The sequence below is a fragment of the Apodemus sylvaticus genome, chromosome 2 (assembly GCF_947179515.1).
Source record: "Apodemus sylvaticus chromosome 2, mApoSyl1.1, whole genome shotgun sequence".
In the NCBI taxonomy this organism is placed as follows: domain Eukaryota; kingdom Metazoa; phylum Chordata; class Mammalia; order Rodentia; family Muridae; genus Apodemus; species Apodemus sylvaticus.
The window spans coordinates 121903080-122047258 of NC_067473.1; the positions used below are offsets into that span (position 1 = coordinate 121903080).

Genomic DNA, 144179 nt, shown 5'->3' on the forward strand with positions numbered 1-144179 from the left:
TCAACTTAGATACTGCTGTCCTTGAGCCAGACGCAAGATGAAGGGTTTCCAGCCAGATGGTGTGCTGCCCAGGGTTTTTTTTTTTGTATTTTCTTTTTTTGTTTGTCAATATGATACAAGTTAGTCATCTGGGAAGAGGGAAACCTTGAGAAAAATGCCTTCATCAGATTGCCTGTGGGCAAGTCTGGTGGGGCTATTTTCTTGGTTGATGTGGGAAGACCCAGCCCATTGTAGGGTTTGCCACCTGGGTGTGTGGTCCTGGAATGTTTAAAAAAAAATTAGGCTGAGAAAGCTCTGGAAAACAAGCCAGTAAGCATCTTTCTCCATGGCCTTGAGTTCCTGCCCTGGCATCCCTCCATGATGGACTATAACCTGTAAAATAAACCTTTTCCTCCTCAAGTTGGTCTTCATGGTGTTTTATCACAGCAATAGGAAGCCGACTAAGCCCAAATGTGCCAAACAGGTGAGCACACTTTCAAAGAGCAAGACTTTGAGGGTTAATTTTTGTTCAAACAAGAATTCTAGAGAAAAATACCTCTTTGCAATTCTGTATTCTTGGTGCTAAAAGCATCTCCTAGCACCTTCAGGCAGTGAGAGCTGCTCTGCTGGCTTGGGAATCCAGTCAGCTGTGCGGCTACCTCCCAGCGGGCCTTCAGCATGCCCAGTCAGGTTTACTGTTACAAAGATCTGGCTGTGTTCCCCCAATGTGCTTTGAAAGGTTGGGGGCCCCTGGAGAAAGGGAGATTAACGGCCAGTTCTTATCAGAACCCCAGGGCTCCAGGTGGACAGAGGAAGCCCAGTACCCCTGAAAAAGGGGGCTGGTGGATACTGCAATTCTTCTGTTTCATCTGAGAGGAGCCAGTGATCAGCTTCGTGGCATCTAGAGGCCCTCAAGATATGATCACCCCATTGCACTCACTAGCCACAGGACAGAAGTGGCTCAGACCTTAGTGATGGAGATGGTGAATCTGTCTGTTGAGCCCTGAGAAGCGTGTCTTCAGTCTCCTAGACAGGAGCTTCTTCCTGTTCTGGACCCTGCCATGTATGGATGTGATGTCCTTGTTCCCTGGGTCCCTGCTAGCTCTCTTGTGTTTCAGAGGGTCTTACCTAAGGGCAACACCAACTCCAGGCAGGTACAGGTACAGTAAATACAGAATCAAACATACTTAGCATTTGATAATGCTGTCTAGGCCTTCTCAAGTAGTATCCTGAGGAGCTATGAGAATGCCACCTGCCACCACTCACTCACATGGAGGTCCGATTTGGGAAGTGAAGTAGGGGCCACGTGGTGTTCTCAGCATGGGCAGTGCTGTGGAAACAGGTCCCTGAGGTGAGGATCACCTCCTCCCCTCTCCTCCCACTTCCAATGTGGCATGAGGCAGGAAAAGAGGGAGAGAAAAGCACAGGGAGACAAGGACACAAAGGAGCAGGGCCTGGCGGAATCCTGTTTGCTGTGTATGGTGTAAAAGGGCAGCCCCCACGAGGAATGTGACAGGGGTTGAGCTGGCTTGGGTGGGGCCTGGGAGAGCTCCCAGAAGGTAGGTGACACCAAGGATGTGTGGTGGGGGAGGGGGCAGGGAGCTGACCCTTTGAGGCGTTCAAGATCTTGGGAGTATAGCTGGGTGTGGGGCAGGATAGGGAAAGGCCCTTTTAAGGGGAAAGACAATGAAGGAAGGAGAAAGAAGAATGACAGGCCTGAGAGGATTGGCGGGAAGCAGAGGGAAGGGGGACTGTGCTGTACTCCTGCAGACCAGGCCCTGCTACTGCCCCTGTGTCCAGGGTAGAAAGACCCCATGGCCAGAGAGAAGGAAAGGGCAGCATTGGAACGAGGTCATCAGTCATAGATACCAGGCAGAGTCAGCACCCTCAGGAACTACCACATCCTTAAGAAACTACACAGAACTTTATTAAACAGCTCCAGGGGGAGATTGGGAGGCAGGCTAGGCACAAATACTCTATCCCCAGCTCCAGAGAAGTCCATCTTGTGGCTCAGCCTCAAAGGTTACAAGGGGTCACAGGTGACCTTCAAGGCTAACAACTCGTGGTGATGTGGTGCCCATACACACCCACTTGGAGGCGAGTCTCTGGCTCTTCTAACGGTGCCACAGCACCTGGACCTGAAGCAGAGTGGCCATGTCCCTGAGTTCTGACGTGAACACGCGCCATGTTCCCAAGGCATCCTCTTCTGTTGCTGGGCCAACTAGGAGAGTACTGGTGGCAGAGGAGGAGGAGAGGAGGGCGAATAGGGCGGCTCAGATCCGCTGAGGTACTGCATTCAGTGTCTTCCAAGGCAGAAGAGCAGATCATACTGGGTCTCTCTGCTCCACAAGTCACAGCAGCATCTCATAAGAGATCATAAGATTCCTGCCAGGGGCTACAGGGCAGGGCTGATGGTGCTCTGGCTAGTCCCAAGCTGCCTCGGGGAGAGCGAGAGGCACTCCAACACCAGTGACAGAAGTCCTCCCAGGGCTCTGAAGGGAGGACCACTCTGCTGAGGCTCAGTAACGATCACAGTAAGAAGGCTCAGACAGCACAGGACTCTGAGCATGGTGTCCCCTAGGGACACCCACACCTGCTTGTCCCCCACATTTCCTAGCAGCAGTAGGACAAGGAGAAGAATGAGTTTTCATGAAAAAAAAAAAAACCCACAGAAAAGGGCTGTGTGCGCATGTGCCAATGGACAAGCAATTGCCAAGCAGATCTGAACCCCTGGGTTCTATTCCAAGCACCATAAAAAACCCAGGAGTAATGAGAAAATCCTTTCCCTGAGATCGCTACAGTGACATCATCCGTAGATGATGTAGAAACAGCTTCCAGCTACTCAAAGCCATGAACAGGGAGTAAGCTTCCTCGAGCAGAACAAACACAAGACTAAGCAGCACCCCCAAATCCTGCACACCACATGAAAAGGAGGGAACCAGGAAGCCCTGGCCCTCAAGGCTGGGAAATATTTAAAAGCAAACAAATTAAAATCCCGTGCTTGTGTGAATCAGGCAGAGTTCAGCACAGCCAGGGCATGAGGATGGCCCAGGGCCCAGGCGTGGGTTCACCCCAGTGTGAAAATGACAGTGACTCTTCTGTCCAGGTGTCAGTTCAGCTGTGTAGCAATACCAGCCCTGCCCTGCACACTGCCTAGTGAGAGGCATAGGCTGGGCTCCAGAGCCCCGAGGGAGGGCTAGCTTTGCGACCAGAAGGCAGGGTGTTGAAAGCAGCCGGAAATGAGGTAAGATCTACGGAGGAAAGGGACATGAGCATGAAGGAATAAGCCAATATCCCTACCATACTCCTCAGTGTGTGCCATAGCATGCTAGGGGCTTATACTGGGGACAGCAGAGACTGACAGGGACAGGGGAGGCATGGGAAATTGCACTGCTCAACCTGTGACTCTGTACCCAGCACACAAGACTAACTGACTCACTTCTCTCTCTCTCTCTCTCTCTCTCTCTCTCTCTCTCTCTCTCTCTCTCTCTCTCTCTCTCTCTCTCTCTTTCTCTCTCTCTCTCTCTCTGTGTATATCCATATCCACTTAGCCTGGAGCATGACCTCTGACCTTCCTGAGCTCAGTCAGAGTAGTCTGGGATGGATCACATGATCCATGAGCCAAGAGGATGGCAGAACCACTCTTGAGCACAATGCTGTAACAAGGACCTGGAGACAAGTGATAGGAACTTTGGGAGATGTTACTAAGACCCTATGGTAGCTTCCACAAACACTGGGAGGAAGGGCCTGAAAGGACTGTAGCAGAACGGCTATGCATAAGTTGAAGCCAGGAGGACAGCTACCACCCTGCATGCTAGGATACTCAGGAGTCCTGCCTTAAAGAACAGAAGCAGCAGGAAGAGGCTCTGACACCAGGACGTGCATGCATGTGCATGTGTGTGTGTGGGGGGGGGGAAGAGTTGTCTCCTAGGGACAATGCTTCTGGCCATAAAACTGTCCTCTGACCAAAACTCTCTACCACAGAGATGAGCAGACACTAGCTCAAGGGCCTCTTACATAGGCATCGGCATCAGACTACCAAATGGGAGTCAGGAGACAAAGGGCTACCACTGCATGGGTACGGCACTGCAGTTCCAGAAGACTCTTAGAGTCCAGGAACTGTAGAGAGTGACCAAGACCTTAGGCCATCAGAGACAAATAGATTACTGAAAGGAGTGGGCCTTCCTCTCTTTCCCTATGAGAGTATTTCTCATTAGGACAGTCTAGAATCTCCATCCTCCCATCCCAACTTGACCTCTCAGTGGTAGTACTATCTGTCTGTTCTGGAATTCACCTGCTTAGACAGCACTGTCTCTACCATCTCCTCCCATCCCACAGCCTGCTGAGAACGCCTATGAGGAGTCGGGACCTTGTCCCCTGGCACATTTGTCCCTGGGGCTCAGCTCTGTCTCCTTTGCTGACACAGGATGTAAAAACTAGGGTTCAGGGCCCGGATCCCACCCTTTCCCAGGAGATGACTCTTGTGGAGGTGCTCTAGGCTCTAGGCTGTGCCCGTGGCTGAGGTACTCACAGTGGGGGCTGTGCTGAGGGCTGGCACGGGGTGTCGGAGCCAGGGGTGAAGCGAGTTCCCGGGGTGCACAGACTGTGTGGTAGGCTGCAAGAGTAGAGGCTGGTGAGAGTGGGCAGGGAGAATAGGTGCAGGGTGTCAAGAGGGGGATGTGGTTGGCCTCACCTATAATGGTGACTGCTGTCCCAGCCAGCAGGGCAAAGAAGGTAAAGAACATGACTTGATAGGAGTCCAGGAAGTGTGACAGGAGGCTGGCTCCATCTGCAACAGGGCAAAGACAGATGTCAAAATGTCAGAGCCACAGCTAGGTCCCCTGAGTACCTGTGCTACTAGGCATCTGCATGGTCCACCATGTCCTACTGCCTGGGATGTAGGGACACGCCTGTCTTAGATATGAGGTGTCTAGACAAGGGCAGCGTCTCCTTCTGTCTCCCCTGGCCAGCTCTGTCCTTCTTTCCAGAAAGCATCCTCAGGTACCAGCTTGGCACATCAGGTTTTGGTGTCCTTTCTGCCAAGGAGGCAGCTAGGTTGCTCCAAAGAGAGGTAGTTCTGAAAGATGCCCTGTGGGCTTTAGAGTCTGAGGGGTGGGTGGGCCAGAGGCTCACCGGACAGGAGGTCCTGCTCTGACTCCCTCCTAAGAGCCCAGGGCGGAGGTGGGCAGCACTTCTGCCCCAAAGCTATCCACCTCTGTGGAGTGGCCTGAGTCCTAGATCCCTGCTGCCTATCTGTCACAGTTTACACTCTCTGCTTGTCCCCAAGTACTCCCTGGTAGAGAGACACCAGACTGCAGGGCCCTCCCCTGGCTACTGGCCCCTTCATTCCACACCCTATGTCCTCTGCATGCCCACAGGTAGCTGAAGCAGGGCAAGCCTGCACACAGCTGGGCAGGAAGTGAGTAGCTCCCGACATCAGGAGGGCCCTGAGCTGTCCTCATGCTGGACTTCCTGGGGCAGTCGGGCAGGAGTACAGTCATGAATAATGTTACGTCTACATAGGCCAACACATATCTGGGAGGGAGAGTCCAATGCTGTTTTAATCAAGAGGTGATGCCTGACGGCAGTCTGAGGAAATTGAAGACATAGGTCAATAGGTTCTCTGAGGGAAATGACATTGTATGCAGAGGAAACAGTGATGCCAATGTCTCAGACTGGGGCCTCGTGTTCTAGAAACAGGCAAGAGGTTAGTGCTAGCTCAGGAAGCACAGGGGGAGGCGAGGCATGAATGGTCCGGAGAGACCATGTGGGTCTCAGGGGCCACTGTGGGGATGCAGGCTTTACACTTGAGAGATAGAGCCATGGCAGGATGTTGAGCATAGGGCCTTGCTGAGGATATGGTGTCAAGGGAAATATTGTGGCACTGGTGACAGAAAGAGACTGTCACTTTGAGAGATATTTTGTTTCTGACTCGTCTAACCTTCACATTGTAGGTGCCTACGGACACCCAACCCCCCTGCCCAGCGCTCCCTGCCCAGGTCTGGGTCAGCGGACGTCTCATCTAGGACTCACAGGGACCAGGCCCACGGCGATCCAACACAAAGGCCACAGTGACTGGAATGGTGATGGCCTGGTTAGTGGCAGGGCTGGAGAAGGTCAGAGCAGTGGACAGAGGGCCCTGGCTGCCAGCTGTGGGATCCAAGACACCAACTGTGTACGTGATAAAGCTGGGCAGCCCAAAGGACTTCTCTTTCACGAAGGCTAGCACTTCCGGGGATCCAGATTTCACCTGGGAAGAAGGCAGGGTTGAGGAGGCACGCTCTGCAGGGAGTGCACACTGCAGTGTCCTACAGGGGGGATATTACTGAATTCAAGTGGAGCATAAAATGTTAGCCAATACAAAGTAGCAAAAGCACCTGAAACCAAATCCCCACAAAGCAGCATCCCTAGCCCAGTGGGCTGCCACAGCAAGATAAGAGAAGCAGGCAACAGGGTTCCTCCTTCCACATATCAGAGCTCTCCCTGCAGGCTTTCTGGACTGAAGCCTCAGAGACCAGTCATATATCAGCCAGGAGAAAAGAGGAAGAAGACAAAGAGGAGGAAGAGGAGGAGGAGAAGGAGGAAGAGGAGGAGGAGGAAGCAGCAGTAGCAGGAAAGCGAGTCCAAACATGGAACAGGGCACCGTGAATCGGAATGCTCTAACCCTGCACCAACTGGACAAAGCACACTCTAACCCTAACCCTAACCACTGACTCTAGCCACTAACCTTACCTACTAATTCCAGCCACTGACCCTAACCTCTAGCACATCTTAGATGGTTAAGCTCAACCTTTAACACTAAGCCTAGTCTGTAAACCAGGCAATTCAAACTATTTCTAACTTTAAGCCTGAAGCCAACCCTAGTCCCCTAACCTCAAATCCTAGCCCTAGCCTCATAACTATAAATCCTAATCTGAGCCAGCTCCTGCCTGACCCAAGGCCCCCACAGCAGCTCACCTCCAAGTTTTCCAAAATCTCCACAGCACCAAAGATCTTGACCTCGGAGCTGGTATAGTGGTTGCTCAAAAGGATTTCTGCCTGGTTGGCATAGAGACCTGGACTGAAGGGGACCTCGGCTCCCACCTTCTCTACAGAGGTATGGCTGCTGGGGATGGAGGCAGTGACCGCCAGTGATGTCTTCTTCATGTTCAAGTGTTTCAGTTGCTTATCTGTCAGCCTGTGCATAGTAACTGAGCAGAGGTACTGGCCTGTGGAGAGAAGGTTTGTTCTTCTCCTGTGTATGCACAGATCTCCACCTTGGCCCCATTCTATGACAGGGGAACTTCTAGACACACTTGAGAGTGAGCTGACAAGTCACTTGCTCCAGGAGGCCTCCTAGAAATACCCCTTCAGAGCCCCTGAGCCAGCCTGGACACCTTCTCTGTAACCAATGGTCCTCTCACTTTCACAGAATCCTCTGATCATGAGGTTTCCATCTTGAACAGTACTCTTGGGACAGGCATCATGTTTGGGCCAGCTCTGTAGCTCAATCCCCAGCCAGCCTGGTCCAGAGTGAGGCAGATAATGGCACATAGACACATGATCCAACCCTAGGCTATGGGTAAGATAGAGCTGGCTCCAAGATGCCCCTGTTCCAGGAGTAGCAGAAGGCTGTGTGGACAATGACTGTCTCATCCTGTCCTGTCCTTAGTGCCTGGCCCAGGGCAGATGAGCCAGGTATAATGAGCAGGATCTCAGGCAGCTGAGCAACCTGGAATCTGGACACATGGGCTAGACCCCATCAGTGACACACAACTCGGAGCACCTCGGGTTAACTTCCTTGTTCAACAAGGACCTCCTCTGTGCTAGATGCTGGTGAGGCCCTGATACCAGTCAGACATCAGCCATACACCTGCACTTTCTCAACCAGCAGCATTCCATGCCATATAGTGGGGCCAGGCAGGCTCGCCAGCCTAAGGACTGGTCATGGCCCAGCCACGCTGGTATCCTGAGCTTTGGAATGGCTATGTCTCAGCATGCTTGACTAGAGCCCATGACTATGTCATATGGTGCCAGTTACCCCTCACTTGCTCTACGCAGGCAGTGGAGGACAGGCATCCTCAGTCTAGAGAGGGAGGTTTAATAGGGTAAGCTTCTATTCAAAGCTGAGTGGTGGGATTATAGAAGCAGACTTCAGTCTGGGTTTGGTGCTGAGCTCTGCAGAGCATAGGTGGTGTCAAAGGCGAATCCCTCTTGGCAGGCATACACTAGCAACAGAGATTACAGCCTGTTAACAGCCCCAGGCTGGACTCCCAACAGTCTCTCTGCCTGTCTGGACATATGGCCATCATGAGGTACACACTCACGACCAACCCTGGATATCCAGCAGGCACTCATTGCATTTTAAATTCTTTGCAATTTACCCAGAGCAGCATCAAATCCTGGTTCCACAGTGAAGACATCACGAGCAGGGAAGTCAAAGACATCTTGTTTGAACTGTAGTTGGCAGCTGATGAGGGATTCTGGGTGCAAGGCTTCAATGGCCTCTCTCTGGGCAGGGGAGCACTCACCTAAGGGCACAGGGTTGGGGCAGTGATCAGATGAGAAGGGCTTGGGCTGAGCACAAGGCTACCACAGCCATAACCAACTAAAATGAGGGAGCAGGCCCTACGGAGCTAGGCAGGCACGACGGACAGAACCAGCATCCCATACTGTTCCCATTCAGGGAGCTCAGCAGTCCATGAGGCTTGCCGAAGGTCCTATGTCTTTTATTAAACCTAAGGACCCTGACCCAGAGGATAAGCTACTCTGAATGCCAGGATCACTTCGGATGGGAGCTCCAGCATGAGCGCTGAGCCTGTACAGAGGGCATGGTAGTAGGAAATCTGCTGAAGTGTGGCCTGGTTGTCATCAGCAAGGAGAATGGCCATTGGCCATTTGCTTCTGAACACTGGGAGGACAGAGGCTCTCTATAAATACACTGCACAGTTCTAGCATATTTTCCCACTTGCACTAAAGGAGGAAAACAGCATTTCCATGATGTAGTAAATGTACCCCATTAATCACAATGAGAATAGTGGAACTTAATTCATCTGTTAAGTGGTTAAAAAAAAATCTGTATCGACATATTTATTTCTGGCACTTGCTGTCCAGGGCTGTCACAGGCAAAGAGTGAGATGGAATGTTCTATGCATGACTAGGGAGAGGTAATTATAAAAATCAAAACCAGCCACCAGCCTGCGATGTCATTAGTTTCTACCATCAGCTGCGGTGGACTGTGGCTTGCTCTGCTCATGCCCTAGGGCTGCAATCACAGCTCTGACTCAGCTCAGGCAGTGTCTTGGAGCTGTGCTCCTATGAGGGCGAAGGCGCCTTTCATGCTTCGCCTTACGGAGGCCTGGGATTTCTTAAAAGCTGCAAGGAGTGGATGAGCAGGGGCTAAGGGCTCTCTCTGGAGTTAGAGGTGAGTCTGAGTAAGAAAACGAGAGCTGGGGGTGTGGCTCAGTGGTATAGTGTGTGCTTGTGGTGTGTTATGGCCCTGGGTTCAATCTGCAATACCACAAAACAACAACAAAACCCAAACAGATAAAACCACTAAAGGACACAGATGTTACTCCCCACTCCCCAAATTTAGCAAGGTTAAGCCCAAATACCCAGAGCCTACTCATTCTGTACCAAGTAGGTTAGAGCTCCTGTCTCCCACGCTGACAGTCACTTTGGAGGCTGTGGCTTCCTGGATACTGGTCTGGGCAGAGTGGAGGTGACGGGCCACAATCTTCTGAGGGGTGCCGACCACTATCTAGGGAAACAAGTCAACTGTTCTGAGCGATGATTGCATGCTGCCTTGTGCTGAGCATTTTTCATGACCTTACCTGCAGCTTGTATCACCTACACCCCAGGCAATAAAACCTAATGAGCTCACAGCTTAAATCCTGGTCGGAGTGTGGCAGGGTTATCTGTCAGAGTCCTAATTGGACACCCCAACTCTCCCACCCTATGAGAGCAAAGCTAGAATTGATATCAAAGCCAAGGCAGGAGGTGGAGCCAGGGCACCTGGCAGAACTGGATTAACAGCAAGGCTAGGGCTAACAGCAGGCTGAACCTACTTAGTGGTCCAGGACAGGCCACATGCTCCAGCCATCATCTCTCCTCTGCTCAAGGATCTAGTCTTGTCACAAGGACAGAAGATCCTTATTCAGAATAGATCAATCAGACCCAAATGTGTACAGACATAACCCACCTGGTACCCCTTGAGCACACTCTATCTCCTGTGCAGACCTTCCTCCATTGGGATGTCCCTCCATCTTTCTCTGCAAGAACCACAGGCCCGTGCCTCTCTATGGCTAGCATGCTGACCACCCTTTCTGGTGGGGGCAAGTGCTTTGGATGCTCTTCTTGTGGGTCCCTTTCTGCAGCATAAGAAAGTCATGGCACCACATGGTACCAGGAAAGGCTCCCTTAGCCTGCAGCTCACAGCCCCACTGTATACAGGCCTTGGTCTTCTCTCTGGCCTTACCAGTACTTCCAGCCATCACTGTCCTGCCTCCTTCCAGGAGTAGCTGCTGTCCAGGGGACCAAAAGAAGTGCCCACCACTGCCATCGCTGGCCCTGCCTTCCTTTTTTCTTTTCTTTCTGGCCATGATGGGTCTTCTCACAATTTCTCCTTCTCTGTCTAGCTTACTCCTGGTATGATCATCCCACACCCAGGTGTAGCACCATCCCTATGCTAGACAGCCCTATGCAGCTTCAGGAAGGGGCACAGGGACTGCAAACTCACCACCCAACTGTGCCCTTCCCACCACTCGCTGTCTTCCTCCAGCACACACCCTTACTCCTGGCTCAGAGTAAAGAACCATCACATACCAGGTCAGTGGTGACAAACCCAGGAGAGTTACTCCAAGCCCTCGTCCATACCACCCATCCAGTCTACCAGCAGGCCATTCTGCATCATTCTGATTTAAAACCTAAGTCCCTGTAGTGTGACATAAGCAAGCTACTATCCTACTCTCCAAGGGAACTGCAGCAGCAAACAGAGAGTGGAGCAAGCGCTTGTGAGACTCTGTCTTAGTCAGGGTTCCTATTACTGAGATGAAACACCACGACTAAAAAGCCAGCTGGGGAGGAAAGGATTTATTTGGCTTATACTTCCAGATCACAATCCATCACTGGAGGAAGTCAGGACAGGAACTCAAGCAGGGCTGGAACCTGGAGGGCAGGAGCTGATGCAGAAGCTAAGAAGGGGTGCTGCTCACTGGCTTGCTTAACATGGCTTACTCAGCCTGCTTTTTTATAGAATGCAGGACCACCAGCCCAGGGGTGGCACCACCCACAGTGGGCTGGACCCTCCCATTCATCACTAATTGAGAAAATGACTTACAGCAGGATCTCTGATGCATCAAGTTGACACACAAACCAGCCAGGACAGATACTGAGTGCCAGCCAGCCTGCTCCCTCCCTGTTAGCTCACTGGACTGCATCAGTGTGGTGTATCCCTTGGGTGCAGAGGGAACTTACCCAGTGGTTCATCTTGGATTTGAACCCAGTATGATTTGAGTATCTAGGTTGCCCTAAAATCCTTAAGTTGCTACAATCTCAACCTCTCAGGAAGTGACACTGCAGGGATATGCCCAGCTAAAGTCACCCTTAAACCACTGTACCCAACTTCCTGGCTTCCCCAGTACCTTAGGATCTGCCTATTAAGCCAGGCAGACTGTAAGTCCCTCCCACACATACCCTATGAGCTGGCTCACATGGGGCTCTCTCTCAAACCCCATATACCTTGGTGACTGCTGGCCCTTCTCATGACCATTCTTAGGGGCCTCTCCTGTGAAGTAGAGCTCTATTAATTAGAGTGCCTCTATCTGCAGCGGCTTGCCTGAACCACAGCACTAAATATGCAAACTATTAGGTTAAACTGTTGGATTCGATAAAGCACACGCTGGCTCTAAAAATGAAGACAGGTTTGGAAATCAGCCAGACTAAGGTCATTGACTTGTTCTCGGCTGGAGAGAAAGGGTTTTGTTCGCTTTCATAAAGACTCAAAGGTGACTTGCTGGGGGAAGTTTTACTTTGCTAGGTGATACCAAATCACTGGGTTGCCCATCCCATGCCTAAACTCCCTCAGGGAAATGCTCACCCCAATGGCTGCATGGTCACGCTGGCTGCCAGACAAGCATGGCTGTCGGTGGATGGGTAGATCAATTTACCAGATCTCTCCCCAGATGCTGGTCTAGATATGAGGGTGATGCTTGGGGTGGACAGGGAACTAATTCCCACCTCACACTTAGTGGGTGGCTGACTCTCCTAGATCTTGACAGCTGCAGACAGCTCTGGCAGGAGGCCTGGCTATTTGTTTCTTAAAGAAAAGGAATCAGAGGTACAGCCAGGCTTTGTACCTGCTGCTTTGGCAGCTTTGGATTCAACCAACAACAGATCAAAAATAGTCAGAGGAAAAATGCATTTGTTCTGAGCAGACACATGCGTTTTCTAAACAGCACAGGCTAACAGCCATTCACATGACATAGTATCAGTTAGCTATTCTAAGTCAGAGATGATTTCAAGCATACAGGAGGTGACAAACACCAGGGATGCACAGGAGATTCAGTTCAAGGCCAGCCGGGGCTACACAGTAAGACCCTGTCGTCAAACAGACACACAAACGAAAGACCATGAAACCAAACAAAATAAAAATAGACAGGAGGTGCTAAGGTCTTATGCATTTGTGTAAAGAGATCTGGTCATGATCAGGTTCCAGTACCAAGGGGCATACATACTCCGATGTGCTGGGGATACAATGGTGGACTGTACATGTTTGTTTGCTTGCTTGATTTTCGAGTCAGTCTTGCTATGTAAGCCAGGATGGTCTCAAACTCAAAATAATCTTCTGCCTCAGCCTCCCAAGTGCAAACATGGGCCTCCAAGCCTAGTTACAGACACACACTGGTCTTGCTGCCTCTAACAGGGTCGGTTGGCCATAACTGCCTCTGGCTATTCTCAATCAAAGACCTACCTCCTTGAAGGTCTTCAGATGTCCAGCGATCTCGTAGTAAATAGTCACAGACCCTGCATCTCGGGCTATAGCCACACCTGTCTTAGGGTCAATGTAGAGGACATTGCTGGCTGAGGAGCTCCAGGTCCCTGAGACACCTGGGAGAATAAGCTCAGATATCATCCATTTTGTTTGGATACTTAGCCCAAGCCTAGCTCCCCATTCCCCTCTGCCTGTGAGGGATTCTTCAGCTTCAGGGAGGAATCCACACAGGCCTATAAAGTGGTCCTTCCACCTTCCCAGCTCTGGCCACCTGCAACTCTTCCTCTGCACCTGTTCTCAGGAGGCACTAGCTCCCTCTGAACCTTCCCATCTGTCTTCACATGACCCTTTCCCAATTCTTTGTCCTGGATGGGCTGGGGCTCTATCTCTGGGCCCATCTCCCTGCCCAGCATTATCACTTCCTCACTTCCTCTTTAAAAACAGAGGCAGACCTCACTGGTGATGTGCTGATAATAAAATAAGAACTCATAGGCTGGAGAGATTGTTCAGAGGTTAAGAGTGCTTACTACTCTTGCAGAGAACCCAAGTTCAATTCCCAGCAACAGGTAAGACACTCATACACATTAAATAAAAATAAATAAACCTTTAGTAGTAGTGGTGGTAGTAGTAGTAATTAATAATATCTCAGCCTCCTCAGTGTTGGTATTACAGGTATGAGCACCACACCTGGCAACTATTTAATTTCCTTTGGAATTAAATTAATGAGATTAAAGAAAGAAGAACAATCAAGAGAAAAACAAGTATCTGTGTATGACTTACAGGGCTGTGGGAACTCATTTCCTGTTCAGGTGTCCCAGAGCTATGTATCTATGTATGTATGTATGTATGTATGTATGTACCACTAGCCACACAATCTATCTAATGGAAGGTTTGTTCCTAAGCTGCATCAACCACATGGTAAGCATGTGCTTGCAGAGGCATTGCGTGATGAAGTATACATATGGGACACTGCCACAAGAGCAGAAAATTCTACTGAGCAGTGCTATTCCAATGCAGGGGTGGACAGATTTTTGCCACAAACTACTAAAGACTGAATGCAGATGGCTACATGGCCAATACCATCTCCACTGCGACCTGACCACAAATGAACAGGCTCTGTCAAGTGGCAGCGTGAATGTGGCCCTTGGGCAGTATCCTCTGAGCCACTGGTACAACTCCTACGATGTGGTACCAAGCCCCTTCTGCAGTGCCATACCCTAGCATGAACCAGCCACACCCCTCTTACCTCCCAGGCTAATGAGAACACTAGCCAGACAGAGGATGTCGCCCACCACCACGCCTCCAGACAGCTCTGGGGTGATGGCCTGCAGGACGGGGAGTGGCACGAAGTCGGAGAGGCCAAGATGCTCTACATCCCACACATGAAGCAGGGTCAAGCCCATACTGACTGTGCGGATGATGCAGGTGTTGTTGGTGGCACCCTTGCCAATCTGCACAAAGTCATCTCTAGGAATGGGGGAAAAGAGGGCTGAAGCTCAGAAGAGAAGGCAGAGGGGAGACAAAAAAAGTATGCAGCCCTATCCCCTACTGAGCAACACTGGGGCTGACTGTGGTCCCAGATGTGGCTCTACTACAGGGGACACAGACTCGACACTTCCTTCCTTGTCATCCTTGGAACACAACCCATAACACTCAGCAGGGATCGGCCAGCATCATCAGGCAGGGGCCCAAGGAGGAAAATGACCCACAGAGGACTAAGAAGGGGCAGGCTGCCTTTCACCATGTGGCTGGCCCAAGCACTGCTGTGCTGTCTGTCTGGTCCCATGAAGCAGGAACAAGAATGGATATGGTGCATCTGTTATGGGGATCAAACAAAGCTGGCAGTGGGGAGGCTCTCCTAACACAACCCTCAATATGAGGGATGCCGGAGGTGAACTTAGAACAGGTCAGAGTGAGGACCATGTTATCTGATTCCACCCGGACCTCCTCCATGCTGACTCTAAAATGGTTGCTATGAGCATGTACTCCTGGCCACACCAGGCCTGAGTGACTTCTAAAGTGTGGCTAATGATGACCAGACCTGGGTTCTACCTCTCCCAAGGTAGACAGATGGTACTATGAGTAATGCCCCGCAGTTGTACAGAGTCCCTCAGTGACAACTCTCTCATGGATGGGTCAGGTATATTCTTTGCGTGAGAGGCACAATTGCCTTGGGGAGATGAGCTAACTTGTCATAATCACAGGATCCACAAAAATCAGAACCAGGCTTGCAATGCAATGTCCTTATCCCTGTCCTGCTCAGGCTCCTGCCATGCAATGTCCTTATCCCTGTCCTTCAGGGTTCTGAGCCAAGTTGGAACAGTAACCAAGCCCTGGATAGTTCAAGAAGCCCCAACCTCACTCAAAGTGTCTCTCTCATACCTCTGCAGTGCCCCAGGGCAGCAGCCACTGACCTTTAAAATCATGGAGTGCTGAGACCTGTAGAAATGCATCCCTAACTACCCAGAGGACGCTGATGCCAGACAGCGCAGAGATGCGCAGAGAGCCACTGCTTTCTAGCAGACTCAGACATCTGGCAGGCCACACTGAAGCCTGGGCCCTCCGGTCCTCCTCTCCCTCTTCACACTAGGACCGAGGCTGCAGCAAGGATTAAGTCAGCCTAAGAAAATCATGCTTGGAGCTGGGTAAATGTATTCAAACCCCACTTCCTAGCTGGTAGCTCATGGCAAATGGCTTGACCTCTCTGGGCCTCTGTAACAGGGCTAGGGGAGGAACCAGAAAGATGTAACAGCTGGCTTGTGCACAGAGGCTCAGTGTGTGGCTTCTCTGTCACATGCCCATGCAGTGTGGGGCATATTCCTTGTTTTCCATCCATTGATGACAGGAGCAGAGTGCCTGGGGATGCGACATTCCCCTGCACGTTCTTTCCTGGTCACATGAGAGCCTTCTGCAAACCCTCCAGTCTCAGCTCTCAGTAGGCATGTTCTGCTTCCTGCCCCTTAAGGAACATCATCAAGTAACAACTTCCTGCCCCAAACAGACAAAGGCCTGGACCTTCTTTCCCCTCATTCCCTGTCTCTTGACTGGACTTGCTGCTTCCAGGCCTGGCCCATGTGGGGTGGGATGCCATCCCTTCAGCCATCCTACCATAGCATCTGCCTTTCTTTCATCACCCATCTGGGCCTATACATGAAACCCAGATACAACAAGACCACTTTCCTGGGAAACTAGGCATGCCCATGTCCTACCTGTTAGTGGCAAAATTGAGGACTGAATTATGAGCATGGAAGATGTCTCCAGAGCTGTCATGGAAGTGGACAGTGAAGGTCACAGTCATCCCCAGAGGCAGAGCTGTCAGAGCCTCCTTGTGCTGAGTGTGCAGGACTGGGCTCATGGAGATCCTCAGGTATGAAACAGGAGAGACCTGGAGGATAGCATTCAGGTGCCGTGATACCTGCCTGAGTGGGTCCCCATTTCAGGGACACTTAGTGGGTGGGCTGACTTCAGGGTGTGAAGAAGAATGATTTTACTTTTTAGAGTTCCCACCTAGAACACAGTTTCTATCATCCTATACAGCTGCTAGTCAGCCTCTAAAATACTCAGGTGAACGAAGATACATGTCTGAAAACTTAGACATGACAAGAATGCCCTCTGTGCTGTGGCTGCGAGGTTCAGAGTTGTGGGAGGAGGGTCTCAGGGCACTTGAAGCAACGCCCACTGGATGGAGAAGAGATGCCACTTGCCTATAGGGGTGCTGATGAAGGCCAACAGTGGGACACTTAGAGCCACCTCTGAATCCAGGCCCCATAAAAGGCAGGTAAACAATTATCCTGTCTCTAGACAAGAAGCCTCCAAGAGGCCATCAAAGTCCCACAAGCCAGGTTATCTGAGGCAGGGTTAGGATATGATGAACAGCTAGTACTTTCTGTCACTCAAAAAGTAGGTGGGCTACACTTGCCTGGCCCACTAAATAAAACAAGCTACAAGCCAGGCCCTAATCAAAGCATCCAGTGACTGAGTGAGCTAGTGAGTTGTCCTCTAGAATTCAGAAGGTGGTGACAATGTGACAGGGTGCCCAAGGTCTCTGTCCCCAATAGGCACAGAATGTCAGAATAAGCCCTCAGGCACCGTGAACACAGTGTAGAGCTACTGTGTAGCCTTGAGTGACAACTGAGTCAGTTTCTCTGATTCAAAATGAGCCACTATGTCCTCAGAGTTGATGCAATTATTTGTATGCCTGGTACTAAGTACACTTCATGCCAGAAAGAACTGACCATGCTCAGGTTCTGTGCTGACCTGAGCAGGGGTTCAGCAGAGGGTGGTGGGAATGGCGGTGGTCAGGTAGAAGAGAGAACATCAGCATGCTTGCTGCAACCACAGCTCTGGGACTTTGGGCCTTTTGTGGATGTTACAGTGCCTCAGTTTCCCCTTCTACGAAACAAGCTAGGCAGAATCCATAACTCTCCAGGACATTTGGACCCAGTGGCTCACAGTCTAGCCAGGGATTTTGCCTGCAAGTGATTCTTGGATATATTCCTAAGTGGATTTCCTCAGTTAGAGGGTGAATCACTTTTACACCTGAGAGAGTGTTGCGTCTGAGCTCTTACAGACAGTGTGAAAGGCAATCTTACCTTTACAGCGACAAGGATAGTCTGGTTGGTGCCAAAAGGCTCCTGTGCAATCACTTCGAGGGTGGACACTCCAATTCCAGAGCCGGACACCAGAAACCCCTTCTCATCAGTGTGCACAATGGGAGTCTTCTCAGGCCCATCGAGGACACGGTAGCTCAGAATGGCTGCACCATCCCTTGGGAAGAAAGATGATCTGTTTTTATGATGCATGGAAAAGCTATGGCACAGGCAGAGGTCCAGCATATTAATACCAAGATTTCACATCTGTGGCTTACCAGGACCTCATGGTCCTATCAATCACCTACAGAAGCCCAATGTGGAAATCTCACAATCTGAGAACAGCATATAGCCAAGGGTCAATCATCAGGATGGGAAACCATGAGTTTTATCAACCACACTTTGTAAAAAAGATCGTTTCTATGGCAAATCATTTTCTCTTACTGAAATGGAGCAGCCTGGGTGGGGAACAGCGTGGGGGCTTTGAGCTGTATGGACCAAGGGCTAGCCTCTATTTGCAAGTACTGCTAAAGGAAGGTTCATACCATTCCATGAACTCCTCAACATGGTAACCAGAAGAGACCACTAATTCCCACTGCCTGCAAACTCCTCAGCTGTGCTAGCACCAACTGATCTTCTCCAGGTGAGTTTAAAGCAAATGGTACAGCCTATGCCTGAACGTTCTTCTACCAGCTTACTCCTTGTACGCTGAAGAAGTCCTATCATCCTTTAAGATGCCCCTAAGTCAGGCATCTCAACCTGTGAACCCTCCTCCTTCTCTTGGCTCTACCTAAAAGTCACACACCACTTTCTTACCATCCTTCTGCTGCCCCTGAAGGCACTGTGTGTCCCCCACCTCTGTGGTCACACAGCCTAGCACAGCATCTGCTCCTGAGTTATTTCTGGCTGAATGAACCCTGAGTGCCTCAGGCAACATGGTTGTGTGGCCCAGCATCCCCCACTCTCCAACTGCTATTGAAGTGTAAGTCCTGTTATGAAAGCTGTCCCTGGAGAATCTAAGGAGCGGTGTTTGTAGCCAGACTTTAAAATAAGTCACCAGCACCGCCATGTGCCCTCTCACCTCCTGGGAGCCTAAGCACAGCTTCTCCTCTGGTAGGCTGTGGCGGGGCCCAAGCTTTGCATTCTGTCCTGTGCCCCAGTGCCACTGCTATTGCTAATTCATGGGCTCTACTTCAAGTGGCAAGTCTTGCAAACACAGGGGCATTTGAAAAATTTAACACTTCTAAGTTGGTACTTTGGTCCCTTTTTAAAGAGTGTTCATAAAATGATTTTTGGCTACAGGGAACAGAAGAGGGATCCAGAAAGGCTATGGCAGAGTAAAGTATGTCCACAGGAAGAGAAGGGGGAAGGTGCAGAAGCACCCCTAATCCAAGCACATCACCCAGAAAGATTCCCTGCATGCACCCAGGGCACCTGACAACTTTGACAAATGGCTTGTCGGATGGGATGAGAGTGTGTCCTCTCAGAGAACAGGAGCTGAGTCACAAACCTGTTAGTCTGCAGCTTTATAAACGAGTTGGGTGACATTAGTATTTGTTCTGCTTCTATTTCAGGGTTCATCAGTCGCAGTTTTTCAAATACCTGAAAAAGAGTGAGCCATATTTCCTACCCCAACCAGACTCACATCCAACCTAAGCATTTGCTCTCCTTCAGTGAGGGCTGAGAAGAGACCTGAAGCTGCTCTTAGCACCTCCCAGGTGGCCTGGGGTGTGACAGAGAGGGCTAGCCTTTAGGGTATGACAAGGCCAGGCCAAATATGATCCCTCCACTCACAGATATTCTGAGGCCTTGAGGGGAATTTGCTCCTTTCTTCATATAGCCCATTACCACTCCAGTCCTACTGTTTAAAGTCTCCTAAAGCTGCTAGATTTTAGATTGCTTCCAGCCTGGTTCAAGGGCCAACACATTCTGACACTTCACTCAACTCCCAGCTTCTGATGGATCAGATGGGCAGCTTTCTGAGGAGGGAACAGTTCAAATTGTTCTCCCAGTTCCTCTGTGATCCCTACAGCAGATCCCCATATGGGGTCCGGAACCACCTGTCTCTAGAGGCTGGACCTGAGGCAAAAGACAGCACATCCCAAAGGGAGAGTTGAAAAAAAGCCTCAGAGAGACCCGGGGGCTTTGGTGTGGGGGCACCTGGGGCAGAATCCAAGGCTATGTCCACACAGGCAGGGGCACCTGGGGCAGAATCCGAGGCTATGTCCACACAGGCAGGTGGTTTGGAGCATGGAATGACCTCACTGACTGACTGGGACCCTGGCTGCACAGTAGGTGCGTCCACAAGCAGACCTCCTCCTGTTCCATTAAAGCATATTTTCTTTTTACATGGAGGTGAACTCGTTTTACCATCAACTGAGAATGTCAACAGTACCAGCACCTTGGGAAGCATGGTGCAGGTGCTTCCCAAGCACCTACCATGGGGCAGGTGCCAGGGAGTGTTGGAGCACTGTGGTAAACTAGGGAGTGGGGCTTCAAGGACAGGGAAGTTGGGCTTCATTTATCTACTATTTCTGCCATTTGGTAAAACCATACTACCACCACCACCAACAACAACAACACACATCTGTGGGCTGGTCCCTACTTTACTGGTCTGACTTACTCTAGCTCCAGTGGCTGTCAAGGAGGGAAATGGACATGGAACCACACACACTCAAAACTGCTAAGTCCCGCCTGTAAGTTATGTGTTCTTTGTAACTGTGCCTGTCTGCACCTGAGTGTGTGAGCCTCTAGGCTCACCTGGGTCTGTTACTTGCAAGTATCTTTGTATAGACAATTGTCTATGTGTCCCTATGTGAGTGTGTGTGCAGGTGTCTGCTTCTGTTAGCGCACGTACATGTGCGAGAAGAGGCAATAGAAGTGAATAGTTATTTCTTTCTTTGAAAATCAGCTTCTTTGTTCCTGAGCCTAGCATGAATGAGGGGGGGAAGGGAAAAGAGAAGGGAGAAAAGCTCATTTCTTCTTTAGGAGGGGATGTGAATCTTTTTGTTCTTTCTCCTGGTAGTCAGGGGATAAGCTTACAAGGGATCAGGGGTTACAGAATCCCAAATCAGCAGCAAGATGCCCTTGAAGCAAAACACCCTGTCCAGAGGCAAGGGCAAGTTATCAACTCTTCTATTAGGGTGTGTGTGTGTGTGTGTGTGTGTGTGTGTGTGTGTGTGTGTGTGAGAGCATGCATGCCTATGAGGATGGTTCTGTGTGTAGGCTAATGCATGTGTTGGTACCAAAGGCAGAGGTCATCTTCAGGTGTTATGTCTTAGGCCCTGTCAATCTTATTTTTAAGGATAGACTCTCACCGGCCTGGGGCTTGCAGATTAGGTGACACTGGCTGGCCATCAAGTCCTAGAGATTCCCGTCTCTACCTCCCCAGTGCTGAAAAGCCACCATATCAGGCTTTTTTTTTTTTTTATAGTGTGTACAGTGTTCTGCCAGCAATATATGTATGTATATTATATGTGTGCCTCATTAGATCTCTTGTAATGGTTATAAATTACCATGCGGGTCCTGGGAACTGAACCTGGGTCTTGTATAAAAGCAGCAAGTGCTCTTAATCTCTGAACCACCTCTCTAGGCCCACACCTGGCTTTTTTTTTATGGCTTCTAAGGATTGAACTCAGGTCCTCATGCACAGTAAGCACTTTACTAACTGAGCTATATCTCCAGCCCAACTCCCGTGTTTTATAGGACCTAGAGATATAAAGACTCATCCAGAAGGAGGGAAAGGTCTAAGAGAGAACAACAGGCTCTGACGGGAATCTCAGACCCAAACTGGCTTGGTCTCAGTGGGGCCAAAGGCCCTCCCTCAGTACAGGACAGAACAGTTTGGAGGACAATTCCTCCAACTCTGTGTGGCCTTGACCCTTTGTCCCTTGGGCCTCTGGTTCGTCCACAAGTGGCCTGCCTGTTGGGCTCCTCACTGGAGGTGTCAATTCCAGAAGAGGAGAGAAGCAAGCCTGCCTCTATTAGGAAGTCTAGAAGTGACTGTTAAATAAACACAGAGGATTAAACTTCGGACATGATGGGCTCCTGTCCCTATCAGCAGTTCCTAATATCAGGATGCTCCCAGACCTAACTAAGGTTATTTACCAGCCAAACCCTGTCCCCCTGGAGCTGTCGTCAGGCTTATCTCTGCCTCCCCTGGCACATTCTGTACACCCTCCTCTCCTGCCCATCTGCCTCCTGCCCTGATGGAGAATGGAGATCGAGGGTGGACACCTGGAATGCCTCAGTAGTCTAAGAGGCCCTCACGGCTGGGTGGTACAGGGCCCCCATCCTAGGACTCAGGCCACCAGCACCCTCTCCCCTTCATGTGCTTCTCACCCCTAGCCCCTTACCTGAATTTGGATCTCATCTGAGAGCTCCTTGCCAAGACCGTGAAGCTGCCCAGCGGTGGGGTCCAGAGCTTTGACCACCACCCGCAGTCCAGTCCGACCTTTCACCCGGCCATGCACGTTCATGGCAAAATTGTATTGAGGCGGGAGCCGGATTGACACCTGGGAAAGACATCAAATGTGTTTCCAGGAGAGAGGCCTAGGCCCCAGCATCCTCAGAAAGTGATAGATGGACACACTGGCCCCAGATTGGAATCTGACTCTTTTCAAAGCCACTGTTGCTGCCAGGGTCAGAAGGCAAACCCAGAGTGAAACAGAGAGTTCTTCCAGCACCACCAGCTGCAATTCATCATGTAGGAGTGTGTGGAAAACTGTTTACACAAGAGCCACTGTCTTTAGAGCAGCATGTCCCCAAGTCTTCTGTGTGCACAGGTATCAGTAGTCACCCCAAAGCATGCTGGACCATGGAGAATTTCTTGCAGAGCCACTGATACATAGTATCTGAATAATTGCACTGCTGGTGTCCTATGCAGATACTCTGGGAAATACCCGGGAACTGGGGCCAGGGCCCTAACAAGCATGGGCCCTATGGGTGTGTAAACCTGGGGAATTAGGGAATTCTTTCCTGGTTTTGGCCTTCTGCTGTCAGTTCCACCATCGTGGCAGAGACCACAAAAGGCCTTCTACAGCAACCTCCCTCCGGACACTCTAACCAAGGCTCCGGGGTTAGAGTCTAGAGCCATAGGAGCTGGGACTCTATTCAGTTCCCCGTAGCTGGGCAAGCCCTAGGCAAGTCCTTTGTTTTGCTGTCCATGGGCTTTAAGTCAGTCTTTACTGTCCAGCCCCAAGATCTTCTGGGTGGCTGAGATCCTGGAGGAGGACTGAGAGACAGGGGTTTACCCTGAGCTAAACCAGAGCAAAGACCCAGGACTTTCTGGCACCATGAGAAAAAGCGAAAGCAAAGGTACAGATTCTGTCCCAGAACCTTCTGGAAGTTGAGTTTCCTACAAGGTCGATAACTGTGTTGTCTTCTGTTCACAGTCACCTACAGCTATAGTTTGACTATGGTTTGTCCCCTAGGATTCTTGTACTGTAAATTTGGACACAAGAGGTGATGGAGACCATGTGGAAGGGAACAAGGTGACTGCTGTTGGGGGCACTGTCCTCAGAAGGGGTCATTATAGACTGAGGGATTCCTGCTAATCCCTAACAGCATGTTCAGATGCAGGTAAGTACACACACACACACACACACACACACACACACACACACACACACACGGCGTAGACTCTTCTCTCTTCAAGCCCTGGTTTCCTGTTTCATCATGCCATCTCTCTCTACACATCTCACACCAACTGCCATGTGCCACAACTGCCATGCTGTGATGTGACCTGCAGGCCCTCATCAGGACACTATTAATACTGGTACCATGCTGTAAAACAACCCAGGCTGACAACTAAATAAACTCCCTTTCTCCATAGAGTATCCCACCTCTTGTTTTTGTTGTGGAAACAGAACAGGGACAGATACATCTCCAAACAGCAATGTGTAGACTTCTGTGAGGCAATGTGGTGGGACCCTCACCCAGCAAGGACACTGGTTCAGACAGGGGGTTGGGATTTCTGGGTGGTTACCTCATGGTGCCGCCCTCGAAGATCCAGGACATCCCTCTTGGTGACAGACCAATGGAAGGTCAGACCTGGCACAGCATTGCCAAAGGAGAAAGGGCTCTGGTTGCTAGTGATCCCGGTGACGTAGACAGGCATCTGGGGGAAGTCAGGCTCTGTAATTTCTGCTTCCAGCACTGGGTACCCCACTCCCTGACATCTCCATCCCCACCCGCCCCAAAGCTTCCCTGCCTCCCTTATGCAGTGGGAACTATGCTCTCCTCTTTCTTAACCTGACAAGGCCAGGGCAGAGAATTAGGAAGTCTGACACAATACAAACAACATACATGTCCAGATTAATTCCCACTCCCTGCTACTGTGGGAGACAACTGTGCATGTAAGGTTCCTTTCTGAAATGGGCACTAGAGCTCTATGATGCCCAAATTCACCTGACAATACCACACAGCTAGCTGCCCCATGCCCTCAGGCCTTTCTTCTGCTCCAGGAGGGAGAGAGACTATTCTCTTGGGAATGGACACAGTGGGGTGAACACTACCACCTGTTTGCTGAGTGCCTGCTGCTGACCAGGGTGACGTGGCTAACAGTTAAGGATAGGACACCAAGCCAGGCTGCTTGGGCAACTTCTAGCCCACCACTTACCACTGGACCTCTCTGGCCCCAGGTTCCTCAATCATGCACCAAAACAGTGCAGAAAAGACTGAGTCTGTCAGGGACACTCTTGGACTTTGCCTCATCTTTATTCCCTATGCAATACAGTCTGACAGTCACACAGAAGCACTTATAGCATATTGTAAGTCGCCCAGCATAGCTGTAAGCACAGAGGATGGAAGAGAATGTCACTCCATTGTTCAGGAGACTCGCATTCCCCTAGATACCACAGAACCACATCCAGCTGTGTGACCTTGGGCAGAATGGTACTCTTCTGCTCATCTGTGATAAGTGTCAACCCCACCTCCAGCACTACTACAATCACCCAGTGGGACTTGTGTGTGGAGCATATATGGCAGAGCAAGTACCACAGACCCATGATCTACTGGACCAGGCCAGGTGTCAGCCTAGCTGCTGAAACAGTAACTTCAGGAACTTGCAGGGATAGTGAGGAAGCCACAAACTTAGAGCCTGGGGGTGCGTGTGACACCTGTGCCCAAATGATCTGAACCCCACCCCACAGCTTAACATGCTCCATGGGTGAAGGGTAGAGGTGGTTCCCTCACCAGGCATGATGCTCCAGCAGTGGCCTGTTAAGAGCCTGGGCCCAGAGCCTAAGGCCTCCTGAACCATCAGGCTCCCTCCCACCTCACCTGGGTCCCGGTCCTCATTCGTGTGATGGGGGCACGGATCCTCACTGCCTGGAGCTGTAGCACCTCTACTTCCACATGATCCTAGAAGAGAGCTAGGGTTCAGGCCATCTGGGGTGTTGAGAACCCTCCAGGGGAAGGAAGCATCTGCCTAGCTACAAGGCACCCTTCTGCTAATCTGTGATGTGAGCCAACCCCACCTCGAGTACTACTGCAATCACCTAATGGACAAGTGTGTGGAGCATATATGGCAGAGCAAGTACCACAGACCCATGATCTACTGGGCCAGGCCGGTATCAGCCTAGCTGCTGAATGAGTATCTGCCTGAGGAGGTCTTGCTTTGGGGATGGCTCATGCCAGGAGACCAGCCTTTTCTCTCTCCAGAGAGTCCCAGTCTGGTCCTGAGCCTGCAGCTCTATCCCATTTGATCCAGATGCTGCGCTCAGCACTGTAGGCTGACAACAAGAACCCAGTTTGCTCTTCTCTAGGCTGTGTGGATCTCTCAGGATAGGCCTCAGATGCTCCCAACTCCAGTACTCAGCCTATCTGCCTCTGCCTCACCAGGATTCAGGGATGAATAGAGGAACCAGGGTACACCTGATGGCAACAGGCCTTTCACCTTCCTTTATCCTTAATTCCATATATTAACTAATTTGACCAAAGACTAACTCCTCCTGCACTGGTTCTTCAGATGCTACTAACTAATGGGGGCCTTGGGCTAATAAGGTGTATAGCCCTTTAGACAGTGCATGTGTAGAGTCCATATTCCTTCACTGCTGTGGTGGTTTAAATGAGAATGGCTTCCACAGACTCCTATATTTCAGGGTGTGAAATTGTTTGGGAAGGTCTAATAGGTGTGACCTTGTTGTCACTATGGGTGGTCTTTGAGGTTTCAAAGGCCCATGGCATTTCTAGTCTCTTACGCCTCATGGTTATGGCTAAGATGTAAGCTCTCAGCTACTCCAGCCCCATTCCTATCTGCCTGCTGCCATGCTCCCTGTCATAATGGACACGGACACACACTCTGAAATTCAGCAAGTATCCAAATAAATGTTTTCTTTTAAAGGTTGCCTTGGTCAAGGTGTTTTGTTGTGGCAATAGAAAAGTAACTAAGACATCGCCTAGTGGCAATATTTAGGCAAGTAAGTGCTTCATAGAAAGGGTCCAGTAAGTCCTTCTTGTCCCTCATCTTTCCCATTGCTTAGTTCCAGCTGTTTCTGAATCACCCCTTGGCCTTAGGATGCTGGTGTGTTCAGGATTAGACAGATGGAGCCAGCAGCATCTGACAGAATCATGTGCCCAGTGTGGATGTGGAAGCTACAGGCTGAGCCTCTCAGAATAGCTGGGGACACAACCCCCACATCCTGCCAGGGACCATGATGGGAGACAGGTGAAGGAGAGGGCCCAGCAAGGTGAGACCAGAGAGAAGGTGCAGCTGGGAGTCCTAGGGCAAGAATAGAGGGAAGGGCATGGGGAAGGCCAGGGCTGTGCCTTCTGCCTGACTAGAGGAGGAAAGAGAGCCTCTTCAGAAACCAGCCTTTTCTACAGAGGAAACAGAGCAGGACATCCTGGGGTCTTTCATTTCACTCTCAGGGATGCCCGTGTGAACCCTGGCCACCACTGGGATAGTTTTATATGCGCAGTGCTTCCTTGCCATCTCCACAAAAATCGATACACAGAATTGGGACAGCTGTCTCTGCCATTCAGAAAGACTTTGTGGTTTAACTTGGATTCTTGAAGGCAGATATTGAAACTGCAAGAAAAGGGAGCCAATCAATGAACTCAATGTCGGATCAAAGTCAGCCTCAGGGAACGGGACTGCCAGGTGGGGGTGGCCACGCATCAGGCCTCCAGGCATGTGCTTGCTGCTCCCAGTGTAGAGTGGCACAGGCGCTCCAGGGGGCCTCCTGGAGGGATGGGGTGACTGAGGCTTGAATGAACTAACCACCTGTCAGTGCACACAGGAGCCTTCCAAGATGCCCAGTGTGTAAGCCACCGTGGCAGAGGGGGTGGAGGTGGTGGGGAATCCAGATGCCCTTCTGGTTGTATATCAGGCTTTCTTGGGAGCAGAAATGATCCTCTACTGCGGTCCTGAAAGGGACGCTGTCAGTCTTTGAAAACTGACTATCACCTCTTGTCAGCAATTTCACTGGTATGGGTCAGGGAAAGCCTCTGGGGGAAGACAACTGCTTCCACTGAGTCAAGAGGCTTTAAGCTTCTCTGCTGGTGAGATGGCTGAAGTGGTTAAAGGTACTGCATGCTCTTCCAAAGGTCATAAGTTCAAATCCCAGCAACCACATGGTGGCTCACAAGCATCCGTAATGAGATCTGATGCCCTCTTCTGGTGTGTCTGAAGACAGCTACAGTGTACTTACATATAACAATAAATAAATCTTAAGAAAAAAAAAGTCCACCAAAGAGCCTAGGCAGCCAGAGCAGTGGGCCAGTGGTTAAGGAAGAGATGAGCAGAACACTGAACTATAAATTCAGGTCTGAAATTATCGGCAGCCATACACCATGCTTTTAGCACCCAGCTGTGACTCCAGGCATACAGGGTCACCCACAGAGTATCTCATCAGGACTGGCCTCTTCTATCTTGTCACCATATGCTCAGGGCCCACCACAGGACCAGGGATACTGGAGCTCTTATCCCAGAGAGCAGCTGACAGAACCTAGGAGACTTAGTCTGTAGAAGAGCCATCTCAGGTCTGGGTGTCCTCAAGGAGGCAGAGACCAAACCGAGCAGAAATCTGGCCACACCAAAACCACTCCCGAGAGCCAGTCATCAATGGCACATGTGATACCTGGGAGACGATGATGACCTTGCCAGTCTCAGCATCCACCGCCTGCACGACTCCCAGTACAGAGCCATTGCCAACCGTGAGCCCACGCACCAGCCCAGCGCTGCTCACTGCTGCCACACTCTCATTGTTGATGGAGAAGAGGATGTTGGACTGCGGCTGGGGGCCTCCCTCGGAGGTGATCTGAGAAGTGAGACAGTGGCTCTTGTCAGCACCTGCCATGCTGGAGGGCCCTCTCCATCCCACGAGGGGGAGATGCTGACAGTGACGGCCGGTGTAGACCCACAGTGGCTCCCACCTGCATCATGGCTCCAACGATCAGTGTCACCTTCCTGGGTATCAGTCTGAATGGGGGGAAGACCTGGATATGGAGACAGAAGAGAAAAGGGACTGGCATCTACAAGCTGACATTGGCTGCATATGACATGCACTGAACATGGGGTACAAACATCCCTCAGCTGAGGGTAACTGGTAGGGGCTGGGGTACCAGGCAGTGCTGAAGAAACATGAATCTCTCAGTGCAGGTCTCAAAGTGGGCCCCAACTAGCAGCACTAGTACTTCTTCTGGGGACTTGTCAGGGATTCTCTGGTCTGATCTACCTGAGACCTATGGGAGTCAGAGGTGGGTCTCTGTGATTTGAGGCCTGACAAGCCCTCTGGTAATTGAGGGTGGCTTTTGAAGTTGTGACTGGCTCTCATCTCCAGAATCCTAGCTACCCCTCTATGGAGAGCTGCCTCTAGCACTGCTGAAGGCAAACTATCTTGGAACAGGGCTCTACTTCAACACCATTTTCCTGCAAGAGGAAGAGCTCAGGAGCAGCCAAGGTGGACACCCCATCTCTGTACCTTCCTTGCTCTGCGGCCCCCACAAGTTCCTGCTTGTCAAGCATATAAGAAGCACTCCAAGGAAAGCGTGGAGACTGCTCTGTGCTGAGAATTAGTCTTGGTTGGGTTGAGCTATTTATAGGCAGAAAAACGAATTCCTCACCACCAGTAGGAGGAAGGCACACTTCCATCTGGAGGCACAAACCGCCTCTGCCCGATTCTAAAGGCAGATCAATGAAGCCTGCCACCCCTGTGTGGCAGGACCTGCTGGAGATGGTACTGTTGCTGCTGCTAGTGGATATCTGGGGATTATTGGGTAAGATGGCCTGACTCAGGCTGCCCTGACTTCTTCCTACAATAGGGTCCCTGTGAAAACCTAGATGCAGCATAGACTGCATTACACTGAGATGGTGTAGGGGCCCTGGAGCTCAGCTGCTCCTGAAAGACATGCCTCAGGAAGCTCCTTTCTGACTTCTGTCTGCACAGCCCTGGTAGGTGTTCATGGCCCTCTTGGACCGAGGCTAAAGCTCAGGACTGTAGGAGTTAGCACTACACAAGCTAAAAGCAGTCAATGGCTTCTAAAAGAATTTCTGCCTGTCCCTTTGCCATGGGACAAAGCACAAGCATTTTTCTGAACTGCCTGGATCCCTGTACCACAGAAAGAAGACAACATCTCAAGCTCCCTCCGGTTCTGCATCGAACTGCTGCAATACACACACTTGAGAGCTGGTGACTATGCCTTCTGTTCAGAGGACATAGGAAGGCACAGATTTCAATGTGGCTTCTCATAGTTGAAATTCTGGCCTTTCACCAGAAAGACATGTCCAACCAAGATGCAGCCCACACAGGACAAAAGGAGCAAAACTACCTCGATTTGTTGTGGGGTGGAGCTCACTCTCTGTCCAGATTTGTCCGTCACGCTTGCAGACAGGCTGGTCTGGCCAATGGCCACACCATGCACAAGGAATGTGGCCGTGTAGTTGTCTAGAGCTTCATCCAGAGACCTGAGCCAAAAAGACACATTGGATATCTCTTCTAAGAGCTGTTGAGAGACTACAACGGGAATCAGCCCCATCACCAAGACACCCTTCACCCAACTCCTGTGAGGACTCACACCAGCGTGATTATCTGGGAGGCTGCTCGCAGCTTCAGGTCCATAAAGGTGAAGTATTTGGCCAGGAAAGGCTTCTTGTAGAAGTCCAACACACGGACATAGGCCTTGACAGCCTTCCCGATCTCCACCTAAGGCATAGGCTCAGGTAGTCTCTCAGTGATCATTCCTCCACCGTGTAGCACCCAAGGCTTTCAGAGACAGCATCACTAACTGCTAAACCAGAACTTAGGAACTGGGTACAAGTCACCCAGAATGATGTGTGGGTTTGGCCAATCAGTGAGTGAAAAATGAAGAGTTTATAGTATACAGGGTCTAGGGCATGGGAGGCTTGGCCACAGCATAAGGCATGGACTCTGCTCTACCAGTGGGCAATCAATAGAATTAGGGAGACAGGACACAGTTTCAAACAACAGGGGCACTCAGTGTCTGAACCTATATGATACAGCAGCAGGCATATTTCTTAATTCATCCTTTAGAAAAGGAAGACCTGGAACATCTGCTGAAGAGAAATCTAGTGAGCAAGCTGGAGGGAAGCTGAGGCAGGAGAGTAGGTTAAAGGTCAGGTGAGAATTAGCCTGTTTCTATAAGAAACAGGAATATCTGAGGCTGGGTGATAGACTCTTAGCTTTTGGGCTAATAACGCTTTTAGCTATCAAGTCTAAGCTGTCTGACCATCCCTCTTTCAACCACTACCCTTTTCATCAGCACAGGAAAACAGAGACTGGGCAGTAAGCTCTGGAAGCCTAGCTTCAGCTCTAAATGAGATTCCCATTCACACAATAGGAAATCCTAGGCCTGTCTGTTGTCTGTTGTTTATTCACAGCACAAGAACACTTGGCAGTACTAAGTTTTATTCATCTGCTTCTGAAATTCCCAAGAATCTTTTCCCCTCATTCTGGGTCAAAACTTCATCCTCAGCAAGGTGTGTGGCAGGCTGGTGAATAAGCTATGTGAGCCAGAGGACATGCATTCCCAAGTCAAGGCTAATTCAGTCAATCCTGCAGGCAGGATTTACTGTCAAGCTTTACTGATGACAAACGGGATGAAGAAATATAGTAGAGATGTCAGCTCGCACTGTGCACAAGGAGCACAGAAGTCAGAGACGGCAGCATAAGTCCAGCCACCCTGGAGTGGGAAGGCCCAGGAATAAAAGCGAAGAGTATAAGGAAACACCTCCCAGGTTACGTTGTCCCTGCTTTGTGTGCATCAGCAGAGAGGGGGCCATCAGAAGTGTCTACTGACCTTGTCCACCACTCGGACATAGAGTTCCTGGATGTCGGATACATGGATGATGGCCTTTGCTGGGGCTGGGAAGGCCAGGCACAAGTCATGGACCATGACAGTTGATGAGCCTGGGAGCAGAGGGTGCACCTGCAAAGCAGAGGTGGACAGGGTCACAAGGCTGCAGGTCCCATCTCTGTTCAAATGGTCATTAGCAGTAACCACCTGGTCAGTGCTTTGAAGAAGTGAACGCAGACGGCCCTCTGGCAACCCAGCAGCCGGGGCATGAACTGGAGAGGGTATTACTCCCAGGGGGACCCCAGGCAGCATTCACCTCAACTTTATGTATTTTATACAAAGGTGGTGGTGGTGGTGGTGGTGGTGGTGGTGGTGGTGTCGTCGATCAAAGTGTGATGGATGAGAACACACATGGTAACCTGGAGGCAGAAGCTCCAAACCCGGGATGGCCGGGCCAGGTGGCTCTACATACAGCGGCATGCCCCTTGGGATCTCATTCGAAGCTGCGTGTCAGGAGCTGGTAGAACTGGGGGCAGCTGCTTCCAAAGGGAATTCGTCTCTGAACTCACAGCACAATGGCCCTGAGAACACCCAGGTTGCCCATTCCTGGCTGACCTACCCATCTTGGCAACCCAGCTTTGCCTGAAGTCCTGATCAACTAAGAAGTTCTAGGTGAATAATAAACACAAGCTTGGCCATTACCCCAGTTCTACTAGCTCCTTTCATCCCTCCTCACCTATGCAGCCCCATGCGGGGGTGGGGGGGGTGGGGGGGGTGTGTGTGTGGGGGTGTCTCTGAAGCAACTGCAGCTCCAAGCACTGGTTCAGCTGCAGTGGCTCCTCAAGGAGACATGTGACTATCAAACATGGACCTGTCACCACATGTCCTCTAGGCATGTGTTTCAGCGGAGCAGGCAGGAGCAGGTCGGGAGAGGGGGCCGTGACTGACTTTGCTGATGACACTCTGTCCCAGTGGAGCTTGGGGTATAATGCATCAGTAAGAGGCTCAGTACTCTCAAAGCTGGGGTTCCAAAACCAAGAATTTATGTATATATGGGGGGGGAGGGGTGTATCGGTTCTCTACCAAAGGAAATAACCACCTTGCTGCCTCTTACCCCAGCCCTCATCTGTTGGCTTCAATTTCAAGCCTCACTTCCCTCACTGATAGGTATGATCTTCCTCCACTGGGCTGACATCCCCTCAGCACTGTGGAAGTTTTCAGCTTGCCATTCTCCTCTATGCTGACCTGCATCTTCCAGAAGACTTCACAGAGCCTGGTGTCGGTCTAGCAGCCAGTACACCTCTATACCTTGATTAGACAGAGACCCGCAGCTTTAAGTGAACTAGCTTGGTTAAGAATGGGAAGTTTTGAAGATCTCTGCAGAGAACACGGACCCTTTGGATTTTGGTCCAACAACTTCAATGTACAGAAGAACAAACTGACTCAAAGATGGGTGGAAACAGCCTGAAGGGGGCTAGAGACCCAACCCAAGTAGCTTAGGTCCCCATTGAGGGGCACTGCCTCCTTCACAGGGAAACAGGACCAACAGCATCCAGAACAGGAACAGAGGAGAGGAGCCAATAAGGAAAGGCTAAGCTAGGAAAGGCCTAAGCCCACAGGTAGCTAGGGGGAGACGAAACCGGAAAGCTGGGCCAAGCTGCTACATGCAGGTGTAACTGCGCTCCAGGGCACAGCTAAGCAGATGAGGTATGCCTGGCTTATTTAATATGATGGCTTAAAGTAGATTAACAAAGATTCCCAGGATGGGAATCATACTTACATTCCAAAATGATGGTTGTGGGATTTGAGCTGTTGCTGCTAGCCAGCCTGGCACTAAACATGGGTGGAGAGCCTACCATCGCTGTTATCACATCTCCCCTAAAGAAAGCTCATGCAAACCTGCATGGAGGAATGAGCACCTCTGAGAACATGGCCTGAGCCCTGGGCTGATGCTCATGCAGGAGCTGCTGCTGTCAGGAGCTGGCATGTCCTTTACAACCTGAGGAAAGTACATGGTGCACACACTGCCGACAAACCCACGTGGGCAATGCAGGCGTGGGTGGGCTTTTTCGTTTTTTTGTTTTTCCCTTCTGTCCTTCAAAAAAGAAAAAAAAATCACTTTGCACATTTTAAACAAAGGTATAAAATGGCAGTGGGGAAATCAATTCCTCTTCCACTTGGCTTCCCAGAGAATGGATGTTCTGTCACCTTCCGGATGACAGAAGGAGAGGACAGAGCCAGGTTGAATGCGGGGAAGTGGCGGGGTCTAGCCTGCCCAGCTCCTGGACTCCTTTCACAGCTTTGCCCTGTAACAAAGCTTTGAATCTGAACCATGAGGTCACACACAGAGGGAAACAGCGAGCTGACCAATAGCTGGTAGCCACACAGGGACCCTGGACCACGCCTCACTAGACTGTAGGTGGCTCACACTTCAAGAGTCTCTCACCACATGCTTCCTGATGACATTCAAGAACACCGAGAAGAGGCAGTGGGGTGTCTGCAATGAGTTCTCATTTCTAAGTGTTGACAATGCCACTGAGAATATCATCAAGTACTGAGCCCAAGGGAAAGTCCTGTCATCAATCTGGAGATGATGAATGCATTATTGCTCATTAAGAAGCTGCATGGCCCATGAGCTCACCAGCCCCGCCTTCCTGGGCTCATTCACACTTCAAAGTTGTTGTGGCAGGTGACATTTTCAGATGAATAAAGACCTCAGCAATATTTCTGACCATCACTGGGAGGGACCACTAGCTTCTCTTTATTCTGATGTGCTCAGAAATGCTGTGAAGTAGGCCAAGCTATCACACAAGAGGACTGGGACCTGTACTCTCCCAGTAGTCTACAGGATGACCAGTGTTCACATGAGAACCACAGGTATCCACGAGTCAGCCTGGATAAAACATCATGCAGTGGTCAGCTCTGCCAGTTTCCCAAGGGTGAGAGTATGGAGTAGGCACATTGACAAACTGGTACCAGCATAGTGGGGTATTCCTATGACAACCTGACCATGTTTTGGGGAGGACTATGAAAGGACTTTGGAACTTTGAGCTAGAGGAACCATTAGGTTTTTATGAGCTGTGTGGAAAGTTCTGTAGGAGCTTGGAAGATAATGTTAAGAACAGTGCAGAAGATGGAGGGAAGATTAAAGAGTCTTATCAGGGCCATGTTTTGATTATGAAGATTCTATGGTTTTGGTTAGCTGGGGCTGAAGAATCAGCTGTTCTTCAGAACACCTGATACCAGATACCAGAACCACTAAAGCAAACCTTTGTGTTACTGGGAATATTGATGCTGGTTAGCTGGAGCTAAGAAATTAGCGGTGATTAAGAAGAGACCAGCATCACTGAGGTGAAATCTTCTAGGAAGTGTTTTCTGAGAGGACAGAGGCTGTGTTCCAGAGATAGCCACAGTTGTATTTTGTGCTGTGGCTGGACTTGGACTGGACTTGGACTGTGTAAGAGTCACCCAGGTGGTACTGGTTTTGAAGGCATGAAGGGGTCATGAAGAGCAGCTGAGGCTTGGCACTGTGAGAGGCTGAGGAAGGCCATTGGTGAAGGTGCAGCCTCAGTTGCAATTGATGGCCTAGGACTGAAGGGGTCATGCATACGAGTTGAGGCTTGGCAGCATGAAGAGAGCTTATGAGAAGCTATTGGTGAAGCCTAGTTACAGCAGAATCCAGCAGTGTTTTGGAGATGGCAGTACCATAAGATGACTGCCAAGAACAGCAGCAACAGTGGAATACAGGCAGCTGGAGCCTAGAAGACAAGCTGTGTGCTACAAAGGGTAGAGCTGGAGAAGTGACCCAAGCCCTGGGAGGATCCTGGAAGATCGTGAGTTGGATCCCAGACATTGAACCGTTGGAGTTTGAGTTTTGCTTTTGGTTGTGACTATGCCCTGATATGTTTCCCTCTTGAAGGAAGAAAGTATTTTAGTGGAGCCCACAGTTAAAAGACTTTGAATTTTAAAAGATATTGGACATTTTAAAGTGATTGAACTTTTAATATGTAGAGACTGTGGGACTTTTAAAGTTATTTAGATCTTGGGGATGAATAAAAAAGTAAGGGTTGAGGCTTAATAGTGATGTGTTTGTGTGTCAAGTTGACAAGGGGTCAATTGTACTGGCTGGTTTTGTGTGTCAACTTGACACAGGCTGGAGTTATCACAGAGAAAGGAGTTTCAGTTGGGGAAGTGCCTCCATGAGATCCAACTGTGGGGCATTTTCTCAATTAGTGATCAAGTGGGGAAGGCCCCTTGTGGGTCATACCATCTCTGGGATGGTATTCTTGGGTTCTATAAGAAAGCAGGCCAGTAAGAAACATCCCTTCATGGTCTCTGCATCAGCTCCTGCTTCCTGACCTGCTCAAGTTCCAGTCCTGACTTCCTTTAGTGATAAACAGCAGCATGGAAGTGTAAGCTCAATAAACCCTTTCTTCCCCAACTTATTTCTAGGTCTTGATGTTTGTGCAGGAATAGATACCCTGACTAAAGACAGGCACCATACCATCTACAATCAGCCTGACAGAAGATGTGGACACCTGAGGTCAAGCCCTACAATCATCACCTCCTACTAATTCATTGCCAGTGTGCTTCTGCGTATGTCCCAGGGCATCATGGCTGGCCACATACTGCAGTACTGAGGAGATAAAGAAGAAGCACTACTATGGCTCACCAGAGCACAGGCTGTGAGCCTTATTCCTTGTTACCATCATATTGTGCACTAAAGCTTTCTCAAATGAACACAGCAAAAAGAAGTGTCAAGTACTCAGGGCACACCAAGTTTTCAGTGGCAGGCTGTGCTCAGAGGAGACATGAAATATGAGTTATAGTTGAGAAAGAAGAAGCTTTAAGTTTAAGTCAGGTAAACACTCTTTTATGCAAACCTGCCAAAAATAAAATAAAGGCTCCTTGCAGAGGATTCTGGGGCTGTGTGAGCCAAACTAATCAGCCCTGTTCAGCCTGGGGTTCATTGTGTGGGCATGAAAACTTCCACCCTAGCCTAGCCTACTTTGTGAATCACGCACTCACATCTCTTCCAAAGACACTGAGAATCCAATTCCATACATACAGGAGCCACTGTGACGTCTCAACTGCCTATCAATAGAGAAGAACGAAGCATTGTCTAGGAGCTCCGTGAGAACGGCTATGGGCTTTCTTGTCTGCGAAGAAGAGAAATGAGGATGCTGCTAATTAGCAGCTGCAAAATGCCAAAGAAATGTGCAAATGTGTCCTTCAGAGACAGCCCTCTGAAGGAAGCTGGGAACACCCGTCACAGCCCATCAACACTCTGAAAGATCCTGCAGGTTCGAGAGAAGAAGGAAACAGGACCTGATTTCCCCTTGAAGCACTTGGAGGAGAAAGCAGAGACCCAAGGTCAGTGTTTCACAGAACCTGCTGGGATGGAAGCTACACTCAGAAGGCCTGCCTCCAAGGTGCTGCTTCCCAGGGAGCCAGACTGGCCATGGGACAGAATGGCTGCAGCCCACTGTGACCCTGTGAAGATGTGGGGTACAGATACCCACACAGAGGTAACCCCATAATGGCAGTGTCTGAAGAAGATTCTAGGGGAAACGGTAGTGCTGAAATCCCTGAATCTTTCAAAAAAAAAAGGTTCCAGCTTCTGCTCACTACCTGTATACAGAGCCAAGCCAGAAACAGACTCCAAAGAGCACTTGCTCCTGGATGAAAGGTCTTTCTTCTGCCCATAGGTTCACCCTCAGCTTACTCAAGAAGGGCAATCTAAGAGGAACTGTTCTTGGTTGCTGTGGCAACAGACACACCTCTCCTGATTTCAATTTCCCTTCTCCTTGATAGCAGTAAGTTATTTTTAATCTCTAGAACACAAAGATAAGGTATCTTTCCAGATGTGCAGATGGATTTCAACTAAAGCTTTTTCCTCCTAGTGTCAAGCTTTGACAAGGCACACTCACACACGGAGGTGTACAATTATTCCTTCTTTTATAGAGGGGAACAAATGAAAACGCTTGGCAAAAGTATGAATACCATACCTACAGTTCCCACTACTCGGAAAGCTGAGAAGCATTTGAGCCAAGGAGTTCAAGGTCAGCCAGAAACTGTAGGAGACCCAGGGTCTTAAAAATTAAAATGTTAGGGTCTGCAGAGATGGCTCAGCGGTTAATAGCACTGACTGCTCTTCCAGAGGTCCTGAGTTTAATTCCCAGCAACCACTGGTGGCTCAAAACTATCTGTAATGGGATCTGCTACTCTGTTCTGGTGTGTCTGAAGATAGTGTACTCACATTCATAAAATAAATACATCTTTGGAAAAAATTAAAAAGTTAGAGATGGATCAGTGGTTGGGAGCACAGGCTGCTCTTCCTGAGGACCTGGGGTCTAGTCTCACCACTCATATGATGGCTGAAACCATCTGTAACTCTAGCTGCAGGGACTCTGATGTGCTCCTCTGAGTTTTGCAGGCACTGCACACATTTGCTGCATACATACATGCAGGCAAAACACTCAAATGGTAAATTTAAAAATAATTTTTTAAAAGGGGAACAAAATAAAAAATGTCAAAACAAAGGCCTAACACATATAGGAAGGAGGAACAGAAAAACAAAAGGTTCCCAAGCCATAAGCAGAGTCAATGCAGACAGTCATATTAGAGAGCATGGGAAAAGGAACATCCTAAAGGAATCCTGGAATCGATCAGTAACTTGTATATGCATGTCCCTCTCACAGCTGCTATGACTGATACCCACAGGCTCTAAATCAGCTGCATTTGATGCTTCCCTGCAGGTAGACACAGTTTGCTGACCACTAATCTTATCCGTATCATCTGTAAATCAACCTTGCACAGAGCAGAGCTAGAACACAGGTAGGAATCTGGAGTGAGGTACAACCATAGTATTCTCTTAAGCCACTTGTCTCCTCTCACCTGGCTTTTCTGATGCTGTCTCTTCATTAATTCTAAACAAGATGTAGAGATGGCTATTTATTTATTTATTTATTTTTGTTTTTTTTTTTTTCCAGACAGGGTTTCTCTGTGTATGTAGCCTTGGTTGTCCTGGAACTCACTCTGTAGATCAGGCTTGCCTCAAACTCAGAAATCCACCTGCCTCTGCCTCCCAAGTGCTGGGATTAAAGGCGTGCGCCACCACTGCCTGGCTGAGATGGCTATTTATTAACCTGAATAAGGCAGCCCCACACATCCCTTGCTCAAAAGCACATCTTTGGGTTCCTCAGCTTGTTGGTCACTGAAAAAGCCCGAACTCTCTTAGGTCTGCACTACTACCAGCTATGTGCCTATGGGCACCTGTGTACATGAGCTGATCTCTGACTCACCAATCATGGGCGAGAAAGGCTATGTAGTGGGCATCTGCTCTAAATCCAGTGTCAACCAGTCTGACTGCAGGAAGACCCATGACGACCTCACATGTCTGTGACCAGAGCCCTACAAAATGACCACACTCCTTAGAGGGTGTTCTCAAGGGTGACATGCATGATGGAAGCAGAGATTTACTATCTGGTCATGGTATTATTGCCCAATACCCTCACCCTTCTCTCACAGATAATGTAGAATTTCTGAGCAGAGGTAGAGCAAGCAGCATCACGGAGATACCCATTCATTGTTGCTTGAAGCTCTGGGAATCAGAGGAAACCTTGAAGTAAAGGAGTCTGTGTATACCCAGAGGCCAAATTTTCATCTAAGCTAACAGAGGCAAGGTAGGATGAGGGTGGAGTGAGGAATGAGTGGTCTTTATCTTCACAAACACATTCTTAGGCAAATGGATGGAGCTAGAGAACATCATACTAAGTGAGGTAACCCTGACTCAAAAGGTGAATTATGGTATGCACTCACTAATAAGTGGATATTAACCTAGAAAACTGGAATACCCAAAACATAATCCACACATCAAATGAGGTACAAGAAGAAAGGAGGAGTGGCCCCTGGTTCTGGAAAGACTCAGTGAAGCAGTATTTGGCAAAACCAGAACGGGGAAGTGGGAAGGGGTGGATGGGAGGACAGGGGAAGAGAAGGGGGCTTGCGGGACCTTCGGGGAGTGGGGGGGGGGCTAGAAAAGGGGAAATCATTTGAAATGTAAATAAATTATATCGAATAAAAAAAAGAAAAAAAAAAGAAATGTTTGTATAAAAAAAAAAAACACATGTAAAAATACTTTCTGCCTTGCCTAAAAGCTCCACGGACACTATTATCCCATTGGGGGCATCAGTAAAGTGATCACATCATGTTTAGTGTTAGAAGGATGCAAGCTTTCTCCCCACAGTCTAGAGCAAGACAATGATGGCTATTCTCATACTTCTATTCAACATTGTACTAGAGACTGTAACCAGGACAATAAGGTAAGAAAAGAGAGATTAAAACTTCCAAATTCAAAGGAAAGGAGTCAAACTACCTATACTCACACATGACATGATTGTACACACACACATACACACACACACACACACACACACCCTAGGGAATCCACTAAAAATTCCTAAGAGCTCATCAAAGTTACAGGATATGAGACTAACATGCAGAAAGCCAAATGTTAGAAAAACAAAATTTAAGACACAATTCTATTTAGAATTATTAACAAGAAAAAACCTAAATACTTAGAAATAAAGTTAACAAAACTAGTATAAAACTTAACACTCCCAACTAGACCAACCAGCAAAAGATATCAAGGAGGCCAAAGTGACGGGGTGGGTAATACCTCACACTCATCGACAGAAGTTGTATATTGTTAAAGGACCGACCTAAGTCCTGGCAGAATTCTAGCTGGCTTCACATACAAGTTGACAAGCTGATTCTAGAATTTACATTGAATTGTAAGGGATGTAAAACAGTCAAAGCAAACTTGAAAAGAAGAAAGAGTCAGAAGATTCACATGATGTTAAGCTTGCTACGAAGCAGCAATAATCTACACGGTGGTGTGACAGAAGCAAAGACATGTAGGTGGCACAGAACTTACGCAGCACTGGCGGACTCAGAACTGAGGCATATCGCTGTTGGATTTGGACAAGGATGCCAGAATCATCCAGTGCAGAAGAAAACGAACAAAGGCTGCCAGGAGAGCTGGACAGCCACTCACAACAGAAGACCCGGATTCCCACCAACACCACTTAACTCAGTGTAGACAAAACTTAGAAGCAAACAGTGCAAACCTCAGGAGTGCTGTCAGCCACAGACCCTCAGGGTGACAGGAAAGGCAGGGACACAGACCAGCAGGACCAGGACCATGCATCGCCAAAGCTCCTACCCTGAGTTCAATCCCCAGAACCCACAAGGTGGAGAGAGAGCCAACTTCCAATGTTGCCCTCTGACACCCATACACATGCCGTGGCTTGTGTGTTCCCCTCATCTCCATCACAATAAATGTGAAAATATAACTTTTTAAAAATTAAAATAAATTAAAATTAAAAAATTAAATTAATTTAATTAAAAATTAAATGTAAATTAAATTAAAATAAATTAAAATTAAAAAATTAAAAATGTAAAATTAAAATAAAAAATTTATGTTTTATTATTTTAGTTTTTATTTTAACCAAAATTAAAAGCATAAGTTTGAAAGTATGCTACCAAGAAAGTAAAAAAGACAAGACTTAATGAAAAATATGTGCATATCGCATCCTCATGAGTGAATTATATCTAGAATATTCTACAACTTAATAAAAAGAATAACAATCAAAGGTTCTAAATAGACATTTATCAAAAAAGACACAAGAATTTGAAGAAGGCAAAAAAAAAAAAAAGCCACAAAGATGGTGAATGCCTTTACTCCTCAGGGAATACAAATCTGCCTCACAAGGAGAAGCCACCTGTGCCTACTGGAGTGGCTAGGATATCAAAGTCTGATAATTACAAGGGTGGACAAGGATGAGGAGAAACTGGCACTCTCATCGACCACTGGTTAGACAGGACAGGGGAATCAGTCAGTGGTTCCTCAAAACGCTTTATGCAGAGGTGACCATGGCATGTAAACAGAAATGTGTATCCATACAAATAACATACACAGGGCTGGGCAGATGGTTTAGCAGATAAGAGGGCTGTCTTTTCTTCCAGAGCGGTCAGTTCCAGATCCCAGAACCCATATGTCAGTTTACAGCCATCTGTAACTCAAATTCTTGGGGACTGGAGATTAAACAACAACAACAACAACAATAACAACAACAACAACAAAACCAAGCTTTCAAAAAACCCTCCAGCATATGAACGTTCCCAGCAGTGTCATTCTCAATAGTAAAGACAGAGGGTAGAACTGGGAAATGCAGCTCAGGTGGAGGAGTGCCCACTGGCATGAAGGAAGCACTGAACCGGCTGGATCTGCACCACACAACAACAGGTGTGGTGGCTCACAACTGTGATCCCAGAAGTGAAGGGGAGAGAACCAGTTCAATTATCCTTGGCTAAAGGACATCCTCAGCTACATATCTAACACCAGGCTAGCCTGGGCTACATGAGATCCTGGTTGTAGAGGGGGAAAAAAGATAGAAGCCCCCAAATATCAACTAATGGATAAATGAACGAAGAAGAGGTGGCACAGCCATTATCGGCCATAAAAAGAAATGAGCTTCTGGAACATTCTACAACGTGGGTGCCAGGCAGGGCCACATGCTGCATGATTCCATTCATTGTAACTGTGCAGAACTGGAAAATCTATAGAGTTAAGTAATAAATTAGGTAAAAGCTAGGACAGAGGATGAGTCTGGAAGAACTCAAAGGCAACAGGTAGCTATACAGTTTCCTTTCTAGGCATGAAATACTCTAAAGCCAGGCAGTGGTGGCACACACCTTTAACCCCAGCACACTTGGGAGGCAAAGGCAGACAGATTTCTGAGTTCAAGACCAGCCTGGTCTACAGAGTGAGTTCCAGGACAGCCAGGGCTACACAGAGAAACCCTGTCTTGAAAAAAACCAAAAAGAAAAGAAAATACTCTAGGCACGATGGTAGGGTGGCTGTTCACATCTGTAACATACCAAGAACCTCTACACAACACATGAAGTTCATGAGACATACAAGCCAGCATCAAAGGAATCAACAGAGGCAAACACTGCCACCCTCCCCTATGCCCTGTAAATCTCATGCCCCCTGGTTAACCTCTGTCCCCACCAGTTCCTGATATTCAGCACCACAGTTAACCCTCAAGTCCAATACTTGCAGTCACATTCCTTACACCCATTGGTTCCTCTCAATGTATAGCTGTCCAGCTTAGAGCCATTAACTCTGTGATCTATAGGCTAAGAGAGCTGATAGAGGTAAAAATCAGGAGCAACAGAAATGTACCATCAGCTCCTGAGCAGCAGTGGGCAGCACGCTCCAGTGTTTCTAAGGAGGTGCGAGGCCTCCTTTCTAGGTAAGTGCCTGGATCAGAGCCCTCCCTGGAACACAAGTGCCTCCTGTGCTGTAGCACAGCTACAGGAACAAGGCAAGGCCAAAAGCAGAGGGTCTTGGGAGTCAGAGCCAGCCTGCCAACCAGACTTCATGGGTGAAGCCACACACCCTCCATTCTACCACCCTGTCACCTTGGACCTGCTCAGAGTCAGGGAGCCTTGACTCTTTAGGAATGAGGCAAGTACACTTTCAACAGAGGAAGCGGAATTTGGGCTCAGAGCTGCCCAGTGGCGATGCCCTATTAGGCAAGTGCTGGTGATGTGGGTGGGTATCATTCTGGACCTCCTTTCAAGAGGAACTTTGCATTTAACGGCTGCATAAATACCACATAAGATACATGTGTAGACATTTAGGACAGTTCTTTGTTTTCTTTCTTTGGTTCTATTAAGAAAAGAACATTTAGGGGCTGGAGACATGGCTCAGTGACTAAAAGCATTGGCTGGCAGCCATTCCAGAGGATCTAGGTTTGGTTCCCAACATCCACGTGGCCTTTCCTAACCAGCTATAACTCCAGTTCTAGGTGATCTGTCACCCTCCTCTGGCCTCTGAGGGCACTGCATGTAGTTGATACATTGGTACACATACACGCATGCAGGCGAGTAATCATGCACATAAAACAAAACTAAACCATTGAAAAGAAAAAAGGATCTAAAGAGCCCTAATCCTGTGTAATAAAAGAGCTAAAAGTACAAGTAGGGTAATTTTGGACTACACAATATGAAAAGAAAGAGCAGCTGGGGGCATGAGGTCCAATCAGGTCCTTGTGTTTAGGAGTTGGAGAGGGTGAAGTGGGAACTGTGGAGAGGTAGGGGAGGGAAGAGAGCACAGAAGAAGCTTTGAAATGAAAGCTTCCTAGGGTTACCACAAAGCCACTTATGTAATAAAAGAATAATTAAAAGATGAATCGGAAGATTGATTGAAAGGGAAGAATTAGGTAATTAACAGTTCAGGTAATTGCAGATACAGAAGAGAAAGCACAGAGGTAGCATGGGATCCACAGAACTTCAGAGCAACTCAGAATCTCAAGGCTCTGCTCAGTACCAGGTAGGCCTGGAATAATGCCACCCTGAGCAGACAGCCGGGATCCTGATAGCTTACCATAGCCACGCCCCGGGTGTCCTGGTAGGCCACCTTGACGATGTCCCGGGTGCTTGTGTTGAGGAAGAAGTAGCCAGAGCCTTCTGTGATGTGGAGTTCTACCTGGAGGGAGATGTGGGGGTGAACAGGGTCAGGCTGGGTGGCAGAGAGCGCACAGTTCCTCACTTGAGGGGTGGTGGGCAAAGGGTCATACCTGGACACCAGGATGGTTATAGATGGTCATTTCTTCTGGACTGACCCTTACATCCTCTACAAGAATAAGCTCAATGGAGGCTGACACAGGTACTAGAGGGTCATGCTGAAAGAGAAAGGCCAACACTGTCAGATCCATGAGACCACGGACATCACCAGCTCCCTCCGATAAGAGTGGAGCTGGATGCTCCAGGTAGAGGCCTTACTCCAGGAATGGAAGCCTCGAGCAGTGTTAGCATCCAGGGACTCCTGGAAGGCAGAAAGAACCCCAGAGAGCTTGGAAGCATCTGCGGGGTGTGAGGCTCTGGAGGGGAGCCCAATGACACCACTTAGAAGCTAACCTGTTCATTCTACCAGAGATAAGAATGGGGCACTCTTATGGAACATCCTAAGAATGGCATGGCTGTGCTCGAAGACATTGGGGACAGCGATAAGTGAACACCGCCTCAGCAGGCCACCTCCCTCCGAATGGGGACCACTTTCTCCCAGAGGAAGCTTCCTTGTCTCTGCATCCTGCTCCCTAGGATGCAAGCCCTCACTTTCCCTGTCCACAAGTATCTACTGTCTCCACACCATTTCAGTAGCAGCTTAGCAGGTAGTCTGACAGGGTGGGTACCATTCACACAGGTCCATTCTTGGGGGACCCTTCTAATTCCTCAAATATTCCCATTGCCCCCACCCCCACTCCGCCAAGCAGCACATTGCCTGAAGCCCTCAAGAGATGCTGGGGAGTAGGAAAAAACACATCAGGTAGTGATCTCCAGCAGTCCAGGCCCTCGGACACCAGACAGAAAATCTACACAAAACCAGGAGATGCCTTGGTCTTGCCCATGGTCCCACCCACTGCGTCCTCTGGGAGATACCAGTTGCTTCACTCTGGCTGCGTTCAGGTGGGACTGCTGGTAGCCAGTTGCTGTGGCAGAGATGGCTGTGGTTCCTGATGCCTGGTGAACGGAAACTGTCTGCAAACCTGAGGGCACAGACAGGGAAACTAATATCAGTCACAGGCCCATTGACCTCAGGGTCACCTCATCCTGTTGCTGATTCAGTTTCAAGTATTGAAACAGGTAACTGAGTTTGCTGGGGCTTTTAGTCCTGTAAGGATTAACAGGCCCAAGACAGTTGCTGAGCTAAGTTGAAAGGACAAACTCAACATTGGACTGCTGAGGAAGTTTGTCACTGCCACAGCTGGGTCAAGGGACCTAGCACGGGCGATCTGACTGCTCTGGGTCCTGAAGCCCTGGTTCCTAGGGCACATGCCTAAATGGGATTAAAGCAACCGTGAAGCTGGGTATACTGGCTCAGGCGTGAGATCTCAACACTTAAGAGACAGGAAGATCTGTCTGAGGCTAGCTTGACTGCATAGGAAGAAAAACTTATCTCAAAAAAAAAAAAAAAAAAAAAAAGCTATCTGTCATGGCATGTCTTTAATCTTAGCACCCAAGAGGCAGAAGCAGGTGGATCTCGGTGACTTGAAGACAGCCTGGTCTACATAGTGAGTTCTGGGCCAGCCAGTGCTACAGTGAGACTCTGTCAAAAAAAAAAAAGGAGTGAGGGATAAGGAGATGAGCTCTCTCTATTTCATGGTTCAGCTCTGAGTGAAGGGAAATCCCAGATGCCTGAGGTCCAAGACATGAACTTAGTGAAGACCTTCTTATGTGTCTAGGGCTTCCCACATTTCCTCCAGCTCCAGGCCCTCTAGCTAAAGACCTGACTCACCATGTAGTTTCTTTTGGCCATTCCCATCATCCTGGGATACCAGCTGCATGGGCTGGTCAAGCTCAATGCTGGCCAGCAATGGCCGGGAGGACTCCCACTGGATGCTCAGAGAGCTGAAGTTATCGAATCGCCGGCCCTGTTGGTCATAGGCACCCAGGTCTAACAGGGGATTTCGGTGACTAGATACTGGAACCTAAAAGAAACAATGATCAGCTGCTGTGAGCACACCGGACTCTGGTACTACTGTCTGCTACCGGTATGCAGTGAAGCCGGGAGCTTCCCTTGTGGGCTCAGAAGGTCCTGATGAAGGGGCAGAGATGAGGCACAACCAGCTCAGGAATGCCACCACTCAGGTGCCCAAAGTCCTGCCCAGATTAGCTCCTTTTCTCCATGGGTGATAAGGACATGGGGTCCAATGCCAAGTGAGGCAGGAGTACCCTGGACTGAGTCTTGGCTCCAGCTCTTTCTGCTCAGGAAGGCAGAGGGTCTCCTTTTTTGGCTGCTCCAGTCAGGGTAGGAAGTAGAACCTATCTGCTGAGACTATTTTTTAAAACATTGTTTTTTAGTTTTATTTTATGTATGTGTTTGAATGTTTTCCCTATATACACATATATAAGCCTCATGCCTGTAGAGGACAGAAGAAGGCAGGACAGCTATGAACTATCCTGTGGGTGCTGAGAACTGAACCCAGCACTCGTAACCACTGACGCATCTCTCTAGCCCCAGGACTTTATTTTAAATATGATTCTGTACTATGGTTTTGCAAGAGACAAATTCACACTGAAGTACCAAAATGGGATGAGCTCTAGCATAGCTTACAGCTGATCTAATCCATTCAGACACAGCCCAGAAGGAAGGACTATCCATTCACCTTAGGGTAACTGTCACTAAGTCTGGTAAGTGAGATGTGACAAGTGATTTGTGGTAATTCCTGGAATTACCCTCTGAGACCCTCTGATGCCTAAGCACAAACTTTCTGCATAATGGCTCCTACTGGTGGACACCTGGAGACTTGTCCCATGCAGATGAGAGCTGAGCTTACACTGCGCAGTTGAGATGTGTGGCCGTGAGTGTGGGGATTGATACTGTGGCATGGCCATCCTGATTGATGCCGCACCAAACTCCCTGCCTCTACCTCCAGGATCCCTCTCCAATTTCTTGTAGCTCTCCTGGTTCCAGACATGACTAAGCATGCTGCAATTTAAAAAGCACTCTTTCATGTTCACAACTTGGCTCTTCAGCTGGGCACACCAAGGGTTTTAACTGGGCAGGACACAAGCTGAGGAGCTGTGAGTGTGGGGCAGGGACTGCAGAGCTCTTTCCCCAGACAGCTCACCCTCCCTCCCAGCTTCTGGTAGAAAACCAGTGCGTTCCTGGGAAAGACATCAGCTCTATACAAACATGCCTGCAGGCTGACTGGAACTTTCCCACTTTACAAAATGAAAGGCTGCGGCTCCGACTCTCCAGAACTTGCTCACACTCTCACAGGCTTAGAGTGGAACACAGCAGGCCAGCTTCTCCAAGGACTTCCTGTGACATTGCTTGTGCCTTAGGCACCAGCTCAACCCAGTCTTGGACTCATCAGTGCCCCAGTACACAGCAGCACCCAAGATTGGTAAAGCAACACCGCTGACCTGCCTGAAGACCTGGACCTGACCTGGTCTGACTGTAGTCAATCATTTCCGCTGGCTGACTCCATTCTGGGTTTCACCTTGCCAATAATTTACTCTGCAAACGCGTCCTAGGTGGCTTCTGGATTGGAGAGCTATAAAACTAAATTGATACTGCACCTAGATGCACCTTGGAGATATATCTTCTTCAAGGTCCTCTAATGGGACCATAAATCGCGGGGGCCACGCCTGAATGGCCAGCTCATGGCTCAGGAACACAAGGACTGATGGATCACATGGCAGGTCTGTGTCCAAGGCCCATTACTTCCTGCTGACACCAACAACATGTAGTCCATTCTGAGTCAAGCTCCACAGTCACGCCATTACCTTTCAATCCGAGACAGCTCTGGACTAACCCAGTGTGGCTGCAGACAGACCAGAAACCCCTTGCTGCTCACTTACCCACAGTTGCTTGCTGAGCTTTTGGTAGGAGCTGGTCTCTGTTCTGGTGACTGATTAGGTAAACAAATTCTATAGTGATAGGTCACTATAGGAACCAGGGAGTGAGAGGACTAGGAGGAGGGGTCAGGTATGTGGAGGCAGATACACCTTTAATTGAAGCCAAGACAAAGGAGAATCTGGATAAAGAAATGAGGGGCATGGGACCAGGAAAAGAGAAGCAGTAAGCCCCAGGGCTCAGCCTATCCAAGCCTCAAACACTGATAGCAGGTGGGGAGAATGACAATGTATTCAGGCATGAAAGGCACAGAGTCAGAGGTAAGAACAGCTAGGGACCAGGGACCCAAGGCTCCACTGGCCACAGAAGGGACTTGGCCTTCTCATTGAGCCCAACTGTAAGCCTCAAGCAGGTTTAATCAGAAAAGACAGAATGTATCATGGCTACTCTCTGGACTCTACATCCAGTCACATAACCTATCACTGGCCTCCACCACCATCAATGGTTGGCTCCCACAGCAGGTGGGGCTTGAACACAGGCCAGTTGTCTCTCATGTCGGAATCATGGTGAAACTTTTTCCCTGACTTGCTCCTTGCCTCTGGCAGGGAGCCCAACAGACAGATGGTTCCTGAGAATCCGAACTTAGCGCAATGCTGTTCCCTCTACCAAGGACAATTACACAAAACAGATGTGAACTAAAAGGTAAAACTTGCAGACAAACCAGGCAAAGAGAGAGAGACACACAGACAGGTGATGTGGGCTCTCACACATGTGTGGTAGCTAAAATAGTCTCATAGAAGCAGAGCAGGCGGGAGTCAATGGAGGCTCGGAAGAGAGGGGAGGGGCAGAAGGATTGGATGCAGCACTGAACTCAGGCAGCAGTAAGCTCTGGGGTTCTGCAGCACAGGAGGGCAACTAAACACCAGAATAATAGATTACATAAAGAACAGCAAGGGAACAGTCTGAAGCTTCCCAACACAATGGAAGCATCGTTTGATAGGGTGGGTTACCCAGATGATTTGATAGCTCACAGATTTTATACACACACACACACACAGACACACACACACACACGCAGTTCATGCTATAAATGTGCAATAATATGCCAACAGAAAGCTAAAAAGGCTTGAAGCAGGTAGTGAGTACAGGATTTCATCTCAACAAGTCTCCAAGTTGAGACAGAGAAATCTCTTTCTGAGCACCACAACAATCTGAGGCCAAATTAAAAAAAAAAAAAGAAAGAAAGAAAGAAAGAAAGAAAGAAAGAAAGAAAGAAAGAAAGAAAGAAAGAAAGAAAGAAAGAAAGAAAGAAAGAAAAGAAAAGAAAAAGAAAAGACGGTCATTGATTCTACAGCAGACACTGGGGCTAAGCCATTTGCAGGCTCTGAGTCTGTAACACACCCCCCCCCCACACACACACACACACACACACATTGCCCATTTCTTGATGTACCTCTTACTATAAACCACCCTTACTGGTCCAAGTGAAGGAGATAAGTAAGGGTCTGTGGAGTGTTTATTGTCAGCTCCAGTGATGAACAAGGGCCAGAGAAGGCAGAACCACCACACAGATCCACACAGGAGCAGCAGGGAAAACAGCTGTGCTTGTCTCCAACAGGAGAGATGAAGGCTGGACCTCAAGCCCCAGGCATTACAGCTATATAGCTCTTCTAACCAGGAAGGCAAAGCAGTCCTTCATCCACCCGGGACCCAGATCACAGCATCTGTCCCACAGCTGGAAAGGCTGTGGACACACTCAGCATCAGAAGGATCATTATGATGTGCAGGAGGCCCGGGTGCACAGAGGTGAGGAAGACCTACTCTGAGAGAGCTTCGGGAAAAAAGCCCCTAGGAGGAATTGCTGGGTTTGGAGATGGATAAAGCTGGTTCTGCATTTTCAGAATGCCCACCTCACAGATGGTTGTGGTGATGGAGGAAACGAGGCTACGAGGTGAGTATTCCAAGCACACAGAACTGGCCTGGCCACCATGTGCACAGGAGGGACCAGAGACCACGACCGACCTCAGAGCTGTTGTTGCTCCTGCAGCTTACCTCCCTGGGCCTTTCCCTTAGCTCCACTAGGCTGGCCTCTCCGTGTCCCACTCCTCCCACCACCCCTCTGTGACCCTCCTGCCTCCCTGGCAGCCCTGGCACCTCCCAGCTATATTCTCCATAGCATTCCTACAGTGACCCTTGTGTCTCCAGTGTTTCCTCACCCTCAATACTGTTGTTACAGACATGGTGCTGAAGGGCCAGGAGGACAAATATGTGCTGGAGGGACGAGGAAACGATGACTTCCTTCCTCCATGCAGGGCCAAAGCTACTTTCTCCCCATCACTGAGCTGGATGTACTCAGGGCCCTGGGTAATGGGGCTCCAGAGCTGAGGACTGGACCTGACCCAGCTTCTGGGAAGCCAACCTGCAGATGTTACCCCCACAGCTGCTGGTTGAAGGCCCCAGGCACTTTCTTCTCCTCTTCATACTTACTCTGGAATGCCCTGCCCCGTGACAATGCAATACTGATGTCCCCTTTCCTCACAGTTCCCAATCCCACTCTGACTACAACACCCCACGTGAACAACTGAAACCACAGGATGCTCCACAAGTACTCTTCAGCTCCTCATGTGTCCAGCAGAGGGCAACAGTGAGTCTGGAATCAGAAGTGGTGGGACCTGAGGAGTTGTCTCCCTTGACCAATACAAAAGCTCCTGGACTTAGGATGAGGTCACACACAATGAACCCATCATGAGTTAACACATCACAGCCTAGTGTGCCCCACCCCCCAGTCAGCCTGACCCACATGTGCTCTGACAGGACAGCCACTGACATCAGCTGAGACTGACACAAAGACTGTACACTAACATGGGACTGAGTGCCCATGAGCTATGGACTGCAGAACTCCACAGAACATCAGTTTCCCCCTGTGGTACTGAAGCTGACTGTGGCTGTGACTGGTCCCACTGAGCACACCATTAAGTGAAGATTCCTATTACTAGCCTGGGAAAAGAGCAAACTCCAAACTGGCTTCTAACAAGTGCCTGTCACCTTCCCGGCCCCTATAACACAGAAAACCAGAGTTAAGTATGTCTCTCTGGAAGCTGGGACCAACTATGCAACTGGACTTTGGAAAGTCTCCCAGCTCTGCAGGCCCTGGATTCCCTCATGCAAGGTGTATATGGAAACACCTCACACAGCACTGACTGTTGAGATTCAGTGCCTGCATAAGGAGTCCCAGCTTTCAGAGCACTCGAAACAATGAATGAGTGCAGGGAGCTAAGATCCTCGGGTCAATCCACCAGCAATATCTCCTCCTCCCCTCCCCACAAGAGTAGCCATACTCACCACCTGCTTATTCTGCTGCAGCAATGGACAGGATAGGTCCAGCTGCGGTAGGGCATAGACAGGCATGAGAGTGAGCCTGGATGGTGGGGCACAGACGGACTTCACCACAGTGGGCTCCACAGCAGGGAAGGGGTTAGAGAGGCTGGGCCGATTCCCCACGGACAGAGCAATGACCTAAAGGAACAGGAGGGTCAGTCAGACACCCGAGCATCATCTCGCCTCTCTGAACTGAGACTTGACTTCTGTAGGACAGTGATAAGGCTTATACCTCAGGTACCATCTGCAAACATGTCAGAGAAGAGGCAGATCAGGAGATGCCTCATGGTTCCCTAGGACATCAGGAAAACCCCACAGCTGAATCTGGTCCTGGATATTTGAAAGAGGAATCTATGCTAACTTCACACTTATCAAAGTGAGGCACAGATGTAGGAATCTTCACCCTGGAGGTTAAGAGGCCTTAACTGTGAAGGAATGAGTCAGAAAAGGGGCTGTACAGGACAACACCCAGTGGACTTCAGGCCTGAGCTAGAGGAGGGGCCACACTCACTACCTGCACGTGCTATGTAATAGTGCACAGGACAGGGGAAGAGCAGTCAGAAAGGCCTACTTGTGTCTAGAGTAGGGTCAAGTGCAGCTCTGGTTTTACATGCAATACAGCTAACAGCTGCACCTGAGGGAGCCAGCATCCCCAGCCTCCTCAGTGACACACAATTTGAGGACAGATCAGTCTGCTTTGAGGCGGGAGGAGGGAGGCACCTCCTAACTTAGTGAGGAAGCCCAGAGTGTATACCTTAGATGAGACCTGACCTAGAGTTTAATTTCTACAGGCCAAGGCAGGAACTCCAATGACTCAGACAGGCCAAGACAATTCGGTGCTACTCTTAGTCTTATTATTTATTTGGTATTATGCATTTCTTGTTTCTTTTTTAAAAGATTTATTTGTATAGGTATTTTGCCTGCATGTATGTGTACCGCGTGCACTTGCACCACACACATGGATCTCCTGGAACTAGAGGTGGAGACACAGTTGTGAGCTGCCATGTAAGTGCTGGGAACTGAACCCTGGTCCTCTAAAGGAGCAGTCAGTGCTCCTACCCGCTGAGCCATCTCTTCCAGCGTCAGCTTTTCTGCTTCTTTACACTGTCCTATACTTCTACTAAAACCTCTAGTGGGGCCTTTCTCCACAGCAGCCTGCTTTGGATTGCTGATGTCAGGGGCTCTGTCAGGGTATACCTGTGCACCTTCGATTGACTCTGCATCCTTTTCACTCTCACTTTTTGGTTCATGGTTCTGCCTGCCTTCTGTTCCTGTCTGGAGACTCTCAGAAACAGGGCCATTAGAAGCCAGAGAGCACAAGGCCCACAGATTTGGCATGGCCTGAGGAAAAGGGTACTATGTCCAGGCATGCAGGCCCTGTGGGAACTCAGGTTATGACACACTTGGTTCAGTCCACTTAACCTTCCAGTATTTTTTGGTTTTCAGCACTAAAAACAAAAACAAAACCAAACTCTGAAAACACCGAAGCTAGACATAGTAACTTATGCCTGTAATCTCAGTACTTGGAAGGCTGAGGCAAAGCGAGTTCAAGGTCAGCCTGTGCTACATAATAATGTGAGGTTCAGTCAAGCCACCCTGAACTGCATAGGGAAACCCTATCTCAAAACAACCAAAAGTTCACACATCTGGCATTGGCACATCCCCTGAATCCTGAAAGAACAAGCTGGTCCGGGGTCACAATCTTTTGACAGCTGCCCAACCTTAAACATGGGGTTTGTGGCTCCTGATCTCAAACCTCCACCTCTACTCTGTAGCAGTAGATGGGGGATACTATAGCCCTGGGAAAGAGGAGGCCACTCCGACAGGTTAGCTTTAAGAAAGCTGATGTGCACTGGGGACTCCAACAGCAACATTCCATGCAGTCAGCAGGCCATCTCACTGAGCCTTGGACTCCCTTGTCCTTGGATACGAGAGGAACCACATTCTCATGGCTCTCTGAGGACTGAGTAGATTTTCCATTTCTTCCAGCAGGCAAGGTGGGACTGAGGGTAGCCGCCCACTCACCTGCTCACCCAAGGCCTGGCAGGTCATGAGGACCCAGTGCTGCTGGTAATTCCGGGAAGCTGGAGGACCCAAGAGAGACAGGCTGATGCTGCCTGTGTCTTCAGAAGTGACATTCCGAAAGAATTTGGAAGGTTCCAGGACCCATGGCCTAGGGCCTCCTTCAAACAGCATCTCCTTTGAGGAGCCCAGGGTCACCACAGCAACTGAAGAGGGATCCACAGCCTGAAGAAAGAAGTGGAAGACTTAGCACTGCTCTGGGAGGAGGTGACGAGGACATGCTGGAGATCTAGAAGTAAGGTCCCTACCCTGCTTGGAGGACTGCCGGGCAAACCCTGTGTTCTCTTGCAAATTCAGTCTCCACATGGGCATCATACACAGGGTGGCCATGAGTTAGGGGCTTTGGGAAGAATTAAGTCCTCACTGGAGTGGGGAGCACACTAGAGTGGAGGGCATGGTGGCGCACAGTTTAATTCCAGCATTCAAGAGGCAGGGGCAGAGGCAGAGGCAGGGGCAGAGGCAGGGGCAGAGGCAGGTAGGTTTCTATGAGTTCAAGACAGCTTGGGCTACATAGTAAATTCTAGGCCAGCCAGGGTTACATAAAGACCCTGTCTCAAAATAAAATAAAATAAAATAAAATAAAATAAAATAAAATAAAATAAAATAAAATAAAATAAAATAAAATAAAACAAACCCCAGGAAATTCCTACCTATGATCTATCCTAACACAGACTACATGGGAGAGAAATGACTTCATGAACAAAAACATGCTTTTCATGCTCATTTCAGAGGTAAGAGCCAGCAACACATTAATATTCACAAAGAGGGTTCTGGGAAGGCATGATGGATCCCATACAGTACTTACTTACCAAATGCTGAATGTAACATTACTGAACATATACATTAATCCTATCACACTGCCACTACTACTACTACTAATAATAATAATAATACTACTACTTCTACTACTATTATTTATCATATTCTATGAGTAGCTTACCTGGATGTATATCTATACACTACATGTGTCCATAGAGGACAATGAGGTCTCTGATTCCCTGAGACTGGAGTTACAGGTAGTTGTGGATGTTGAGAATTGAACCTGGGTATTCTGGAAAAGCATCCAGGGCTTTAATGACTGAGCCATTTCTCCAGCTCCTGCTTTAACTATTGAACCATCTCTCTAGCCCCACCCCAACACACACATACCCTGGGCTTTAAAAAACAGAAACTAGCCAGTGTGAAGACATAGGCCTAAAATTCCTGCTACTTAGGAAGCAGTTAAGGCCAGCCTGGGTTACACAGCAAAACTATGTCAAAATAATAAAAATAAAAAGGTTTGCTGTCTGTTCAAGTGCTTGCCCAGCACGCTCAAGGCTTGCTCTTTGGTGTGGAATGCTGGTGGGCTGTGGGGCAGAAGATCACTTTCACAAGAAGCGAAGCTGCAGACAGGCTGCACAGGGTTCAGGTGCCCTGACCAGCTTGTCAGGGCCTGCTCAATGTCCTTGCTCCTAAGTTCTCCTCGATTTCCTTTTGTGTTCCTGTTTATTTGGGTTGTTTTGTTTTCTCTTTTGAGATAGGTCTCATTACTGAGGCCAGGTCTAGGCTGGCCTGGAACTCAAGCTCCTCCTGCCTCAGGCCCCTGAGTGCTGCATTTACAGGTGTAGATGACCACACCTGGCTGTATCTTCCTCACCCGTGTGCAGAGGCACCCAGCACAAGGTTCTAGACCCATGCTGTACTTGGCAAAGAACAGTGCTTAGCACTCTGCGGGTTCTCAGCACTAACTGAAGCAAACTGTGAATTAGCCAGTGAGACCACTGAGCAGCCCCCAAAGTCTCCAGTAAGCAAAGGGCAAACTCAGCTTTTGACAGAGAGCTATTATTCTTATGGATTGGGGGGCTGTGGAGCTAAGGGACTGGTAGCCTGCCCACAGGTACCAGTGACGGCACTTGGCGTTGATTCTAGTTTGCTTCCTACTGCTGTGATAGACACCAGGACCAAAAGCAACTTGGGGAGGAATGGATTTATTTGGTTTACACATCCCAGTTACAGTCCATGAGGAAGGGAAGTCAGGGTAGGAACTCGAGGCAGGAACTGAAGCAGAAACCATAGAGGAACTTTCTTTGGTTCCTCACCCTGCTTTTATACAACTCAGGACTACGTACAACAATCATTACTCAAAACACTCCCCTGACTTGTATACAGATCAATCTGATGGGCACATTTTCTCAAGTGGGAATCCTTCTTCCCACAGAATCCTAGCTTGTTGCCAGTTTGGAGAAGAAAAAAAAAGCCCAGGATCTATAGGATCTATGGGAGAGGCCGTCATCTATCCTCCAGGAACATTGAAGAGAAGGTGGGGAGCAGACAGGGCAGACGACCAAGGACAGGGACAACTCACCTTGAGGGGCAGGTAGGCAGCAAGAGTGATCTTTGCACCCAAGTGTACATGGCCGTGTGTGTAGCTCACGAGGAGGGTGGTAGAGCCCTGGGCGTCAGCTCTCACTTTGACTCCACTGCAGTGCTCAGGACCTGGCGGCAGCCTCCCTGCACAAAGAAAATCACGTTAACATGAACTTGTTCTTCAAGGAAAAGCCATGGCAGACCAAGGTCCCTTTTTATTCTGGTCTTCATATACAATTTGATTTTGATATCATTTAAATTTCCCAGAGGCTAGATTTGTAGCTCAGTGGTAAATGGTTGCCTAGCACAAACAGGGCTCTGGGTTCCATCCCCCGCACCACAAAACACAAACAAAAGCAAAGCATGATTCATGTATATTACGCACAGATCTGATACACATGTAACTGTTTTCCCCCATGTGCTCCACATACCCTGTGTCCAGGATACAGGTCAAAGAGAGCTTAGCAGCAGCTCAGACTCCCCTAGAGGCCCCCTATGGTCTCAACCCCCTCCCCATTTCATCAGAACAGCCTTAAATACAGAGGGGTGGGGAGCTCGGGCTGCGCTGGTCTGCCTTCCTTCCTCAAGTCTTCACAGTCAGGCAGCCTTTATCCACATTTCTGCATGCTGTTCTGCTGTGCAGATGAACACACAGCACGACTTCCTCATGCCACCATGAACACTACAGGGGCTTCCAGTTTGGGCAGTGTTACACAATACCAACGTGGACTCCAGCATTTCTGCTGGCTGTGCCCAGAGGAATGGGACCAGTGACAGGCAGACATGGTGCAGCCAGTGTCTCCCAGCTAACAGCTGCTTTTCATCTGTGCTATCCTTCCCTACCAAATTTTAATTAAGTTTGCAAGAAATATATTAATGTTGTGCTGGTTTGTGTTTGTCAATTTGATACAAACGAGTTACTCTGGGAAAAGGGAAGCTCAGTTAAGGAACGCCTCCATCAGGTCTGCCTGGAGGCAAGTTGAGCAAGTCTGTGGGGCATTTCCTTGGTTAATTATTGGTGTAAGCAGCCCGGTCCACTGTGAGCGGTCCATCTCTGAGCAGGTGGTCTCTGTATACGAAAGCAGGCTGAGCAAGCCAGTGAGCAGCATGGTCTCTGCTTCAGCTTCTGCCTTCAGGTTCCTCCCTTGGCTTCCCTCAGTGACAGAGTGTAAACCGTAAGCCAGATAAATCTTTTCCTTCCCCCAAGCTGCTTTTAGTCATGGTGTTTAGCACAGCAACAGAAAATCTAACTAGAACTGATCTGAATCATGATGAAGCATACAACATTTAACTTCTCATCTCAAAAGTGAGGAGGGGGCAGCCGTGGTGACGCAGACCTTTAATCCCTGCACTTTGGAGGCAGAGGCAGCAGCATATGTCTTCTTGAGTCTAAGACCAACCTGCTCTACAGTCACTTCTAGGCTGGTCAGAGATTAACAGGGGGACCTGATTGTTAATAATAATGATAATGATAATGATAATAATAATAACAACAACAGTAACAACAACAATAATAATAATCCCACCTCAATTTTTTTTCTATTTTTCTTCTTTTTTTTTTTTCTTCACCTCAACTTTCTTATGTACAGCAACAGGCCACAGGGTTGTTCAGGTCCCACCACCAGCCACCACTCAGGCCCTCTGACTTGCAAAACTGAAATGTCACTTGTTAACAGCAGCCATCATTCCCTGTCTCTGAGCTTGTCTACTACAAGCAGCTCACCTACACAGAACCACATAGCACATATCCTCAGGTGACCGGCTTAGTCCACCCGGCACAGTGTCCTCAAGGCTTCTCCGTGAGGCACCACTACAGAACTTCCTTCTCAGAGCTGAACATGTCCCGTGCCCGCTCCTCCACTGAGCTACCTGCATGTGTGAATGATGCTGCTACAGGCTGACAAAGACGTCTTTACATTCGTACTTCAACAACCTTAGGTCTATGTCTAGAAATGGGACTTCCTGAGTCATACTGGTTCTGTTGAAAGTTTTGAGAACCCAGCACACTGTTTTCCACAGTGAGTGGCTCTAACATCCTCAAGCAGAGCATGGATTCCAGGTTCCACACATCCTAAAGCTTTCTGTTGCTGTAACAGTAGCTGCCTGCCCCAGAGAGTGTACTTTTCAGTGTGTTTCTTCTTTGAGATTTATTTTTAACTATGTGTGTGTAATGTGTGTACATGCATGTGTTTCTGTAGAGGCCAGAAGAGGGTGTTGGATCCCCAGAACTGGAGTTGCAGGCAGTTGTGAGGCGCCTAAAGTGGGTACTGGGAAATTAACCTCGGTCCTCTGGAAGAGCATGGCTTAACCACTGAGCCACCTCCTTAGCCCTTTCCAGGTGGTTTTGTTCTGAATTTCTGTGGTGACTGATGAGGGTGGGCATCTTTTCCTACAATAGTACCTACTACATGTAACATTTACAGAAATATCTGTTCAAGTCCTTTGTGCATTATTGAATTCATTTCTGTTTTATTGTTGACACACAGTTCTCACACATATTCTAGATCTTAATCCTTACTAAGAAATGATCTGCAAACACTTGCCCCAGTGGTTTTGCCCAATAACGACCCTGATACAGTCCCTTCCTAAGAGTCCTGCTATGCACCCTGCCTTGGAGAAACTGACTGCTAATTTATCCTGATGACCATATCTGTTCCACGGGTCATGTGTGCCCTAGGGTGGCCCTCACACATACAAGACATCCATTGCCTCAGCCTGCTGAGTCTCAGAGATTCCCATCTAACACCCTGTTCACCAAGAGATTCCAGCATTTCTAAGGGAAATTTTGACCACACAGGATTTGAATTAGCTGATGTCTTCACCTCCGGATGTTCAGAGGGATGTCCGTGTGCAGCCCTCTCAGGAGGCAGGGGCTCTTGCACCCTGTGACCCATGGAGAAAACAAGGTTCAAAGAGATTGAACATCATGCCAGTAGGCGAAGAGGCCTATCAGCCCTGGGAATGTTGAATTGCAGGCCCTGGGTTTCCCCCAAAGACTGAATAGTACCCTACAGTCACTCTGTGGGATGGGCATGGGACCAGTACATGGGACAGTCCATCTCTGGCTGCTAGCGGTCCTTCTACCTCAAAATGCCACTTCTTCCACCCACAATAGCTAATATGTGGAAACATTAGACTTTCTGAGGCCACCAGCTAGTGGCTTTAGTTGGGTACTTCCTAAAGATGTCCTCTTCTTCTGTGCAGCTCTGGATGCCATCACACCCACAGGGTACACACAGCCACCTGGAAAGCACTGTGCCACAAGACTCACATTCCTTTCTGCTCAAACATCTCCAATGGCTCCCAGCCTCTAGGCTTGAGCCCTTATGATGGGATAGGTCCTAACATTCTAGACTCACCATGAGACAATCCCTGCCAGAACTGCTCAGAACTGTGCACCTTGGGTGATGGCATGGGCACAGTCACTCACTGAATGCTGTCTTTGTTTTTGCCCACAGCCTACTCCCAAGTGTCTTGCAGATTTTGTAAGCTGCAAATTCTCACCCTTCCTGGAGCCACACTTCTGGGAGGCCACAGCTCATAGAAACTGAAGCTGCAGGGATGGGCACAGACCACATGTGGCCATAAACAACTAAGCTTCCCCAGTGTCTTCACTGGATACATGGCCCACCAGCAGCTCCTCCTGTTATAGGTGTACAATCCAAATGAAGTCAGCCAGGCAAACTGCCTGCTCCACACATGCAAGCTGACAGTGTCACAGTCACTACCAATACTTTCCCCAAGACAGGAGGCTGAGAAAAATATACTCAGGAGTGGGCCTTATTTATGATGGAAATAATCAAAACCCATGCACATATTATAGTGTGAGCACCTGTTCCATTTCATGAACTGAAATATAAATGTGAGCAGGAGACTCCACTCAGGCATGGAAGAGACATTTACAGACATGGGAGAGAAAAAGATCATAAAGATAGATTGACAAAGGCATCAAACACATCAGACAGGATTCAGAATGGACAAGAACACAGGACAAAGGCTATTCTAAGTGCTGTGCCCACAGATAACCAATCCCGCTACTGGTTTACCTGGCAATGGCTGGAACACACCCTGGTTCTCCACCTCCACCACCAGGTCAAAATGGGAGCAGTCGCTCAGGGTGACCACCTCACTGCCCCCACCAGGCATAAAGCCACTGATTGTCAGGGGCAGCTCCAGGGTGTGACCCACTCGAGCCTCCACCTGGCACGGGGCAAACTCCATGCTGCTGGGCTCAATCACATACACCTAGAGAAAGAGAGAACTACCTATCATATCCTGTGTACCCAGGCAGTCAGTTTTAACTGTGGCACACACTGACTCCTGAGGATTGTCTTTCGTGTCAGTGTCAGAGGAAGAAGGGATTGAAGCGAAGGACTCACAACTGATCCCAATATTGGGTAGTTGCACTCTCTCTGTCAGGACTGATAGATTCACCTGTAACTAAGGATAAACCTAAGTCTAACATATGTGTGTGGATCCCACTGAAAACCCACATCCCTTTAATGTAAGAGGAGGCTGGGACTGGACACACCGTGAGACTCGAGGTAAGGGGGGGGGGGCACAGATGTAGTAAACAACCCCACCTAACAGCAGCTGGGGCTCTTAATCAGTCAGGCTCAAATACCAGTAACAGGACACTTGAGCTTGTACCCTAACAGAGCAAGGGAAGAGGTACCAGGAAAAGTTTGCAGTTTCCTCTGCAAACTTTCAGTCCAGCCTTGAAGCCCCTCCTAATTCAGGGTCCTGACTTCTATGTGGGAAACTTTCCTCTGCTGTGCTGTGGTTACTCATGGCCTCCGGCTGTTGTTGTGGACTTTTCTTGCTCTGCCAGCCACTGTTTGGTGTGCAGTATTCTGTCCATCCTTATTATGGGCTTGACTCCTTGAGTTCAGAGCCAGGATGGGCCCATCAATCCCCCACATAGCACAACCACTGTGAACACGGCCCGTGGGCAGGTGAGAGGGGCAGCTGGAACCTAGCCTGAGTCTCTCCATGGGATGTCCTGCCACCATCTTACCTTCATCTCGCCAAAATGGAGAGGGTTCTGAACATCATGTGCCCGGATCACACTGAGGCCAGTGTCACCGCCTGTGGTCATGACACCCTTGACAGTGACTGTGGCAACCATGTAGCTCGAGGAAGACCAGCTGAAGTTCCCACTGCCCCCATTGGCCTAAAAAGGAAATGATCATGGGATATGTCAGCCCCCTGCCTCTCCCTGCCTGGAGATGTGCAGGGCTGGGGCAAGTGTACACTCTCACTATTACCACACAAACATACTCATCTATTCACACCCAAGTGTTAGCTACCCACTGTTCAAGCACACACACTCACAGACACACACACACATTCTCTCTCATGCATGCACTGGCCTGCTCACAAATTCCTACTGCCACACATTCACACACCTGTTCACACTCACCGTTTGCATGTTTCCTTACACTCAGTCACATCTGATACCTACATTCACACTCACCTATGATGACACCATAAATTCACCACACGAACTCATGGGCTCACTCTTAACAATACACATTAGCATACCATGTACATTCAAAATCATTCATACATTCAAAATCACACCTATATACACAGGCAAAGTCCTTCCCAGGGAAAAATGTCACACAAGCCAACATTTCCTCACTTTCTCCATCCATCTCCATTCTAGATCTCCTATTCTGGGGACCTGGGGACTGACATACAAATACACAGCTATGACCAGAGCTCAGACCTAGGCAGAAACCTCCCTGGTCATGGAGCCTACAGCAGAATTCTGCTCTGGGGCTGAAACAAGCACATCCAGCACACACAGCTCTGCTTGCTCCCAACCATCTTTGGTGAAGTGAATAACAGGACTTCTTCTAGATCAGGGATCAACCTGAAACCCTGAGTCAAGAACATACTTTAAGGTGACATATTTTAGTGTGCAAGTGCCAGTGCACAGAGGATACCTGTCCTCATTTCTTCAGGCAGGCCACAGGAGCAACGGGACCAGGCTGACTACTGGGAGCTTGAGCCCTAGCTGAGTGCAGTCCCTGATGACCAGCACCATCTGGGATTGGAAGCATCAAAGGCACTAGTGATAAGCATGTAGTAGGGAGGGTTCAGATTTTCCTATTACTGTATTTGTATTACTTTTGGTGCTGGTGAGATGGCTCAGTGGCTATGAGCATTAACTGCTCTTCTGGAGGTCATGAGTTCAAATGCCAGCAACCACATGGTGGCTCACAACCATCTGTAATGAGAAACAAATAAAAAACCTATGGGCCGGGGTGAGCAGGGCCGGAGCAAGAGGGAGAAAGGGAATGGGGAAAAATAATATCTTTTAGAAGAATGACTGCAGGGGCTGGAGAGATGGCTCAATGGTTACGAGCACTGACTGCTCTTCAAGAGGTCCTGAGTTCAAGTCCTAGCAACCACATGGTGGCTCACAACCATCTGTAATGGGATCAGATGCCCTCTTCGGGTGTGTCTGAGGACAGCAACAATGTACTCACATAAAATAAATAAATAAATCTTTAAAAAAAACAACAGAATGACTGCTAAGTAGAACTCAGACCTATACTCTATTTCTGTGCTTTAGGAGTCTTTGTTTACTTTCTGTGGATGTGATAAACACCAAGACCAAAAGCAACGTGGGGAAGAAAGGATTTATTTCACCTTACGCTTCCAGGTACAGTCTATCACTGAGAGGAGTCAGGGCAGGAAGTGAAGCAAGCAGGACCCTGGAGGCTGGAGCTGATGCAGAGGCCATGTCGGTGCTGCTCACTGAGTGCTCACCTTGCTCTTCTTTTCTTTCTCCTTCCCTTTCCCTTTCTTTCTGTTCGTTTGTTTGTTTTGAGATAGAATTCCTCTATGTAGGCCTAGCTGTCTTGGGAACTTCCTATACAGTCCAGACTGGCCTTGAGTTCTCAGAGTTATGCCTGCCTCTGCCTCCTGAGTACTGGGATTGAAGGTGCATCACTGTGCCCCACTCAATGGTTTTCCTATGCACCTCAGGTCCACCTGCCCAGGGGCTCAATCATTAATCAAGAAAATGCCCAAAAAGCTTACTTAGCAGGAGAGTTCGTTCTAAACCAACCTAGTTAGAACTATACAGTTTAGATCCTGTCTCAATAAATATATAAAAAAGAAAGAAACAAACAAACAAACAAAAACAGTCAACATCCTGAGGAAACATCCCAAAGAAAACACCTAAAGGCAGCATCTCACCTACCTTTATTCTATATTGATAGGCTCCTGTCTTTGGTTGCCATGGAAATGTCAGGATGCTGGGATAAAGTGTGATGGGGATATGAATGTCCACTTCTTGCTGATTCCACACAGGTACCTGAAGCACATGGACCCCTCCATCCTACAAGGATAAGATTGCTGCTGTCACCATGGCAACCATATTATCACTAGGTATTTTCCTGTTACCCAGACACTGCTTCTCCATAAGGATCAGGCCATAAATGGTAGCTTTGTGTTCCTAAGAATGTGGAAAAGACAGCAGGCTTGGTGGGGAGGCTTAATCTAGATCTTTAATAGCCACTCATGTAAATTCTACTTATTTGATTCCTTGGTTATCCCTCAAAGGATGGCTGTCACTATTCCCATTTGACAGATAAAGAAACTGAGGCCTGGAGCATCTTATGCAAAACCCAGAGCAGCAGTGCAGGTGATGTAGATACCTGCTGTCTGAACAGAGGATTAGGGTTATACTGTCTGCAGTATAGGTCCTTCCTGTCTCTGCACATGCTGCCTCTCACAGGTCTGGAGGGCTTGTATGAGGCAGGCGGGGAACACCCTTGACAACTGGTAAAATACTTCTCCCCACTAGGGCTGATGAGGCTTTTCATTACAAGACAAAACCAAAGGCTGGGGGACTCCAGCAGACAAAACAGATTAAGTGCCAGTGGGCCTGCTGCCATGCTATCCCCCAAACAAATTCTGTATTTGATTTTGAAAGGTGTAGACCACTTTTATAGAAATAGGTGCAGGGTGGTGGGAAAAGAAGTCTGTGGCAACAGGAGGATTTCCTCACACCTACAAGGTCTGGACAGCTCAAGCCCCAAGTGGGAACGTTTCTATGGTGGTCTGAATAAAAATGGCCCCCATAGGCTCATAGGGAGTAGCACTATTAGGAGGTGTGGTCTTGTTGGAGTGGGTGTGGCTTTGTTGGAGGAAGTCACTAGGGGTGGGCTATTAAATTTCAAATACTGAAGCCAGGCCCACTGTCCCTCTCTCTTCCTGCTGCCTGAGGATCCGGATGTAGAATTTACAGCTCCTTCTCCAGCACCATGTCTGCCTGCATGCCTCCATACTTCCCACTATGACGATAATGGAGTAACCTCTGAAATGTAAGCCAGCACAGTTCAATACTTTCCTTTATAAGAGTTGCCATGGTCATGTGTCTCTTCAATATAAACCCTAAGACAGTCTCCTCGGGTATCAGAGCAGTGGCACCAGGCAGGTCCTGGGGCAAAATTCCTGCCAATTGGCATTTCCAGTCTCAAGATGGGTCATGGGGGCCCAACTAGGATATAAAAAAGGGTTGAGATCAGCTCACCTGGTCCACCACAGAGGTGAGGGTTGCACTGATGGTCGTCTGGCCACTCTGGATAGCCCTGACATGATGATAAGACCCATTCTGGGAAGACGACAGAACCTCAAAAAACTCGGCAGGAAGCACAGCTTCAATTCTGATGTTCTGGAAAGGCAAGAAGGATGGATAACGGGAGTTTCTAAAAGATGAGCGTGATTTCAGGAGGCTGGGGGAGCTCCAAGGTGGCAGTGAGCCCAGGCTGACAGCCTTCGTGACCCGAAAGTCTCAAACAAAGCAGGCAGAAGCAATGAGGTCCCAGTGTTCTGACCCCTCCCCCAAAAAGATGAGGCAGGCCCCAAGACCCAGCACCACAGTTCTAGCTGAGTGAGTGATGCTCAGGGCAACTGACAGACTACTGTCACTCTCCCAGTCCTGGAGTTGCAAGGAGGAACAAGAGAATATAAAAAAGAGAACGGAGTCCCCAAAATCTGGTTTCAAACCTAGTGACTGGTTTAGTCACTGTTTAACAGGGGACAGAAAGACCTCTACAGAAGAAAAAAGAGCCTGGCTTTTTTCTAAAATCTCTAACACCACACCAAGTAACTGTGTGATCTATGTGAGGGTGCAGGGACATTCTCTCAAGGGACAGAAGAATGGCCACCACTCCTCAACTCATCTGCCATGCCTTTTCAGTGCCAAAAAGCTAAACTTAGTAGGCTTGATCACTTGAGAGCTTCTGGAAGGTGGCAAGCACATCTGGACACCTGACCCTCTCCAAAGCAAAATGGACTTTTGGCCTCAGGGACTCCATGTAAGGAACAGTGGCCAATATGCAGAGAGCCTGCCTGCCACCCCCACCAACACTATCCACAGGCCCTGCTCCCTGAGGTATCTATCCCCAACCCTGCATGAGGGGACAATGCCAACTCATAGCCTATCAACATCTTGAAGTGCCCCATGAATCCCATGACATTATTGCCACAGCCCTAGGAGTATCACAGGAAGCTTTGGTCTGCTTATGTGGTAATCCTGTGGCTTTGGCTGTTCTTGATCCCATATGGCCTCCCCATCAGAATCCCAGAGGGCACTCACATCAGATGGGTAGACCTTGTTGCTGGATCTATCAAATACTTCAATGGTAATCGCATACAGATGTCCAGTCTCAAGAACCCATCTGTCACCAGGGTGGACTGTGAAACCTAGAACAGTTAGTAGAGGTTCAACACTCATGATACAAGGGCAGCAGGGCTGAGAAAGAAGCTGAGGCTAAGCATTACACACCCACCCATGTAAATGGTCCACAATGTGACTAGGCCTCTCCTTCTAGGAGGGCAAGGTCTGGCTGTGGGGAATATATCGAGGACAGAACCTAATGGCTACCACTATTCCCAACCTAGAGAACCACAGCTGATCCTTCTGATTCCTGGGACCAACACTAAACATAGCCTAGATGCAAATGGACTCTAAACACTCATCAGAATCTGACCCTCAGAAGGTTTAAGCTCTGAGGCTATGACAATCAGGATTCCAACTTCCCAGAAGGTCTGAGGCTCCAATGTGTCTAGCCTGAGGCCATAGCTCATTTAGACTCTGAGTCCTCAGCTGGTCTATCCATTGGCTAATACATATCCCAAGGCCATACAAGTCCACCCAAGACCATGGCAGTGTAGACTCTGAGGCTAAAGTACATGTAACGATACTGTGTCTCACCTGTACCCACAGAAGGTCAGGCTAAAGCTCCTGAAAGCCCTGGATAAGATGCATCTGTGTCTGGGCTCTAAGGGCACCTACCTAGCTAGTCCTGTTCCCACACTCAATGCAACACCAGCTATTTCTATTCCCATGATGCTATTTGCTTTCTCATCTCCATAACTCCAGCTAATATGTTCACCCAGCCAGGATGCCCTTCCCACCATAGAATATCAGTCTAACACAGCACCTGCCTCCCATGAACCCTCCAGAAACCCTCTTTCCTCTGCCGTGGTGTTTGGTCCTACCACACTGTTGCCACCTGTTTGTACCAACCTCTACTGTGACACTAGTCTCACCACAGGCTAATCAGATAAAGGATGATGCCCAGACACAATGGGTCCTTGAGACACACAGGGGTTGATGCTTGTCAACTGGGTGCTGCACTACCAGAGGCTCACAAGTTCCCTGACAGGAGGATCTTAAGGGTCTTGCTGCCCATCTGACCACTGCTCTCCAGACTGAATTCTGGCAGTGAGCTCCTTAGGTGAGTTGCCTCAAACTCCAGGAAATGCTGGGTGCCACAGTGACTCCCATGACACACATGTCCCAAAGGACTCGGCGGTGGCTATCATTGTAGCTCCCAGATCCACCTGGGCTTCAGGGTCTTTTACTGCTACAGGTGGTTCCCTCCTCTTTCTGATACTTCCTTCTTCCCTGCCAAGGTACTGTCAACAGTCATGTCAACCTAAAGATGCTCTCTAACTCAGCTAAGTAGAGGTGCCTAACCTTGACAGGCCCAGAGCAGCACTCAGGTCTGCATGATGCCAGGGCTGAGGACTGATGGCCGTGAGCATGGCAGAGGATGTAGCCAGTATGAGAGCTGCTGGACCTCTACAGTTTTGTGGGTTTGCTTTTGCTGACTGGTCCAAGGGATTAAACCCAGAGCCCTTCTCATATTAGCTAAGACATATACTGCTGAACCAAATCTCAGGTCTTGCTTTTATGTTTTGATCTCTCAAACTGTTGGAGTCACAAGCAATCAATGTCTAGGAAACCCCAGGGGGCCGCACTTACCTAGGTACCCAGCTTCAACCACATAGATTGTGCTATTGGGCAGCCTAGATGCTCCTTGCATACGGATACCTGAATTCTTAATTAAGGTATAAAACATAAGGTATAATAGGAAAAGCAGCTGGGGCTTTCTGTCTCACACATATGGTTTGAGCACCATGCAGATACCATAGGCACTAAGAGGTGGGTGAAGAACCCTAGCTTAGGCCAATTAAAGCAAAGATGTTGGAGAGTCAAGACCATTACTGTACTATCTACCCTACAAAGCAGAGTCTCTTCAAGGGACATAAGGGACCATAGGGCATACAATCAATCTTGGGTTATCAATAACCTATGTGCCAGTATTCATAGAGTATTCATATAGCTTCTGCCAGGCCCCCTCTGAGGGCACTGTGGTTCCTGAGAAGCTTCCAGAGGCCTGGAATGACGTATGCCTCTGCAGACTCCCGTCTCTGGGAGTCTCTGTGAGTCATCCACAGAGGTGAGCAATTCCACTCAGCGGGTTGCTATTTAGGCTCTTTCTGATTTTCAGACAGATGGGGAAACAGTGCTATTTTTAGTCTTGGCTGGCTTTAAGGGAGAAAAACAACTTGGCTTCAAAGCAGTCGGCACAACACGGTGCCAGAGCGGAGGATATTCCTGTGGCCCAGGACCAGGTTGCTCTGTCCCATCTGCATGGCAGTGACTCTTGATGTGTCCTGTGTCAGGACAGCCACAGGACGGGCAGGGTCTCCTTGAGGATCTGGGATGCTGTTCTGGAGCTGCAGCTCATACTGATCAGAAGGCATTGAGAGTTCTGTAGGAAAAAGAGACAAGAAAATCAGGGAAGGTGAAGGTGTGAAACGCTGCACACCAGTACAGCCATCTCCAGCCTGACTCTTGAGGCCTGCTGTCAAGGCAGCTGTCTGAGGAATGCTAGCACTGGTGAGCATCTGACCACCCCCTGATGCGAGCAAGCACTTCTCTACATCTGGGCCCACTGGGGTTCTCACTGTACTTCCAAACAGGCTGTACCTGATGGTCTTCTATGGGTTTTTGGATGCTCAGCTTACCATCGCAAAGAATGGCTCTAGTCCTGACCCCTCTCTGTGCTCTCCCTGGGTCTATTTTGTGTAAAAGTGCCTTTCTCAACAAAAGCCCAGGACACAGAACAATCCCCAGGAAATCCACAATCTTCACTATCTGGGCAGAGAACATAGCATTTTTATTTGAATGACAGCTGCTGGACAGGATTCAATTTCCCAGAAAGGGAAAGTGAGAGTGGACTCCACAGTGAAGGTGCTCTGGTCTTGCTTAGGCATCTCAAGACCAATTTCCCTCATCTCATTTCTCAACAACCCTAGGAACAAGAACTACTGACATCTCATCTTTAGAGAGGGCTGAGCAAGTCAGGTGAGAAGCCAGCTCATGGTCTGCCATGACTTCCACTGCTTTGAGTAAGACCCTAAACTTCATATGCTAGAAAACATGTCATGGATGGCTCGGTGGGTAAAAGCACTTGCTTTGTAAGGATAAGGAATGTTCAAAGGTGTTCAAAGGGTGTTCAAAACCCAGCACCAACACAAAGCTAGCACCAGTAGCACGTGCTTGCAATCCAGCATTCCTATGGCATGACGAAGATAGGAGAATCCCTGGAGGCTTGCGTGTCAGCTGGCCTGATGTATGTAGCAGGAAACAAGAGCTCTTGTTTTAATGAAATGAACAGTGGGGACCAACATTGAGGTTGTTCTCAGACCAGTGGCAGGCCTACCCCCATGCTCACATACCCAACAGAGGGTGGGGGGACGATTGATGATGGGGGGCTGGAGAGGTGGCTTAGGGAGTAAGAGTGCAGAGGACCTGACTTCAATATTCAGCACACATTTGGGCAACTCACAACTCTAGCTCCAGGGCAACTGATGCCCATGGCCACTGCAGGCACCTGCACCCCCATGCAAAAAGATACAGAATTTTAAAAATGTAATTTTTGAAGATTTAGAAATTAAAAACAAAACAATGCAGCCTAGGGGAAAGTGGTTAGGTCACTAGGGCATGGCCTTGAAAGGAATGAAAGCAGGTCTAGAACTCTAGCTAGCTCCTGAGAACAGGTTGCTATAAAAGAGCAGGCCTGGCTTGTGAACTCCTGGCTTCCACTCTTACCTCCTGCTGCACATCAGGATCCACCTGCCTTGAGGAAAAGCAGCCAAGAGAGCTGCAAACAAAGGCAAAGCTGAACAACAGCTGGGGCTCTTGGATCTCCAGAATGTGCCTACATCAAGGAGCAGCCTTGAGTATTTCATCTAACAGCGCATAGACTAAGATATGGTTTTATAGCTAGTTAGGAGCAGACCGGCACCCTGCCCCCAAGCCTAACCACTTTAGCATCCCTGCCCTGCACCCTTAGCATGTCCTAACCAGCCATTCATTCACTGTCAGAAGAGCTGCAGCTATGTACTACTTCTTGTCCTGGAATGAAATATGGCCAATGAAGGCCCCTAAGGGGATCTGGAAAGAGGCAACTTGCCTACCTTCAGCATCTCTTGTGTACTCCAAAAAGTCCCCAGTGATTTGCTTCTGGATCATAGGTCCTCAGAATACAATCTCTAGACTACCATCACCTGGAACCTCACATGGGGCAGGGGTGAAGGTGTAGAGTTATGTCTGAGACCTGCTGTACTAAACTTTGGCCCAGCGCTGCATCTTTGCACAAGCCCTCCAGGTATGTTACTGTGTGGCCACGATGAAAACACCTAGCAAAGTGTTTTTCCATGATTTGCTTCCCTGTGCTTTACTGCCCAGGCACTCAGAGGCCATAGCACCCGAGACCAAGTCAGTTCAGTTACTGCTTGAGCTGGCAGCAGATCATGGTACCATCCCCATGATGCTGGTTTAGCAAACTTGCAGAATGTAGGAGATGTAAGACGTAAGGAATCATATGGATGTCTGCCTAGACTCAGTGAAATGCTGTCAAAACAATGTATGAACGAAGCCATGAGGATGCACCCCAAGTTTTAATGGAGACTCCGTGTTGGGAGATGCTAGGAGGGTGGAAGCTGGAGGCAACAAGTAGAGCCAGCCCGAGACAGGCTGTTTGGGACACAGACGGGAAAGGTGCAGGCATAGGGCTGCCCAAATCCACGAGAGCTCAGTCACACCATCGCCACACCATGGGACGCTGGAGCTAAACCATGGCCTGAGTGTTGGCCCTGCTGGGTTTGGGCTTGTCAGGTCCATCCTTCCTATCTATGTACCCATTCCTGCCTTTTGGGATAGAAAAGGTCATTTGAGGACTGTTTTAGCTAGGGTTTCTATTGTTGTGATAAACACCATGACCAAAAAGCAACTTGGATAGGAAAGCATTTGTTTCAACTTACAGCTTTACAGTTTTCATTTATGTGTCTGGGTGTTGTGTCTGCATGTGCATCAGTACACTGGTGCAGTGCCTGGTGTCCACGAAGGGCAGAAGAGGTAGTCAGAGCCCCCGGAAATGGAGTTAGAGATGGCTGTAAGCCACCATATAGGTACTGGGAATCAAGCCTGGGTCCTCTGGAAAAGCAGCGGGTTCTCTTAACTGCTAAGCCATTTCTCCAGCCTGCCAACTTATAGCTATAGTCCATTATAAGAAAGTCAGGGCAGGAACTCAAGGCAGGAAGGAACCTGGAGGTTGGAACTGAGCAGAAATACTGCCTACTGGCTTGCTTCTCATGGCTTGCTCAGCCTTTTTATCCACCCAGGACCATCTGCTCAGGAACAGCACTGTCCACAGGGCTGGGCCTTCCCACAATAATAATTAGTCAAGAAAATGCGCTATAGACTTGCCTACAGACCAATCTGATGGCATTGTTTTCTCTACTGAGGTTCCTTCCCTCTTCCCAGATAGCTCGAAGTTTCTGTCAAGTTGACAAAGCACTAGTCAGGACAATGACAAAGCTGTAGATCTCCCTGAGGAGGGGTAGACCATGGCTACTGTTTTTAAGGATCCTCTACAGGGTGTGATGCTGGAGAACTGCAGCAGCCTGGTGTTCCTGGGTGCTGCATGAACAAACCTGAGAAAACCTCTGAGCTAGCACATAGATTTGGGTTACAGTGTATAGCAGAAGACTCCAGAACCAGTGAATGATCCAGTGGAGACCAGCTAGGAAGATGAGAAGAGACATTTTCAACACACTACAGTCACTAATAGTAATATGCCAAATGAAGATATGGTTGACGTTCAATAGGACTCAGGATTAAGGCCAACATGGTAATAGAGCAAGACGCCAAATCCTAAAATGCAAGAAGACTTCCTTACAATAATAAGTGACATGACAGGAGCCAGCATCAGCATGGGAATGTGTGAAAAGAATGTCAGAACTTTCAACAGAACCTCAATCTCTTCTAGTATCAGAAATCCCATTAATGTGCTGAACACAGAGGCAGGCATAGGGAAACAGGACTCAGCAGTCTGTTGCACACACTACCACCACCACCAATAGCAGCAGCAGCACCACCAGCTACCACCATCACAGCCCTTGTGGAAAGAGTACATTAAAATTTGAAGAATGAGTTGGAGTGGGATGACGCTCAGAGGTGCTCTGCTGGCTAAGCCTGTGTTTCTGGTTTGTTTTTGGTTTGGGTTTTGTTTTCGTATTAGAAGGTTCTGACAGGTTAGGACTGGCGAGATGGCTCAGTGGTTAAGAGCACTGGCCACTTCTGTGGTCAAAGGACCCAGTTTCAGTTCTCAGCATCCATATGATAGCTCACATCTGTCTGTAACCCCAGTTCCATGGGTTCTAACACCTTCTTCCAGTCTCCAGGCACACAATGGTACATAAACATGCACAAAAACACCCATACACTAAACACACACACACACACACACACACACACTCCCCAGTTAGAAGAAGGTTCTGGCTCAATGGTTAAGAACACTTGTTGGCTTTCTCCCCAGCATCTACATGGAGGCTCACAACCATCTATAATGCCAGTTCCAAGGATCTACTGTCCTCGTCTGCCCTCTGCAGGCAACAGGAACACATGTGGAGCCCACAGACGCAGGCAAGGGTCATCCATACAGTCAACAGGCTTTGCCAACAATCACAAGCCAAAGCACTCACCCAGGGAAACGTAAGTCTGGAATTCCTGACTCAGAAGCAGTGTCTCTTTGATCACTTTCAAAACATCTTCACACTTTTCTATTTGAGAAAAGGCCTTGATCCGTAGCCCAGCTGTCTTTGAACCTGTATTCTACCCCAGGTTCATCTATATTCATGACCTGCCTGCTCCATCCCTGAGGGCCTGATCAGAGACACTCAATACCAACCATGCTCAGCCACAGATTTCTTTAATGTGAAAGTCTCCATGAAATTCCCAATTTGTAGACTTCATAAATTTGTGGAAGAAAAATGCCAGCTAATGTGAGTTGGATGTTAATTTTCAAACAAAATAGTTAAATCCAGCTTTAGAAGTTAAAGGATGTTCCAATGACTGTGCATGACGATAACACCTAAAAACAGAGTGTTGGAAGTAAAAGAAAAACAAACAAAAAAAACCACATGAAGAAAATGGTGGAGTTTCCACCTGTGGGCTCTGCTCCTGGTAAACCAATGCTGGCAGGCTGTTGCCAGGCGTCCATCCGGAAGCCTCTCTAAGCCTGGCCAATACCGTCACTTATTACCCAGGCATGGACCCAACAGATGAGAGCAGGGGACTCTCCTCTATCTGGCTCTAGGATTATCTCTCACGAGCTGGACAATTTCATCTCTCCAGGACCCTGGGTAGTAGACTGTCTCCATCTTGTTGCTGGGAGAAGGCCCAGCCACTACCCTTTTGGTTTTCTGACTTTCTTTTGAGGGGACAGCAGCAAAAGGACAATACTCAGTTGAACTCTATAGCTCTGTGACCTTTGGGTTTTCCTGTGCTCCACCTACTCAGGGTGTCTTCTGGAAGTTCACCTCTCAGGGTTGCTGAGTCCTAAAAGGAAGTACTCTCAGAACCTTGCTCAGAGTTCCAGAGGTGCTAGGTCCATGTGGGACACTTGGCAATGTCCACCTGTTGCTAAAATCCCTTCTCAGGGCCAAATGTTACCAACAGCCACCTCTCCCCTCAAGAGTCTATTGGCTTCCTAACAGATCATAAGTGAGGGATTGCCTGCAGGGCTGGGGGCACTCCTCCCCAAGCCAGTTGAACTTGGAAAGCCTTACACAGTAGGGATGGGACTTTTCCTGTAGGCCCATGCAATCTTAAGACAGTCAGGTGGCAGAGCACATATGGACCCCAGGGTGAGAAGCCCATACCGCTTTCCTTCTCTCTCTGTATGGAGGGGTGTAAACTGGCCCGGCTGGGGTGATCTTTTTGCAAGGGGCACAGGTGAATGTCCCTCGATATCATGTGCTTAGCTCACATGACAGTCACTCACAATACCACCCTTTCCAGGCCTTTACCTTTCAAGGCAACACCATTTCTGGTCAACATCTGTGTTCAAACAGGTTTTTTTCTCCTGAGACAGGGTCTCTTTACATAGTCCTGGCTGTCCTGGAACTAGCTCTGCAGACCAAGCTGGCCTCAGACTCACAGGGACCTACCTGCCTCAGCCTCCCAAGTGCTGGAATTAAAGGCATAAGCTACCACCACCCATCACACAGAATTTTACAGAAGCCTGATTGTGTTCCCTGGCCTTTCAAGATACTCCCTCCACCATGCTCCTTCTTAGGATGCCACATTAGTGACCACAAGCACTCCACTCCTAACTGCTTCACCCAGTCCCAGAAAGCCTCACCACAGTCTTGGAACCATCCTTGTCCTTCTAGGCTTCTTCCCTAGAGACAAGCGTAGAATCAAGCTTGAAAGGCCCCCCAGGCTGGGCTTCCTACACATCCTCCTGTCCATACCCTCACCCTGACAGGACACCAAAGAGAAGGCTGATGTCACCTGCTCAGCACACAGCAGACACTCACAAAACACAAGCCTGCTTCCCTCCACCTTTGTTCTCAGAGAACTGAGTGCAGAAGCAGGAGATAGGGGCCTTTAGATGGATCAAGCAATCCCTATCGAAGGTGGCCAACCAGAGCTACCGCTGGTAGCTCACGGAGGCAGTACCTCTCATGTCCCCATCCATGAACTATTACCTAACCTAGAACTCAACACAGGAAACTGGAGGACTTAGTTGTTTGTAGGTAGCAGCATCTACATGCTTCTTAAATGTCACCCACCACTCTGGTAGTCACCTGTGGATACATGTGGCTGAAACCTTTAGATGAGCCAACTCTGGATGCAGCATAGCTGTCTTGAGATCCTCTGATTACTATGTTTTGATATCATACACCTATACCTATGAACTAGACAGTCAGGATTTCTAGGAGAGTCAGCTCCATCAATGTTCAACTTCTAAAATATATGTACCCTAAAACATAGAATTCCCACAATAGCTCCACTCCTGCCAATCATGTTTTCCTCACAGCATGTACAGAAATGGCCCACCTGAGACAAAGCTCAACTTCTCTCAGCAGTCAGAGGCAGGCCAGTGGGACAACCTGGTCCCATGTGAGCCAACACCTCTGCAGTTGCTCTAAAGGAAGCAGAGAATTGAAAGCAGAGGCCAAGCTGTAAGCACATTCATGCCCTCAGCATTCTTCATGGCAAACAAAAGATGGAGCCATGCCAACTGTCCAAAGACAGACAGATAAACTGTGTCTGACACACTGTAGATTAATCTTGAGGACACAGTCAATGGCAGCCCAATCACAGAACGAGAACACAGGACTGCATGTAACTGAGGTCAGCAAAGCAGTTAACTTCATGAGACAGTGTTTGTGAACACTGGGTATAAGGAGAGAGATGGGGGTGTAATGAGGACATTGGTTCTGTTGGGGAAAATGGGGAAGCTCTGGAGATGAAGGGTGATGATGGTTACAGAGCTATAAAGGAATGTAATGCTGTTCCCTAGTCTGTACACATGAAAACTTTATTGTGGAAAAATCATGTGCCATGTATTTTATCACAGCAACAAAAAGGGAACCGGCTGAAAAAAGGTTTAAAAAAACTGGCTCCTTTCACAGAGGACCCAGGTTCAGTTTCCAGTCCCCAAATAATGTCTAACTACCATAAAATCTAACTACAGTTCCAGTGTGATCCCCTGCCCTCTTCTGGCCTCTTCAGGTACTGCATGTGCATAGAGCCCACTCCCATACCCGAGTTCAGACTAGACAACCATACATATAAAAATAAATATTTTTGTTTAAAGAAGGAAGCATCTAACATGACTTCAGAGTCAGAGCTGTACCTGTAATCTTGCCCTGCCTGATCTTCTGAACCTTGTAGTGAATGGACGTCCCGACCAGCAGGTAAACATCATAGGCTGGATTCAGAAGGATGTTCTCCAAGATCAGCAGCCTGACTTCCGCAGGTCGAACATTCTTAGCACAGAGAAAAGAAGAAAAAGGTTGAGGTGGGGGGTGGGGAATGGGGGCATAGGAGTTGCAGGTAAGAAAGGTTCTTTGTTTTTACGGTGGTGGTGGTGGTGGTGGTGGTGGTGGTGGTGGTGGTGTGTGTATTTTAATGTGTATGAGTGTTTAGCCTGCACATAGGCATGCTCCCAATCAGGCCAGAAGAGGATGTAGTAGCAGATGGTTGTGAGCTGCCATGTGTGTGCTGGAGAAACAAACCTAGGTCCTGTGGAAGAACAGCAAGTGCTCTTAACTGCTAAGCCATTGGTTTGGTTTTGTTGTTTTTGTTTTTAATATTTTCTTTCAAATTACATGTACATGTCTGTATCTGTGTGTATAGGTCACATGTGTATGGGTGCCTATGGAAGCCTGAGAAGGAACTAGATACCCTGTATCCAGATTTTTTGAGCCAAATGATATAAGTACTGGGAATTGGACTTGGGTTCTCTGCAAGAGCATTGAGTGCTCTTGACCCCTAAGCCATTTCTACAGCCCCATTTGTTCTATTTCTATGCAGTACTGGGGATTGACCCTAGGGCTAGCCCATGCTAGGTCAACAGCTCAGATGCAGGTAAAGCCCCACTCTGTTTTTGTTGTTGTTTGTTTTTTTTGTTTGTTTTTGTTTTTGGCTTCTCAGTATGTCCCTACAGGAATAAAGAAGTAAGGTGTAGGGTTGGAGAGATGGCTCAGTGGTTAAGAGCACAGGCTGCTCTACTAGAAGTCCTGAGTTCAATTCCCAGCAACCACATGGTAGCTTACAACTATCTGTAATGGGATCAGATGCCCTCTTCTGGAGTGTCTGAAGACAGCAACAGTGTACTTACATATAATAAATAAATAAATAAATAAATAAACAAATAAACAAATAAATAAATAAATATTAAAAAACAATCAAACAAGTAAGGTGTGGATTATCACTTGCAACCCCACACTCTAGAATCCAGGAAGACCTCACAGGTATGGCACCAGGATGCACTCAAAACTGTCACTGCCAAAGCATATGACTGCACACCATACCTTTTACATGCTCTAGCTTGATTTAAAGTGACAGTAACCACACAGAAGGAAACCAGATGACCCAGGGCAATGTCTTTGGACGCTGTGGCCACCAGTGCTCAAACTCACACTCCACAAGTGCTAAGGGGTCCAGGACGACCTGAGAGGTGGAGAATTGTGTGTCCTCAGTTCCTACTCCCTGGTCTCTTCCCCACCTAGTCTTCAGGAAGCAACTTGAGAGACTGAGACAGGATTGCAAGGCCTCCTGTCCAGTGTGCCCTGGGCGTCAGATTCCTCAGGTGCCTGTGGCTTTCATTGTTAGAAAAAAATTAATAGCAAACATCATCCCTGTTGACAGAAATGCCCATATTCCTAGACTGTTCTTGGTGGATTTATGGCCATTTTCAATCTCCATAATTTGCTTCAGCACCTCTATAGCCTAATAGATCTGGACTCTGGGCTGGTGCTGCCAAGCAAGGGTGACAGGAAAAGCCTTTTACTAGCTGGAGAGAGGTGGGGAGATGCAGCCACCCATACTGGCTACTAAACCAGTCTCAAGGCCTCAGCTAGAGCCCTGGGAGATACAACAAGGGAGACAGCTGGGGCCCAGGACTGCATCTCAGATGGTAGGTGTGTACCTGTTTTAGGATGAGGAGTACTTCCTGGAAAAGAGGTAACGCCTCCAAGACTGAGGAGTGGCTGCTGTGACCCCTGAGACACTGACTTCTGGAACCTTAACCCGGTCCCTATAACATGGCTCACACAAATAAACAGAAAGATATAGAGCTCACAACACCTTAAACCCAGATCTGCAGTCCACTGCCATCCTTATCCTACTGTGAGGACAGGCAGTGGAACCCAGGCCCACCTTGTAGACGGCCTCCTGAATTCGAGCCTTGAGCTTGGAGCTTCCAGTCTTCATCCCAGACACTAGGATGGTGTCACCCTGCTTGGCTGCCTTCTCCATCTCTGAGATGTAGGAAGGTGGGATATATGTAGACTCCAAGAAGGTGAGGATGCTGAAAGAGGAACACAACATGAGACATAAACATGAAATTTCCCAGATCCCAGCATGGCATTTACCATTACTAGTGTCTACTACTGAAGATTGGACCCCAGAATAAGGGATGCTGACACCATGAATCATTCTGCCTGGCAACACGTCTTCCTGATCTTGGCAATGGACACAGTATCAACACCCATATATCGTCATATCCACATTCACTGGAATCTGAGACCATCAGCTGGGTCCACAGGGAAAAGGCACATTAAATGCAAGCCCAAGGCTCCAACTCAAAGAGCATCAGTAGTGCAGATCAGTGAAGCAAATAAATCACATGGTGAACCCTCCTGTTGCAGACAAGCAGGGTTAGCTTGTGGGGTTCTTTCAACCTGCAATCACAATAAGCCCCCTGCTCTGCACAAGAACAACAATAAGCAGGATATACCTGCAGTTGTCCCAGGATAACCGAGACCACCCTAAGCTGTGGTTTATCATCCAGTAGTTCAATGACAGAGTGTAGCCAGTATGCACAATACCTAGGTCTCATGCCTAGCATCATACACATACCAGCTGGACTGTCATGTTCATAAATGTCAAGATTCTAAAAGTGAAAGAAAGACCAAGCAATTTTCCCAGGCTGACAGACAAAAAAAAAAAAAAAAAGACAAATGACAATGTGTGACCCTGGGTTGCTATTGTAATGTCTGAAGATAGCATGCATGTGAGTAAATTTCCTGATTTAAAAAATATATATTTGATTCATTTTTATTTTGTATGTGTGCCTTGCCTGCATGTCTATCTGCACATGTGCATGTAGTGCCTGTGGACTTGAAGAAAGTGTTGGGTCCTCGGGAACTGGAGCTACAGAAAGCTTGGGAAACAAGCCTGTTAGAGCAGCCAAGCCTCTTATCTGCTGAGCCATCTCTCCAGCCCCAATTTCCTGTTCTTGATAACTTTATTGTAGAGACTCAAGAAAAAAATATCCTAATGGTAGTAAAAGCACAGGACATCATGCTGGCAACAGCCCCTCAAGTAATCTAGGGAAACATTTTCTACATTACACTGGTGTTTTCTGTAGGTTTTAAATTGAATTCCTCCGCTGTCACTTCAGCCAACAGACAGCCTTCAGCCATGGCTTTAAATGTAAGAAGCATGACTCAGGAAAGAAATTTTAAAAAAAACCTTTTGCATTTATTTGCCCTAACCCATAGCCGGTGTGTGTGTGTGTGTGTGTGTGTGTGTGTGTGTGTGTGTGTTTGTGTGTGTGCCTGCCACTGTTCAAGTGAAGTCAAAAGACAATTTGCAAGAGTCAATTTTCCTACCATGTGAAATGACCTGGGGACTCAAGTCATCTTGGTGGCAAGCTCCTTTGCCCACTAAGCCACCCTGCTGACCCAGAAGAAACTTTTTATTCTGTCAAACACACATTTGATTCAGCATGGGCTCAGAAGCTCCCATGCTGGATAAAGCAGATCCATAGAGATCTGAGTACAAATGCCAACTCTATCACCTACCAACACGCCCGCTCTCTCCAAACCTGTTTCCCTAGCTGGAAAGTGGGAAGGTCAGAGGTGGGCAGGCCAGATGGCAGCTGGTGTGTGTGTGTGTGTGTGTGTGTGTGTGTGTGAGTTCAGGCACTCTGAAGCCCCCTCCCTATGCATCTGTCTGTGTACTACGCTGAGGACCCAGCCTATCCTAAGAACTTTTTTCACTGCTGGCCTGTCCTCTTAGCCAGGACTTGCCCCCCACCCCCACCCCTTGAACTTGCTCACCAATAAAGTACTGCCCTGTAGGGTTACCCACATATCCCTTGTACCCCAAGATTGTCTTCTAGAGTTCTGTGTTGTCTCTGTCCAGTCAGTTGTCCTAATTTCTCTAACAACTTCCCACAGAATATGCCATGATGAGACACAGAGGCTGCCAGTGCCTGGGAGGCACTAAACTCTCTTCCTCAATCAGTCACTGTAAGCACTAGGCATCCTGGGTGGCAACCTGGCCTTTTTTAGGGACAAGAGGAAGCCTAAGGACCTCCAGTTTCCTGCTTCTACTCAAAGGCAGCCAGGCCTTGTCATAGAGTCTCTTACCGTAGTGCATTGTGGGAGTCTGAGAACCCATTAGCCTCTGTATCTTTCACAATTGTCCAGTCAAAGACCAGTCCTGCCAGGGTGCTGAAGGTATTCCCTGTAAAAGAATTCAGAGGCAAAACCACATAAGTCTGTTCCCCTGGGTCCTAGAACAGGGAGATAGCAGCTTTTACTACATACAGGGGCAGTGCTCAGCACCACAGCCCTGCAAGGTTCACACCATGACCTCCATTTCAGAAAGGGGAAACTGGGGCTCAAAGGAACAATGATACTTGCTACTTACCATAAAAGGCTGAGTTAAGATTTGAACCTAGGCCTGTCCTTCCCACTTAACCTTGAACTCCCTGTAGACACCTCAGGAGGCCACTGAGAACTAAGCCATTAATCCCCTCCTTAACATCTCCTGAACAGAGAATGCCTCCCTTCATGGCACAGAAGGACAGGAGTACATCTCAGTGGTTAAAGCCATGTGTACGGTGTTTACAGAGGAACTGAGCTTGGTTCCCAGCACCCGCACTGAGTACTGGTCACAATCACCTGTAACTCCAGGTCCTGACCCACACATACACATAAACATAATACAAAATAAATGTAAGAAAGAAAGACACGGTCCCAGTGAGCAGGACCTTACAAGGCTGGCAAGGGAGACAGATGCCATATGAGGGGCCTGTCTCTTAGAATGTCTGTGTCTGCACACATGGCTTCTGGGCTTAGTTGTTGGTCCCTTTTCTCACTCCATCGTTGACAACACTCACAAGAGGAAGAGGAGACAGATATGACGACTTAAGATTCAGAAAAACTAAGGGTTCTTAAAGGTTTCACTAATTCAGAAAAATGTGTGTGGGGAACTGACTGGAATGTCCCAGGCTCCCTGCATATGCAGATAGGTATAGAACCAGATGAGGACATATTCTCTCAGGGTGTGAGCTAAACCAGGGTGACAACAGAGGCTCGGAGGGGCCTGGAAACCCTGCCCTGCACCTCTGGGCACAAACAGGCCATACATAGCCAATTACTGCTTTCTCAGCCAGCCACTGTACTATCCTGCATCCCACCTGGGCTGGGTTCTAGAGAGCTCAAGGCACTCTTCTCTCCTTCCTAGATGGATGCCCTACCCTGCATACGCACCAACTCTCCCTACCTAGACTCCCACAGGTAGAGAGAGGAAATGGTTAAGAATGAGAAAAGAAAACAGGAAGATCCAGGAAAGCAGGAGCCAGGGGAGGGTGGCAGAGAAGCCGTTCCAGGAAGCATGAGTGGCAAGGATGCAGCACCCTGAATTGCTAAGACTCCATGTCACCAGAACACACTCCACGGTTCCACCAGAGTCCACAATTATGGACTTCCAGAGAGCAGGAGTTGGGCATGATACCAAACCTGGCTCTTCTGAGCACACTGCCCTATATAAACCTATGCCATGGGCAGGGTGGAGATTAATTACTCCTGACAAAATAAACCACAAGAAGCCATACTATGGCTCCCTGCTGTGGCCCAGAGCCCTCCATGAAGGAAAGTGAGGAAAAACAGCACCATGTACACATGCCCAAGAGTGACATGCTGGGGTGGGGAGCAGACCAGGCCTGAGGCATTGCTTCTAAGCTATGAGCATCTACTGTGTACAATCCACAGAGCCCTCGACCCCAAAGTCTCACCACCAAGAGATACAAACTAGGAGAACCAGGAACTCAGACTCAAAAGGACAAGCCACTCCTGTCATAGTACCAGGAGGGCCACAGAAAAACATGCAACTCAAATGAACAAATACGTGTCCAATGTTCACGGGCTCCAAAGTTCAGAAGCAGCCAGGAGAATAAAGCCAAGAACTAAGCTCAACAAATAAAAGAAGTACTGAACACCAAGGCCAGTGGTGGTTGAAAGAAGCCGGCAGAAAAGAGAAAATTCCACCCATGAAGCCAGGGAGGAGGAAGACCTGGGCATGAAGACCTGGAGGATGCAGGGATTCTGACAGCAGAGACTTGGACCTAGGCCCTCCTCCATCCTAAAGGTGCCGCACAAGCACAGGGAGGGGGTATCTCTGGCACCTGGAGCATGCTCACTTACAGTTCACTGATGCACATGGTGCATGAGGGGTGGGAAATAATTGTGTAAGCACACAGCTAGCTACATCCAGCTCTTAGACAATGGGTCGTCACCATGACTGAATGTGGGGTCCACAAAAAAATACAGTGGTGAAACATTTCTATCTGGAGCAGCGAGCAGGAAACAGTGAAAACTTGAGTGTGACATCACATGCTGAGCCACACAACTTTACTACAGTTTTAGTTCTGAACATGCAACGTGGACTTTGAGGAGCTTTCTGTTTTGTTTTGTTTTGTTTTGACTGAAACGGGGTCTCACTGTATAGTCCAAGCTAGTGTTGAACTCACAGAAATCCATCTGCCTCTGCTTCCCCGAGGATGGGACTAAAAGCATGGGCAACCACATCTGGCTAATTCGAGCACTTTATATTGAGCATGCCGTCCTGTTCAGATCTCAGACCACCGTGTGTTATAAATGCAGTTTTTACTTTATGTACAAAGGTTTCTGCTCTTAAAAGTATCATAATCGTTTAAGAAAAATGAGAACTTTCCATATTTTCCTGCCACTCCTTGGCACATACCAAAGTATCTTTGAAGTTTTATTGTTATTAATTTTTATTTTAAAAACTGCTCCATGAGGGTAGGCCCAGTAGAACATGCCTAGAACCCCATCTGTGCAGTAGAGTTAGGAAGAACAGGGGCATAAGACATCCTCAGCCACAGTGAGTTTAAGGCCAGCCTAAGTTATAAAACCTGCCTCAATTTCTCCCTTGCCACAAAACACAGCTGTTGCCAACTGAAGTTGCACAGGAATCGGTATGTAAACTTTGGCTTGGGAATTCTGAAATATCCCAAAATGCATTTCTCCTATTTTGCACTATGTATTTATGAAAAGTGGTGTTCTCAGCGGGAAGATCTCAAAAATCAAAATAGCTTTCAGTCCTGAAAAGTACAGCAGACACTCTGTGTCCCACAGTATTAGAGACCCTGCTGGAATTTAACTCGTTTTATAAAAGCGAGTAAGCACACCCATCTTGTTAGTATGCAAATTTGCTTTAATCTCTAATAAACAGTAAAACTATATGAATACAAAAGCATTATTTTAAAATAAATGCATAATTTACTCTGAGTAAAAATCTGACTTGATGCCTACATTAGGTTCTTACACACCGAGAACACATGAAATCTGCAGGAACAAAGGGCTGCAGGAGGAGAACATTTAAGGAGCACTGTCCCAGTCCACTTTCAGTTCCTAAAACAGAATACATCTAAGACAGAGTGCGACAGTTTAGATTTTGAACTCCTGCAAAGGCTTGGTCATTAGCCTGTGGCACCATGGAGAGTGCATGGGATACTAGAAAGCAATAGAGTCAAACAACCATGTACTGAAACTTCTGAACCCATAAGCCAAAGGAAGCCTTTCTTCTTTCAAAGCTGATTGCCTCAGGTATTTACTCATAGTAGAATGCTAAGATACCAAGAGGATGGATGTGCAAGATTAGGTTGTCACATCTAGTGAAGACCTCATGTCAAGATGCATCATGAAGGAGCAGAGATCTGGCCCATACAGTACCTGACTGGCATACGTGAAGTTCTTGGTTCAAATCCCAGAACCAAAGAAAACCAGGTATGATACAACAACATGCTTATAATTCTATCATCCTGTAGGCAAGAGGCAAAAGGCAAAAGGCAAAAGGAAGGAGGGCTGAAGTTGAAGGTCATCTTTAGCTACATAGAGAGTTAGATAAAGGTCAGCTTGGGCTACATATGAGCCTGATTCACAACAAACAACCTGCTTAATATCATTATAAATGTAGTGAGAATACAGAATGTGGAGCTTGAATATGCTTGGCCCAGGGAAGGGAGCAGGACTATTAGGAGGTGTGGCCTTTCAGAGGAGGTGTGTCCTTGATGGAGGAAGTATGTCACTGTGGAGGTAGGCTTTGAGGCCCTCCTCCTAGCTCTTGGAAGTCAGTCCTCTCCTAGCTACAGTTGCATCAAGATGAACTCAGCTCCTTCTCGCTCTCCAGCACCATGTCTGCCTGGACGCTGCCCTGCTTCCACCATGATAATAATGGACTGACCCTCTGAACCTGTAACCTATCCCCAATTAAATGTTGTCCTTATAAGAGTTGCCTTAGTCATGGTGTCTTTTCACAGCAATGGAAACCCTAACTAAGACACAGGACAGGCAAGCAAATAGCTGACCTACCTATGTATATATTGAACAAAACAACAATAACTAGGCTAATCCATCAAGAACAGCTTTGGTCCCTCTTATGACTGAATCAGCTCTTAAAGGGACCATTACTCCTGTGCAGATATACTCTGAGGACAGTTTCAGACAGGCAAATAACACTGAGAACACAGCAGGTGGACAGTCTATGCAGAGTGCAGAGAGCTTGCCAACAGCCAGGCAAAGTACTACAGCAGGAGCAGGTCAGAACAGAAGCAGCATACTCTGCCACCTATGGGCTGTGTCACCCCAGGGAAGTCACCACAGCTTCTTTGTCCATGCAATGGGCATTACCCAACTTGCCCGTGGCCTAGCACAGAGGCTGACAAGCTCCCACAGGACATCTGTTAAGATGCAGCGCTAGTGTTGAGTAACACCAGGAATCTAGTGAAGACACAACAACCCTTCTCAGAGAGTAAAGTCCTCAAAGCTTACAAGTTCACTCACAGAAAAGACTTTGACCAAAGCATACAACAAAGGTCAGCATGTCTGGCTGAGAAAGCCCAGTCAGAAAGCACATCACTCAGCTGCTTCTTAAAGATTCATTGTATGTATGGATGTGGACTTACTGTCCCAAGGAGGCTGGAAAAGGGTGTTAGATTCTCTGGACTGGAGTTACAGATGGTCCTAGGTGAGTCCTGGGAACCAAACCTAGGTACTCTGCAAGAGCAGACAGTGCTGTTAACCACTGAGCCATCTCTCCAGTCCCACTCATCTGTGCTTACTCGAGAGAACCTAAAACACGTTTACATAGAAGTTCTGCAAAAGGCAGATTTCTGAGTTTGAGGCCAGCCTGGTCTAAAGTGTGAGTTCCAGGACATCCAGGTCTACACGGAGAAACCCTGTCTTGAAAAACCAAAAAAAAAAAAAAAAAAAAAGGTCTGCAATTCCATCAGCTGTAGGCTGGAAAAACAGCTGTTTGTCCACACAGTGGAGTGCTGCTTGACAATAAAGAACAAACTGTTGTCACCTGGTACTAAATGCATGAACTGGAAGCACCAGACTTAGTGGGAGTGAAAGGTGATAGTCAGAAGACTGTGGCTGTGCTGTATAACCACCCTTCCAGGAAAGTCCACAGAAAGGAAAGCAGAAAGCTGGCCGTGGAAGGTGGGTGCCAGGGGCTGGGCAACGGTCGGTCAGCTGGCAGAAAGCATCCACAGGTTTGGGTTTCTTTCTACACTGGTAAGAAGGTTCTAAAATTAGACAGTGATACAATGATGATGGTACAATTTTGTGAATTAGATCAAAACCCACTTTTCAGAAAGATGAATTCGGTCTGGAGAGACGGCTCAGTGGTTAAGAACCCTTGCTGCTCTTGCAGAGGACTGAGTTTTGTTCCCATCCCTTACATGGAGGCTCATAACTTAACTCCAGTTCCAGGTGATCAGAAGCCCACTTCTGGACTCTGTGGGTACTCCACACATGTACACGTATGCAAGCACTCATATACACCTAACATAAATCTAAAGAAAATTAAACAAGGTGAATTAATGCATATACATCTCAGTAGGAAAAGTCTTTAAATACCTTCAAGCAGAAACAGAGCAGGGGTTAGCAAACTATAATCCCTGGACCAAGCATGGCCCCTCCTGCTTTTATAAATAAAGTCTATCAGGATCCATCCACTCATTGCTGCATCACCTGTGGCTTCTCAGAGCATCAAGGTCCCCAGTGAAAAGATGTGACCAAGACATACACCCAGAGAAGCTTGGTCACATTCACTATGCAGCCCATCACAGAACAAGATGGCCTACTTCTGATCCAAAACAGGACTCCTAGAGCCAGGTTACTGCTCACATTCTGGCTCAGCTACAAGGCAACTACACACCTGCCCCACCCTACCCCTGCGCACACCCATGGCTATAAACCCACAGTCCTCACTACTCACATGCACCCTGCACTTGCACTCAGTCAGTGTCCCCATGCTTTATAAACAGTCATGATCTGAAGATGTTTGGAGGTGATTCTGATCGTGATCTGAAGATGTTTGGAGGTGATTCTGATCGTGATGTTTTCAGATCTGGGGATATTTACACAGACTCTTCCAAGTGTCTCAAGAAGCTTAAAACTGAACACATTTCGGATTCTAGATTTTCGGATTCGGGCTGTTTTTACTCCATGTGCATACCTTGTTTATTCGTGGGGTATATCCCACAGCCCGAGGTTCTGGAGCATGTATTAGATGACCATGCACTGAAGGCTTAGTTAACAGTTATGGTGCTGTGCTCCTGGGATGCGGCATACTTTTAAGCAATTAGGGCCTAGTAGGGAGAATGTGGAGATCTTTTGGAGCCACTTCTAGAAACTTTGCAGGAATCTGACCTTGGGCCAGGACAGAGAAGCAGGCCTTAGGCAGGAATTTGACTTTGGGCTAGGACTGGAAGCAGGCTCAAGATGAATACAGCTGAGGAATGTGTTCTTTATATCGAGATGGGTCTTGCTAATACCCCGAATACAGTAATCTGGAACCTTCTCATGCTTTGCTTGTTCCTTAACTACTTTATTTATGACTTAAGACTGACCATATTCTTTTTATGTACCTAGAATGATATAAAAGCAGACTGGACAAAAATAAACCCGCTTCAGCCTCAAAACTGGCTGGTGTCATGCTACAGTGTTGTCTAATTGTCGTCTTTCTTTTTAATCATTTCTTTTTACATCAGCAGGGACAAGGGCATGAAGGGGATTATCAAGGGCCCATCCTTCCACCTCTTGGTTTGCTGGCTGCTAGAAGGTAAGCAGTCTCCTGTGACTAAAGTGCCCACCATGATGCTCTACCAAGCCACAGGCCCAAAGACATGGGCTGGAACCTCTAAAAATACACATCAAAATAGGAATGTCCAGTTCTCAACTTGTTTATCCAGTTGTCTGTCACAACTATAACAAGCTGAACAACAAACTTCTCTTGCTCCTTCCAAGAAGTCAGCCTCCAGCCCAGACACTCTGCCAACCACCAGACAAGGCTACACACAAGAACTCCACCGCAGAACCAATCACTATCCATGCCAGTCAAGAAGTGACACCCAATACACCCCGCCAGCAGCCCACAGGCACCCTCAGCTATACACCTGTTTAGAGGTCTGGAGTGTTTAGGAAATCAAACCAGCCTAGAAACAGAGCAGGAAGAAGGGTTCCTGCTGCCTAATATGGTCATTTCCTCTGTGGTCAGCTCTTCCAATTATACCACTGCCCAGATACCAGCTCCTGACACAGTGGTACCAAGGAAAAACTTATTATTTACATGGGCACTATACCTACTCTCAGAGGCAGCTAAGACCTGTACACACAGGCTGGCAATCGGGCCTGTGAACATGAGACAGGGTGAGGCTCAGTGCCACCAGGGGAAACTGCCATCTCAGAGATAGCTTCTACCCCCTCCACTGCTCCCTTGGCAGTGACTTTCCCTTTCTGGCTGGAACAGCAGCTAGTCAGGAGAAGACACAGCAACCAAAGCTATGGCCAAGATGAAGGCCTGCCAAAGGGCAGCGGGTGCAGTCACCTTCTGAGTCCAGAGCTTGGATCTTCAGCTCCAGCGGAGAGTCCTCAAGATAGAGCTCACGGGTAGTAGAGACGATCTGAATGCCATGGATGAGGTCAACGATGGCGTCGCAGCGCAGCACCTGGCCTGTAGCTGTGGGGACAAACAACAGCACTGAGAATGGTGCCCACCCACCGTCCCACCTCCAGTGGTGCTGACTACAGTAACCAAGAACCCAGACACCACAACGGGAACCCAATTCGCCCCCAGGAGCAAGCAGTATATTCTGGTAGCCAACACAGCCACCCAGATCAGAAGACTCTGGCTTTCTCATCATCTCTTTCTGAACCCACATTTAAAGCTGTGTGAGAAAAAATTCCTCCAGGGAAATTTAGCTGTGTTCAGGCTGTAACCACAAAGGGAAGTGGCAAACATGATGGCTGACTGTGCCTCTGTGCACCGAGATCAGGACTCACGCTGCTGCTTGCTCCCTGTACTTGCTCTTTTGGTGTTTGTTTGGCTTCTCTGAAAATTTTTATTTACCTATTATTGTGTGGATGACAGATGGAGGGGCTGCTTAGCACAGCACACATGTGGACACAGGGGACACAGGGGACAGCTCTGTGGAGCCAGTTCTCTCTGTCCTCCTTTACTCAAGTTCCAGGGATGGAACTTAAGTCTCCGGGTTTGTGCAGTCATTTCCCTAGCCTCCCTGCTCTACTTCCATCTACCTTCTGGGAGACTACCCAGTATATCACAAGGGATAGATGCATGGGTATATGCACAGACTTTTTACTTCCTCATAAGTAAGGTAGATATCAGCATTACTTGGAGAACCCTCTCCAGTGAGGACAACCACATATAATACTAGTTATTTTGACCATTCTTCAGGCACCAGATAGAAACACTTGTTCTATCTGTATTAGCCCATGTACTAAGAGCCTTTATAATTCTGATATTGTTGTGCTCAATGGTACACACCTATAGTCCCAGCTACTCAGGGGGCTGAAGCAGGAGGACTGCTTGGGTCTAGTAGTTCAGGGACAGCCTGGACCCACCTCAAACAAAACAAAACAAAAACCTATGGGCTGGATAGAGGCCTGAGACATTTGTAGCACAGCATATTCTTCCTAAGGACACAACCATGTCAGATGTCCCCCAACCACCTGCAACTCCAGCTCCAGGGGGATTTGAAGCCTCTCACGTCCGCAAGCACCAGCACTCACATGCATACACCCACATACAAACACACGCCCTACACGTAATCAAAATATAATTTAAAAAGCAATAAAATTTATATGCTGTGACCCAGCAAACTGGGAATCTATGCTAGGTAGGAAGTAAGTTAAAACTAGTGTTCCTAACACTGAACTGAAACTAAACATTCTAAATGTTTAATACAAGGGAGCATCTGTAAGATAGCCTCCTGTTAAAAAGAGTACTCAGCAGGCTGGACACATGCCTTTGATCCTAGCACTTGGGAAGCAGAAACAGGTGGATCTCTGTAAGTTCAAAGCTAGTCTGGTCTATTGGTTTACAAAGGGAATTCCAGGACAGCCAGGACTACAGTAAGACCCAAAAAATAAAAAGGCAGTGTTCAGCATTTAAAATGTGAGGTTGAAGAGATGCCTTGGGTATGAACTGTCTCACAACTACATGTAAGCCCAGCTCCAGGGATCGAATAACTTTTTCTGGCCTCCGTGGCATGCATACAGAACATACATGTACACATACATAACATAAAGTATTTTAAAGTAATAATTCCTAGCAAAGGCTGAACATGCAACTCAGTGATCCAGGACTTCCTTACATACACAAGGCCCTGTGTTCAGCCTCAGCACTGCTGAAAAATACTAATAATAGCCATAGTAAAATAAAAAGCATCACATCACAGTGCAGGGAGAATGACAGAAGGTCACATGCTTTCTAGGATCAGTCGGCCTTCTGTACCTATATCTGTGGATTTGCAGGCACACACTCTGGCAACCACGTACTCAGGAGAGCGCCTCTGTACTGAGCACTCACATCCTGTCATTACCCTTTAAACAACCTGCAGAGCACTGCAGCACATGAAGTGTTGCATCTTGTCTACGATGGTTTGGGAATACGCGAGACAGTTCTAAGACAGCACTGTACCAGACCACTTGAGAGTCCCAGGAGTATAGCATCCCAGGGGACCCTGGAACTAATCCACCATGGATCCTGAGGAATACTGTACTCCATATCTACAATATAACGAGTCAAATATGGGGAATGAAAAGGCATGGTTTCATATACCAGGCCAATTTTTTTTTTCATTTTGATTTTGACACCAGTTAAGAGTCCTAAGGTCACAAATACTAATTTATGAGTTTAGAAGTCAGCCTCAGTGAGGAAGAACCAGAAAGGATGCTTCCTAGAGCCCAGGTAGAGGTCTCAAGGACGTGTCTCCCTGTCTCACAAACCCACCAAGGATGCCCCATAAACCCCTTACTGATGTCTTCTGCAAAGATGATGCTGGTCAGGCGGGCTGGCTGGGTCAAGCGGGCCTGCACCACTGCCTTCTGGGAGCACTGCTGTTCACTGAAGCCCAATGGTTCTATGCTGGCTACCTCTGGCCGGGTGGATGACCTGCAGTGAAAAGAAGAAAGATCATCTCTGGAACCAGACTGCAAGACACAGAAGCCAGAACAGAGGCTTCGACCTAGGAATCTGTTGGGTTGGAACACGGAGCAGAGGTGAGGAACCTCATCTGTAAACCTAAAAGAAAAACAGAGGAGGAAAGAAGTCAAGCCAAGCCTTCCAGACTCAGAGTTCTACAGCCTAGAGCTTGACTGCGCACAGCCCCACTAGGCAAATCAAGCCAGACACTGGCACCTGGACACAGCCTCAGTATTCAATGGTCATCGTCTGAGATTTCTCCATGGGGCTGCACAAGGCCTCCTCACCTCCTGTAGGCCCAAGACCCCAGAGGACCCCTGAAATCTCTGCAGCCTCTATCTATGCCTTCACACATACCTGTAGTGAATTTTAACTTACACATTAGGCCCAGGAAGAGATTACGAGTGGTGATGTAATAAAATACAAGTCATAACAAGACCGTAATCAAAGTTATTTAAAACCTATTGATTGAGTGGTTTATTTCTGGGATTTTCTATGTAGTATTTTCAACCCGTGAGTTACTGATACAATTTTTCATCAGCAGAAAAAGGGTTTATGTATGAGAGCAAATACAGGATCTGCTCCAGGCTGGACTCAAGAGCACTCACCCAGATGTTATCCTTTGTTCCTATATGGCTTCTACAGCACCTGGAGACTAGCAGGTATAATGATAACCAGTCCCTATGCACTCGGACTGGTCTCACAACCACATGAAGGAGAGAGGCAGCTGAGCCCAGCAGCAGGTAAGTCTGGACAGCTGGAAACATGATGGGGAAGCCATCAAGAGTCACTGTCTCAGCTCCATAACATAGCACAGCAGCAGTCCCAGGGCAAGTTCAACTGTGGATAAATGTTGGTGCCCACCAGATGTGGCACTGGGGATGCTACATGGGTATTCACTGTTACTACAGGTCCCAGGTGGCCTCTGAATCAATGCCACTGAGATGGAAGGGTGATGGCGGAGACTTGTCCTGCCTGTCACACACTGGGGCCCTGAGGTGGAGAATAGACAGGCATGCCCTACTGAACGCAGTCTGTGCAGAGTGACCAGCACCCAGGGCAGGTCAGCCATTGAGGTCAGCCTAACCCAGTCTCCAATACAGCACAGGCATGCTAGAGTCTGTCACGGCTAAAAGTCAGCCATGGTGGCTCTTGCCAGTAATCCCCAAACTCAGGATCATCTGGAATTCAAGGTCTTCCTCATCTATATAGCAAGTTTGAGGACAACCTAGGTTACATAATATGCTGTTCAACACATACATACACACACACACACACACACAGACCCACACACAAAGATGGGGGGAGTCTAGAAAATCCGTACCCATCAAAGGAGACTAAGGAAACAGTACAAATGACTGCCCTGTAGGACACTAACTTGGGTCAGTAAATTGGAAGAGGACCTTCCTAGAAACTCTGGTAAAGCCCAAACAGTCTAGGGTGTCATGAGTCGTCATGTTCTGCTGTGAATGTCCTAGAGGCACAGCTGTGACTTGGGGAACTACCTGAAGAAACAGTTCATTGTCAGCTATGTACAACTTTTAAGTCTAGAATTATCCCCAAATTTAAAAGTCTAGAATTATCCCCAAATTAAGAGTGATGTTGTGGGTTGGCCTGATGCTGTTTGTATTCTAATATTAATAATGGTTTCTCAAGAAAAGTTGCTCCTGACAAGCAGACCCTCACAACTCAGGTGATGCCACGTGAACCTTCTCCCCATTTTAACTGACCAATAAAAAGCTAGAGCCTGTGATTGGGCAGTGGAGGGGAAAGGTGAAACTGGAGGCTCAAGACGGGGTGGCAGGTACAGGGAGGAGAGGATGGAGGAGGAGGAAGAGGAAGAAGAGGAGGAGGAAGAAGAGGAGGAGGAAGAGGAGGAGGAAGCCTCGATGGACCAGAACCATGTGGCTGGGAGAAACCACAAGTAACAAGGGATTTTATAGCTGAAGAATAAGTTAGTATAGTACTAGATCTGCCTGAACTAGATATACAATTTATAATTCAATTATCTAGATATACAGGCTTATTAAGGTTGGAAATTCCAACAAGAGGGTGAATGTGTAGAGCATAGGTTTTGGGGGGCAGTGACATTGTCCATGTGATAGCTATAGGATGTGTGCTCAATGCCCTCCAAAGGCTCATATGCTACAGGCTTGGTCACAGGCATACAGTGCTACTGCAAAGATGTACAATCTCTAGTCAGGGAGCATTATGTCACTTGGGGTGAGCCCTTAAAAGGGGTATTGAGACTTGGACCTCTCTGTCCCCATTTCCTATCAAGAAGGGGTATTTCCTCTGCCGTAAGTTCCAATCATGATGTAAGCTGTCACTGAAAGTCAATTCTCCTGTCTTGTGTTCTTGTCTTGCCTTCTCATCAATAACAGGGTGGGCAGACAAAGATAACATTTGTCACACAGGAGTAACAAGTTGAATGGGAACACAGATCCTCAAATACAAACTCTGAGACCCTTGGTGGCTAATGGACTGTGACAGCCCTATGTTCTGGGGCACTGGCTAAAAGGTTCTGAGCAAGTGCTCAAAAGCTCCCACTGAGTGAGTAAGGCTTTGGGGTACCAAGTTCCCGGCAGAACAATTCTGCAGAGAATGGGTCACTGGCAAGAAAGGCAGGAACAACAATTCTCCCATCTCTGGCAGGTCTGAAGGCTGGAGTTGGTTCCCTGGCTTACAGCTATGGTAGGTCGTCTCAAAGGCTAAGGCAGAAACAGTGGAAGCAAGTTTCCCTGTCTGACTGTCTAGAGAAGATTATATCAAGCTGGAAGCCTGACTCTGGTTGGGAACTGGACTCTGGAGTATTTAGGCATCTTCATCTGAAGATAGCTGAAATAACTAAGACCAGGCTCAGAGCAGGACTGGGAAAACTTGGCTTGTGTCCTAGTAATGGAAAGCCTAGTGGATTCTAATTGGCTATGTATGCAAATGAGGTACAGAAAAGGACCATTCAGGAAAAACCTGTCAACTGTGAGAAGGCAAAGAAAATGTCCACCAGGTCTGCCCACATGGGTGGTGTCATGTTTCATGTTCTGCAGAAGAAATGGAAACCAGTCCACATGGCTTTCTGCTCAGTGCACCCCTAGGTTAAATCAACTGCTGTCCTCCGGACACCTCCCCAGTTGTACAGAACCAGCAGACAGCAATGAGCCCACCCTCAAGGAGCATATGGCAGGCCTCACAGTCTGGAAATGACACATCTGTGTTTCCTGGGAACCCTAGGGTAGCACACTAAACAGTAGGGCTGAGGATCAGGCAGTATGGCCTGTCTCACTGTTGATATCTGCAGAAAGGTGAAAGTGCCACAGGGAACTCACCTGCTATCTGAACCACCATATCCTCATCTTCAATGGGAACAAAGTCTAGCTGCAAAGGACTGGGGAAGATCAGACAGAACGAGATGCAAAGTTCTTCCCCAGCTGAGGGGGGTCCTGAACACAGGCCAGCCGTCCTACTGCTGCTGGGGTACACAGAGCTCCAACTCAGAACTTTCTGACCATCTTTTGGAAGCACAAGTTCTTCCCTTCCCTCACCAGGTCTGACAGCTCTTCCATGACTAGCTCTATCCTCATCCTTTTTTTGCTTCCACATTCAGCCAATCAGAGACCATCCTGGCCCAGCATATACTCTATAGATACGAGTTCAACCCAGGAAGAGTTGAGTACCTTCAGGATCTGCTGGAGATAAACTTGACAGAGACTAAAGCCCCAATACTTGAGATTCCTACCTCCAACAGGGAGCTCACTCAGGCCAGGTTCTGGGCTTTAGCTGGACAACTGTGGGTACAGAAACTCTTATGTCCAGGCTCTAGTTATCAAGACTGCCCACCCCTGCAGAGACTCTACTCTCTACTACTCTAGAAGTCTGTGAGAGCTTGACACTTCAGACCTGCCGACTTGCTCTGCTAGGGACCAATACTGATTGTCATCCAAAAGCCTTCCGAGCTCTGAGTTGCAGCACTTCTCAAAGCCAGTGGCTAGCATCCCAAAGCTAACATGTAACACCCTGTAGTGGCTGGAATAAGAATGGCCCCAGAGGCTCTTATATTTGAATGCTTGGTCATCAAGGAGTAGCACTACTCAGGATTAGGAGGATTATTATTAGGCCTTGTTGGATTAGATGTGGTGTTGTCGGAGGAAGTGTGTCACTGAAGGTGGGCTTTAAGGTTTCAAAAGCCCAAGCCAGGCCCAGTAGCTCTCTCTTCCTGCTGCCTGTGGATTCGGAGGTAGAATTCTCAGCTCCAGGTCCAGCTCCATGTCTGCCTGTGTGCCATGCTGCCATGCTTCCCACTGACGTAGTAATAGACTATACCTCTGAAACCATAAGCAAGACCCAATTAAATGCTTTCCTTATAAGAGATACCATGGTAGTGGTATCTCTTCAGAGCAATGGAACGTTGACTAAGGCACACACATTTCACTCAAATCTCTTGTGGCACTATGTGTTAGGTTGTTTTACCCTGTCTAAGGCTATGGACCCTGAACAGATGATGCAATACCTCTGGTTTGCACTCTAACTCTCTGTCCACTGATTCTTAGAGGGGAGGGGGGCAAGAACCTGGTTGGGCCTGGGGACAGAACAAGGTCAGTAGAGACTACCTCACTATGATATTTATAGGATTCTTAACCACAAGACGGAATTGCAGGTCAGTATGCTTCCCTGAATCTTGACCCTGGTGTTCTGCCGCCTCCTCCAGGCCTCCCCAACAAAGCAGACACAGATACTCTCAGACCCGCAGGTCTGAGGCAGGAGCCTCAACCATCTGAAGTCAGATCTCAGCTTATACTCTCCTCTCTCCCACAACTCTCCCATCTTTATCCCTTTGCACATACCTTCTTGCACATCCCATGCCCTTGTTACCAGCCCATCCTGCCCACTCTCATGGCTGAGGCAGAGGGCAGCGCCTCCTTCCCCATAGCTCCCCGTGCCACTGGTCCTCTTGGAATGTTTAATGCACTCAATCATTCGCTGAATCCATGAGGAGTAGTCAGCTTTTAAAACAATGACAAATCCCTATTTTGGTCTACAGAGTGAGTTCCAGGACAGCCAGGACTATATCGAGAAACCCTGTCTTAAAAAAACAAAACAAAACAAAACAAACAAACAAAACAAACAAAACAAACACAAAAGCAACATATAAGGAGGGGAGGCTTAGTTGGGCCTGTGGTTTCAGAAGTCCCAGCCTATGATTAGTTGGTTCTTTTGGCATCAGTGTGTGGAGACCAAGAAGCTGCTCACAGGAGGAGACAGTGCAGCTGGAGTCCCAGCAACACATTTCCAAAGACAACTTTTCTCTAAGCCCTACCTTGTAAAGATTCTGCTGACTCCCAGGCTCTGCAGCACATGGGCCCTGGAGGGACACTGAAGATCCAAACCATGTGAGTATCTGCTGGATCACCTGTGATGCTGAGAAGAGTTCAGCCTTTGTGGAGCAGGAGAACGCAGAATGGAGAAAGGAGGACCCAGGGCTGGGGTGAGTGCGGACCAGGAAGAGGAAGCCTGCAACTTCCAGGAGGCTAGCTGGTTGGACAAGGTAGCTGAGGGACTTTGTGCTCTTGAAAAAGGCAGAATTCCATCAGTGACAATTAGTATCCTCAACTGAGGCAGTCACGTGGATTCCTTTTGCTGCTAACATTACACTGAGGTTTTGTTTTGTTTTAGTATCAAGCCAACTCTGCATTCCTGGAATTCACCCTCTTGCTCCCTGAGATTCCTCTGGATTTAACTCTCTCTCTGTAGTGAGGGGTTTTGTGTTGGGGTCTGAGGTTTCCCTTTTCATAGACTGTTTCTATCAATAGCTGGTGTACTGTAGACTCCTGAACGGAGTTAGGGAATGTCTGCTTCCCCTCCCTACCCGGAGTCTAAGCACTATGGTCTGTCTGCCTCCTCAAGGATTCACAGGACACTCAAGTGAGGAGTTTTCTTAACAACAAAGCTTTTAAGTATAAAGAAAATAGTGGCAACTCTATGGAGTGAACCAGAAAGCCTTGAGTGCTGCACAGCTTTCCAAGTGTATTCAGAACCAGTCCCAACGTTGGTCAGCTGAGAGCTCACAGCTGCAGACACTGGGTTAAGTGCCTGTCAGCAGCCATGCCACCTCCTCACAGGCTCCTGCCATGTTCCTTCCAAAGTCCCTTGGTGACAACAGCTTCCTTGCAAGACCAGGTTTAAAGGCATCCTCTCCCCACCAACAACCCAGCAGACAGGCACAGGAAAGACATTCACACCTGACTGTCACTCAGGAAGGGGATGCCCTTGACCTCCATCTTCCTCTTCCTATAACAGCACCTAACTCTCCTGGGTAGACCTAAATAGGATGAAGTCAATGTGTCCCTCCAGTTCCCACATTGAAATCCTAGGTCCCAAGACGGAAGTACTGGGGAGTGATTAGGCTATGGCCACAGAGACTCCAGAAAGGGCTCAGTGACATTTAAAGAGGCCTCTCAGAGCTGCCTGCCCCCTACCACACACATACCCAAAGACACAAGAAGAAGCTGGTAGTTTGCAAGTGGGAAGTGGCCTCACAACACAGCCACTCAGGCAACATGTGACTTCTCTGTGGGAAGGCATTCTCATTATTCGAAGCCACTTCTCCATCTATGGTTTGCAACAGCAGCTGGGAGGCTCCACAGCACTCTGCCCTAAGGACACTGCTGACACACTACTGGCCAACAAAAGCCTTGTGCACCCAGGTCACAGAGATGGGCTTGGACTGTCATATGTCCCTCAGGCGGATCCAATCAGAACAGGTGTTGTGGCTTATGTCTACAGAGAATGGAATGTATGTGAGGGGGGCAGGGGTAATCGAGTTGCCATAGTATCTTGCTACCCTAAGAGTGAGTCAAAGGACACCACAACCAACACCCAAAGAGCAGATCCTAGTGACCATGCATTCCTTTCCAACTCCAACACAGAAACCTGAAACAAATCCTGTCTAAGAGTCTCCTCAGGAGCCAAAATCACATACATCCCTTCATTGTATTGCAAACATTTTGGTTTGCATTTCCTGTCACATGCAGCATTTCAAGGCTGGGGAGGTGAATCCTCCAGGCTGAGCTCTTTATGGCTTGTAGTAATGCTTCCTATAGGCCCAGTACTGTAATAAACACCACCAAGGTAATGTTTATTATTATGCAATAATTCTGTTCTGTGTTAAATAGTAAAGTGTGATGTCCACAGCTGTGTCCCCAGTAGTCCTATTAAAACCTCAGGTGACAGACAGGAAATGGCTTCAACACAGTTTAGACCGGGAAGCAAGACATAATCCTGCTACTTTGTAGTGGGTACAACATTCAAAAACTATGCTAAGGACTGCAGAAGATGGCATCAATGACCACCTGACCAGTCCCACCTCTAAATGTACCTTTTTAATGTATTTCTTAAAGTTGACTGATCTGTTTTTTCAAACTCATTGAAGGAGGGGCCAAGCACGCCAGGCACCAGCTGAGCAGTCCTATTCCACTTCACACACCAGCTACACTTAGCTGGGAGGCTCCAGGTCTCAGGGACCTCAACTTAAGTAGGTACACCATCCTTCTGGAGCAGGTTTTGGGGATTGAAAAAAAAATCGCTCCTTAGGATTAACTGAAGAATAATATTTAAAGAGGTCAGAAGACAAACTAGCTTTACTGTTCTGGTTCCTACTGGGCATAGCTGGTTCCTAGCTGGGATACTGATCTCCTGGTCCTGCGGTTTCTAACCACCAAGAACAGCTGCCTGGACTTGAGGGCTTTCTAGTGACCTTTCCTACAGCTGTGGTTGGGCTCTTTAATGTCTCCAGAAAGCCTTATCCTGAACACTTAGTGACTGAAAGATAGAAGAACCCTGAAGAAGTTACCCCTAGTCCTATGGGAGTCAGGGCATTAGTGCACACCACTGAAGGAGATATTGGGGCCCCAGGCTTTCTTCCTCCCTTTAAGCTTCCTAGCCACATGAGGTAAATTGACCTTGGCCCACCAACCACTCCCACCAAGATGTCCAGCCTTACCACACCCAGACCACAGTAGACTGGCTTCCCCACAACCTTCCTTATCTTAGTCACTTTCTAATAGCATGGATGACCTGACACACCCACCTTGGAGGCCTCCTGACCACCTGACTCAGCAGTCACATCCAACACAATTTGCATCTTTTTATTCTTTATTTTCTATGTGTATCTTGACCACTTGTATGTCTGCACCACACGTGTGCCTAGTGCTTACAAAGGCCAGAAAAGAGCACGGGACAGAGGGAATCTGAGCCACCACAATGGGTACTTAGAATTAACACCCAGTCTTCTGGACGAGCAGTCAGTGCTCTTAACTGCTGAACCGTCTTTCGATTTTCTTTCCTTTTTTTTTTTTTTTTTTTTGTCTTTTCCTTAAATTAGTTCACCTTTACTGGAAAGGTAACGTAAAAGGAAACCTTATACAGCAGGGTAAACAGATACTCTGTTGGGCTTGCCAGAAAACCAGATGCAAAAAAATGATCTGAATGTTCAGTGCTTCCCACAGAAGCTCTTGGAAGCAGCCAAGCACTTAGCAAGGGGGAGGCTATGAAGGGGACAGTCACTTAGGAAGTAAAACATCTGGCTAATATTTTTAAAAAGAAAGAAAGAGAAGAAAGCAGGAGGGCGGTTGTCAGGGGCAGTGTAGGAGGAAGTGGGGAGCTAGTGGTTAACGGCTAAGGGGTTTCAGTTTTACAAGGCAGAGTTCTGAGATGGGTGTCAGGGCGCTCGATGCACTGAACTGAGCCAAGGTGCTGGGTTATGGATTTTTTTTTTTTTGTTTTGTTTTAAAATAGAAAAGGGCTGAAGAGACAGCTCAGCAGTTAAGAGCACTTACTACTCTGGCAGACGACCCAGGTTCGGTTCTGAGCACCCAATCGGTGGCTCACAACTGCCCTTAGGACTAGTTCCAGGGGATTTGACACCCTTTTCTGACCTCCACAGAAACCAGACACATACACACAGGTAAACACTCATATGTATACATAAAAGAAAATAAATTGTAGGACTGGAGAGATGGTTCAGAGGTTAAGAGCACTGACTGCTCTTCTGAAGGTCCTGAGTTCAAATCCCAGCAACCACATGGTGGCTAACGTAATAAGATCTGGAGTGTCTGAAGACAGCTACAGTGTACTTACATATAATAAATAAATAAATCTTTAAGAAATTATAAAGTAAATAAATAAAAAAAAACCTGTTATCCACATACTGACTCAAGAAAATCTTTATGCCGGGCAATGATGGCACACGCCTTTAATCCCAGCACTTGGGAGGCAGAGGAAGGCAGATATCTGAGTTCAAGGCCAGTCTGGTCTATAGAGTGAGTTCCAGAACAACCTGGGATATACAGAGAAATCCTGTCTCAAAAAAAACCAAAACAAACAAAACAAACAAAAAAAATTCTTTAAACAGGTCTCAACAATCAAGGGTGAATTCTGAGATGGCGGGGATATGTTTTTGTAGAACAGTGCTTCTGGTCCTGGTCCTTGCCAGGTCCTGGCTTCTCTTACTGCACTACTAAATAAATAAAAAGGGAGAGTGAGCTTGAAAGGGGAACGCTAGCCGGGTGGTGGTGGGGCACACCTGTAATCCCAGCACTCTGGGAGGCAGAGGCAGGCGGATTTCTGAGTTCGAGGCCAGCCTGGTCTACAGAGCCAGTTCCAGGATAGCCAGGGCTATGCAGAGAAACCCTGTCTCGAAAAAAAACAAATCCAAAAAACAAAAAACAAAAAAAAAAAAAAAAAAGAAAGAAAGACAGACAGACAGACAGACAGAAAGAAAGAAAGAAAGAAAGAAAGAAAGAAAGAAAGAAAGAAAGAAAGAAAGAAAAGGGGGACGCTTTCTCCTCACCATGGCTGCATGAGACCCACTGGCATACAGAATGTCCCAACTCTCTGGGTGCCACTACCTTTACGAGAACTGCTCCCTTTTCAGAACACAGGCCAGGACCTGGGCAGGAGTAAGAGGAACTCAGGGAGGTCGGGCCAGAAAATAATGGAAGAAAACGAGAGGCGAGGGAGACGGGTAAGAGAGACAAAGGAGATGGAGGGGAAGGCTGGACTGTTGGTCAACCCAGCCTACCCTCCACACATCTGCAGGGCCCATCTCTCATGAGTCTATGGGTGGAAGCCACCTCAGGGTCAGGCAGAATAGGGGAACCCCACAAAGGAAGTGGAAGAAAACCACCCAGGGCTCCAGGTCAGCTCAAGTCAACATGTTGACACCTTCCAGAACCTTCCTCACACTGATCTTGTAAGGTGAGCAAGCAGGGACAGCTCTTGAGTCCCACCCCTCGGGAACCTCACAGCAGGCAGCTCTGGAGGTCAAGCTGGCATGGTTCTCAGAAAAGCAAGACTCAGTGCCTGTCCTGCCAACCCTTTTCCTGTCCCCTAACCAAAGCCCACAAGGTCTCATGTGACCTCTGCCTGTGGAGCTCTCTACCCTCACCTTCTGATACCCTTGTGAGAACCAGTTTTGCTTTTGTTTTTGTAATCAAAGGTGCCCAGACAAGGGTTCATATTCCTGAATAACCCCCACCTCTTCCCTTTTTGCCAGTTAACCAATTAGATTATGAGGTCAGCTCCCACCAATGAGAAGAGACAGTCTACTTGGGGATAAGAGACAGGGCTGTTTTTGGTGAATGTGTTTCCTAGCTTCATTTGGGTTCTGGCATCTTGAAAAAAAAAACAAGAAAGAAATCACTTTGCTGAATTACTTCCACTTTGTTCATGTGTTTCCCCAACACCCTAACCTCACCAAATGCACCTCCTCTTCCAACAGACTCCGCCCCAGGCTGCAGCCTTAGTCCTTGCTGTTCTCTCCATTTGAACCTACGAGATCCAGCTGGACTCCAAGGAGAGGTATCCAGAATACACATCTGGGATTACCGTCCATTTCTTCCACAGGCCATGTGCAAATGCTCCCAGAGTCCAACTCTGAATTCCAGGAAGCAGGGCATCAGCCACTCCTTCAATGTCCCTCCTTCAGGACCACGGTCTAGTGCATAGTGACATCATCATTACTTATCCCATTGTTTATTAAGTGACTCTCTGACGGGTCTGAGAATCCTTACTGCTAGCAGTTTGGGAAACAGAGGCAGGAGCTACAGCTCTCTACTGTCACTCTCATCAGCCCAAGGAGTTCCCCCTAGACCTTTAGGGACCTAGAGATTCACAGCTTCAACACATAAAAGAACTTCGGGATCAGCCAGTCTATGAAGAGGAGTTGGGGTTTTTCTTAGGGTTTCTATTGCTAACTTGGGGAGGAAAAGGTTTATTTTAGCTTACAATTCTAAGGTCACCGCCCATCACTGACTAAAGTCAGGGCAGGAACTCGGAGGCAGGAGCTGCTCAGAGGCCATGGAGGAGGACTGCTTACTGACTTGCTCCTCAGGGCTTGCTTAGCCTGCTTTCTTATTGCAGGGCTACCAGTTCACCGGTGCCACAGCCAACAGTCAATTAAGAAAATGCACCACAGGCTTCCTCACAGTCTGGTGGGGCTATTTTCTTATTTGATGTCCCCTCTTCTAAAATGACTCTAGTTTGTGTCAAGTTGCCATAAAAACTAGCCAGCTCAGGGTTTATTATGGATTTTTAAAAAAATCTTTAAAATAATTTCTTTTCTAATTTTTTCTATATGGGTATGGGTGCTTTTCCTGCATGCGTATATGTGTACCCCGTGTTGTGTACAATACCCTCAGAGGCCAGAAGAACGCATCAGATCACCTAGAAAAGGAGTTACACAGTCGTGAGCCTCCATACAGGTGCTAGGAGTTAAACACAGGTCCTCTGGAAGAGTAAGTTCTCTTGACCAAAGGGCCATCTCTTTAGCTCCCAGATATTATATAATACAGGCTTGAGCATAAGGGTTAAGTGAGAAATGCCTAGAGAGAAAAACAAGATAGACACATGAGCATGGTGTCACAAAGACATGATAGTCACAAATAAGTGTATGTGCCAACTCTTCAAGAGACAGTCACCTTTCTCTGTCTTTACAATAACCATTAAGGGGCTGGAGAATGGATCTGTGATATAGAACACTTGTTGCTCTTGCAGAGGATGAGGGTTTGGTTTCCACACCCACACGGCCGGCCACTTATCACTTATAACCATCTGGAACCCAAGTTCCAGGGGATCCAACACTCTATTCAGGCCTCCTCAGGCACCTGGCACACACACATAAAATATATAAACCTTAGGAAAAAAATGAAATTAAACAATCATGTGTGTGTGTATGTGTGTGTGTGTGTGTGTGTGTATTCACATGTGTCCTATTTTAGTGGGTCTTGATGCCACCATCTTCAAATGGTTCCTATGGAATTTAAATGAGATCAGAGAAAATCCTGAGGGTCACACAAAGGGGTTACAATTGATAAGGCAAATGTGTAGCTCAAGGGAACACAGGATGATAGGATGTCTTTACTGAAAAAAAAGTTAAGTTTTGGTTGAGATTTGAGGGCAAGGGAGGGTAGGAATGAGTTCCTACTGAAAGTCATTTACATTCAGGCCTTATGCCTAGTTAATCAGACAGACAGTAACATATATATTCAGGCTGTCAGCCTGGTTCATGGGACAGAGAGAGATGTTAAGTCTGTCAAGTGGAGTGAGTTCTTATTCTCAGCCAAGCAGAAGCTTCAAATAGATTCTAGGGTCACGTGCTTTGTTCCCTCGCCAGTTCCCTACAGCTCTCCCCGTCTTTCTGTCCCTCTCTGCATTCCCTCAAATGCAGCACCATGGACTAGATGACCTCCCAGTTACTGGATGCTACAATTCAGGAACTAGGAAAGGCAACCTTGAAGCTACAGGCTCAGACACGCAGTAACTTCAGAGAAACCACTGCATCCCAAGGATGAGCAACTCCCCCAGGGCCTGGCAGGGGTTAAATTGTCTTTGTTTTTCATCTCAGAGACTTGAAGCACTCCTGGGTAAAGAGGCCATCTCCTCCCAGGCAGAGATGGCTGCAGGTATGAGTCTTAGCTACCTGCCAAATCCCAAAACCTCCAGGATCCTCAAAACTAAAGCTGTATTCAGAATAACATTTCTGAATTGTGTTTGACTGACAGACCATCTTCCTGTGAAGTAAGGGGGAAACTGCAACCAAACACCTTCAAAGAAGACATGTTTCAACCACACCTTAGGATGAAAGCTACCAGACACTAAACAGCTACTTAGATGCCTCTGATGTATCTGAGCTTTTGAATGCCTTTCCTAGTCCTCCTACTGAGAATATAAAAATCTGCCAAGACCCATCAGCAACTCTCAGGAAAGTGCAGTGAGAGGGGCAGCAAAGAAAGAAAACGTTGTTATTCTAGGAAAAAAACAATATGACTACAGAACTTCATAGGAAGCAGCACACAAGTACATGCTGGGAGAGTCACTTGGAGCCAGCTGTTTTAAACAGTCAGCTTCCTCTCTCGCCCATCTATCAAGCAGACAATTTCAACAATAGAGTGAGCATGTATCCCTCCAGAGTATTAACAGCTGATCTCCCCACTCAAAACATGGCCCCAGAGAGGAATAAACACCTCCCCGTGGGTGAAGCATTCGCTCCAAACTGCAATGGAAAGACTCTGCCTCTTCATACTTCAGAAGCCAACCTAAAGACACGGGTCTCATAATCCAGACTAACTTCAAAGAGGTGATCCTCCTGCCTCAGCCTCCCCAGTGATTATAAAAATATGCCACCCTTATGAGACAGACTTTTAAAACAAGTAAGTTTGATAAGTACATGTAACAGAATATGGGTATGAGCTTTAGGTATCATACAGAACATTAACACACACACCCCTATCTAGTTAAACCTTAACCTTGACTAGTGGTTCTCAAACCTTTTACTACAATTCCTTGTGTTATGGAACTGTATTAAAACCATAAAATTATTTTGTGGCTACTTCATAACTAACTGTAATGTTGTTACTGTTATGAATCGTAATGTAAATATCTGATTTGTGGCCCCAAACTGGGTCTTAACCTTGAGAACGACTTAAACACATTCCTAAGGAGGCTGGCAGCAAAGTGTAGCCAGAGAGAAGGGAAGGACTATTTAGCACTAGTAGGGTTAGGGTGTGGGTCAAGGGTGTGACCAAGTCACACCCTACTCAGCATAAACTCAGCAACTAGAAGCTCTCCCCTCATCCGCACTGCCAAAGGTTGGACCACAGCACCCGGCTGGAGGCCAGGTAATCAAAGCAGACCCTACACCACCAGCATCTCATTCCTTTGCCTCCCACTTCTAAGCTGGAAAATGATCCTTTCATCCAAGACTTAACGATCTTCCCAAAGTGGCTCAATGGGTGTGGTGTGTCTCCCACAAACTCCTCGCCCAGGTCTCTCCTGCCACTCTTCTCACACCAGTCAGGCGCCAGGGGTGAGTGCCCCATCTCCCACAGACTCCAGAGCCTTGGCTGCTCACAGTGGAGCTCCTCAGGGCCCTGTCAGCTGGGGACCGAGGCCACGTGCGGCGCTGCTCTCCATAGCCCGCGATCGGAGCCTCCTCTTCCCGCGCAGCCCAGACCCGAGTGGCCCGGGCGCCATGCGCAGACAGCGAGCGTGCGCGCCGCGGGGTCACGCGGGGCCGGCTGGCGCGAGCACGCCCGCACCTGCGGCCCAAGCCCCCCTCCCAAGCGCACCTGCCGCCTCCCGCAGGGCCCGCGCGCCTCACCAGCGGTAGCAGCCCTCAGAAGCTTCCAGAGTGAAGTTCACGCGCGTGGCCCGCGTGAAGGGCAGCAGCACCTTGGGAATGTTAAGCTTGGCGGCCGCGGCGGGGCCCACTGCCTGCAGCAACAGCAGCGCCCAGAGCGCCGGCTGTACCAGTGAGGCCCGCGCCATCCTCCCGGCCTCGCTAGCGCCGGGGCGCGCGCTCCCGCGCCCTCCACTGGCGCGCGCTGGGTAGCAGGTGGCCGTGTGGGGCGGGGCGAGCGCACTGTGGGCGGGGCAGGCGGGAAAGCGGAGAGCGCGCGCCCAGTGCTGAGTCCTGCGAGCTTTTTCAGTCCCGGAGTCCGCAGCGCGTGGCTTCAGGCCGCTGCCGCCCGAGCGCCGGTCGCAGGTGGCAGCCTTCCAGCCCGCTCGCTTTTTTTGGTCCTGCCTTGTCTGGAGCCTCTGGCGGTGGAGCCAGGACATAGCACCAAGACAGTTGCCGTAGGACTGTGCAGCGCCAGTTGACTCCCCATTCCAAGGTCACATTTCCCCCCAGGGGCCAAGGAGATCTTGATATATTCCTTGATCCAGTTCCCTTCAGCAGGGCAACACTGGCAACTTCCTGTTAAACAGTCCCGCGGATGCTCTAAGGGGATTATCCCAAAGTCAGTGAGGGAACAACCCTGCCCTGAAAGAAAACGGTGCAACCTGACTGTCTATAGCTGCACCAGGACATGGATAGAGCAGGGTCTGAAGGAAAAGTGGCAGGCTGAAGCCATGAACAGGGCATGAAGCTGAATTTCAAGCCGGCTGGGGAAGCCTCCTGGAGGAGGAAGCCTCTGGAATGGACACTAAGGTTTCGCTGGGTTTCTGAGAGGCCACCATTCCTAGTCTGTGCAAGCTTTATTTATTTATTTATTTATTTTTTGTTTTTGTTTTCAGTTTGACACAAGCTAGTGTCTTCTGGGGAGAGCAACCTTAATTGGGAAAATGCCCCCATCAGATTGGCCTGTGGGCCTGTTTGCTTATGAAGCATTTACCTGATTGGTGAGGAGGGGCCCAGCTCAACTGTGCCACCTCTGAGAAAGAGATTCTGAAGTGTTAAGACAGCAGGCGGGCAAGCCATAAGGAACAAGCCAGTAAGGTGCCCTCCTCCGTGACCTGGGCTTCAGTTCCTGCCCTGCCTGAGTGCCTGCTTTGGCTTCCCTCAATGATCCAGTGTGGTTGGGATAAGTAAGCCAAATAAACCCTTTCCTGCCTAACTTGCCATGCAACATTTGAATGCAAGGAGGGGCATTTGGAGGGCAAGCTCAGGCCCTAAGGACCCTGGACCAGGAATGGGAGTGAAATGAGCTACCCAGAAGAGGACATGTCTTCCAGGCTGGGTACCAGGTGCTACGGGAGGAGGGAAGGTTCCACCATCCTCTTACAGGAAATAAAAAAAAGTCTGCCCCAGGGTGTCTGTGCAAACTCTTCCTGGGTGTTCTTGGTTATGTTTGTTGTTTTTAATTTCCAGCACTGGAGATCACACACCCCGCTTCACTCCTGAGCCTTCAGTGCTTCATGTTTAGCCAGGTACTAAGATCAGGTGGCTAAGATTAAAGAGGTTCAAAGGAATTCACAGTGACAGATCGTTCTTCATCTAGCACCCACCATGGGCAGCTAGTGTCTTCCACACAGAATGCTTTAATAAGTTTGAGAATGCCTGGACTCCATGGCAGACAAACAATCAATATATATACAATCAATATATATATAAAAGGGGCCTGGTAGGGCACGAGGAGTCTTTAGACCATTATGACCATAGACCCTTTGGTTGCAGCTCTCTGGTTATCCAGACATCAGTAACGTATATAAACACACACACACACACACACACACACGTATATAAATACACACACACACACACACACACACATATGCATTTACTTATTTGTTTCCCTCTGTCGTGTGTATAGTCATGTAGACAGGTCACAGGGCCGGAGGGTGCCCTCCAAATGACCCTCCTTCCTCCATCCATGGCAACCCATGACAAAGCAGCTTAGGAAGGAAAAGGTTTATTTGGCTTACTTATCTCAACCACACTGAATCACTGAGGGAAGCCAAACCGGGCACTCAAGCGGGGTAGTGCATGCAGAGGGCAAACGACAACCTGTGGGAGATGGCCCTCACTTTCCACTAGGGCAAGGGCTCTGACCCACCAAGCCATCTCCCCGGCCTCAGTCATGGATATTTAAGAGAACATCAAGGCTGTAATGATGGCAACACATTTTTAAAAATACATTTAACCCAGAGAAGTAAGAATTGATGTCCTCATGACCCTGCGAGTAAGATGATTCATGGGTTAAGCCTAAACTGGTAGCAGCCCAGAAGTCCTTTGATGGATGAGTTCACTGTGGCATGCTCATAATATGAAATATTATTCAGCAATAAAATGGAATGGGTAGTTGACATATATAACAGTTTTGATGAATCTTCAGAGTACTGTACTAGATGGAAAAAATGTAAGGTGACTGGGGCTGGAGAGATAGCTTGGCAGTTCAGAGCACTTGTTGCTCTTGCAGAGGGACCTGATTTAGTTGCCAGCACCCACATGACAGCTCACAACTGTGAGTTCCAATGCCAGGGGATCTATACTCTCTTCTGCCATAGGAAGTATGTAAAGGTCGGAGATCCACTTGCAAAGTCAAGTTTCTCCTGCCACTGTGAGGCTCCCGGGAATGGCACTGATGTCATCAGGCTTGGCAGCAAGCGCTAGTACCCACTGAGCCATCTTGCTGGCCCCTTCATATCGTATACTGGGAATGCTAAGGTGTCAGGAAGGCACATGGAGGAGTGACAGTTGCTAGGGTGCAGGGTGGAGTGTGGCTGCAAGGCAAAGAGGTTGTCTTCAGGGTGAAGGGAAGGGAAGCTGCCCTCTGGTGTCACGGGCTCTTATAGTTGGAGAGACAGGTGGGCACACGAGACTTCTACAAGGATTGACAGAAAGATGGTGGGGAAGGAAGAGTCGTGTTTTAATATGGGCTTGTGAATGCCTACCCATGATCCCAGGATTGTGATTTCTAGTGTGGGCCACATAGAAAGACCCTGTTTTGCAAAGAGTGAAGCCAGTGGACACACTTGCTGACAGTGTCCCTTGAGTGACCAGGACATTCTACTGCCCCCAAACAACCAGTGGTTATCAGTAAATATTAAAAAAATTTACCTTTCATACTGTACACCCCCTTCCCAGAGTTTTGGTCATTCACTAGCAGGGTAGATGATGTCTCGTGCCCGTGGGTAAAGAGCCTCGCCTCCTATGTGGAGATCTCAGCTCCTACTAGTCTTCTTCCCTGGGTGTTAATACTTCACCTGAGAAGGCTCCAGAAGGCATCCTGAGCCGTCCTTGTGGCCCCAGCACAGATCCCGAGGACAGAAGAAAAACAGATTGTGTGAGGACACTTTGTCAACCTGATAAATAAACTAAGAAAATATTTCCCACAACTTGTCACCCACTTCCTCCCAAACTTCTGTCATTTCTTTAACACCCTAAAAAAATTTTTTTACAATATCTGAGTACCACCTGCACTGTTATTTCCTATTTGTCTTTGAATCCAAGTGTTTACATTTATTTGTTTAAGAAGTGGGCTTTGCTGCTTCTCTAAATAGGAAACCAGGACCAAAATAGAAGCAGCCATGAAATAAAGGAAACAAAGGGATGCCCTGATATCCAGACAGTGATTCCTGCAGGAGCTCAGAGCCAAGGCCCACTTCCGGCCAACGCGTGAAGGATGCCAAGCCAGGGTCAGGAGCCACAGCGCCAAGCTGGGTCTTTGTCTAGGGCACTGAAGGACTAGGAGAACAAATTTCACACAGCTAAATTTTCCTGTGGGGTACTGTCATACTGGAGAGTATACACTACCTTTTTGTAACAATTCAGTAATTTTAAAATCATTTTATAGTGGAGTCACAAAAGGTGACAAAATAGGCTGATAAGGCCTGGGGACCTTAAGCCTCATGACTGTCCCGTGCTGGTCCCCTACCCCAACCCTGGGTCAATCCCAACTTCCCTTGCATCGGTTTCCGTGTTTTGATGCAGAGGATGAAGACAGTGGTGACCCCATCTGGATTTCACTGTGCATCTGACAGACAAGGCCCCTTCTGTGTGGAATATAGCACAATACTACTATATAGCAAAAAAATAGTAACAGCAATACATTGGTCGTATAATACACATGTAGAGCTAGGCATGGTGGTGCAGCACATCATGGCACTTGGGAGGCAGAGACAGATCTCTGTGAGTGCAAGGCTAACCTGATCTACCTAGTGAGTTCTAGACCAGCCTGTGCTGCATTGGAGCTGCGTGTCAAATAAATAAAAACACATAGAGAGAGCCAGAGAGGTGATTCAGCAGGGAGATAGATGTTGCCAAGCCTGACAACCTGAGTTCAATCTCCAGGACCCATGTGGCAACAAGAACAGACTCCCCCAAGTTATCTTCCGATAGCTACCTGAGTAGTAGCACATGCAGACCCATACTTGTGCACACAAATTAAATACAATGTAAAGAAAAATTAAAATATACACATAGAACTTAAATGTTCAGCTATCTCATAAATCCCTCTTTTCATATCTATGAATGTATATATATATATATATACATACATATATATATATATATATGTACATATATGTATATATGACTTATTTTTAAAAGTCAGGATTGTGCCAGGCATGGCAGTACATGTCTATAATACCAGCAGCACTTGGGAAGTTGAGACAGAAGGATTGCTGTAAGTTTGAAGCCAACCTGGGCTACATAATAAATGCCAGGTAGTCAAGGGTATGTAGCAAGACCCGGTCTATGAAAAATACGTAAATACAGGATTAGTGGTGCATGTCTGTGGCAGGCAGTCCCACCTACTCAGAAAGCCCCAGAGGGCTGAAAATCCCTTACTTGGCCGAGAGCATTCTAGAACTCTGCACTTAATTAGCACTGTCTCTCACTGCTGCCCAGACATGATCTGCTGGGGTCCATCTTCCCACAGTCAATCTTGCATGTGGACTAGCTGTGGGCTGTTCTGCTGGCACTTAGTCAGACGGTCGTTTAGCTGATTGGCCCATCACCCTCTGCCAGGATGAATGAACATTTGCTTCCGGCAACAGCTTCTTCCCTTCTTCCCAAGGCTCTGTGTGAGGATAGTGGCTGCAGAGTAAGAAACTGTAGGTAGTGAGGCCGAAGCAATGGCCTCAGAGGTCAGAGTGCCGGCTGCTGTTGTTGAGGACCCATATTTGATTCCCACATGGCAGCTCACAACCACCTGAAAGGAAATCTTATGCCCTCTTCTGGCCTTTAAAGGCACTGCACACATATGGTACACATACATACATGCACACATACTAGGAAAGGAAGCAAGGAAGAAAATAAACTGTAGACAGCTTGTCAAAGCATTGAGCCTCCTAGAAGTACAGACAGGCAGTGGGGCATGAGGGAACCTACTTGTAATCCCTGTAACTGTTGGGTCTGAGGAGGAGGACTGAGAGTTAGAAGCCAGCCTGCGCTATATATGAAGACCATTTAAAAATGGCAATGTGGGGTCCCGGCTACCTCAAGCTGACTCACCACTAGACTCATAAACCTCCTTGTGCTCCAGAACTGCCTCAGTGCCTAGCAGTGTGCATTCTGTTTCCATGACAGTTATTTTTGCATGAGGAGTAGCTGTGGACTGCTCCACTGACTGAGCAAACATGTGAGGGTGTCAGTGGAAGAGATTGGTGCAGGAATTTGTGGATGCCTCCTTTACTGCCGCAGTGTGGGATCGGGCTCATCCATCCCACCAAGGGCCTGAGTAGCAGGAAAGGGAACAAGGTTCCCATGAACTGCACAAAGCAAAGGTTCACACTGGCAGCAAAAGCCTGATGGGGAGGGCTCACCCACCGCTGCGACAACATATCATTAAGATAACTTTCAGGGGGCTGGGAAAACAGCTGTCAGGAAAGTTGTACAAGTGTGAAGACTTGGGCTCATCTCCCAAAGTCATCGAAAAGGCTGGCCATGGTGGCTCCCAGCCTTGGGGAGGTGGAGACAGGTGGGTTCTAGGAGGACCCTGCCCAGCTGGTTCAGCCAAAGCAGCAAGTTCCGTGAGAAACCCTGTCTCAAAACAACAACAACCAAACCGGAGGACCTGAATTCGGATTCCCAGGATAACATATGAAGAGGGTTCAAGAATGGATATCTAAAATCTCAGTGAGCCTGTGGCATGATGGGAGGTGGAACCACCCGAGGCTGTCTACTGATCTGCACAAGTGCACCATGGCACATGTGTGGCCACATTCACACATAGGAACACATACACAGTGCCACACACACACACAGAGGTAATAATGAATCAGGTGGAGAGTGCTCGAAGAAGACCCCTGATGTTGACCCCACTCTTCACCTTTACATATACCTGAACATGCAGGAACACATATACATATACATATACATATACACATATACATGTACACATAATCATCTTGAAATTTGTATTTAATTTTTTATGTGTATGAATGTTTTTCCTGCATGTAAGTCTGGGTACCACATGCTCTCTGACAGAAGAGCGTTGAATTCCCCGCGACTGGAATTATATACAGATAGTCGTAAGTGGCCATGTGGATGGTGGGACTTACAACCAGGATCCTCTAGAAGAGTAGCTGGTGGTGTTCTTAACGGCTAAGCTACTTCTTTGACCCCAGATATAAATAGCACTTTTTTTAAGAAAGAGAAACTCCAGTTTCTTTTCCATACTTTTCTGTTATGTTCTGTTTTCCTTCACTGAGGGAAGAAGCCAGTTTTCTGTCAGCCTCCCAGTTTTCAAATTGTCCATTCTCCACCTGAGATTTCCTGTCATTGCCCAGGCAACTTCCTCTGCTTCTGTCTCCTTCCTGGCCCAAGAAGCAGCTTGTCTGAGTAAATTTAAGTAGCCAGAGAGGGAGCTTCAGCTAAAAACAACAACCTGTGTGTGTGTTGATACACACACACACACACACACACACGTTGCTTTGTTACAGTGTATTTTAAGACATAACCTGAGCCAGACAGTGGTGGCACACGCCTCTATTCCCAGCACTTGGGAGGCAGAGGCAGGCGGATTTCTGAATTTGAGGCAGCCTGGTCTACAGAGTGAGTTTCAGGACAGCCAGGGCTACACAGAGAAACCCTGTCTAGAAAAACCAAGCCAAAATAACAACAACAACAATAACAACAACAACAATATATAACCTGACATGACTGAATAGGACAGCCTAGGGGATTTCTCATCTATCAGAAACATTAATGAGCTGAAATTCCAGTTAGTTAGAGGAGGGTTTTTTCCCCTGCCATTTCTTCACCACACAATTTCTACACTAGTATTGAGAAAAAGCAGGAATCTTATTTATTTAACTTTTTTAGTTTTATTTTATTTGTGTATGTGCATATGTGTTCATGTGCGGTGCCTGTGGAGACCAGAAGAGGGTGTTGGATCCCCCCCTTGAACTGTGAGGTACATTATGTGGATTCAGGGAATGGCTCAGGTCCTCTGGAAGGGCAGTAGAAACTTTTTTTCTTTTGTTTTGTTTTTTTGTTTTTTGGATTTGGTTTTTTCAAGACAGGGTTTCTCTGTGTAGCCCTGGCTGTCCTGGAACTCACTCTGTAGACCAGGCTGGCCTCGAACTCAGAAATCTACCTACCTCTGCCTCCCTGAGTGCTGGGATTACAGGTGTGCGCCGTCGCCACTGCTGCCACCACCCCCACCACCACCACCACCACCACCCCCACCACCACCCAGCCAGCAGAAACTTTTAATCAACTGAGCCTTCTCTCCAGCCCCAAGGTAGGAATCTTTACTAGAAATTTCTTAGTTTATCCCTCACTACTTTGATCTCAGGGTTAAAAGGAAATGTTTTAGAAGATAAATCCAAGTCGTCCAATATATTAAATAAAAAGTGGTGTGGGGGTAAGGAGTCAGCTGTATTGGAGCTAAGGGAGGGTTCCAGGACCATCCCTCCACCCCCCCAGGCTACCTGCAGTGAATAGACAGATTTGAAAGGAGATAAACAGCACTGGAGATAAAAGGAAAAGAAAGATTAGAAGGGAGATAAACAGGAGTAGACAGATAAAAGGAATAGACAGATTAGAAAAGATGTATTTATGTACAGAAAGAAATCATAGACCAGGGTGTGACTCCCATAGCCTAAGGGGATTCAACCCTCTTTACCCTTCTGTCTACAAGTCAGGAGGCGAGGAGGACAGCAAAAGATTTTTAAGGTAACTCGGTGGGCTTGGCGACCACGCAGTGTCTCGACACAGTATCCTGGTGTGTAGGACAGACAGTGGCTCACAGAAGCTCTGCCAAGAGGTCAAACCAGAAGACAGAGGCGTGTGACACACATCTGGCCGTGCCAGAGACTTGGCTCTCTTCTTGCTGTGGCCGCATGTCTAGGGAAGGGCCTGGGCAGTTGGCTCTTTGGCAGCTCAAGACTTAGGAGAACTTTGAAGGGACGAGAAGTACAGGATGTGAGAGATTTTTTCTTTCTTTCTTTCTCTGCAGCTCTGCGGCTGGCACCCAGGACCTATTCACAGAAGTGTCTGTGATAAGATCTTGATTCTGAGCACATTAGAATTTCAAGGCCAGTAGATCTTCCCCTTCCTTTGTTTTAGAACTCAAGTCCACCTGAAAGAAGCTACATCTTCAAACTGAAATCTTCTGCAAGGCCCATGAACTGATTAAAAGTTCAATGACTGTGGAGAGATTAAAATGTGCTGGTCCAAAGACTGTTTAGTACTTGACTTGGACAAGTACTAATTTTTAACACCTGAAGTAGCCATTTGTTTACCCACCTGTGTGTCAGACTAAACCTGTGAAGAACAGATAGGAACCTTTGGGGAAGTATTAACAAAATCCGCAGTTTTCACCAACCGAAAGGCCTTAGCTTCTGAAGCCTATAGCAGAGGGCTTCTCAGCCTGCTGGAACCACCTACCTAATGTTTCCACCAATGTATTTGAAAAGTGGCTTGGTTTATAGCCTTCCTTTTATGTCATTTTAAAACCTTCACAAAACTGCTTTCACACAGGAATGTGGAATTTGGGCTCATCTAAATGAATGGGAAAAAAAAAAAGAAATAAAAAGGAAAGAAAAGGATATGACTATTCCTAATACTGTGGAGGGAAAAGTTTATTATAGATATGTAGGAGAGCATAGCCAGAGGCAGGGACATCTGGGAGAGTCCTGAGAGGACGTGACCAGGCTGAGCTGGGCCATGTGGGGAGTGGGGGAGGGGAAGGAGGGGAAGGAGGTGCAGCAGCCAGGAGGCCAAAAGCACTAAAGGGGCAAGTAATCAAACTGTCTAGATTATCCTGGGAAGGGCAGCCCAGCCCTTGGGCTGGTGAGTTCAGAGTAGAGAGTGGGGCATGCCAGCTGTACCCTGTAACAGGTAGGGACTCTGAATACTGGGAGAACCTGGAGGCCAGGTCTGTTTTGAGAAGTACCTCAGCTGATTGTTCCAGGCTTGAAACTTAATAAATCTGTAATCCAGCGACATTGCTACTCATACTTAGCTCCCAAATAAACCATATCTAAGTCCCTTTGAGGTGGAAGTTGTGTTTTTGAGGCAAAAGTTATGTGTTTGAGTCAACATATCTAAATATTCATCGTACCAAAAGTGCCATGTTTTCGAAGCTCCCTTTTCTGAATTCCAGTGGCAAAGAGCTAAAGAAATAACACTGGAGAGACACGTGGCCATGTGAATGGTTTCTACAAGGGAGCTGAGGGGGGAATCCAAATGGCTCCTGCCCATAAAAGCTAATGCTCTCGTCCTTGCCAATAACCAGAGAAAAATGTCAACTCTAGGCAAAGACAGGGACCTAGACCAATCTCACATACTAACAGAGGAGCTCCTGCCAATTTGGAGAGCTTTCTGCTGTACATGTCTGGAAGCCTTTACTGAAAATATCTGAGACAGATGTGGTGTGTCCCTATCCATTTAGTTTAGATTAAAAGACCCATGTGGTGCTATTTTTACATTTCTATTCCCAATGGCAGCTTCCTGTTGTTAGCATGTTAGTCTTGACAAAGCAACATTACAGGTCCAGTGAGAGAAAACTAGTTCCTTCTGGTCAAGAGGATGAAGTCTCTGGCCTGGATGGGAACCTAATATTACCAATTACCCAGACCATATACCCATTAACCCAGCCTTAAGCCATGCTAAAGCAGTAGGAGGAATAATTATTCTTTTAATGACATAATGCATTTTTTCTTCCCAGAATTCTTGCCCCTGAGCATGGTCTCTCCAGCCACCATGAGATTAGGATGGGTTTGTCTGCCTATGTTTCTTTGGGATGCCAGCCCCAGGGCTCACATATGCTGGGGGGGGGGGGCAGTTCTTTGGGTTCTTTTACTCTGCCTTTAAAGCTTCCCTCCAATGTAGCTGCTTGTCCGCTGAGGGGTTGGCTTCCATGCTGGCTTAACTCAAATGCTATAGCTTTTCCCCTTCCCTCCTCCATCCTCCTCCTCTAGACAGATGCTAAGCATTACAGCTTGCCTTCCCTGGAATGTCTCTTTTAAACTATGATAAAAGTATCTTCTTTGAATAAGTTTTGGCCTTGCTTGATTTTCAGACTCTTCCTGACTTTAAACTCTTTGGTTCACCTGAGAGAGTGAATCCATTCCTGTAGCTGTAGGGTATCAGTGTCTCTGTCTTGGAGCTTGAGGCTTTGAACTAGATGGACTCAGTAAGGAACATGAATGTGCTCAGATTCAGGCCACGCCTCCCTCCCAAGGGATGGTGCTGCAGGTTTGCAGGACATTGGCTTCAGAGCTTCGCTGATATCCGTACTGTGGAGATCCTGACTGCATGCAATAATCATGAACACAAATATGAATAAACTCCAGTAATTCACACCCTAACCAAATTTCTCAGGGTACCCAGGTTCCAATCTTGTATCACAATCCAGAATGAAATACAGCTCATATTGATGCACACATTTAAGTAAGTGAGATATTTAATAAGTTAAAAATAATAGTGGATAGGTTTAAAACTGTCTTATTTTGATACAGGATCTTGCTATGTTGTCCAGGATGGCACTGAACTCACACAATCCTCCTGCCTCAGCTTCCCAAGTGTTGGGATTATGAGCATGCATCACCAAGCCTCACCTGTTCTGGTACATGCTACAACATGGGTGATCACTGAAAGCACCGAGCTCTGTGCAGGAAAGCAGTCTGAGAAAGGACGGTTATCATATGAACTGGTGTGAATGTCCTCAGTGAGCCAAACACAGAGGCTGGACTCAGGTTGGTACCTCAGGGATGGTGGGAGCGGGGGTGGCTTACTAACGATTCCAGGCTTGAGGGGCAAGGAAAGTGTTGTTTAGGCTGTGGCTGCTGTTGCTCCTCTCTGTGAATACTAAAAAGCACTGATCTGAATGCTGTAGGTAGGGGGATTTTAGAATGTGTGAAATATTATCTCATGAAGACGGTAAAATAATTGGTCGGGATGCCCAACACACAGTCTGAAACAACAGCTATAAAATCCTCACATATTCACAGTTCACACAAGGAAGACAGTTGCCAAATTTCCTGAGTGTGAGCAAGTTGGAAGGAGTGTGAGCAATCTAGAAGAATCCTCCCTTCCTTACTTCAGAGAATGGATGACTAAAGCATAGAATAACAGTCAAGACCTACGGCAGAACACAACAGTGCAACAGATGGATCCAATCTGCAAGTCAGTGTGGTTAGATTACAAAGTTGCAGCATTGTGTGCTAAAAGCATACTGGGAGACACAGTGTGGTGATGCTTGCCTTTATTCCCATTGAGGAGGAGGAGGAGGAGGAAGAAGAAGAGGAGGAGGAGGCAGGTAGATCTCTATGAGTTCAAGGACAGCCTGGTTGTATTAGATAGATTTTCCTTTGTGACAATAAACAACTAGGGGAGGAAAAGGTTATTTTGCTTATATTTCCATATCACAGTCCATCATCAATGGAAGTCAGTGTGGGAACTCAAGGCAGGGACCAGGAGTGCTGCTTACTGGCTTGCTCCCCATCACCTGCTCAGCCTGCTTTCATTCTTTCTAAAATTGTATTTTTACTTTTAATTATGTGTGTATATACCTCTGTGTTTGTGTATGTGTGTGTGCTCAAGTGCGTGTGTCAGGTTCCCTAGAGCTTGAGTTACACACACTTATGAGCTACCTGGCATGGGTTCTGGAACTGAACTCCAGTCTTCTGGAAAATAGCATATGCTCTTACTTGCTGAGTCATCTCTCCTGCCCTCTTATCATAACCAGTTCCTTTCATTAAAATAATTTATCTTATTTTGTGTACGAGTGTTTTGCCTGCATCTGTCTCTGTGTACTCAGTGCCTGCAAAGGTCAGAAGAGGGTGTCAGATTCCCTAAAGCTACAATTTCAGAATGTTGTGAGCAGCCACATGAGTGCTAGGAATTGAACCCAGGTCTTCTGCAAGAGCAGACAATACTTGCCACCACTGACCTATTTCTCTAGTCCTCCATTGCTATTTTTTTAAAAGATTTTATTTATTATTATATCTAAATACACTGTAGTTATCTTCAGACACCCCAGAAGAGGGTGTCAGATCTCTTTACAGACAGTTATGAGCCAACATGTAGTTGCTGGGAATTGAACTCAGGACCTTCAGAAGAGCAGTCAGTGCTCTTAACCACTGAGCCATCTCTCCAGCTCTGCCCACCCCCATTATCATTTTTAAAATGCACAGCTCAGTGGCACTGAGTACAGGTCATAGCCACCTCCCATCTCTGGGACATTTTTGTGGTCCCAAATTGAAGCTCCACCAGTACTCCAAGTGCATTTGTCCCTGTCTGTTCACTTAGCAGATGACCTCAGACCTATCTGTGTTGTAGTGTATGAGTCCACTGTGTGTGTGTGTGCACGCGCGCGCGTGTGCGCACGGCACTTGCTTCATCTGTCATGAGACATCCGCTGGGTTCACTTCCAGCTTTTGAGTATGGTGGATAATGCTAATATGAACACAGAGTAGACGTATTAAGAAAGGTATTTCCAGGGTTCTGAATACAGAGGTCCAGAACAGAGAGTTGGTTACAAGGACCTCATCAGAGTGCTAGACCGTGTCAGTGTGTGTACTGCCTCTGTGTCTGCTGTGGTGACTGCACTATTTTGTTTTCTTTTTTTTTTTTTTTTTTTTCTTTTTTTGGTTTTTTCGAGACAGGGTTTCCCTGTGTAGCCCTGTCTGTCTGTTATGGAACTCACTCTGTAGACCAGGCTGGCCTCAAACTCGAACTCAGAAATCTGCCTGCCTCTGCCTCCCAAGTGCTGGGATTAAAGGCATGCGCCACCACTGCCGGGCCTCTATTTTGTTTTCTTAACAACAGCACATAAGGACTTCATTTCCTCCACTCCCCTATGTGTGCTGAATTCTGTCAGTGCTGTTGTTCAATGGTAGCCACTCAAGCTGTGTTCCTGGGACCCACTCATTCTTATTTGGTCTACAATAAATCTATTCTTTCTGAGGTGAGAACTCTGTTTGCATCAACAAATGTAAATTATAACCACTGGAAAATGGTGAGTAGTGAGGGACCCAGAACCCAGGGCAAGAAGCCAGATATTGGGTGTACCTGACAGTGGCTGCCAGGACTGACTGAACAGGTAGGTTCCAGCAAGGAACAAACCTTGATGTGTCTGTCTGTCTGACAGTCCTTACTTCCCTTCATGGCTGCTATGACAGCACAGGGAATGAAGCACAAAACATCCAGCACCTGAGGTCCACACAAGTGGGGAGGGGCCCACACAAGGTGGGAGGGGATGGAGAGTGGTTATGAGCATTGGCTGCTCTTCCAGAGGTTCAGCATCAGGTGGCAACTCACAATGGTTTGTAACTCCAATTCCAGGGGATCTGGCGCCCTCTTCTGGTCCCCTCAAACACCAGACAGGCATAGTACTTGTGCATACATAGAGGCAAAATACCCATATAATATACCTGTAAAATAAAATATACCTTTTCAAAGGAACTGCTAAACACAGTAGGGTGCATCTCTGAGCCCACAGTGATGGACTGGGTGACCCTAGAAAGAGTTTGGGGTTTCCACCGAAGCAGCCTGAAAGCCAGCAGCAAAAATAAAACAGGTTCATGTATGTAGTGGCACATGCTGCCAGTTCCAGCACTCAGAAGGCAGAGGCAGAATCTCTCTGAGCCCAAGTCCAGCTACTGCTATATAGCGAGACCCTGTTTCAAAAATTAATTCATTAACCAACAATATAAATTAAAAAACTAAATAGAAGCAAGCTCTAACCTGCTGGTGGTAGGAGACAGAAATCGTAGGCGTTTCCCCACTTTTTGAGTTTCCTTTACAACATGGGAAGGAGGAGGAAAGGGGGATAGAGCAGTCGAGCTAATTGAGACACTCAAATTTTGATGGGTTTTTTCTTACCCCTCTATGTTTGACAGCTCTCTCTCAATTATTCCCAGTTTATAACTTATCAACTCCCACACATACCCAGTCAATTAGCACCTCAAGAGTGTGTGTGGGATTTTTAAGGAGAGGTGTTTTTTGCTTTCTTATTCAAATTATTACTCTTTTGTGGATGTATGTGTGAATATGTGGAGACTATATATGTATATGTAATATATGTATACACATATATGTATACACAAACTGACACTCACACAGACACACAGATACACACACACACACACACACACACACACACCCTTTTTCCTCCTCGATCAGCCCAGTATGTTCTTGAAGTGAGGACTGACAGAGCTGAGACAGGAGAGTTGATTGTCTTAGTTCATTACAGATCTAGCCGCATATGTGGGAAAGCCTGGTCCTACCGGCTGTGGATGAGAATGAGAATTTGATAGAACTGGGCTCTTCACCCTGTGCTGGCAGGAAAGATAATACAACCACTTTGGGAAATCATTGAGAATGTTTTTAAAGGTTAAACATACACCCATCCAATAAGCAGCAGTCTCCCCCCAGCTGCTCATACAGGGGCATAAAGCATAGGTCTCACAAAGACGTTTATATCAGCACGGCAGCATGTGCCTGCCTGCCACTCCCTGTGCCTGGGAGGCCGACACAGGAAGATCAGGAGTTTGAGACTAGCCTCAGTTACACAGGGAGTCCCAGGTCAGTCTCAGCTCTGTTGTAAGACCCAGAGGGACAAGATCTAGTAGTGCTGGTGGCAGTTTGAAATGGCACAACTGTTTTGAGACCTGTTTGTCAGTCCCTCATGAAGTTAAATGAGATCAGCACCTCACTGGAAGCTGCTCACAAGGAAACTTCTTGGGTTGTTGTTGTTGTTGTTGTTGTTGTTGTTGTTGTTGTTGAGTCAGGGTTTCTCTGTGTAGCCCTGGCTGTCCTGGAACTCACTATGAGGACCAGGCTGGCCTCAAACTCAGAAATCCGCTTGCCTCTGCCTCTCAAGTTCTGGGATTAAAGGCGTGCACCACCACCACCCGGCCACAAAGAAATTTCGGTGTGTCTGTGTTGGTGACAGTCATGCCTGTCTACAATAGAAACCATAAATAGGAGGGAAGGAGGAGAAGGAGGAAGAGGAGGAGGAGGAGGAAGAGGAGGAGGAAGAAGAGGAGGAGGAGAAGGAGAAGGAGGAGGAGAAGGAGGAGAAGAAGGAGGAGGAGGAGGAGAAGGAGGAGGAGGAGGAGGAGGAGGAGGAGGAGGAGGAGGAGAAGAAGAAGAAGAAGAAGAAGAAGAAGAAGAAGAAGAAGAAGAAGAAGAAGAAGAAGAAGAAGAAGAAGAAGAAGAAGAAGAAGAAGAAGAAGAAAATTCTTGACTACAGTAAAAGCTCAGCAGAGTACTGGTAAGCAAGAGTTTTACCTGCTGATTTATCTGTAGGGAATGAGAATGAACTGGAATTGTTTCAAAACAGAGATTCTGTTAAGAACAGAACAATTTACTCTTGTCCACCACTTTGGGTCAGCTAACTAGCTCTTCCCTGAACCAGGTTTGGCTGATGCTGGCTATGTTCTGCTCTAGTCACATAGCACTCAGCTGGGCTGGCAAGTCTCTGAAGGGTTCAGACGCACATCTGGTGCTAGCCAGCTGGTAGCTGGGGTGATGACATATCTCAACTCTCTACCCTCTCAGGGAAGCTGGGAAGTTTCAGTGAGACAGAGGAAGCCTATGGGGTCTGGGTTTACAATTGGGGAGACATTGTTCTTGTCACATTGTAGCTGCTACAACAGAGTGTAAAACCACTGAAGGTGGCACTGCCAGAGGCTGGGTCTCTTACACCCATCCGATGGGCAACCTCAAAACAGCATCAGGTAAGTTTTTTTTTTTTTTAAAGATTTATTTATCATATGTAAGTACACTGTAGCTGTCTTCAGACACTCCAGAAGAGGGAGTCAGATCTCATTACGAATGGTTGTGAGCCACCATGTGGTTGCTAGGATTTGAACTCAGGACCTTTGAAAGAGCAGTCAGTGCTCTTAACTGCTGAACCATCTCTCCAGCCCCAGGTAAGTCTTTTAGTGAGGGCATGGAGAAGTCAAACTACCTGTGTGTTGCTGGTGGGAAAATGGTGCAGCAATTCTGGAAAACAGTATCACTTCTCATTATATGTTCCCTGAAACTGAGAGCAGGAACCCTGAGACATTTCTAAAGACACCTTTATAGGAGGGTTGGTGCAGCAGCACTGGGTAGAGAACTTGGCTGTGAGACATGCATGGCCATTTGCATTTGCTCCTAAAGGGGGATCAAGACATATAGCCCGTGAGAGAGCAGGAGGAAATGCAGTCATGGAACTACAACCTGCATCAGTCCTGTTGTCAGTGGATCTTCTCAGGCCTTGGTGATAGCCCAATTTTCTGCAACTAGGTCATTATCCCTTGTGATATATCCTGGTGCAGCTACATAGAGATATGTAGACCTGGGAGTGATGTATCCAGGTGCAGATGCGGTCTACCTTGACAGCAGTAGGGGTGGTTAGGACAACAAGGAGTGGTCCCTTGCAGTGGGGTCCCAGTTTCCTTTAGACTTAACATTCCAGACTCTTCTGTTGAGGATAAGAAGAGATTTACTTTTTTTCCTGTAACTAGGACATTGTTGTCAGGGCTGAAATGTTAGTCAAAGGCCAAGGGTTGGGGTTCAGGCAGTTGAGGTAATCATCAGAAGTATCTGGTTAGCTAAATCAGCTGAAGAGACAGTGGTGGGGTGGCAATCACAATATCTGGACTGGTCTACATCAGCTTTCAGCAAGTCCAGGGCTCAGGGCCATTTGGAGCAGTTTGTAGCCAACAGTTGATTCATGGATGGTGTCTGTCAGCTCAGTGTAAATCTGCTGGGATAGATATAAGCCAGGGACAGAAGTTAAAGTTAAGGAAAATCTTACATTCAGAACTATCCCCCTCAAACAAAATACCCACAGAAGGAGATACAAACTGTGGAGCAGAGACTGAGGGACCTCCACATAAAGCCAGACACTCTGAAGCTAATAGAAAAGAAATTGGGGAAGGCCCTTGAGGACATCGGTACAGGGGGAAAGTTTCTGAACAGATCACCAATAGCGTATGCTCTAAGATCAAGAATTGACAAATGGGACCTCATAAAATTACAAAGTTTCTGTAAAGCAAAGGACACCATCAAAAGGACAAATCGGCAACCAACAAATCAGGAAAAGATCTTCACCAACCCTACATCAGATAGAGGGCTAATATCCAATATATACAAAGAACTCAAGAAGTTAGACCCCAGAAAACCAAATAACCCTATTAAAAATGGGGTACAGAGTTAAACAAAGAATTCTCACCTGAAGAACTTCGGATGGCAGAGAAACATCTTTAAAAATGCTCAACTTCATTAGTCATCAGGGAAATGCAAATCAAAACAACCCTGAGATTTCACCTTACACCAGTCAGAATGGCTAAGATTAAAAACTCAGGAGACAGCAGGTGTTGGCGAGGATGTGGAGAAAGAGGAACACTCCTCCACTGCTGGTGGGGTTGCAAATTGGTACAACCGCTCTGGAAATCAGTCTGGTGGTTCCTCAGAAAACTGGGCATGTCACTTCTGAAAGATCCTGCTATACAATTCCTGGGCATATACCCAGAGGATTCCCCAGCATGTAATAAGGATATATGCTCCACTATGTTCATAGCAGCCCTATTTATAATAGTCAGAAGCTGGAAAGAACCCAGGTATTCCTCAACAGAAGAATGGATGCAAAAAATGTGGTATATATACACAATGGAGTACTATTCAGCCATTAGAAACTATGAATTCATGAAATTCTTAGGCTAATGGATGGAGCTGGAGACCATCATACTAAGTGAGGTAACCCATTCTCAAAAGATCAATCATGGTATGCACTCACTAATAAGTGGATATTAGCCTGGAAAACTGGAATGCCCAAAACATAATCCACACATCAAATGAGGTACAAGAAGAACGGAGGAGTGGCCCCTGGTTCTGGAAAGACTCAGTGTAGCAGTATAAGGCAAAACCAGAACAGGGAAGTAGGAAGGGGTGGGTGGGAGAATAGGGGAAGGGAAGGGGGCTTATGTGACTTTCGGGGACTGGGGTACCAGAAAAGGGGAAATCATTTGAAATGTAAATAAAAAATATATCGAATGAAATGAAAAAAAAAAAAAAAAAAAAAAAAGGAAATTGAAAGAAAGGAAAAAAAAAAAAAAAAAAAAAGAGAGAGAGAGACCATCCAGAGACTGCCCCACCTAGTGGTCCATCCCATATACAGTAACAAAACCCAGACACTATTATTGATGCCCACAAGTGCTTGCTGACCAGAGCCAGATATTGCTGTCACCTGGGAGGCTCTGCTAGTGCATGACAAATACAGAGGGGGACACTCTCAGCCAGCCATTGATCTGAGCTCCCAATGGGGGAGCTAGAGAAAGGTCCCAAAGTGCTGAAGGGGTTTGCAGCACCATAGGAGGAACAACAATATAAGCCACCCAGTACCTCCCAGAGCTCCCAGGGACAAAACTATCAACCAGATAGTACACATGGTATTACCCATGGCTCCAGATGCATAGGCAGCAGATGACCTTGTTGGACATCAAAGGGAGGAGAGGCCCTTGGTCCTGGAAAGGCTCGATGCCACAGTGTAGGGGAAAACCAGGACAGGGAAGCAGGAGAGGGTTGATAGGGGAACAGGGTGAGGGGATATGGCTTATGGGATTTTCTGGGGGGGACCAGGAAAGGGGAAATCATTAGAAATGTAAATAAAGAATAGATCTAATAAAAATAATAAATAAATAAATAAACAAACAAATAAAATGAATTCTCAGGATGGGTGGGAAAAAAAGAACTATCCCTGTCAGAAATGAGCAGCATGAGGAAGCTTAGGTTCTTGATTGACGGGGGTACTTATCTGGGTCCATTTGATCTAGGACAGGTGAATCCAAGTCATGGCCTCCTAAAGTGTACCTGAATTTAAAATTTACAAAAAGATAAAGTTTTAGATATATTAGCATCACTACTGTTTGTAATCTGTACAGAGATCTGCACTATAGAGAAAACAGCAGATAGATCCATGCCCTTGAATCATAATAAAAGCTTTGGGACAAAAAAAAATGACTTTGAGTTATAAACATGAACTTACTCTCCTCCATTCAGAGGGCTGGGGAGATATAGACTGAACAGAGAAAGTTTTTAGCACACTGAGAAGCACCTTTTAGTCTATACTTAGGAAACAACGAAAGGAAATGTTGAATTTTGAGCTTGTAACCATACTAGCAGTCAGTGGTGTAGTAGAGCCAGCCTAATAGCTTATCAGAACTGCATTGATACATATTGTAAAATCGGAACCTTTGAAGTCTTAACATCATATTGTTTTCTCAGACCCTGGCAACTCAAACCTCAAAGCCTTTTCCATTTAACCATTTCCTGGGAGACACAGGTTAATTACTGAGAGCAGTCACTGCAAAGCGAGTTCCTTTAAGTAGAGGGATAGTACAAGTTACATAGGAATATGTTGTGTGTGTTTGCCTTTCTTACCAGGAGACCAGACAGCTCTAGAAAAAGCAAGACCTGGTTTTTATATATGAATCGACCAGGCAGCTACTGCTAAATTGATAAAGCTATAGTTAGCCATCAACACCATCAGAGACCTAAGAAGGATAAATTTGAAGTATAAACCAAATAGCCTCTGTATCAATAAATGACAGAGACAGAGCCGCTACCTGGATGGCTGCCATAGGCTCCCGCTTGAAATCTCAGTCATTTCCATGGATGCACAGTGGCTTCAGTCTTTAGCCTTCACACAGTCCAGCACTAACTTGCTGACTGCCACACAGGGCAGCGTCAGCCTTCCACTGCCAGACCCAAAAGATCCGAGAGACTTTCCTATGGGTAAGGAACTCTAGAGAATGACCTACCTTGGCGAGGCCGCAAAGAGGGGCAGTCAATTCTCCAGCGTCTTGCTTGTCTACAGTCTGAGTGGTCCTGAGTGTGGGCAAGGCAAGGGACAGTTTCACCCACTGGGTAGCGTTACCACGATCCAGGGGGAGTCTTTGGAGGAGACCTCAGGGCTGTCTCTGGGAGTTGGCATTTTCTTCTAACAGGAAGCCTTCTGTTTGTCGAAACAGGGTTTCTCTGTGTAGCCTTGGCTGTCCTGGAACTCACTCTGTAGACCAGGCTGGCCTCGAACTCGGAGGTACGCCTGCCTCTGCCTCCTGAGTGCTGGGATTAAAGGCATGCGCCACCACTGCCTAGCTTCACTGGACACTTTGAATGTCATATTCAGCATGTCTCTGAAGAGTTTATGAAGGCTGTCTAGTAAGTGCATCTGACTTTAAATAATCTTGTCTTTAGTTATTTGTTTTTCTGCTTAACCTTGAAAACATACAGAAAGTTAAACAAAGCTTATCCCTGTTGATAAATAGCATTTATTTTTAGCATAAGTACAAGCACAGTTCTAAGCATGTCAAGGATTGTGATCATTTACAAGGTGACTGACTATTAACCTGTTTCCTAATTATAGCCTTAAAACATTACAAGGCTTGAATTTAAACTTTTAGTACCAAAATAAAACTTGAAATCATAGCTATAGCCCTAACTCCTTAGCTTCTCATCTCTTCCCCTGTGTTTTTAAATTCTTGTTTTTTTTAATCATTTCATCCTAATTCACCTTGTTTCTCAAGTTTCTGTTTTTCTTTATCTAGAATAACACAGCTTGCTGCCATCGTAGTTGGTCCAAAATCTCTAGTCAGAGCTTCTATCGTGGTCTTTTTAAAAGTCATATTTTTAATCAGAAGATCCAATTAGGGATGCCAGATAGTGACTGTCAGGTTGACATCAAAACCTGGCCAGAGGCAAGAACCTAAGCCAGGAGGTGAGTGGGGTGATTTTTTTTTTTTTTTGACAGCTTCCTTTCTGAAGTTTTCCTACACGGTTCTGCTTCTGGTAGCATTTTCTTTTTTAAATAATTTATTTATTATTATATGTAAGTACACTGTAGTTGTCTTCAGACACCAGAAGAGGGCGTCAGGTCTCATTACAGATGGTTGTGAGCCACCATGTGGTTGCTGGGATTTGAACTCAGGACCTTCAGAAGAGCAGTCAGTGCTCTTAACCACTGAGCCATCTCTACAGCCCCTTCTGGTAGCATTTTCTTTCACAACCCTTTAAGATGAATTCTCAGGCCTTGTCCTCTGGATCCTGAGCTGGTGGTGTATTCTACTAACTCAGGTGTGTATCTGGCCATAGGACTCTGTTTAAAGTAAAAACTAGAATTGTCAAAATTACTAGAAGAATCTTTGCACATTATCAAACCACTGACGCTTACAGACTCAATGAATTTTTGAGAACATTCAAGGACAAAAATTTTGGTTTAACCCACATTATTCTGAGACAAAGCTAACATCCTGAAGAACAGTTATTTAGCCATATTTTTGAAAGAGCAAAGAGTTTATGAACACAGTAAAAATCTCATTTATGTTGCCTTGATTGAGGAATATCAATTATTACATTTTTAATCATCATAACCTTTTCAGTGTTGTTTCCAAATTTTTTTTTACTGTGGAGCAAACAGGCTTATATTTACAAGCAACACAAACATAATACATGGGAGAAAGTCATTAGAAATCGCAAAAGGATCCGTTGAAACTCTATAGCATAGAGTTGTTTCAAGAACATGCAAGCATGTCCTCCTATAGAAGTACAGCCATACAGGAAAGGTAAACATAAGGACCTGAACCGTGACATACACTATAGCCCCAGCTCTCAGGATCTGAGGCCAGAAAGTCAGCAATTTAGTTAGGCTATATAATACCCTATCTAGGTACAGATACCCTGTCTTCCCGTGAAGGACTCCTTGGCCTAACACTTTCAAGGGCCTGGATTTAATTTCCAGCACTCAACCTGGTGTGGGGAAAGGGTGTGTGGGAAGGGGGGGAACTAGCTCACTTAAACATATTACTGAAGTCAGTGCATTCTTTTGCTGTTCCTGCAATCTGAAGTAACAAATCAAAACCCAGTCTGCTGAGTCCATGGCATGGCCACAAGTCTGGAAGGAAACTGCAAGAGCCCTGGGTTAAGTGTGGCCGGAGGAATGGAACAGGGTAAAGATACAATTTTCAGCTGGGGAGGGCTGATTTCTGAAAGCGACAATTTACCTTAGCCAAAAGGGGAAAGGAAAGTGGCCTTTTTAGTAAGAGGGAGGAGCCCACATCAATTTCTATGACAGTAGCATGGACGACAAGTAGCACCTTGTCGTCTGATAGTAGCACCTTGTCTGAGGGTAGCACCTTGTCTGGCCCATCCACTCAGCACTCAGAGAGGCCTTCCCCAAGGATGCAGGGTGCTGGCCTGCCACCCTGTCAGCCTTACTCACTATTGGCTCTGCTCTTTCTAATGAGGTGTTTGTGGAATTTATGGTCAGTGTTGATCTCTACATAGTCCATCTGATTAGTCGAGTTGAAGTCAACTCTTCAATCTGTTCTTGGGCTACATTCACATCCTCTGTGGGGTCCTCCAGGGTGATCTTGCCCTCACCTTCTGTGAACTCAATATGAACCTTTGGCATTTGCTGAGTGATTTTGGCCATGTTCTGCCCTTTCTTACCAATGATGAAATGGTGAAGCCAGGAAGGGGCAGAGACTGAGGAGACTGTAAAACTGTTGGCCTTGGCATAGACTTCAGTCAACGCTTGTCCCAACTTTTCAGGCTCACCTCTAAGTATCACAGTCTCAGAGATGCTGTTGGAGGGTGGGATCTCAACAGAAACTCGAGTTCTTTCCAGGATCTCTTGAAGTAAATTGCCATTTGTCCCGATAACATACTTGTGCCGAGATTTCTTCAACTCCACTGCAATGATCATAGTCTTCTTTTCTTCATAACTCTTCTTAATATGAGCCACAGCCTGAGCTAGCTGCCCTTTCTCTCCAGTGAAGATGATTTCAGTGTGGTTAACACTAGGTGGAGGGATGTTGATTTGTGTCTCTGTCTCCTGCATGATTTCACCCACAAGTCTATTGTATGGCCTAGCGACGAAGGGGTGGAAGACCTTCCCTACTTCTAACCTCTCTACAGCACGCTTGTCCTGCTCAGCAGTGATTAAGAGGACCTCATGGCATGCTTTCTTGATGCCTTCTTTGGTGCCAGTGATCTTGATCTGATTACTGGAGTCATCTGGGTGTGGGATCTGGATTTTGGTTGCAGTTTCTCTCCGTTTTTGCCAATAACAAAGCAATGGTGCTCTTTAGGAATGGGAACGGTTGCTGAGGCCTGTGTCTGTAGTCTAGCAACAATGCCTTTCCGGGTTTTCATGACGACATCCAGCTTCCCTGAGACCATGATGAAGAGACCTTGGTCTTTAGCCAGAGAGAGCTCCAGGTGAGCATTAGTCCTATGCATGATCTCAAGGCAGATTTTTGCTTGTTCACCTTCTCCAAACTGGTTCATGTCCTTGTATTTTCTCTCCTCTAGGGGTACGTGAAACACCTGAGTGATGACAGAGGCCTTGATGGGCCTCCATCAGGCTCCAGCACTTTCCAAGCAAGCTGTTTTCTCAGGAAGTGGAGGGAAGGCATCCTTGTAGGTTGGAGGGTCACTTTCCTCTTCTGAATTTAATGTGGCAACTTTGATTTGTTGCGGAACCAGCCCACTTCAATGTTCAGCAAAGCTCTCTTGGGTCAAACTGTAACGAAGCTCATGGTTGATCTCAAGTCCACACGACACAGCAAAATGCTCAGTAGTCAGAAAGTCCACCCTGAGGTTGCCTCTGTCAGCCTGCCAGTTGTGTTTTTTGTTTGTTTGTTTGTTTTGTTTTTTTTGTTTTTTGTTTTTTTTCAAGACAGGGTTTCTCTGTATAGCCCTGGCTGTCCTGGAACTCACTCTGTAGACCAGGCTGGCCTCAAACTCAGATATCCGCCTGCCTCTGCCTTCCAAGTGCTGGGATTAAAGGTGTGCGCCCGCCCAAAGTAATTGGTTTGGTCATTGTGGAGAGCTGACTGCGCCTTTAAGATGGCGCTGCCTGAGCCTGGCCGCCTGGAGTAAACAAGTCCGTATAAGGCTTGGGGCGTGGATCAATTAGTGGCCTGATCTCACGCCTTGTGGCTCAGCCAATGGCAGAGTGAAACGTCATCTCAGACCATGGGCCGTCCTAGCGAGGGTATATCAGTAACGCTCAAGGGAGATTCAGGGGCACATCCAGCAAGCTGTAACTTAGCATACATTCTGAGTAAACTCTCTCTGGAAGGAACTGGTGTGCTAGTCTTTTTTCCTTCTGGTCCGGAGATCGGCGCGGCACAGGTCATGCCATTTCCATATGCATGTTGTTATAGTTGTCCTCTCTCCCAAATCATCTCCCCCCCTCAGCTAAAAACATTCTTCTTACATGTATTAAAGGGTTATTATTACTCAAGAACATCCTTTGTGTGCCCAACAGGTTTATGTTAGTGGAATCTCAAAATGTAAGAGGTAGATTTGAAATTTGTTTTTGGTGTTGTGGTTGGAAGACAGGACCTATTACCTTGAATACGTTAAGTCATGCTGAACCACTGAGCTACACTCCCTGTCTAATACACTCCCAGTCCAAGAATCATATGTCAATGTCCTGAGGAGACTTGAACACATACCTATTCACCACTGACAGGGAACTGATGGCAAGCCGAAGCCATAGTACTGAGATGCTCACTCTCCAGTCTCAGGTCCTGTCCCACCTCCCCTGCAAGAACGCAGTGCGAAGGGGCAGTAAGAGGAACTGCATTTGGAGGCAGTGGTGGTTTAGCAGTAATATGAGCATTCTGAGACCAGGAAAGCAGCTGCTGAGACACTGGTAGGAAACCGAACAAGTCTGTACCCCACCCCGACCCCACGAGCTGGTCCTGGATGCTGGAGTTGCAGGTCCCTGGAGCAGCAGGTCTCACAGGCTACAGACAGCTGCAGGAATGATTCAGATCTTCAGCAGAGGTGAAGCTTGGCATGGCGTCTCAGAGGATGAGGCAGTGAGAGCCTTAGACCGTCCGTGCTCCTCCCTCAAGTCTGTGCGGTGGGAGTCTGGTTCTCACAGTTTGGAGATGTCAGTCCATCATGGCAGCAGAAACAGGTTCTTTGCAAAGGCCCTTGTGCTGACAGAAGTGAGGCAGACAAAGCACAGGGTGCTAGACTGCACTTCATCCTATGCTGCATCGGATGTTGGGCTTGTGGGAAGTACTGCACTACTCAGGGATGGGATAACACAGCCTCGGATGAGGACCCCAGACTGGATGAGAAATAATGCAGACTGAGGCTATAGCTGGTGTTCACTAACTTCTGGATACCCAGACACTGTTGGGAATCAGGAGGAGTCAGAACGGGGGCTATAGGTTGTCGAAGATTAGCCCCTGGCTGGGGGTAGGAAGAACTCCTGCCTTGCTTAGTGGCAAGTGCCCAGGGACACAGGAGGGGCTTCTGTGGGAAACTTAGGCAGTGTGGCTCTATATGACGAAGGCATTCCCTCACCTCACTGCTATTCTTGATGACAGTCCTTGGCTCCAAACTGTTCATTGATCGTTCGTTGTGGAGAACAGGTGCATATGGCTTCCTCTGGGTGGACCTGAGATTAAATACCTGAGTTTGCAGAAAGAAATGTCCAGGAAGGGAAGCTTATTGGCTAAACCTCCAAGCCCCATCTACATATCTAGATATTAGCATGGAGAACTCTGTGTTCTGTGCTGTGTGCTAGTGGTCATATTTCTTTATGTGGGGAGTAGTGGTCACGTGTGACAGGCCAGGAGTCTGGTTGTGAGTAGATGGAACCTGCTGTCCCAGGTATGAGGGACACCTCATCTCACCTGTCTCACCTACCTCAGTACCCATTGCCACTGGCAACTGATGCCTATTTGTTTTCTCCTGCCTTAGGCTACCAAGAGCTGACTGAGGCCACTAGTGGTGACTTACTGAATAAAACTGCAGCCCTCATGGCCAGCAGGAAGCCAGCAGGCCCACGATCTCTCACCGCAATCCTCTTGACTGCTGTTTTACAGCGCCACCTTGTGGCAGAAAGAAAAGCATTAGACAGAGTGGACTCAGCGCCTTCCTCTGCGGGCTTTGAGTCCCCAAGACTGACCCTTTTGTTTCAGAGGAAGCACCCGAGGATCCAGTATCTAGTGGTTTAGAAGAGGAGGTTCTAGAAGAATATTAAAAGAACTCTGTATTATGTGAAGCTTGGGTTTTGAAGCCTGCGCATAAAACCCAAATTCCATTATAGTTAACTTATCTTTGAAATTTGTCCTTAAATTATCCTCAATAAGCGGGGGTGGGGTGGGATGGGTGGTGGTGGTGGTGGTGGTGGTGGCACACGCCTTTAATCCCAGTACTTGGGAGGCAGAGGCAGGCGGATTTTGGAGTTCGAGGCCAGCCTGGTCTACAGAGTGAGTTCCAGGACAGCCAAGAGAACACAGAGAAACCCTGTCTCATAAAAAACAAAAAACAAAAAAGACCCCAAAAAACAAAAAACAAAAAACAAAACAAAACAAAATTATCCTCAACAGAAAGTAGGACCTGATATAATGTGAATGCTGAATGATCTGAAAAATGGATGTGATAAATTGTGTTTTCCAGTGTGGTGATTCTATGTTCCTTTAGGAGTTGAGGCCTTAATGGGAACTCCTTAGGTCATCTGGGGTGTGCCCTTGAAAGAGATTAGGAGACGCCCTCATAGGTATGTCTGTCCCTGTCTCTCTGTCTCTCTCTGTGCTAATCTAACAATTATTTATTTTTAATATATATGGGTGTTGTGTGTACATGTATACACACATACACACACACACACACACATGCCATGTGTATATGGTGCCTGCAGAGGTCAGAAGAGGGTATCAGATCCCCCTGGAACTGGAGTTACAGACAGCTGCAAGCCACCATATAAGTGCTGGGGATTGAACCCTGGTCCTCTGGTGCTTTGAACTGCTGAACCAACTCTCCACCTCCATAATATTTAATCTTAAGCTCCCTTAGGAGATACACTTCTGAGCATGTCTGTGGGTTGTTCCCAGACAGGGTTGACTAAGGACAGAAGACATTCCATGAGGGCTCCCCTGGACCAAATGAAAAGGAGAAAACAATCTGAGTTCCAGCACTCATTTCTCTCTCTGTTCATCTGTGTATCAGCTGCTTCACTCTCCTGCCGCCACGCCTTTACCTCCATGATAGACCACACCCTCAAACTCTGAGCCAAAATAGACCCTTCCTCCTTTAACTTGCTTCTGTTGGATATTTAGTCACAGCAACAGAAAAAGTACCAAATTCAAAGGTCAAATGCAGGTGAGCCTTGTGTGCAAGCCTGAGGGGTGAGCTTGGTGGTAACAGAGAAATGGGAACACCCCACTGTGGTAGTTTGAATATGTTTGGTCCAGGGAGGGACATTAGGAGGTGTGGCTTTGTTGGAGTAGGTGTGGCCTTATTGGTGGAAGCCTGCCACTGTGGGGGTGGGCTTGAAGACCCTCCTCCTAGCCACATGAAAACCAGTCTTCTAGCAGCCTTCAGAGGAAGATACAGATCTCTCAGCTCCTCCTGCACCATGCCTGCCTGGACACTGCCATGTTCCCACCTTGATGATAATGGACTGAACCTCTGAACCTGTAAGGCAGTCCTAGTTAAGTGTTGTCCTTATAAGAGTTGCCTTGGTCATGGCGTCTGTTCACAGCAGTAAAACCCTACCTAAGGCATCAACCCTCTGAACGTTTGCTCAAGTCACTCAGAGCATGCAGCCATTAGGTTCTGATGCAGATGATGATTGCCTGTCTTCAGGTGGCTGTAGCAGCATGGCTCCAGCTCTCTCTCAGGTCCACAACGTAGGAATGACAGTTCCCTGAGCAGTCATCATAAGGCTTGGAAGTGTGGCGCTTGGTGGGTCCAAGTTCTGTCACACTTCATTCACCAGAGATGTGCTGAGCATCTGGGAAGCTGAGTCATCTCTCTAGGTCCCTGTCCCTCTCCTGGTAAAGTCACCAGAATTCAGTCCTTAGAGCTCCAACCTCACAATGTAATCTAATCATTTCCCTAATACCCTTCCTTTAAACCTAGGGCTGAATTAAATTTTCACTCTGTTAATAATATTAACAGAAAACTTTGGAGCCTAGATCCAGTGTTTAGGGGGATGAATCACATTCACATCATAAAGGGTTGAGAGTGAGGGAGGGCTGTGCTCCAGAGATGATGCTGGTTTGCAATCCCACCAGTACCAAGCTCCATCATCTAGGCTTCTAGACATCAACTCTTCCCAGGCAACTGGTGCATCTCCATGGACCAGAGGCAAGATGAATACAACTCTGCCTAAGCCAATGGGTTGGTCAGCCTGTGGGTCCAGTCCTTTCCTGAGGAGGACAGGTACTATGGGGGGGTGGGATTTGTAAGCTTGATGTATAGAGGGAATTGTTTCAATGTTCTTGGCACTGAGTTCACTGGGACTTTCCCAGGGCTGCACAATTTTTTTTCCTCTAAACCATTATAATTTCTTATCAGTCCATAGCCTTCCAAAATCATAGTGAGATTTCATTGTATAAAGTCACTGTGAACAATAGCCTTGGACTTTTCTTGCAGATGGCTTTCTAGTTGCACTGGCTGCCTCCGGTAGGTCAGCTGAACGTGTTGCATATGGGGGCTTCAATCAGGGTTCGAGTTCATAGCACATTTCCAGACCGTTGTGAGCTGCTGTGTAATGCTGGGGACTGAACGTGCTTGGAAATGTGCCCTTTCACCTGTCCCAAGAAGGAATTGGTCAGCTATGAAACCACCTGATTTCTAGCTCAAGAAACTGAAGCTCAGAGAGGTAACTCAGTCTGCCCAAGAACACTCAGGAGTGGGTGACCATCTGGGAGCCTCCAGCCTCTGCTTAGTGTTGTTGGTAATGGGTCCTGGGAAAATAACCACTCAAAGCAAGGCAAAACATCTTGTTTCTGCAGGGGAGAGCATGGCCGTGCTGACTCAAGTGGGCAAGTACACCCACCAATGGGAGTCCCTCTGGTCCTGTATTTCACTCTGAACAGTCATCTTTTCTTTCAAATTATGAGGCTGTGTGTGGGATTGAGTATGTGAGTGCAAATGTCTGTGGAGGCCAGAGTCACTGGATCACCATGAAACTAGAGCTCCGGGATTCTGTGAGCATCTTGACATGGGTGCCGGGAACCATCCTTTAGTCCTGTGCATTCTCTTAACCACTGAATCTTGAGTCCTTTGGCCACAGACTCATTTGTAGCAGGCTAACTTGGAACAGCACAAATGATTGGCAACCCTGAGCATGTGCTGTGCTGACCCTGGAGGAATCGGACTTTCTGCCAAGGGGCCTTTTTACTGTTTGTTTTTAAAGATACATTTATTTATTTATTTATTTAGATTTACTTATTTATTATATGTAAATACACTGTAGCTGTCTTCAGACACTTAAGAAGAGGGTGTCAGATCTCATTATAGATGGTTGTGAGCCACCATGTGGTTGCTGGGATTTGAACTCAGGACCTTGAGAAGAGTAGTCGGTGCTCTTAACCGCTGAGCCATCTCTCCAGCTCGATACATTTATTTTTATTTCATATGTATGGGTGTTTTTTCCTCGTGTGTAACTGTCTACCTACCATGACTGTGTCTCATACCCTTGGAGGCCAGAAGAGGGTGCTGCATTCCCTGGAACTGGAGTTACAGATAGTTGTGAGCTGCTGTGGGGTGCTGGGAATTGAACTGGGGTTCAGTGCAAAAGTATCTGGTGATTTTAGTCACTGGTTGGCTTTGGTACCCTATTTGTTTTTATATGACATTCTATCTTATTTTAACCCTTTAATAGAAAGGACAGCCCATCCCGGCCTGTCTCTGCTGACAGCTTGGAACAGGCTTTCCGGTGCAGTAGTTGTTGCGTTGGATAAAGCCTGGGGAGCATCTTGAATGTATGTTTCACACAGCTGCGGCTGTGGCAGCACATTCTAGTGAAGGTAGGCGCAGCCCACATGCATCTACCTAATACCAGAAAATTGCTTGTTACTTCTAAACTCCAAGTGCAACTTGACATCTCACAATTTTATGTGCTAAACCTGATGATTATAAGTTGGCGAAGGCATTCTGTGGTCACTGTGGTGCAGGACAGAGATGGAGCCACAATGACTTGGGGGAATTACAGGCAAATCCAGCCTTGAGTTCTGCCACTGTACAAAGCCCCTGGGTGCCTGGGAAATCCTCGGAAGTTTCTGATGTGTGACGGGAAAAGCAGCTTCTTCCACATACTTCCTGCATGTTCCTGTCCCCTCCCCAGAACTGTGAAGTGGCTCCCCTGGTGGAGGGAACTGGAGACCAGAAGAGCGTGGTCACAGTGACTTAGAGTCTAGGCTGGTGATTGAGATTTCTAGATGGGGAGTAGCTGCTGCTCAGGAAGCAGCTAATTAAGCAGGAGACTCTAATTAAGAAGTGGAGCTTTTGCTACAAGCCCCAGCTGCTGCCCAGCAGAGCAGAGAGAGCCTGCTCTCTCAGTTCAGGCTCCTCCTTGTGTGGTATTAGCTCACTAGGGACCTCGAGGGCAACACACAGTCTCTCTCTGCTGCTGTTTTGAAGGCTATTAAATGAGGATGCTAGCCCTCAAAATGGGTGATTCCAGAGAGCAGGTGCAATGTGCTTTGGAGATGCTTTCCCTCTGGATAATTCTGTCTACATTGCAGGGTCCTCCTCATCCTCTGTGCATTCCACCAGAGGCCAATTATCATTTCTAGAGGATTCTGCTCTGTAAAGCCAGCTGTAGCGAACTGTTCCTTTCTTATGTTTCTGTATCCCAACTTAACTTCTGTTTGCAGATGCATGCCTCTAGGCTGGCACTCCGAGGTTCCCCTGGGATGTACCATACCCTAGAGACTGAATACCATGCCAAATCATGTGTAGGCAGAGGTCAGAAGCCTCTGCTGAGATTTCTTCCCTACCATCTGGGCCTCAGGAGTGGTCCATGGCTGGTTGCCATGGAGACGGCATTTCCATCTGTTGAGGATGCAGCTTGTGGTGGATGACAGTAATAATGGCCACAATTATCCTCCATTCCCGTGTTCACATCCCTTGGTAGTTCCCTCTCTCCAACACTGGCTGCAGGCTGCGCCATGTGACTCCCTGTGGCTAATTGATCAGAGGGAGATGTAAACTAGGCAGAAATGGAAGAATAACAGAAACAGAGCTTTGATCACTGCAGCTTTGCTGCTTGGAGTCCTGGCACTGCCATTAGACACGCCTAGGTAAGCTGCCTGGAGCAAGGTACGAAATACAGGTTAATAAAGAGAAACCCAGGGATTTGAGTCACCCCAGCCAAGGCTGACTCACCAACTGACCACAGTCAGGATCAGTCAGGTGTGATTCAGGTTAAGAAAACTACCCAGAAAACCGATGACCTCGAGAGAAACAAGTGAATGTTCCCATTTTAAGTGTTCAGGTCATTAGTTATACAGTGAAAGCCAACTGATACACAGTTTCCCCCTACACTTCCATCTTTGCACCTTCTTCCTAGGTATAGAATTGTCCCCTGTATAGAAGAAGCTTTCCTACCACGTATAAGGCTCCAAAATGCAAGGCATAAGTTATCTCATCTTATAGTAGTGAGCAAGGACATGCTCTCTGGAGTTAGCATTTGTAAAATGCCATTTGATAAGGCATAACAAAGGCTGTTAAATCATCATCGTTGTTTTGTTTGTTTGCTCCTTTTTTGGAGATAACGTTTTCTATAACCAGGCTAACTTGATCCTGACTATGTAGATCAGGCTGGTCTCTAGCATCCACCTCACAAGTACTGAGATCACAGGTGTGGCATCACAGGTGTGGCATTACAGGTGTGGCATCACAGGTGTGGCATCACAGGTGTGGCATCACAGGTGTGGCCACCTAACTGGCTTTGTAGTCACTCTTTGTTTCATTTAACTAAAAAAAATGTAATCTGAAATTTGAGGGAAAAAATAAGATGTGGGATCTTGTTGTGTTACCTGGGCTTAAGTCTGGTCCTAAGCATAAGAAAGAGCTCAAGAGATTCCCCTGCTTCAGACCCCTGAGTAGCTGGGGTTACAGAAACATGCCATTTCACCTGATACAGATTGTTTTTTAAAAAAATCAAATCTCTGCACAAGATTATTTTGATGATAGTGTTACTTATACTATCAAAAAATATAAATCATCTACATGTCCAACAACATAACATGGAAGTCGTGTATTTCCATGATCACAATCACAAAGAATTTGAAAACAATATACAACAGTGTTTTGGAGTACAGTAAACTATTGGGTACATGTAAAATCACATAGGCACACACTCTTTTTATTCTCCAAGACAGGGTTTTTCTGTATAGCCCTGGCTGTCCTGTAACTCACTCTGTAGACCAGGCTGGCCTCGAACTCAGAAATCCACCTGCCTCTGCCTCCCAAGTGCTGGGATTAAAGGTGCGCACCACCACTGCCTGGCAAGGGCATACATACACTCTTATATATTCAAAAGCAGTAGAACGGTGGTGCTGGTGACGTGTTGCAGCAGGTAAATGCACCACCTGCTGCCAAGCTGATGACCTGTGCTCAATTCCTGAAACCCACATTGGGGAAAATGGACTCCCAAAAGTTGTCCTCTGACCTACACATATGTGCCATGACATGCATGTCCATGCGAACACACAGTAGATAGATAGATAGATAGATAGGTAGATGATAGATATGTTTTAGGAAGCGAGGGTTGCTAATAGTCTTGGGATTGGGTGCAAGGACTGTGGCTGACCCACATTTCATTCTTATTTATGTTTCTGGGTCTTTCACACTTTGGTGGGTAGGGGTCATTTTTATGATCTGAACATCACAAAAACCCTATATGAAGTCAGAAGACAGATGACAAGTTATGAGAATACAGCAATAACATCTACGCCAAGCCACAGACCAAATCTTCCTGATTAGCAATTCGGCCACAAGCAAACAACAGTAAAATCAGCAAGGTATGGTAAATTGTGTGGCTCACATAGACACTCAGCCTCACTCAGAACTATAGGAAATAGATGTTAAAACAACACCATGGGTGGGCAGGGAGATGGCCGCATTAGGAAAGTGCTTGCCAGCAAGCATGAGCACCCATGCTTGATTCCCAGAAACAATGTGAAATGCCAGGCATGGTACACGCGTTACTCATAATCTCAGCACCGGGGAGGTGGTGGCCTGTGGGTCCCCACAGCTTGCTGGCCAGCCAGACTAACTGAAGTGATAAGCCCCAGGTCCCAGTGAGAGACCCTGTTTCAAAACTCATGGGGGACGACTCCTGACAAATGATACTCAAGGTTGACCTGTGTTCTCTACACAAACTCGGGTACAGCCACTCCCACAAACATGTGCACCTACACACACACACACACACACACACACACACACACGAGCACCCTCCTATACACCGAGTCCTATGTCTTTACTCAAGAGCAATGAAAACCTGTGTCCACACAGAGACTGAACAGGAGTGCTCGCAGGAGTTATCACCATCACCCAGAGCAACACGTGCCCAGGATGCCGCGTTGCTCATTATGACAAGGGGTGAGATGCTGATGTCTGCTGCGGGTGGACAACCTCGAGAACATGATGCTGTGTGAGAGAAGTCAGAACCTAAAGCCCCACGTTATACAACTGCATACACACAAAACAGCCAAGGTCAATGTTTGAGGTGGGCATCCTCCACAGGAGCACAGAAGATGGGGAATCAAAGGTCTGTTAACAGAATCAAGGCGTCTTTTTAATTGATGAAACCACTCAAAAAGTAGGGCTGACACAGGCCTGTAATCCCAGATGCTCGGGTGAAAAGTATGCCTGGGCTGTGTTGAGTTCACAGCCAGTCTAGACAAATCAGCAAGACCATGTCTGAGAACAACAAAGTTAAACTGAATTAAAAAGAGTTCCTATCACTCACAAAGCCCGAAGTCAACCTACAACACAGTAGAACCAACCAGCCAAACAAACAAACAAACAAACAGTAAGTAAGTAAATACATAAAATAAATAAGGTGATGATGGTTACTTAACTCTGGATATTAAAAAAAAAAAAACAGTGTCCTCTACACTTTCTATGGGTCCCTCATATGAATGTAATCAACAGAAAAAAAAAAAAAACAACAAAAACAAAGATCTTATGAGTAAAAGATATAATAAATAAAAATAAAACTATAAGTAATATGATAAAATAACTAAAATATAATAAAAATAAGAGCAAGAGAGATGGCTCAATAGTTAAGAGTGCTTGTTATTCTTCCAGAGGACCTGGGTTCTATTCCCAGCACCCACATGGGCAGCTTACAATTGTCTATAACTCTAGTCCCAGGGGTTTCCAGCGCCCTCTTCTGGTCTCCAATAGCATTGCACTCAAGCAATGCACATTATACATGTAGGCAAAAAACTCATACCCACAAAATAAAATACATTTGAGATGATAGTGAGCAGATTGTCTACTGTGTCACAATTCCTGTGGGGGTTTTTTTGTTTGTTTTTTGGATTTGGTTTTTTTTGAGACAGTTTCTCTGTATAGCCCTGGCTGTCCTGGAACTCACTCTCTAGACCAGGCTGGCCTCAAACTCAGAAATTCACCTGCTTCTGCCTCCCAGAGTGCTGGGATTACAGGTGTGCACCACCACCGCCTGGCCTCACTAATTATGGGGGTGAGGTGCTAGGGAGATGGCTCAGTGTGTGAAGTGCTTGCCATGCAGGCGTGAGGACTCAGCTGGGATTTCCAGCGCCCATGTGCAATCAGAGTTACCTATCTGCATTTCTTTTCTTTTCTTTTCTTTTCCTTTCCTTTCCTTTCCTTTCCTTTCTTTTCTTCTCTCTCTCTCTCTCTCTCTCTCTCTCTCTCTCTCTCTCTCTCTCTCTCTTTCTCTGTGGTTTTTTGGATTTGTTTTTTTCGAGACAGGGTTTCTCTGTATAGCCCTGGATGCCTGGAACTCACTCTCTAGACCAGGCTGACCTCGAACTCAGAAATCCACCTACCTCTGCCTCCCAGAGTGCTGGGATTACAGGCGTGTGCCACCACCGTCCGGCCACAATTCCTGTCTTAGTTGGGGTTTTACTGGTTGAATCATGACCAAGGCAACTCTTGTAAGGACAACATTTAATTGGGGCTTACGGGTTCAGAGATTCAGTCCATTATCATTAAGGTGGGAGCAGGGCAACATCTAGGTAGGTATAGTGCATGCAGAGCTGAGAGTTCTACATCTTCATCTGAAGGCTGCTAGTGGAAGACTGACTTCCAGGCAGCTAGGAGAAGGGTCTTAAAGCTCATGCCCACAATGACACACGTACTCCAACAAGGCCACGCCTCCACGTAGTGCCACTCCCTGGGCGGAGCACATACAAACCATCACAATCCCCTGAAATGCAGCATAGCCACTCTCTTTTCAACAGTGTCACATTCGGGTTTGTAACTCAGTCACAGATGATTCACATGGGAGGAAGCTGGGTGTGGTGGCACATGCCTGTCACCTAGCACTGGGGGAGAGGGGACAGAGGCAGGAAGATCTGGTGATTAAGGCCATTTTCCACTGCTCAATCAGTGAGATCAGCCTGGGTTACATGAGACCCTATCCCAAATTTAAGTTAAAATTAAGATTAAACTTGGTTAAGTAGAGTACACAGAAGGCTCTGGATATGTGCGGTGTAAACCCCATACCCCTGTATAGAACGGGCTCAGGCCTCCATGGATTTGGACAGCACCAAGTCCTTGAGAATTGTGAAGGCAATGTGTACACTATACAGTTTGCTACACTAAACACACGGCAGGATGCAGCTCCGCTTCTCAGACTGGCAGCATCTGTAAACGTGCAGACAGGATGATCTCTGTGCTACCGATAAAGGTATACAATGATGCCATTTTTGAAGGATCATTTAGCCAGAAAGAAAATCTCTCAGTCCGCAGGAACCACTAGGGTGTGGAGGATCCCGGGAGCTGGAGATAAACTCAGGTCAACTGGAGCCACAGCATGCAACTGGGAGAATGTCAGCTGTCACAAAGTAGAGGAGGAGCCACTGTTGTGCAAAGGTTTGCAAAGATGTGTCTTAGGTGACAATAGCACGTGACAGAAGTGCCTGTTTCAGTGGGGAGAGGGCACACTTATATGAACATAATATCACAAAAAAGATTTGCTAAACTGGTTTACACAATATGGGATGGGTAGTCCTGCAAAGGCTGTGGGAAAGCCAGAACAGTAACTGCTCAGTCCCTGAGGCCAGGAACCTCAGCAGTCTCAATCTGATGCCAAAGGCCTTGAGGATTACAGACAGCGTCTGGTCCTCAGGCCACACTGGAAGGCTCAAGAAGCTGGTTCTGATGTCAGTGAAGGACAGAGGTAGCGGCAGCATTGGCAACAGGAGCAGCAGCTGCAGGTTAGATACACTAACAAACAAGAGGAGAAGACCAGCAGGCAAAGCTCCCACAGCTTTGGCTGGTGAGATGGCTCAGTGGGTAAAGGCATTTACCACTAAGCCTGATGCCCTAAGTTGGATCTTTGACACCCACATGGTGGAAGGAAAGAACTGATTCCTGCAAGTTGTTCTCTGACCTGTACACATATTCTGCAACATGGATGTCCATGTGTTCTCTCTCTCTCCCTTTCTCCTCCTCCTCCTCCTTCTTCTCTCTCTCTCTCTCTCTCTCTCTCTCTCTCTCTCTCTCTCTCTCCTCTCATACACACACACACACACACACACACACACACACGGTGGGGGGAATAGCAAGAAATGTTTTTTAAAAAGTCAGCTTTTTTCCCTTTGGACCTCCTTATATTTAAGCTGCCTCCAGAAGGTTCCATCTACTCTGGTAGAGAACCTTCCCTGCCTGTTAGTCTTTCTTATTGACCCACTCAGAGGTGAGTCTTTTCAAGATTCAGTGAACTTGACAGCCACGGTAAACCATAACAGAAGGGAGTCAGTAGGAAGTAGCGGGTGCTACTCTCCGGGGGACTGGAATCCAAGCTTGTGCCCCCACTCTCGCAGCCTTGGCTCCGCCTCCTCAAGAACAGGCACGAATATGGGGCAGGACAGGATGCGGTGCACAGGCAAGAGTGATGGTGGGTTCTATGGGGCAGAGGCTGCCTCTGGGGATCCAAGCTCGCCCCACCCCATCTTGCTTCTGCTTCTTTTGGAGACCATGGCAGGTTGACTTCTCTGAATAGCGAAGTGCTATGAGGGCGGGTGGGTGGGAGGATGTATAACCGAGAGGGGACAGCCCCACTAAGCTAAGGCAAGTTAAGGCAGCCTTTCTGAAGGCTCTTCCATGGAAGAGTAAGGATAAAGTTAACAGTAAGATAAAGATCTTGGGAGCTGCAGGAGCCGCAAGGAGAGTTATGCTGCAGCTCTGTGTGCAACTCTGAGGTGCCCACGGAGGGACGGCTAAGGTGGTCGGCAAGTGGTACAGACAGGAGGCTTTTAGAGTGTCTAAGGAGTGCCATCTCATCACAGCCTGCCGAAAGGACGACGCCGGCCACGGCTGACAGCTGCAGGTTTTTGGAGGCAGGAGGCAGCTGCGGGAGCCAATGTTCTATGCCACCCAGGTGTGGTGTCTTAGAGGCTGAGTCTCAGGCTCCGTGGGTTCCCAATGTGTCTGTCTTTGGCAAGTCCTCAAATTGGCCTTCCTTCTTCCAAGAGCGTCCGATGCCAAGCCCCTGGTGGAGTGAGTGGGAGTCCTTTAGAAACCAGCCTTTTTATTCTGAGAAGTCCTACAAGGAGAAACTAGCCCCTCCAGAGTTCCTCCACACAGCAACAGGGCCAACTGAGCTCCGATTGGCTGAATGCATGTACACGCAAATAAGGTACAAGATGGGGGCCAATCAGGGTACAGCTGTCAAACCGGAGCGGAGAAAGAGAAAGCCTTCCCATACTCGAAGGTGTTCTTAATTAGGTCAACAGGCCCCCACGTCCCTCACCATGACGTTAAGGAAGTGGGCACTGAGCTGTCAAACCTAGTTCCCTCAGTTTCTGGTTGCTATAGAAATGCTCTGATCACCTTTGCACCAGAAACTGCGGCACTGTCCAAGAGCCAATCGTTGCTGCCGTTGCTATGGTGATGTTGCTAGGGCAACCGTGTGATCCTTGAGGATCTGCAACCTGCTTCTCTGCCTCAGGTGTACCTGGCGCTCTTGTCAGTTCAGTCTGGGGTGGGCAGGCTGTCAATCAGCGGTGCTGCCAGCTTAGCCTTGCTTGAGCTCAGGCAGCTGTCAGAAAGCTCCTCATGGGAGCCCCTGCAACCCCTACCATCTACACAGTGCACAGAAAATTCTGTACGCAGATTGAATGGGGTGCTTGTGGTGGTGATGGTGTGAAACCCAGGGCTATGCTAAGTCCAGTGCTCTACCACAGAGCTACATCTGCATCTCTTGCTCATTTTTAATTAGAAGATAATATGAATGGCGTGAAAGGGAAAGGATAATAAACATAAAATGTTCAGTAAGTCAGTGTCTTATCATGATGACGTTGTAAAAATACATTGCTTAAAGTGAAAAGCCAGGGTTTGGGCAGATGGCTCAGTGGTTAGGAGCACTGACTGCTTTTCTAGAAGACCTGGGTTCAATTCCCAGCAACCACATGGCAACTCAAAACTGTAACTCACAACCTCACATAGAGATATATGCAGGCAAAACACCAATTTACATTAAATAACAATAAATAAATTTAAAAATTAAAGTGAAAAGCTACCTCTTTGAAGCAGCCTTCTGTGACTCCTGTGAACCCAGGCCTCAGAACCTCAGCCTGTATTCTTTGCAATAATATAATATTTAGAAATTATGACTTTTGTATCCTTTTTAAAGATTTGCCCCTCCTGAGAGCTGGGGACATGACTTGGTGGTTAAGAGCACTTGTTGCTATTGCAGACCTGGAGTTCAGTTCCTAGCATTCACCTGCTGACTAACAACTATCTGTAACGCCAGTTCCAGGGGACCTGGTGCTCCTTTCTGGCTTCAGTGGACATTGCATACACATGATCCATAGACAAATACGAAGACAAAAACCAATATGTATTTTGCAAAGTAAATGCTTGGTTTCTCCCACCAGCCCTTGGGCTTCGCTGAGACTCTCTTCTCTGTCTATTGTGTGCACAGCTGTGGCCTTGTTGCTGGGTCTGAACAGATGTGCTAGAACACTGTAACAAAGAGGCCCCCAAACTGAACCACTCAAGTCACACAGGATGTTCTCACACCTGTGAGCATGCAGACAGGCGGATCAGCCTGCTGTGAGAGTCTGAGGGATTCCCAATCTTCAGCGTTCCTCAGACTACCTCCGTCCTCAGTTACAGAAGCCAAGCTTAGTTCACAGTCTTACACTAAGGCTGCTCCCTTGGGCCTTAGCTCCCAGGTGCTGCATGCTCTGACTCACTCTCCTAACCTGACACTCGCGCACCGTGCAGCTTTTCAGGCCCTAGAACAAGTCCCCTGAGACGAGACCAGCCTCTCTGGCAGTGTGATATGTTTGTGTCTCTTTGTGTGTGTGTTTGTCCTAAGTTTTACACATTTATTCACACCCCTGATATTTGGGCAAGTGACTTCACCTTTAATTATTATTATTTGTGCATCACTTTCTCTTGTATAAAATTTGCCTTCCAGGGTTGTTTAGAGTTCAGCATGAATGAGGCCTTAAGGACTGACTTAGCGCTATCTGACTGACAGGCACTCAGTAAGAGCTGATGCTATCTTTGGAGTCTCTCAGCATCCCTAGAAGATGCACAGTCAACATCGTCTCATTCATCTCTAGATGTAGCCCTGAAAGCCCAGCAAACAGATTCAACCTTCCAAGGCCGGAGTGCTGGCAGATGGCCCAGGCTGGGCTGACTACAGGTTCAAGACTCATTATACCAACAGAATCAGGAAGACTCCCCTTCCGGTTTGTGATAAGCAAATGGCTTTCCTTCTTCCTGCCTAAGCCTATAGCAACCTTGATTCATAA

General features: G+C 47.6%; 1 protein-coding gene and 1 pseudogene across 2 annotated transcripts; both read right to left on the minus strand.

The window, feature by feature from the left end:
- Positions 1 to 1884: 1884 nt before the first annotated feature.
- On the minus strand, positions 1885 to 104077 carry Nup210 (nucleoporin 210). 2 transcript variants are annotated; one of them, XM_052174324.1, is made up of 40 exons: positions 103858 to 104076; positions 89038 to 89174; positions 86586 to 86717; positions 78812 to 78908; positions 76593 to 76743; positions 74566 to 74698; positions 66964 to 67122; positions 66330 to 66398; positions 64656 to 64762; positions 63588 to 63728; positions 62253 to 62390; positions 60054 to 60209; positions 59083 to 59281; positions 55035 to 55180; positions 52634 to 52855; positions 50573 to 50746; positions 45164 to 45356; positions 44308 to 44414; positions 43446 to 43550; positions 43253 to 43354; positions 30799 to 30927; positions 29557 to 29684; positions 29311 to 29446; positions 27916 to 27978; positions 27621 to 27800; positions 24820 to 24900; positions 23525 to 23656; positions 21894 to 22052; positions 19049 to 19140; positions 17542 to 17716; positions 16159 to 16334; positions 14196 to 14416; positions 12929 to 13065; positions 9595 to 9718; positions 8343 to 8489; positions 6937 to 7187; positions 6013 to 6229; positions 4673 to 4768; positions 4511 to 4594; positions 1885 to 3230 (listed from the first exon to the last, which is right to left on the minus strand). In XM_052174324.1, the coding sequence occupies exons 1-40, from the start codon at positions 104022 to 104024 to the stop codon at positions 3133 to 3135; spliced, it is 5661 nt and encodes a 1886-aa protein (XP_052030284.1). In that variant the 5' UTR covers positions 104025 to 104076; the 3' UTR covers positions 1885 to 3132. The 2 variants fall into 2 exon arrangements, 1 of the variants encoding a protein (XP_052030284.1); XR_007976653.1 differs by lacking the exons at positions 1885 to 3230; positions 4511 to 4594; positions 4673 to 4768; ... (1 more) ...; positions 6937 to 7187; positions 8343 to 8489 and adding an exon at positions 10160 to 10328 and having other exon boundaries at positions 9623 to 9718; positions 103858 to 104077.
- Positions 104078 to 126635: 22558 nt separating this feature from the next.
- Positions 126636 to 129798, minus strand: LOC127678064 (vigilin-like; annotated as a pseudogene).
- Positions 129799 to 144179: the final 14381 nt, after the last annotated feature.

Coding starts and splice junctions, on each gene's coding strand:
- Nup210 (XM_052174324.1), bottom strand. CDS start 104,024: ATGGCGCGGGCCTCACTGGTACAGCCGGCGCTCTGGGCGCTGCTGTTG. Junction 29,447..29,556: donor TCCCAGATAATCACGCTGGT/GTGAGTCCTCAC, acceptor TTTTTGGCTCAG/GTCTCTGGATGAAGCTCTAG. Junction 6,230..6,936: donor AGATTTTGGAAAACTTGGAG/GTGAGCTGCTGT, acceptor CCTTCTTCCCAG/GTGAAATCTGGATCCCCGGA.